General features: G+C 45.5%; 3 protein-coding genes across 4 annotated transcripts; 1 reads left to right on the top strand and 2 right to left on the bottom strand.

Moving 5' to 3' along the window:
• Positions 1–12840: 12840 nt before the first annotated feature.
• MIXL1 (Mix paired-like homeobox) lies at positions 12841–16982 on the top strand. The gene is made up of 2 exons (XM_038760842.1): positions 12841–13218; positions 16674–16982. Exons 1-2 carry the CDS (start codon positions 12841–12843, stop codon positions 16980–16982), a joined length of 687 nt encoding a protein of 228 aa, XP_038616770.1.
• Positions 16983–21869: 4887 nt separating this feature from the next.
• LIN9 (lin-9 DREAM MuvB core complex component) lies at positions 21870–47194 on the bottom strand. 2 transcript variants are annotated; one of them, XM_038761163.1, is made up of 14 exons: positions 47170–47194; positions 44313–44407; positions 41973–42077; positions 40797–40930; positions 37686–37811; positions 34815–34972; positions 33778–33911; positions 31803–31922; positions 31538–31639; positions 27559–27639; positions 25589–25714; positions 24027–24206; positions 23802–23899; positions 21870–23218 (listed from the first exon to the last, which is right to left on the bottom strand). In XM_038761163.1, exons 2-14 carry the CDS (start codon positions 44313–44315, stop codon positions 23113–23115), a joined length of 1473 nt encoding a protein of 490 aa, XP_038617091.1. In that variant the 5' UTR covers positions 44316–44407; positions 47170–47194; the 3' UTR covers positions 21870–23112. The 2 variants fall into 2 exon arrangements, with proteins under 2 accessions (XP_038617091.1, XP_038617090.1); XM_038761162.1 differs by lacking the exon at positions 47170–47194 and having other exon boundaries at positions 40797–40927; positions 44313–44379.
• A 32860-nt stretch (positions 47195–80054) lies between these two features.
• Positions 80055–115271, bottom strand: PARP1 (poly(ADP-ribose) polymerase 1). Its single transcript, XM_038761368.1, has 23 exons — positions 115128–115271; positions 104997–105159; positions 103247–103368; positions 102682–102896; positions 99979–100078; positions 98143–98259; positions 96611–96787; positions 95866–96010; positions 95410–95550; positions 94303–94545; positions 93914–93982; positions 92890–93022; positions 91661–91856; positions 90938–91066; positions 90142–90225; positions 89236–89358; positions 88501–88629; positions 87331–87429; positions 86733–86885; positions 86260–86387; positions 85811–85872; positions 85010–85124; positions 80055–83972 (listed from the first exon to the last, which is right to left on the bottom strand). The coding sequence occupies exons 1-23, from the start codon at positions 115245–115247 to the stop codon at positions 83891–83893; spliced, it is 3045 nt and encodes a 1014-aa protein (XP_038617296.1). The 5' UTR covers positions 115248–115271; the 3' UTR covers positions 80055–83890.
• Between the last annotated feature and the right edge of the window lie 497 nt (positions 115272–115768).

Raw genomic sequence — 115768 nt, 5'->3', positions numbered from 1 at the left:
TTACTCTATTTTTTACATATTTACTATTCTATTTATTTTGTTAATCATCATCATCATCATCATCAATCGTATTTATTGAGCGCTTACTGTGTGCAGAGCACTGTACTAAGCGCTTGGGAAGTACAAGTTGGCAACATATAGAGACAGTCCCTACCCAACACTGGGCTCACAGTCTAAAAGGGGGAGACAGAGAACAAAACCAAACATACTAACAAAATAAAATAAATAGAATAGATATGCACAAAATAAATAAATAAATAAATAAATAAATAAATAAATAAATAGAGTAATAAATATGCACAAACATATATACATATATACAGGTGCTGTGGGGAAGGGAAGGAGGTAAGACGGGGGGATAGAGAGGGGGACGAGGGGGAGAGGAAGGAAGGGGCTCAGTCTGGGAAGGCCTCCTGGAGGAGGTGAGCTCTCAGCAGGGCCTTGATGGGAGGAAGAGAGCTAGCTTGGCGGATGGGCCGAGGGAGGGCATTCCAGGCCCGGGGGGTGACGTGGGCCGGGGGTCGATGGCGGGACAGGCGAGAGCGAGGTACAGTGAGGAGATTAGTGGTGGAGGAGCGGAGGGTGCGGGCTGGGCAGTAGAAGGAGAGAAGGGAGGTGAGGTAGGAGGGGGCGAGGGGATGGACAGCCTGGAAGCCCAGGGTGAGGAGTTTCTGCCTGATGCGCAGATTGATTGGTAGCCACTGGAGATTTTTGAGGAGGGGAGTGATATGCCCAGAGCGTTTCTGGACAAAGATAATCCAGGCAGCAGCATGAAGTATGGATTGAAGTGGAGAGCGACACGAGGATGGGAGATCAGAGAGAAGGCTGATGCAGTAGTCCAGACGGGATAGGATGAGAGCTTGAACGAGCAGGGTAGCGGTGGGGATGGAGAGGAAAGGGCGGATCTTGGCAATGTTGTGGAGCTGAGACCGGCAGGTTTTGGTGACGGCTTGGATGTGAGGGGTGAATGAGAGAGCGGAGTCGAGGATGACACCAAGGCTGCGGGCTTGTGAGACGGGAAGGATGATGATGATGTGCATACAGCTTTCATTCTATTTGTTATGACGATTTTGACACCTGTCTACATGTTTAGTCGTCTGTCTCCCGCTTCTAGACTGTGAGCCCGTTGTTGGGTAGGGACCGTCTCCATATGTTGCCAACTTGGACTTCCCAAGCGCTTAGTACAGTGCTCTGCACACAGGAAGGGCTCAATAAATACGACTGAATGAATGAAAGATGAGGGAACTTAGGCTCAGAGAAGTGAAGTGACTTACCTGAGGTCACACAGCAGACACGTGGCGGAGTCGGGATTGGAACCCAAACCAGTGCCGTATCCACCACGCCATGCCGGGTACATCCAGTTCCTCTGCTTTTCCCCCATTTCTGCCCGCTTCATCTGTTCCTTTCTCCTGAGGCCTCCCCTGCAGTCTTCATGCTGTACTCCCGGCTCTGCCAGTTGTCAGCTGTGTGACTTTGGGCAAGTCACTTCACTTCTCTGTGCCTCAGTTACCTCATCTGTAAAATGGGGATTAAGACTGTGAGCCCCCCGTGGGACAACCTGATTACCTTGTATCTACCCCAGCGCTTAGGCCTTGCACATAGTAATTGCTTAATAAATGCCATCATTATTATTATTATTATCATTACTCATTCATTCAGCCCTTTCCTCCCCTAGATCCCTCTGAACCACCCATTAGTTGAACGGTAGTTAAACTATGGGCCAGGCCCTGTGCTAAGCGCTGTGGTATATACCAGCTAATCAGGTTGGACACAGTTCCACGGCAGGCTCAAAGTCTTCATCCCCATTTTACAGATGAGGTAACTGAGGCACAGAGAAGTTAAGTGACTTGCCCACGGTCACACAGCCAAGTGGCAGAGACAGAATTAGAACCTAGGTCCTTCGGATTCCAATTAATAATTTATCACTGATAATGAACAATTGGTATTGGACTCTCCCGAGCGCTTAGTACAGTGTTCTGCACCTAGTAAGCGCTGAATAAATACCACTGATTGATTGAATTGATAGTTGATTGGTGGGTCGGGGCTGGTTGCCTCGGCTCACTTCCCCTGCCCCACCAGAGGTTCCCTTGTAAAAGTCAAGCCCCCTCCTCCCGCTTCTCCCCCAGCCCCACTCCCCGCCAGGACGTTCATCATCATCATCATCATCATCATCATCAATCGTATTTATTGAGCGCTTACTGTGTGCAGAGCACTGTACTAAGCGCTTGGGAAGTACAAGTTGGCAACACATAGAGACAGTCCCTACCCAATAGTGGGCTTACAGTCTCAAAGGAAGGATGTACAGAAGAAGTAATCCACTCCTCCCTCCTCTGCCCTTGTGTAATTATAATAATAATAATAATGATGGTATTTGTTAAGCGCTTACTATGTGCCAGGCACTGTTCTAAGCGCCGACATATGTACCATGAACTGGACAGTCACTGATTTACTCTGCTTTCTCTACTGGGGAATAGTTTTAGGTCCCTCTCCTTTCAGACTGTGAGCCCACTGTTGGGTAGGGACCGTCTCCATATGTTGCCAACTTATACTTCCCAAGCGCCCAGTACAGTGCTCTGCACACAGCAAGCATTCGTTCGTTCGTTCATTTTCATTCATTCATTCATCATCATCATCAATCGTATTTATTGAGCGCTTACTGTGTGCAGAGCACTGTACTAAGCGCTTGGGAAGTACAAATTGGCAACATGTAGAGACAGTCCCTGCCCAACAGTGGGCTCACAGTCTAAAAGGGGGAGACAGAGAACAAAACCAAACATACTAACAAAATAAAATAGAATAGATATGCACAAGTAAAATAGATAGAGTAATAAATATGTACAAACATATATACATATATACAGGTGCTGTGGGGAAGGGAAGGAGGTAAGATGGGGGGATGGAGAAGGGGACGAGGGGGAGAGGAGGGAAGGGGCTCAGTCTGGGAAGGCCTCCTGGAGGTGATCGGGTTCATATTTATTGAGCGCTTACTGTGTGCAGAGCACTCTACTAAGCGCTTGGAACTGTGCACCACAACGATAAAGAGACCCGGTCCCTCCCCACGACGATCTTACAGCCTAGAGGGAGGCAGTCGGACACCAATACACATAAATAAATGGCAGATAGGGACATAAGACACCTCCAGGGGCTCGGAGCGGCTGAGCCGGGAGCTCCGGATGACCTGCGGGAGCTCGGCCTTTCGGTCAGGGCTCTCATCATCATCATCATCATCATCATCAATCGTATTTATTGAGCGCTTACTGTGCGCAGAGCACTGTACTAAGCGCTTGGGAAGTACAAATTGGCAACATATAGAGACAGTCCCTGCCCAACAGTGGGCTCACAGTCTAAAAGGGGGGAGACAGAGAACAAAACCAAACATACTAACAAAATAAAATAAATAGAATAGATATGTACAAGTAAAATAGAGTAATATTTGTCTCCCCTCCTTCCGGGGGTGGGGGTGATGGGCCGGGGGACATTAGTAAGTCCCTTTAGCTGAAGCTCCCCTCTCCCCGGCTTTTCTCTCCCTGCCCCCTGCCCCCTCCTCCCTCACACACCCCTCTCCTTTCTCCAGTCAAGTGGCCTTTTCCTCGGGGAAATGGGAGCTTTTCATCCGCGATAAGAACTTGTGCCCGCCCCCTCCAGCTTCTCCGGCCGGGCCGCAGCCCCGGTGAAACGGATTTGCATGCTCTCTTCCCCCCTGTTTCCCCGTCCCCTCGCCTCTGGCCAGCTTCACAAGTACCTGGCAGCTGACCACTTCCTCCGGCCGACCGTCCGCTGCACTCTGCCGCATTGAGGAGCTCCGCAAACTCCCCCCGAGGCCTTTCATCCCCTCCCTAGGCCTTTCATCTGGGCCTTTAGAGGTGCCATGAAAGGCATTAACTCTCAAAGGACCCCTGGGAAGCGGGCAGGAGGCAGAGATGATGGTTCCATTACACTGGTGGCAAAACTGAGGCCCTGCGAGTTGAAAGGACTTGCTGTAGGCGATGGAGGGAGAGCAGGCGAGCTTGGAGAGCAGGCGAGCTTGGAGTGCAAGCTCTGGGCTGCCTGTTGTGACCGTTTCTCACCCTCTGGACCGGAACAGGTAAGACAAACGTGTCGTTGAAGTTAAACTGAGAATCCCCTTTTCCAGAATAATGAAGTCAAATCTCAGCTGTCACTTTTAGACGTATGCAATTTATAGATAACGATGGTATCTATTAAGCACTTACAATGCACCAAACACTGGGTAATGCACTGGGGTAGATGCAATGCAATCAAATCTGAATCAATTTCTGCCCTTGTGGGGTTCACTTTTTTTAATGGTACTAAAGTCCTTACTATGTGCCAGACACTGTACTTTTGGTACAAGCTGATCAGGTTGGACACAGTCCCTGTCCCACACGGGGCTCACAGTCTTAAGTACCATTCTACAGGTGAGATAGCCGAGGGCCAGAGAAATGAAACGACTTGCCTAAGATCACACAGATAAGTGGCAGAGCCGGGATTAGCACCCAGGTCCTTCCAACTCCCAAGCCCTTGCTCTATCTCCTAGGCCATGTTGCTTCGCAGTCTAAGAGGGAGGGAGAACTGGTATTTAATCTCCATTTTACAGATGAAGAAAGTGAAGCACAGAGAGGTTGAGTGCCTTGCAGAGAAGAGGTGGAGCCAGGACTGGACTCCCAGCCTTGCGCTTTTTCCACAAGATCACACTGCTTCTCATATATACACCCTGTACAGATCCTACCGATCTTTGAAAGCTTGGTCCATGTTCACTCTGCTCTTCTCTGAGACCTGGGTGCCTGGGCACAGGCATTGGTCCACGTATGTCCCAAAAGAGTAAACTGAGGCCAAGAGCTCTCTGACCTGACTCAGGTGGCCCAGCAAGCAAAGGCAGAGCTCAAAGTTGCAAAACTCCAAATTCCTTCTCCTGTGCTGATGCCACCGGGCCAAGCCATTATCACCCTCACCAAAGTTGGACCAACCAGTGTGCAGGGCATTAGACTGGGCACTTGGGAGCACACAACTAAAGTAGAAGACACAATATCTGCCCTGGAGGATCTTATAATCTAATATGGGGAGAAGAGGCAGGTATAGATAGGTCCTGTGCAGTAAGAGCAAAAGGGTAAATAATAAATGGTAACAACCAAAGTAAATCAAGTTGAACAAGAATCCCGATATAGTCCCACATGTACATACAAACATGCAATTATTTACCCAGGGTCTGGTTTCAAGGGACACAGGAATTTCCTTGGAGTTTGGGTGAGGCCGCCGAAAGGGGGTTGGGGGAGCGTGGGGTCAGGGAGTGGGTGTAGAGTCCATGTTACATAAGGGGTAAATGGCTTAGATTGGGCATCCTTTGTTGCCTATGGAACCTGTCTATACCTCATCCATGAATTTCTTTTCCAGCGCTTAGTAAAGTCCTTGGTATATTGTATAATGCTTAAAAAATATTATTACATGATTTCTACTAAGGTTCAGGGTTTCACTAGGGAACTTCCCTCTGAAATACCCTTAGCTCTTTGCTTTGTTCCAAGTTCAAAGACCTGCCCACCCTCCTCCCCCCAAATAAAACCTGTTATGGGTCTCTCGGCTGCAACCCTTCTGTCCTTTCTTTTTGAACAATTAGTAGTTGTGGGATTTAGAAAGTGCTGACTTTGTGCCAAACACTGTACTTGTACCTGGGAAAGGTATATGATAATCAGATCAGACATGTCTGAGGGACATTGATGTCCTCTGTGATTTTTTAGTCCAAGTTCTGTAGTTGGTCCTAACAATAATAATAATAATGGCATTTATAAGTGCTTACTATGTGCCAAGCACTGTTCTAAGCACTGGGAAGGTTACAAGGTGATCAGGCTGTCCCACGGTGGGGGGAGGGGGCTCACAGTCTTCATCCCCATTTTACAGATGAGGTAACTGAGGGCCAGAGAAGTGAAGTGACTTGCCCAAAGTCACACAGCTGACAGCTGGCGGAGATGGGATTTGAACCCATGACCTCTGACTCCAAAGCCCGTGCTCTTTCCACTGAGCCATGCTGCTCCCAGGAGCTTCTTGCCTGTCAGTAGGTTTGGACTCTCTGGCTATTCTCTGAGCTCTCAAGGAAAACAAAGCTCCTGCCAGCCTAATTAGAAAAATCTTACTTCTGAACCGCCCCCCTCTGTTTATCTGCCTCCTCAGAGAATGTGGAATGGGGAATAGGGAAGCCTGGACATACCCCGGTTTGCCTCAGGTCACCCAGCAGGGACGAGGTGGAGCTGAGATTAAAACCCAGGCAGCCTTGTCCCAGGCCCCCCATGCGTCTGTCCATCCGTCGGTCCATTGTCCACTTTTTGTTCACTGAGAGGAATGGGTGGTTACAGTTGGAGCACTGGCTAGAGAGGGAAGCATGGGGAGGAAGGGCAGGATGGCAATGGAGAGACATGGCCTTTTCTGGGCTTCCCCCCCAGCTTTCCAAGACCAGTTCTTTTCCAGGCCCCCTCTGCCCTTCCTTCCTGAAATTCCTGGTCCCGCCCTCTCAGATCCTTCAGCCACCCTGGGTAGGGAAATCCAGGGCAGCTGTTGCTATGTTGCTAAGCCCTTACCCCCAGGGAATGCCCTTAGTAACCAACTTTCTTCCCAAATGTTTCTGGTAGATTTATGGAGGAGCCACTGCCTGCAGAGCACATTATTGGACCCATCAGATCTGATTTTATAGAAAGGCAGGGGCTACTTTTTAGGTTCTCAGTGAGAATATATGAAAAGGATTAAATTTTCCTTTTCATTCTTTCCCTTCCTTTCATTTTCAGTACCTGCTAGCCTCTTATCCTGGTACCGATTCCAAGGGTGTCATTTTCTATTTCTCCTCCTCTTCCTTTCTCCGACTTCCCCTCCCTCCAGGCTCCTGCTAAATCCCATTGTTGCTTTCTTCACAACCTCTCCACGACCTGTGACCTGCCCCCTCTCCAGATTATCTGCCTCCCACCTTCTCACCTCCACTCCTTTCACCAGCTGGGCTTCCAAAAAAGTCTCCCCCCCCCCACCCCCATCCTTTCGTCCCAAGCAACACCAGTCCAAAGACCCCCAAGAAGAAAGGGATAGAAAAGGAGAGGAGCAAAACATAACCAAAAACATTACAAAGAGCAGTTCAGGGCACAGCACTTATGTACATATCTTTAAATTATACATTATAAATTATTTGTATTAATGTCTGTCTCCCCCTCTAAGACTGTAAACTCATCGTGGGCAGGGATCCGTGTCCGCTAACTCTGTCGTAGTGTACTCTCTCAAGAGCTTAGTACCGTGCTCTGCACATAGTAAGGGTTCAAGAAATACCAATGATAGATTGATTGATGTTTCACCAGTTTATAAACATTGAATCTATTACAGATGCCTTGGGTTTCACAGATATCATTATCACTAATATGAATAACTTATACCTCACAATGAATAGCACTTATTTTTTCAAAGCACTGTAATAGTGTCTCATTGCACCTCACAATATATCTGTGATGAAGGGAGAGGTGGGCATTATTATTATTATTATTCCCATTTCACAGATGGAGAAACTGAGTCCCAGAAAGGTGAAGTGACTCATATAGCAAGCCAATAGCAGAAGCCTCTGGATATGACTCCCAATCTTACGCTTTTTACACTAGGCTGTGCTACCTCCCAATCATTACTACTGTTACTGTTGTTAACTTGCACAATTATACAAATGATGACCACTACAAACTCACCGGCTTCTGCTACTTATGGCTCAGTTGTTTCAGGAAACAAGATTTTTTTTTTCTCTTGCTGGTAGTGAAAGTATGTCTGCTTCCCATGGCGAATGCATTTGTTCCAGCTCAGTCCTCTTTAGGCCTGTAAATATCTCAGCAGAAAAAAAAGCAGGAAAGGCTATTTTATCAGTGGGGGAATGGAGGCACAGAGAAGCTGGGAGACCTTTTTCAGTTCACTTACCAAGTGAGTGGCAGAGTAGGGGGGGCGTGCCTGTGCTCTACTCTTATTAGTGCAGTACTTAGTTACCATTATCATTATTATGGTATTCATTAAGAGTTTACTATATGTCAAACACTGTTCTAAGTGCTGGAGAAGTTTCAAGTTCATCAAGTCGGACACAGTCCCTGTCCTACACTGGGCTCACGGTCTGAATAGGAACTAGAACAGGCTTTGAATCCCTATTTTCCAGATGAGGAAATTGAGGCACAGAGAAGTGAAGGGACTTGTCCATGGCCACACAGCGGAGAAGTGGCAGAGTCAGGATTAGAACCCAGGTCCTCTGCCTGGGCCCATGCTCTTTCCACTAGGCTATGCAGCTGCTCAAGTGTAACCTGTTAGAAAGAGGAATTATAAGATCCACATTCTGGTTTTCAGGGCTCTTTGGATCTCCATGGCCCCTTGCCCACATTCCCATTTACCTAGGTTCTCCAGCTCAACCATTGGGTGGGAAGGACCACAAAGGACTCCCCAGAGAATAATAATAATAATAATGATGGTATTTAAGAGCTTACTATGTGCAAAGCACTGTTCTAAGCACTGAGAAGTCACCACGGTACCATCAGCAGCACCTACTGTGAGCCAAGCACTGTGCTAGGGAATGGGCAGGGCACCTACACAGAGCTGGGGATGGATGGGGAGAGGGGAGAAGTGGTGAGTGAGAACAATTCCTTCTACAGGTCTTTTTTTGGTCCTTTCAAGTTGGATTGAACCAGTTTGATATGATCTAAATACACTTAACTCCCCCTGCTTCCTACTCTCTGTGGATGTCCCTCCAGGCTTTATTCTGGGGCTCAGAACAAAGAGGGTTCAAAGGGGGCTCAGTTCTCAGTCTATGCCAAATGCCCAATAAATATCATTGATTGATTGATTGGGAAGCTCATGCACTCTGTTTCAAACACCACCTCTTTGTGGATACCTCCCAAATCTACCGACCTTGTGGTACTCTCCCACAATGCTCTCTGCATACAGTAAGCACTCAACAAATACCACTGATTACCCCAATCTCTCTCCTTCTCTGCAATCTTATATCTCCTTCTTCCTCCAGGACCTCACTACATGGATATCCCACCTACAATACGTTCAAAACAACTCATTTTACCTCCCAAATCCTCTCTTTTGACATCATTGATTCAATTGTATTTTTTGAGGCTATGTGCAGAGCACTGTAGTAAAGCTTGGAAAGTACAATACAGCAATAGAGACAATCTCTGCCCACAGGGCCTTACAATCTAGTGGGGGGTGGGGGGAGACAGACATCAAAACAAGCAGGCATCAATATAAATACAATTATAGATATATCCCTTCAAAGCCCTACTGAGAGCTCACCTCCTTCAGGAGGCCTTCCCAGACTGAGCCCCCTCCTTCCTCTCCCCCTCCCATCTCCCCCGCCCTACCTCTTTCCCCTCCCCACAGCACCTGTATATATGTTTGTACAGATTTATTACTCTATTTTACTTGTACATATTTACTATTCTATTTATTTTGTTAATGATGTGCATCTAGCTTTACTTCTATTTATTCTGATGACTTGACACCTGTCCACGTTTTGTTTTGTTGTCTGTTTCCCCCTTCTAGACTGTGAGCCCGTTGTTGGGTAGGGACCGTCTCTATATGTTGCCAACTTGTACTTCCCAAGTGCTTAGTACAGTGCTCTGCACACAGTAAGCGCTCAATAAATACGATTGAATGAATATACATATACATAAGTGCTGTGGGGCTTGGGGCGGAAGGGGAAGGGGAGAGCGAAGGGAGCTAGAGGAGGTACCAGGAAGGGAGGAGCTGAGGAAAAGGGGGCTTAGTCTGGGAAGGCCTCTTGGAGGAGTTAGGTGCATCATCATCCTCCCCACTCTCAAGCCTGGCATTATCCTTTGACTCCGCTCTCTCTTTCAACTCCTACATTCAGTCTGGTACCAGAACCTGTTGATTCTTCCTTTACAACATCTCCAGAATCCACCCCTTCCTCTCCATCCACGCTGTTCCAAGCACTTGTCATATACTGGCTTAACTGTCCAAGTTTAACTACTGTATCAGCCTTCTTGCTGAATTTCCTACCTCCAACTTCTCCCTCTCCAGGCCATATTTCTCTCCGCTGCCAGATCATTTTTCTAAACCATAATTTTTCCTCAGTCTCCCCACTCCTCAGAAACCTAATGAGTGTTGATAAGTGGGAATGACGAGATTTAAATTTTCAGCTCTTTCTAAACAGGTCTGTGGCCAAGAGATACAGGATATGGTCCATTTTGGCAAATAAAACCAAATTATCCACATGGAATTGCTTGAGTCAGAAATCTTCACGAATTAATCCAAAAGTTGTTCAAAAAAATCACCAAGATGCACCCAAATCAGCCTCTTTGAAGGCACTTATTTCATATTTGATATTTAATCCCCGTTTGCTTGAATCTACATTACCATATACAGTTCCTTGTGTTGCAAAATAGCTATTAATTTATCATACAGGTATTAAGATAAGGTCTGTAGGGTGTGAACTGGTCAGGAATTCAAATTCTATCCATGACTTTGCCAGTCTGATGTCTGTACCTAGAAATGGGGCTACAAACAGACTTCTTGGGGAAATTGCAAAAATTAGTCAAGGTTTCCAAAAGTCCCAGGGAGTCACTGAAGGGAGGAGAAAGAATAACGTTTTCATTTATTTATTTTTGCGAGGGGGGGGGGGTCAAAGTTGGAGAATGGCATGAGCTTGTGGGCAGGGAACATCTACCAACTCTGTTATATTGTACTCTCCCTAGCACTTAGTACAGTGCTCTGTACACAGTAAGCATTCAGTCATTCGATTGATTTTCATTATGATTGTTTGGCACTTATGATTTTTTTAAAAAATCACCAATAACACCTTCAACACCCACACACATCTTTGTAATATCCCAAACATTCTTTAATAATAATAATAATGGCATTTATTAAGCGCTTACTATGTGCAAAGCACATTTGTAGGCAGATAGGCAGCGGCTTTCTTTTCCACTTCCCAAACTGGGATTCGTTGGCTTAGAAAGATCCAGAAATAAGTGCATTCCCTGGTAACCAGCAAGAAGAGGTGCTTAAGGATCAAAGAGGCAAACAGATATTCAGCTGACAAAACTGGAAGCAGAGCCATTAACTCTCTTCCTTGTCCTTTCCTGGTCCTCTCCTCAATAAACACCCAGTTTAGCCAGGTCGGGCTTAAGGCAGGGTGGGGAGCAGGACTTGAAAAGCAAAGACCGACCCAGGGGAAGAAGGTACTTAGCACTTTGAGAGGGAATCCAGCTTCTTTGACGTGATTTTGTTGCCACTGTAGCAGGGGCCTTCAAGGGAAAAATTTGAGGTCGTCCAAGTTTCCAGACAATCTGTAATAGGGGAGCGACTCTTCAAGCTGGGAAAATTGGTGATGAAGACTCCTGAGTTTTAATGCCTACTTACGGAACAGAAGTCTCTTAAAGCTCAGCTGAGCCTCTTTCTGAAAAATGGGAATTACAGCATCTTATGCTAGAGCAGTCTGCTCCTGAGGAATTCAAAGCACTTTAATGAAATATTAAAGCATGAAATATGTAAGCAGCATAGGATTTTATTAAAAATGGACAGGGGTAACATACCCAAAAGACAAAGGAAAAGGGCAGGCAGCTTTCCATTTTCGGCTACAAGGGGGTTAAAATCCACTGAGGCAAATAGGGAGGGAGGACATTGGACTATTCATCTTATCACTTTGATTTGCAAATGTACCCATTACAAGTATCTTGCAACAAAAGTTAGTGATAAACTTTCCTTTTTCCACTGAGGATCAGAGAGCCCTGGGTGAAGGGCAGTTACTCAAGGTACTTACCTTACCATACCTCGAAGAGCCTTTCACCTGTGGATTCCCAATGCTTTTAAGATTAATAGTTTAAATGGCACCCAAAACTTTACGTGTGTGAAAGAAACAGAGAGAGCGGTTAGGGCTGGTTAGGACCTAGGCTGTAAACTTCTTAATAGGCAGGGAACGTGTCCACCGACTCCGTTCTATTGTATTCTCCCTAATGCTTAGGGCCGTGCTCTGCACAGTAAACGCTCAATAAATGAGATTGATTGATAGGGAACGGGAAGGTGTTCATGACCAGGGGGTTGGGAGAGAAAGACACCCAACCGAATCTCCCAAGCGCTCTACCAGTGGATAATCTTTATTGAACACCTACTGGGCGCAAAGCACTGTACTAGGCGTTGGGGAAAAGTACAGTATAGTCACACACACACACACACTCTCCGCCCTCAAAAAGCTGCCAATCTTAACAGTCTTAGTTAGGCCTTAGGAGAACCCATGGTCAGGGGAAACCCTGAAATCTGCCCTGCAGAGGCGGCACGTTTTGGGCACCACCCCTGCTTCCCCAACTGTTGGCGTTTCAGCCACCCCCTAGTCATCCTCACAACATCCCGGGGTGCGGGGGGAAGTTTCACAGGGTGTCATCACCTGCTTCGCTTTCCTGGAGGGCAGGGGCTGCGGAATGGTGCCCGGCCCGACGCTGCCCTGCAGAGCTGAGTACTTGTGATGGACTGAGTGCCCACGATGATGATCGGGGGAGAGAAATGTGTCCCGGGGACCCTCCACTTGCGCAGAGAGGTGGCAGGGCGGCGAGGGCCCCGAGCTAGCGTCCTCTCCGGATGCCCAAACGCCCCCCACCACCCCAGGGCCCCGGTTCCTGTTAGGGATGTGGATTGGGCGGAGGGGTCGGGGGAGGGGAACGGGGGTCCCAGTTCACGCCTCCCCCTCCCACCCGCGGAAGCGATCAGCCCCGGCGTCTGGCGGGGGTCGCCTCCCTTTGATGTCCCGCGGCCGGTCCCTCCCCCGCCCGGGGCGGCGGTATAAAGGGGGGGCCCCCCGGCGCCGCTCCCGCCCAGCCCGTTGCTCCCGGCCCCATGGCGGCAGCCGCCCCCGACCACCAGCTCCAGTTGGGGGAGACGCCCCCGTTCCCCGCTTACCTGTCTGGCTTCCCCGAGGGCGCCTACCTGCCGCCCGGCGGCCCGGGCCCCCGCGCCCCGCTGCCGCCGGCCCCGGCCCCGCCGCCGGGCTTCCCGGGGGCTGGCGGGGTCCCTGGGGTCCCTGTCCCGCTCGCCTCCTCCTCCTCCTCCTCTTCCTCGTCGTCGTCGTCTTCCTCGCAGAGGCGGAAGCGCACGTCGTTCAGCCCGGAGCAGCTGCAGCTGTTGGAGCTCGTGTTCCGCCGCACCATGTACCCCGACATCAACCTGCGGGACCGGCTGGCCGCCCTCACACAGCTCCCCGAGTCCAGGATCCAGGTCAGGCCCCGGACCGGGGGGCAACGGGCAACGGTTGGGGGGCAACGGGCGGGGACGGATTGGGAACCTGCCGGAGAAGCAGCGTGGCCTCCTGGACAGAGCCCGAGGTCCTGGGTTCTCATCCCACTTCATCATCTGTGAGAGTCTGGACAGGTCGCTTCACTTCTCTGGGCCTCAGTGACCTCATCTGTAATAATAATAATAATAATGTTGGTATTTTTTAAGCGGTTACTATGTGCAAAGCACTGTTCTAAGCGCTGGGGTGGATACAAGGTAATCAGGTTGTCCCATGTGGGGCTCACAGTCTTCATCCCCATTTTACAGGTAAGGGAACTGAGGCCCAGAGAAGTTAAATGACTTGCCCAAAGTCACACAGCTGACAAGTGGCGGAGTCGGGATTTGAACCCACAACCTCTGACTCCAAAGCCCGTGCTCTTTCCACTGAGCCACGCTGCTTCCCATCTGTAACATGGGCATAAAGACTGTGAGCCCCACCTGGGACAATCTGATCACCTTGTATCTACCCCAGCGCTTAGAACAGTGCTTGGCACAGAGTAAGCGCTTAACAAATATCATCGTTATTAACAAATACCATCGTTTTTAACTAGACTGTGAGCCTGTTGTTGGGTAGGGATTGTCTCTGTTGCCAAACTGCACTTTCCAAGCGCTTAGTACAGTGCCCTGCACGCACAGTAAGTGCTCAATCAGTACGATTGAATGAATGAATTCCCTTCTCTCCTGCCCTTCCCGGCCCCCATCTGGTTTGAGCACAGCAGCTCCTGCCCCTTTCCCCTCCGCGCCCCGGCTTGGCCTGCAGTGACCGAACCCGCCTCTCCCGGAGCCACGGATAATAACTGTGGTACTTGTTAAGCGCTTACTATGTGCCAGAAACTGTACCATGTGCTGGGGTGGATATAAAAATAATTGTGGTACTTGTTAAGGACTTACTATGAACCAGGCACTGTACTAAGCGCTGGGGTGGATACAAGCAAATCAGGTTGGACACCATCCCCTGTGGGGTTCACAGGACTCGATCCCCATTTTACAGTTAAGGTCACTGAGGTATGGAGAAGTGAAGGGACTTGCCCAAGGTCAGGCATCAGACAAGTGGCTGAGAAGGAATTAGAACCCATGACCTTTTGACTCCCAGGCCTGGGCTCTATCCACTATGCCACACTGCTTCTCATAATTATGGTGTTTCTTAAGCACTTACAATGTGCCAAGCACTGTTCTAAGCGCCATTCGGGTAGCTGGGGAACCTCTGTGCCTCACTTACCTCATCTGTAAAATGGGGATTAAGACTATAAATCCCATGTGGGATGACCTGATTAACTTGTTCTAGCCCAGCGCTTAGAACAGCGCTTGGCACATAGTAAGGGCTTAAATATCATCATTGCTATTATTATTATTATTACAAGGTAATCAGGTTGGATATAGTCCCTGTCCCACATGAGGCTCACACTCTTGATCCCCATTTTAAAGATGAGGTAACTGAGGCACAGAAGTTAAATGACTTGTTCAAGGTCACAGCAGACAAGTGGCAGAGCCGGAATTAGAACCCACAACCTCTGAAGCCCAAGCCCGGACTCTTGCCACGAGGCTATGCTGCTTCGGGGAACTGCTCGGTAACCAACGGTGGGGTTCAGGAGCTGGGAGGCAACCAGCAGCCAGGATTTTCATTCATTCATCCAATCGTATTTATTGAGCACTTACTGTGTGAAGAGCACTGTACTAAGCGCTTGGGAAGTACAAGTTGGCAACATATACAGACGGTCCCTACCCAACAGTGGGCTCACAGTCTAGAAGGGGGAGACAGACAACAAAACAAAATATGTGGACAGGTGTCAAGTCATCAGAGTAAACAGAAGTAAAGCTAGATGCACATCATTAACAAAATAAATAGAATAGTAAATATGTACAAGTAAAATAAATATATGTACAAGTAAAATAGAGTAGTGCTCTGCACATAGTAAGCGCTCAATAAATACGATTGATGATTGATGAGTAATAAACTTGTACAAACATTTACAGCTGCGGGGAGGGGAAGGAGGAGAGGAAAAAGGGGGCTCAGTCTGGGAAGGCCTCTCACTATGTGCGAAGCACTGTTCTAAGCGTTGGGGGGATACAAAGTGATCAGGTTGTCCCACGTGGGGCTCACAGTCTTAATCACCATTTTACAGATGAGGAAACTGAAGCACAGAGAAGTTAAGTGACTTGACAAAAGTCACACAGCTAAGTAGCAGAGGCAGGTTTAGAACCCATGACCGCTGACTCCCAAGCCCGTGCTCTTTCCACTGAGCCATGCTGCTTCTCAACATAACAGCGTTGGTAGACACGTTCCCTGCCCGCAAGGATCGTTCGAACCTACCCTGAGCCCTCGGACCAAAGCCCCCTCATCCAAGCCCCACGGCCCCAGATCCGGGGTCAACTCAGCCCTGCCGGGTGGGAGGCGGCCACCTTGATTGGGTTCAAAGTCTTGGGAAACCCCCATCCACATCCACTTATTCCCAGCACCAGCGCAGGGATGGCCTTTCCCAATGTTCCCGTTGGGGTTCCCAGGCCCTGGTTGTTCTTAACGACAGGATCAGATCTGAGAGCCCCAGCCAGAATGTGACCAGGAAAAGAGGTCCCCTGAACTACAGAGTACTACCACCCCCTTCCCATCCCAAGCACTCACCTGTGGATGGTTGTTTCTTTTGGATGTTAAGCACTCAAGAGTCAAACACCACTCTAAGGGCTGGGGTAGATATGGGTTAATTAGGCTGGAAAGTCAGTCCCTGTGTCACATGGGGTTCACAGTCTAGGTAGAGAGAGAACAAGAGAACTGAGGCTTCTCAAGTGACTTGCCCAAGACCACGCAGCAAGCATTTGGCAGATCTGGGATTAGAACCCATGTCGTCTGACTCTCAGGCCTGAGCTCCTTCCACTAGGCCACGCGGCTTCAATGCTTGCCACCAGCCCCTCCCACCCGGTCCTGTTATGGGACTGAGAGTTTGTCATTTGCTGTCACTAACCTTGTTGAGGGACTTTCTTCATATTAGCACTGTTTTTCAGCCCCTCCCACCCAGTCGTGTTATGGGACTGAGCGTTTGTCATTTGCTGTCACTAACCTTGTTGAGGGACTTTCTTCATACCAGCACTGTTTTTTCAGAAACCTTATGTTGAACTGATCCACCCGGCAAAGCAAATTTCCAGTTTTCTGATGCCCCAGTTAGGCTCAGTTCCACGTTCCACCCCTAAAATGGTCATCCTTTGGAGAGGTCAGAGTTTGCCTTGCAATAGAGGGAGCAGGCCAGTGACTCTCCAATATGTCCGTTTGCCTTTGGTGGTTTTGTTTGCTTTGCTGTGTTTGGTTGGGAGTGGTGAACTTGCTTAAATTTACATGGGACTCTGAGCGCTCCACGGAGACATAACATTTTTATCACATGCCACTTTTCGCCCCTCCCCTTGTCCAGGTCTGGTTCCAGAACAGACGTGCCAAATCCCGGCGCCAGAAAGGAAAATCCTGCAGCTACCCAGCTCTCCCGGAGCTTTTCCCTGGCCTCCCGGCTCCTGGATCAGAAATGAAATGCTCAGGGCCCCAGCTTCCTCTGGAGGTGGATGCACAATGCTCCCCAGCCCCGAGCTCGCTGGGGCTGTCAGACCCAACCCCCCAAGAGCCAAGCTTTGGAAACTATTCCCCTCTCTCTATTGACGCCAGCGGCGGCAGCCCCAAGCTGGACTCCTGGGAGGAACACATCTTATCCACCTTCAGTAACTCCTGAGACTGAAATTCTGTGACAATTTGCGGCCTAGACCGTGGAGAGTCGTAAGAGTCTACAGCCCCAGATGGAGAGTCTTGTACTCACCCTCGGGGATGAGACTTGCTGAGGGACCGGGACTGCCTAGCTGGAAGCACAATTGCCACCTGGCTTCCTCAGGGCCTGTGGGGAGAAGTGAGATGAATAAAGCAAATTAGCACTCACTCAGGCTCTCAGGCATGGCTGATCTGGAAACAGATCAGCAGAAGCAAGCTTCTTCCCAGTGTTCCCAATAAACAGCCAGCCGATTAACTTGGGCTGTTGGAATGCCACTGCTGGTTGAACTGCTTTCCTCGGCCCTCATGATTCCATACGGCAAAATAAGGCACAGTCAAAATGGTCAAATGTTTACTCTTCCAGGGCCTGGCCTTTTCTGTATGCAATCCTATTAATGGGGAACCTTTAAAAAAAAAACTCACAACAATTGGTTTGCTCGTAGTTGCGGTGATGTGGTTGGGCTCAGCTTGCAGACTTAACCACAATGAAAGAATGGATTTGGACAGGTTTCACATTTTTGTTTCTTATCACATTAAAGACTCGACAAGCCACCTGCCTGGGGTTGTTTAGGCATTCACTTGCTTGAAGACAGAATGCTGACCCAAAGTACATTTTGAGGAACTCTTTTCCTGAGGGTTCAATTCCAACTAATACTACCAAATACTGTCAAGGATTATCAATGAACTCAACCCGGTGTGGGGGGGCTGTATAATTATCAGTGTTGATTTACCATGTAACTTATAAACAGGTTAATAAATGAAATAAAAAAATAAGTGCATAGGAGTGCTGAGCTAGTTGAGAGTGATAGTGTAATCAAAATGTGCAGTGGGGTTCATGAAGAACATTGCTGGAGGAGGTGGGCTTTTAGGGAGAGACATAGGATTTGGCAAAGCTACAGGGGAAGAGGACATTTCAAGAAGGAGGAAAAGCATGAGCAATGTGTCAAACAGGAGGGGCATGGGGGTGAACTGTGAGAAGGACAGTTGGGAGGTTTGCCTTGCTTGGGGTACAGTGGGAGACAAGAGTCATGAGGTAACTGGGGAGGTGTCTTTGTGAAATAAAAAAATGGTGGCAGACACCTGACACCCAACAAACTATTTGTAGCCTAAACGCTTCACCCAGTTCATCTCGGATTATAGAGCAAAACTACCAGTTAAAAACACAAGACTGTTGCTTTCTAGCTAGTGAATAGTATTAAAAAAATTCATTTTATCTTTATTCTCAATGGTGTTTATTGACTGCTTACTGTGTGCAGAGCACTATATTAAGCCTTAGGGAATGTAGAAAACAAGTTAGAAGGTACCCTCTTTGGGCACCCCCCCAAAAAATCAGGCAGGAACCCAGGGGAAGTTGGAATGAGTTATGCCTACTTCTATTGACCTAGCCTTTTCACAGTATTTGTGTCACTGCTTGAAATGTGACTATAAACGTTGAATTTGATTGATTTTTCTAGTTGATTGACAGTGAAGTAGTCACTTTTTGCTTGTAAAAACACCTGGAATGGTGGTTAGTATTAAGTTAGGGTTGATGAAAATATGCAGCCATCATCTTCAACTTTCCTCTTCAAAAACAGTATTAAATACAGCTAAGTCATGATGCGGTGGGGAGAGGGTAGAGAAATATTTACAGTTGAAGATTTCAACTTTAATATTAACCAAGTCAACGCTAAAAAGGCTTAATTTGAAATTATTTTAAAGTGCTGGTGCTAAGGAAGGATCATGGTCATCTCTTCATCACACCTGCAGTAAGGGAACTTATTTACAATGAATGCTAAAGTGCAATTAAAATAATTTCAGCTATTTTTCTGAAGTTTACTTTTTTTAAATGATAAAATCTGTTCAGTTCCTATGGCAGCTTCCTGGGAGGCTACTCTGGGCGTGTCTTCTCAAGGAACGAATGGTAATTAAATAAAATGAATTTCAAAGGGCATCTGGGCTGAGGAAAAATCTCAGCCTTGCACTCAAAAGTAGCAATTGGATCAACAATCAGTGAGAGCAAGATGGGGGTTTTACAGATTTTAAGAGGCACACAAAAGAAACCTACTGTGAAACAATGGAATTGGTTTATAAGGAGAAATGATGAGAATGCCCATGCCCTATTTCTGACTCACCTAAAACCTGCTTTTCCAACTCACAATTAAAGTTACTTTCCAAATAAAGAGGAAAAAGAGGCAGGGGTGCCTTCTGTATATGTTTTTGAAATCTGTTCTCTCCAAATTCAAAATGCTGGATATGATATACCCAACTTTTCTGAACCAAGAAACCAAAAACCGACATAGCTCAAAATGGATTGTTCGATTTCCAAACGGTCTTTTTTTTTTTAAATGTTTTGAATGTGTCAGGTGGAGTAAGTGGATTTAATTCTTTCATTCGAAGTGACTAAATTTCAAGTTTAAGTTCAGTTAGGCTAAGGCGGGGGAAGGAACTGAGTACATTTGGCATGAGGGTGTAAAGAGAGGGTTTTAAAAGGTGTTGGGGCTAGTGTTCTCCAGGTAGGGCTAGTTCCTTACTCTAATAACACAGCCCCAACTATCCCTTCCTACTTTATTTCCCATTACCTCCTAGGCCTTCTGGAGGTAGCGGAAGTATGCTGTCATACAGAGAAAAAACAAGTATACACAGTTCTCCCAAAAGGTGAGAGGCTCCGTGTTAAGGAAAACAAACTCTTGTCAGACTCACTCTGGGTCCAGGCTCATGCACACAACTGCTTCTCTTGACCCTACATCACTCTGTGCCCAGGCGCACATTGTGGAAAGATCATTCTTTAATTCTGCAATCACTGTCTATCCACAATGCCAAATGAAAACCCACATTCTCTAGCACTTGACACATCATATCCATCTCTGACTATAGTAAATTTACAATACCATCATTGGACAAATTCTGAAGGGCCCTATTACGGTCCCTCAAATTTTGAGAGTTTAGACATTCATTCCAAGATTTGATCCACTTACCACAGAGACTGCATTCGGAAAGGAGATGGGAGAAAAGGGGCAGCCTTATTCTGTGTTTTTTTTGAAGCCAGTCTTGTTGAAGGTTGAAATTAGGTCATGAGGCCCTGGAGGAAATTATTGCCAAACCCACCTTCTGTTTTGGGAGGCAAAACTGACACTGCTGTTTCACACTGAGGAGCCTAAGAGGCAAAAAAAAAAATTGAGAGAAAAGTCTGAAAGGTGTTATGCAATATTTTCCTAGAAATACTGATTTTTTTTAAACACTATAAGCCAAGTATTATACTAAGGGCTGAGGGTAGAAGCATGATAATTAGGTGAGACACAGTCCTACTCCATTCATTCAGGGCTCACAGTCTAAATAATGTTAAAGTATGCTCACAGTGCTCTTAGAATAACTTAAATGGTTGGGCTGGGTTTTTACAGTACCACAGTCAGTTCTATAACACAGGTTTGTGTTCTCAAGAACCTCATGTGAGGGAACAAACTAAATTATACAGTACTTACATCTTGATGGAAGCCAGACACGTGGAAAATTGTTTTTTCCAATACTGAATCAGGTTATTCCCAGGCAGGTTTTTTTTTGCTGGAAGAACGCTCCCTAATTCTTCAGTGTTCTATCCAAAACACATAATGAAAATACATGTTAAGGCAAAATTTGACCACACTTAACGATTGCCAAGAGATGTGTTCTTGAGAGCTTATCATCAAAATTGGCATTAGCGAGCTATAGACTGTAAGCGCCTTGTGGCTAGGGATGGCGCCTACCAACTCTATCGTAATTCTACTTTAAGTGCTTAGTACAGTGCTCTGCCAACAGTAAGCACTCAGTAAATACCACTGTTTGGTTACTATGGCAGGCGGCATTTGAGGGGATGTATTTTAATCTCTTATACCAAAAATAGTTAATGGAGCTAATGTGCACATTGGATGCCACAATTCCGCTTCTCCAGTGCTGAATGCTGAAATATTGTCCCAGGAACCTGGTCAGCACAGACACTTCACACACCAACATGTATCGGTAAGTTCATATTTCACCCACAATTCCTCACTTTGCAGCTGAAGTTCATGAAACACACATGGCCATACGATGAAAAATAATTGTGATTTATGAAAAAAAGAGCTTTTATTCATTTAATTTACATTTTCTCCTACACTGTTCCCAGGTGAACATTCCATGGCATTTGCAAAGTTTTCCTGTTAAAAGAGAACTCATGTAAGAGCCCCAGTGTCCAAACAGAAGAAAGTTTCTGCATGGACCTTTATTCTGGGCCTGCAACTGACATTTTTAAAAAAAATGGTATTTGTTAAACATTTACCATTTAAATACTTCCTAAGTGCTGGGGTAGATGCAAGTTAATCAGGTTGGACACAGTCTCTGTCCCACATGGGGCTCACAGTCTAAGGAGGAGGGAGAACAGGTATTGAATCCTCATTTTACAGTTGAGGACACTGGGGCACAGAGAGGTTATGTGACTTGCCCAAGGTCACACAGCAGGCAAGTGGAGGAGTTAGGATTAGAACCCAGGTCCTCTGACTTCCTCCCAGGCCCAGGTTCTTTCCACTAGGCCATGCTGCTTCCCATGCTGCTCGTTTAGTTCTAGTGGCTTCGAGCAGTGAATAACATCTCAGAAACACAAATCACTTTTAATCTTATCAGACAGTGCAGATTAATTCAGAGAGTGGAAGTTGCTTTTTTTTTTTTTTAAGTGACTTGGATTCATTTAGATTGCTTACCCTAGAATAGTGCTAGCCTTAAGGCACCTCTTTTCAAACCCTATAAGGGGCATTATTCAGTTACATTTGGTTTATTTCTATTTTCATTAAATAAGACATAATGTAAATTCATAGGTCAATTTATTTAGAATTATAAATTTCATTGAGAATTAAAGATTTATGCATTTCTTAAACAGAACAAGTTTAGCTAAATATAAACTCTGCACTAAAGTTTTGCAGTGGCACAGTACCAACAAAGAATACAGAAGCATTTTTAAACTATATAAAATTTTCAAATTGAAAATAATCTGGTTTAAATTTTCTTTATACATTAACATATAAAAAGCCTCATTTTATGAGGCATGAAAATAATCAAAACCACCTCTGCGAGCTATCTCCTAAAATCCAAATCTGAAAACAATTTATTACACTGAAACTTTACAATACTCTCTGTTAAACAATCCAAATACACACTTTTTACAAGATTAACATTCCAGAATATTCTTGGCAGGTTTTAACTTTCTTTAAACCTTTTTTTTTCCTGGTTATCTTTGTTTTCATTATAAAAATCTTTCACTTTACATAAATTGTGTACAGTTGCATTATAACCAGTAATCTACTTTATAAGTTGTGCAAACAAACAAAATATGAAAATAGTGTGTTACCAGTCATTCGTATAAATGCCTCAACAAACATCTTTTGCCCTGAATTGAGGGAAAAAGACATGCCTAATCCACTAGCTGGAGTTTAGCATGTTGCAGTTTTGTGGGTTTTTTTCCTGCTCCTTCATTTTCCTTCAATAGGCAAAAGACAAAAGCTTCTTTTTATAAATTATGATAAATTAAAACATTTCAAAGCTATCCACTGTTCTAACCAAACGGCCCCACACCCTCAAGTGTACACTATATCTACTTGTAGTAAAGTCCACATTTGCTATCCATATTCCAGTGGCTTCTTCATAACCAACAACTCAATTCTTTCTATCTTTTGAGGACTAGAGTTTGAGATGGTAAGTCATCCTAAAAATAAGACTCAATGTTTTCTAGGTGAAGCAACTTCAATACAGCCACTCATCTGCACAAGAGAACCATTCCTCTTCACTCCACAGCATCAGTCAAGTTGTCTGCAGGAGCCCTAGTTATCTTTGTTTTTTAAGACGGTTCATATATTCTAATTATATGAAAATATGCTCAGACATTCTCAGTTTAAAACAATACTTGCTAATAAACATATGCGTCTTAAGCAAAGCTACTGTTTTTATATAATAAACAGTAAAGTATAACGTAATGCTGGTTTCTCAAGAAGCAAAACATTGGGACATTTTCTTTTCTGTTGTCACTAGCAGTCAGGTTATTTGGTGTTGGAAGCCTATATAAGGAAAAAGGATTTTCCAAAATTGTTCTGTACACTTGGAATAATTACACTTTCTTTTCAGTCTCTGTTGGTATTATTAGCTGCAAAGGCATGTAAATTTCCCATCTGGCTCAGGCCACTCTGAATATGTGCAACATGGATCTCAACATTATTCTGAAAACAACTAAAAGAAAAATAAAAAAAAAGAAACATGGTTAACAAGTTGGTTATGGGAATCCTTATAAACTATTTAAGAAATGATTTGAGAAGATATAAAATTGATTAAGAATACCAATCATTCTTGTGAGAAATGAATAGCACCACGCACCACAATTCTACTAACACACAAAGTAATAATTTACCAGTACTGTAAAACCAAATCATCCAAACATCAACTAGTTCTTAAGTGCAATTTACTAGTGTTATTTACTGGGGCAGCAGGCCACAGGCTCTGCCTTCCTCAACCACACATCTGGAAATAACAGGCATATTCTAAATTCTTAAATATTTGTTTATATAGTATTATAATTACAGGTGCACAATCAATATGCACATGCCATCCATTGTCAACAAATATCAAAAATTTTATATTGTGTCCTATAGACTGTAAGATAGTTTGTGGGCAGGGAACAATGTCTACCAATTTGTTATACTGTATTGTCCCTAGTGCTTACTACAGTGCTCTGCACATAGTAAATGCTCAATAAATACCACTGATTGATTCTATAAAAATCAGAATACAGCAAAATTACCATGAAAGTAATTACCTGATATTGGAGGTATCTAATGAACTCTTGATGTCATTTAATGAATCTGTTAGCGATTTGAATTCAAATGAATTCAGGTCACCTCCTTCTGCAAGGCACTATTTTAGAAAAAAATTCAGATAAGTTCAAAATAAAACAATTCACTCACTAGCTCAGCAACAAAGTAAAAAGGATAAAACTTATGCTTAGTTTAAAAAAATCATCTTTTCCCAGGATATAACTCACCTTAATCTGCAATAATATTGCTGTGAGCCTAGCGATTAATTCCGTTAGCGTTTCATTTTCAACACAAGGCTGCCCTGTCGTTGCATTTGCTTGCCGGACAATTTCCTGGGCTTCTTCTTCACACCTGCGCCTCATATCTGTTGGCTGGTCTGCAGGTTGGAGGCCTTGATCTGGAGCAAGCTGAATAAAGCCAGACAGTAATAAAAACCAGGACTTGAAAACACATTTGTAAGACCACCATTTTTATACTTGTTACCACTTTTCTCAGTTTATCTTCTCAACTCAACTTTCTCCTTATCTTCTTTGAACTGTGGTGCCCTCCTCCTGCTCTTCAGTGCCTATATTTGCAAATCTCCTCAATACTCCTACCAAAACAGGGATTTTTTGTTTGTTTGTTTTTTGGTACTCGTTAAGCACTTACAAGGTACCAGGCACTGTACTAAGCACTAGGGTAGATACAAGCTAATCAGGTAGGACACAGTCCATGTCCCACATGGGGCTCACAGTCAATCCCCATTTTACCAATGAAGTAACTGAGGCACAGAGAAGTTAAGTGACTTGCCCAAGATCACATAGCAGACAAGTGGCAGGGCTAGGATTAGAACCCAGGTCCTTCTGACTCTCAGGCACGTGCTCTATCCATTAGGCCATGCTACTTCTCAATATGTTCTTCAACAGTCCTTCAACATCTGATTTCAATAGAGGAAAAAAATGCCTCTAACTGCACCCAAACAACCAACAGTGTAAATCTTGGGCTAAGCAACATCTCCAGATATAGACAAACTAATTTTCAATGTTTCGGGATGGACAGTCCTTGGAGAGATAGGCAGGCTTCCTCTGATGCTCCAGCAGTCTTGCAGAAACACTTTCTGCCAGATAGGATGTCCTAAACGCTGGCACCTGAAGTGTCTGGAGTTAATACAGAGCAGGAAAATCCAGGGGAAGGCACTTTGGCACCCCAGAAGGTAGAAGGAGTCCACCTACATTGCTGTGTTGGGGCCATTCCAGTAAGGGAGTTGCTAAAAATAACTCAGAAGCCTTTGGAATTAACCTAGCCAGACTATCAGCCTATTTATTCATATTAATGGCTGTCTTCCCCCCTTTAGATTGTAAGCTCATTATGGGCAGGGAACGTGTCTGCTAATTCTGTTGTACTCTCACAAGTACTTAGCACAGTGTTCTTCAAAGAGTAAATGCTCAATAAATATGACTGATTGACGGATTACCCTGAAAGGCCAACCAACCTAACTTCTGCCCTGTAGGGGTAGAAATGCACTTCCCAGAAAGAGTGTGTGTTCAGGAATTACAATTTGGGTTCATCCCAAGATGATCCTAATGGCTTGGTGAAACCAAAATACTCAACCACAAAGCTGATCTGGGAATCGTCCTCATATGCAATTATATGTTGGAGGCAACATTCAAGGGAAGCCTCCCTCACTGGAGGGAAATAGAGAATCATATAATTCAACCTACCAATTCCAGTGGCTTGGCCCACAGCAGCAAAGAGAATCAAACACCATGCAGGGAAAACCCAGGAGAAAAAAACCCAACAAATAACCTACCTCATAACAATACTGTTGAACTTTATGCAAAACTTTGTTTAGGTCCTTATTGAGTTGTTCCAGATCTAGAACAATAGTTGCATATCTCCTCTGAAAGTCAATGCCAATAGGCATGGAATAGGATTTCTGTGAAGGAAAAAAACAATAAGAAAAGGTTAAGTTTGGTTGTCTGCGGGTACTATTCAATTTTACTTAGCAAACAGGAAAAGAAAGAGTTGAGTTGGCCCTCAAATACCTGGCCATCCTGTCAGTCAGCATTTCCTGAGCACCCACACAATCTATAACATTGTTCTATACAGTACCAGACATTTGGGGTACATATTAAAGGACAGACCCAGATCATGACCCATGGAGTTTACAATCTAGTATGGGAGAGAGAAAGTTACATAAAATGTTACCAGACTACAGGAATTAGCTAAAAAAGAAGAAAGAGTGGATCATATTTTACATCGAAGGGCAAGAGAATGGAGTTACTCAGGCAAAGTTTGTTCAAGGAAGTGGACCTAAGTTTGATTTCATAAAAGGGGAAGGAGATTGTTTCATAATAATGATATTAATAACAATAATGGTATTTATTACATCAGGTATTTGTTTCATGATTAGGAATTGGTTACAGACAGTTTGAGCATAAGCCTGGAGGGGGGAGAAAAAGGAGGGCTGAATTTGAGGGGCATTACAGAAAGCAGGCTCACCTAGATAGTGATTTCTAACAAACATTCTGAAATTTTACAGCAACAAAGTAGGTCGGTACATTGGTCTATATACATAAATGCCACTATTCCTTTGTGCCCAAGGAGTTTTCCCAAGGGGCTGCTGGAACAACTGCACCGTTCAGGTACAGATGGGTCCGGGCCATAGCCCATCCCAACACCCTCCAGTTATAAAAGGAAAGGGAGAGTTTTAGCGGGGGTAATAATAATAATTATGGTATTTGTTAAGTGCTTACTATGTGCTAGGCACTGTTCTAAGCGCTGGGGTACATACAAGATAATTGAGTTGGACACAGTCTCTGTCCCAGATGGGGCTCACAGTCTTAATCCCCATTTTACAGGTGAGGGAATTGAGGCATAGGGAAGTGAAGTGATTTGTCCACGGTCAGACAGATGGGGCGGAGCCAGGATTAGAACCCATGAACTTCAGACTCCCAGGCTTAGGCTCTATCCATTAGATCATGATGCCTCTAGGAAGAGGCGAGGAAGGCTTGATCCAGTCTTTGGCTTTAGGAACTACAGACTGATCTAAAGAGTGCAGGACTCTGCCCATATCCTAGCTAGATTTCTCTTGCACCAGCCCTTGCTGTCTGATTTGACTGACTGAATCCTCATAGCAGAGGAGCCAAGGCTCAAGCAGCTGCACTGCCTAAATGATAAGGGGTCAAGTAAAAATTAACAGAACAGAAAGAAGGACTACTGGAGACTTTGCACTGCCAAAAGAAGGGAGGGAAAAGGGATTGGGGCACTGGAATTAAAAATGAGATTTAGAGGCAAAATAGAAAATGTGAGGAAATTGTTTAAGAAAAGGGATTGTTGAAGAAATGGGAGCAGAAATGGAGGAAATTATTTGGAGAAGAGTCGAGCAGTTGGCAACACTTCCCTAAATGACAAATTCTCTCCCTTATTTCCCCCACTTCTGCTCCCATCCCCTCCTCATCTTGGAGTACAGGGCTTTCACAGATTTTTATCTTACAGGCTGCCTAATAATATTTATGTTTTAATAGATGTAAAATCAGACAGCAGTCTTGGTGCTGATCATGTCTCAGCGGAACTCAGCTGCACAATTCCCACAGTTCATATCTCTGCAGCAGAGAATATGTCTTTTTTTAAAGGACTGAACAAAGGTCCATGATTCTCAGTGTTTTCTCAATCAAATAATTTTAAAGAGACCCGAGAAACATAAAGAAGTTTCAGGATAAAATCTAGATAAGCTACGGAGGAAATAAAATGTGAAGTTGGTTTGCTTTTTTTTTTTACCAATTTTTCTGCTTCTGTGTTCATCTCCCTTAATTTCTTGATGTGTTCCTTTTTGATCATAAGAATTTTTGATAATCTGGTCTACAAAGAAAAGGAAATGTTTTGAGGACATATGCAACTTTACAATAACTAAATATCAAACACATTTTCTGGTCTTATTCCAATTGGCTTGATAGGCTAGAGATGATGAGATAGCAACTCTAAAATTTATGCAACTGAAACAGCAACATGGGATTCCTTTATGGCAGCCACCGGGAACTGCAGCTGCACAAATGGGATAGTTTCCCGGCAGACAGGTTACTGGTTCTAATCTCCCTTTGGGACCATGTTGCTGGGTTTGTGCTAGGGTGGCACTATAATACTGTTGTTCCAGGTCCAACATTCTCCCCTCTCCTGGAGTACACCTCACCTTCTCTCTCTGCCTCAGGGGTAAGAGAGGAAAAGATTTGGGCTCCCGAGCCTTAAATTAGAGTAATAATGAAAAGCTACTTGAATACTATTATATTGTTAAATTCTGTGAATCTTAATAACCCAATCTTGCAAATCTGTGCATTTTTTAAATTAGCTCATTGTGCTATAATAGAACGCAGATTAGAAAGGTCCCAAATGTAACAAACTTTTCAAAGAATGCACTCATTCAGCTGCCTCTCAGCTGCCTTCGACACTGTGGGCCACCCCCTTCTCCTCAACACGCTATCCAACCTTGGCTTCACAGACTCCGTCCTCTCCTGGTTCTCCTCTTATCTCTCCGGCCATTCATTTTCAGTCTCTTTTGCGGGTTCCTCCTCCCCCTCCCATCCCCTTACTGTAGGGGTTCCTCAAGGTTCAGTTCTTGGTCCCCTTCTGTTCTCGATCTAAACTCACTCCCTTGGTGACCTCATTCGCTCCCACGGCTTCAACTATCATCTCTACGCTGATGACACCCAAATCTACATCTCTGCCCCTGCTCTCTCTCCCTCCCTCCAGGCTCGCATCTCCTCCTGCCTTCAGGACATCTCCATCTGGATGTCTGCCCGCCACCTAAAACTCAACATGTCCAAGATTGAACTCCTTGTCTTCCCTCCCAAACCCTGCCCTCTCCCTGACTTTCCCCCATCACTGTTGACGGCACTATCATCCTTCCCGTCTCACAAGCCCGTAACCTTGGTGTCATCCTCGACCCCGCTCTCTCGTTCACCCCTCACATCCAAGCCGTCACCAAAACCTGCTGGTCTCAGCTCCGCAACATTGCCAAGATCCGCCCTTTCCTCTCCATCCAAACCGCTACCCTGCTCATTCAAACTCTCATCCTATCCCGTCTGGATTACTGCATCAGCCTCCTCTCCGATCTCCCATCCTCCTGTCTCTTCCCACTTCAATTCACACTTGACGCCGCTGCCCGGATCGTCTTTGTGCAGAAACGCTCTGCGCATGTTACTCCCCTCCTCAAAAATCTCCAGTGGCTACCAATAAACCTACGCATCAGGCAAAACCTCCTCACCCTGGGCTTCAAGGCTGTCCATCACCTCGCCCCCTCCTACCTCACCTCCCTTCTCTCCTTCTCCAGCCCAGCCCGCACCCTCCGCTCCTCTGCCGCTAATCTCCTCACCATGCCTCGTTCTCGCCTGCCCCGCCGTCGCCCCCCGGCCCATGTCATCCCCCCTGGCCTGGAATGCCCTCCCTCCGCACATCCGCCAAGCTGGCTCTCTTCCTCCCTTCAAGGCTCTACTGAGAGCTCACTTCCTCCAGGAGGCCTTCCCAGACTGAGCCCCCTCCTTCCTCTCCCCCTCCTCCCCCTCCCCACTCCCCCGCCTTACCTCCTTCCCCCTGTATATGTACATATGCTTGTACTTATTTATTACTCTATTTTATTTGTACATGTTTATTCTATTTATTTTATTTTGTTAATATGTTTTGTTTTGTTCTCTGTCTCCCCCTTCTAGACTGTGAGCCCACTGTTGGGTAGGGACCGTCTCTATATGTTGCTAACTGGTACTTCCCAAGTGCTTAGTACAGTGCTCTGCACACAGTAAGCTCTCAATAAATACGATTGAATGAATGAATGAATGAATGAACTCATTAGGGAATGCTGAAATGCCACTTATTATTAAATAGCTTCTCATAATGGCTACTTTCTAAAAACTGCCATTTGTATTTGCCAAACTTAGCACAGCAAAGTGTTCTGGCCTCAAATTCATCAACAGCTTCAGTGTATTTGTAATCAGTTCTTAGATACTTTGGAACACTTAATTTTCTTCTGAATTTCATTTAGATTTTGAAGTGAACATTTCAGGATTAATTTTCACGTTTTACCTTCAATGATGGTAACTAGCTCACCATCACTAGTTTGACAGTTAAATTAACTTCTGATCCCTCTCCTGGCTGAGTGGAAGATACCAAAGAAATGATCTACTAGCTGTTACGCACTGGGAACTTCATTTTTATCCTTCTTCACTCTTCAGAAGTAGTGAGACACTTCCCTAGATAGTTTCTTCTAGTCTCCCAAACACTTTTATAGTTATCTTTCACAGAAGACAATCCAAAACTCTTTTCATATACTCAACTCTCATTCAAGACATCTAATCTCCTTACAGAATTTGGGTTAGAGGACAGAGCTCTTAATAACAAGGCTACCAAAGTGAGTAAAAACATTTCAGTTTTAAAATACACTATACTTTCTATGTGAGGTATACTTTCAAAGCTGGGGTTCAAGTTTGAGTTCTTTTGCTAAGAAAAGTGATTAAGGTACATCAATAATTTTCATTGAATTTGGTACAGAGTCATTCAGTTAAAACAGAAAATTTCAGCTACAACTAATGTATGCTACATTGGTCTGGAGAGAGTTAAAACTGCAATAATATGGATTGATTATAATATGCTTTGGTGGGAATACGAGGGAGATCAAGAGGTAGTGTGAGGTGTGAAGAGGCAAGTTTTGTGATCACCCCCATTTTAAAAATGGAGAAACTGAGGCACCTTCCCTTGGTCACATAATTAGTCAATGGCACAGTCGGGAGTAGAACTCGGCTCTCTAGCAATAACAGTAATAATAATAATTGTAGTATTTGTTAAGCACTAACAACATGCCAAGCACTAAGTGCTACGAAAGGCACACCGTAATCAGGGTGGCTACAGTCACTAATCCCACATGGGGCTCACAGTCTATGTAGGAAGGAGAACATGCACTGAATCCCCATTTTCCAGATAGGCAAACTGAGGCACAGAGCAGTTAAGTGACTTGCCCAAGGTCTCACAGTGGAAAAGTGGCAAAACTGGGGTTAGAACCCAGGTCCTCTGACTCCTATCCTTCCCTTTGCTTTTTTCACTAGCTTACATCCAAACCCAGGCTCTTTCCACTATACTACTCTGACTGCCTAATTTGATGAGCCAGTAGTAAAATTTACAAAGTTACCTGCTGAATGACATCTCCTTATGTAAGTTACCGTACTTTTCTTATTGGGTAGTCTAGATTTTGGTCACAGAGTAAAGAGTACAGGTGTTTACTAGTTTTGGATACTTATGGATCGTCTTATTCTCACCAATTCTATTGCATTCTCCCAAGGTTGTAGAAAAAGGCTCTGCACACAGTAAATGCTCACTAGGTAGTATTGACCGCTTCTATTTTCAGGAAAGGGGGCTTCACAAGGGCATTGAAGGTATAAATTGATAATAAATTGTTTATAATCACTGAATGAAAGTTTCTATACAAAATAACACTGCCTTATTATTTGGATGTAATTGAAAGCATCCTAGAAGTAACTTAGAGCAATAACAGACCAAAAGGATAGGAATAAATTAATTCATCAGAAAAGCTGAAATACTTTAATTATAATAATTCTCATCCACCAGCATAATAATTTGAAATTAATTTTATAGTTCCTAGAATAGAGGTAGAAAACTAACATGGAAATGATACAAGTGAATAATGTCTTCTGCAAAAATAAAGTGCTATAATCATTAATACGATAGTGATACATCAAAAGTTCTAGTAAACACTCACCACTTGGATAAGGAATACTACTGGAAAACCTCCTAACGTTTCAGTATCTGTGCCTGAAATTTTATTTCTCCATGGTGACTGTCCTAACAAAGGATCACTGTCCTATTAAAAGAGAAAAAAATCACATTTAAGAATTTTTGAGCTCCCAAAATATCAGCCACCTTCCTAAATTTTTCAGCTATTCTATACCAACAGCACCCTGAGTTTCAACATTACCGTGTCTCTCATCCTGAATTCCTGATAGCCTTTCTGGCACATTACTTACTGTAATTGGCGACTGGAGAGGCGGTGTGTACTGTAACCGTGGTGGGGTCATGAAGAAACGAGAGGGTCGTTGCTTCTGTCCAAAGGCGGCAATTGGCATTGTTTCATGAGGCTCATTGCTCTTTTGTGTGTGGGGGCCAAGAAAAAAAAAAAAAAAAGAGGGTCCATTTTAATGTCCCTGTTGACTTAAGAGTAGTAAATTTTATATTTCGCATTTAAGTAGACAGTACGCTATACCTTGTGATTTAAATGCGTCTGACCAAATAAAAGTCAAAGGTTCAGATTTTGGGCCACAGTTTTCACACTTTATATTCTGTCCAATAACACTACAAAGAAAGTGAATACTTGCTACACTGAGTTGTAACAATCCTCAGAAAACTGAAGACTACTACAGTAACAGGCTTATTGGTCACCTTGGATGATAGCCTTGGACACATTTAAAATTTTCATATTAGAAGTCAAGGCAGTACTATATATGATTAGGAAGGGATAGTCTATGCAAGGTTTACTTCCAGGAAAGAAAGAAAAGAAATGCTAGGGAGGAAGCCCTCAAAGTGTATAGGGACTGGACACCTGAGAGAGTATTAAATCAGTAATGATAACTTCTTTTCTTTCGTAGGAAAAATCATATTCTCATCGTCATTCAGTCCTTGATCCATACAGTAGTAAGGAATTTTACTATGTAGGTAACCAAAAACAGAAGTTGAATAGGATCTTAACTTTCATACATTATAATAAAAACAGATTGCTGCCCCATGGTACAATGAATGACCCATGAAAAATGGTTCATGGTGGGAGAAGAAAGCCATAGGTGGTGGGGGTGTGTGTGACCTGATTCCTTGTCTTTTGAATGGATTATGGTGGAGGTGGGGAGTAGGTCTTACTGCTGCTCCTCTTCCCACTTTCGACCCTCTCATTCCAATCCACTGCCCCCAGAATACACTGTAAAGGGAGGCAAGTCCACTGGTGAAGTTGTCATCCCCCTTCTAACATGATATATCTAGTGGCATCATTTCCTTAAATGTGGAGTCCACTTTTCATTTTCTTAATTTGAAGTTCACAGATTTTAGTCGCTTAGTTCCCTAGGAGGCAGAGATCATGCCTGCTGAGTGGCTAGTCAGCTGAGATCAAGAAGAAAGAAGGCTGCACACTTCAGAAGACTGGCAGATGCTCTGAGAAGGGCCAAACCCTTGGCAGGGACTCACGAAGCCTGAAAAGTTTCTTTTGATTCCTTGGTTGTTTCTGCCTGCAAAGACTGGGGTGTCCACATCCTGCAAGGAATGGGATGTCCACATCTGCCATCCAGGAGACTGGACCTTTTCATGCCAGCAGTTGACCAGAACGATCACTAACTGCCTTCTCAGATTTATCATGGTCTTCCTATAATTCTATTTATTTATATTGATGCCTGTTTACTTGTTTTGATGTCTGTCTCCCTCCTTCTAGACTGTAAGCCCGGTGTAGGCAGGGATTGTCTCTCCTTATAGCTGAATTGTAATAATAATGATAGCATTTGTTAAATGCTTACTATGTACCAAGCACTGTTCTAAGCGCTGACTTTCCAAGTGCTTAGTGCAGTGCTCTGCATGCAGTAAGTGCTCAATAAATACAACTGAAGGAATGAAAAGACAAAAGATGGGGCTGCTGCTCTGGTTTGGCATTTATTATCAAAATGGTGACTCATCATGAGTCTCTAAGAGTATTTACTGAGCACCTACAGAAGCCACAGGGGCTGAGTTAGGGCCAGAACTAAAGACTTCAGCTCATGCCAGGCTCTAAACTGAGCTCCTGTTGCCCCTGCTTCCCCACTGCCTGACCTGGAAATTATAGGAACAATAACTCGTGGCTCCAGTGAAGAAAAAAGGAACTACATCCTATAAACTTATAGGATATCATTTTAATACAAAGCCACAAAACACATTGCTATGTTGCACAGAAATAAACCATTCCATTATTAAACACAAAACAGGACTTACAAGAACTTCATAGTCCGGGACCGTATGAGTTCCCAATCCGGCCCTGTCAAAAGTAACTCTGTAAGTAGCATTAAGTGTGTCTACAGCATCGATCTGTCCAGTGAACAGTCCGTCGTGAACACCCCGCAATCTTGCTGAGAAAGGAAATGAAAATATTCTGAATGGTCTGAAGGGGCAAAACACTTTCAAATAGAAAAGAAATATTTATCTTGGCAGAGGAGGGAGAGAGGAGGAGGAAATCAGGGAGTAGGAAGAGGAGGAAAGTGGGAACCTGGAGCAAGTCCTCTGAGTGAACCCTGAGCCCCTGGCAGGCCCAGGTTTCCTCAAATTCCTGGAGTCACCTTGAGGTTAGAGAATTTGGCCCTGGGTAAAGCACCCTACCCCTAAATGGTGCTGAATGAAGGGGGCCCACTCTGCTCAGGGAGGAGGGCTAATTCCCCTTGGAAACCCACAAAGGGCAATCCTGCTCTCCCATACACCAGTGGTCGATTTTATGGATTGGAAAGGACCTTCATTTTAAGAAATGCCTTACAATTTGAATTTGTCAGAATTTAAATGGGATTTTTCATTCCTTTAATCAAAATGGAAGGCTTTATTGTATATGGATGGGCTTCCATTTATGAATTAGCTACATAATACGGCCCTCACCTGCCATACATACACACACAGACACACACACACGCACATGCAAACGTGCAACTGGAGAAGAGAGAAAAAGAGAGTCTCGTTGCCCCTCGTCTGCGGTCCACATGAGCAGGCTCATTCACCAGACAAAATTACCAAACTTCACATGGTCTCGGCCTCTTTGCATCTACTTGTGTAGTAATTTGATGTGTTCTCTCAATACCTCTCTGCCATCTGCAGGATTTGCTAAGTACATGTAGGATTAACTGCAATGTGCTAGTCAGTCCTTGTTTTCATTTGTTACTGATGAGTGGAATGTTTTATTTGGGTTCTGCATGGTTATTCCACTCTAAATTTCTCGTGACAATTTTAAATTAAAGGTCCAAGAACACTGTATGTTCCTTTGCAATTACCTGTAACTTTTGTTCCTATAACCAATGGCAGAGGAATTTCATCTGGTAGATCTTTAAATTGTGAAACATCTGCAACTTTCCTCTGCTGCAGGAGCCGAATTTTTTGCCTTTTCTGTTTCAAAGCTGACCTCTCTTCTTCAAAAAATGCAGAAGAACACCTAGAAGCCAAAAAAATGTAATTAGCAAAATATAAAGCAGTTTAAAAATGAAACAGACTACAACTTAAATTTCGACCCCAACGCGATATTTACTTGACACTTATTCTGTGCAGAACACTGTACTAAGCACTGGGAAAGCGTATATAAGTGGGCTTAAGAGACACAGATCCTATCCAAGGGGCTCACAATCTAATTAATTTTATCCCTTCTGCTCTGACACAAAGTAGTAATCATATTCCTTTAAAGATTGTCAATTTATTTCAAAGACTTTAGTTTTTTCCTCTGGCTTTAGATAGGAAATTGTCGTTCTTATTTTAAATATCTTAATATTGCTCTAAATCTTTCAATTTATAATAGAATACTTAATATTCTGGAACTGTTTAATGGTCTTGAACCATATGGGCAATTTTGGTCCACTGCAATGGTTTAAAAGTTCCCTTAAAATGCCTTTTTTAGCCACTAAAAGTGAAATGTTAAAAATCCACAAGGAGCATGTAATCTAGAGGCGGGGAAAAAAAAATCAATCAATACTATTTACTGATCGCTTTCTGAGTGCAGACCACCATACTTAGTGCTGGGCACTGTATATTTGCAAGATCTGATCCTGTAATCAACATCCCCATTAGGCTTTTGGCTGACTTTCTTAGAACAAGCCAAAGAGCAACACAAAACAGTTTCCTGAAGCACATTCAAAGATCAAGCTTTCTAATCACTAGCTCTCCTAGAATGCTTTACTGAACTGAGCTAGGAATTAATCAATCAATGGTATTTATTGAGCACTTACTATGTGCACAGCATTATTCTAAGCACTTGGGAGAATACAACAGAGAATTAGTGGTCACTTCCCTGCCCTTACCAAGTTTACACAAATGGGATATGAAGGAAATAGGGAAAGGGTAGAGGAACAGGAAAGAAAAGGACAGGGGAGGGACAAGGGAAAGAAAATATGAATGGGAATGGGAAGGAAAAGCAGGAAGCCAGTTATTAAGTCTTGTGCATGTTAGGATTTTAGTGCTAATACTATACTAGCATTTAGTGTGAATACTGTACTGAACCAGAATAGTAAGGTGAAGAAATAGCATTAAAAAAGGCCAATCTGATCTTATCTCAGTGGGATTTTGTACAGCACCAAATATTTATAATTTAAAAGGCACCAGTTAACATGCTGAAACATATTTCACATATAATTCCATTATAATGGAATCCAAATAGCATGGATTCACTCATTACTCTGTCCCACTAAGTTCCTCATTGGACCCAACCTATTTTTTAATCTCACCTATAGAGGATGGTGCTACAGCAAAACCTCAATTAAATCAATCCTCCAATTTGAGACTGCACCTTACCCGATCCAGCCCAGAGGTAAACTGCAGGGAAGTGGCGGGTTGGGTTGGCTATTAGTGTCAGAATGCGAGGACTGGTCAGGTGTGGGCAAGGTTGGACGGTGCTGCCCTAAATGACAGAAAGAAATGCCACTGTCGGGATGTCCGGGGCAATCGTTAGGCTGGACTGTGCCATGACACATCCCCATTCCCAGCTACTTTCCTCCCCTGACACAATAGGACACCGTCCTATGCCCACACCACTCATTCATATATATTGAGCGTTGTGTGCAGAGCACTGTACTAAGCGCATGGGAAGTACAAGTTGGCACCAGTATCTACAGTTTACTCAATTCTACTGCAGCTATTCGCAGGAAAGTTGCTGGCCGAATTTCTGTACTCTTTTGGGGGACAAAGTGGCATACGTCCCTCCTCTCCCCCTTGTCCCCCTCTCATCCCCCCCATCTTACCTCCTTCCCTTCCCCACAGCACCTGTTTATATGTATATATGTTTGTACATATTTATTACTCTATTTATTTATTTATTTATTTTACTTGTACATATCTATTCTATTTATTTTATTTTGTTAGTATGTTTGGTTTTGTTCTCTGTCTCCCCCTTTTAGACTATGAGCCCACTGTTGGGCAGGGACTGTCTCTATATGTTGCCAATTTGTACTTCCCAAGCGCTTAGTACAGTGCTCTGCACACAGTAAGCGCTCAATAAATACGATTGATGATGATGATGATGATACGTGTTAGTTCGTTCTGAGTACAACTTGAGGAAATATCAAATAGATGATCTAGTTATATCTTAATTTTATTTCTCATGGAGTTAGCACCCCCAAGTGGCTCTCTTGGTAAAGCACCTCCTTTAGAATGGGCCAAGGCGATCAAGATATACTGAGTCCTCCTAACATTTTGAATACTTCCACTCCACAGAGTAAGCTTAAACTCTGGGGTAAAAGGAAACCTAAAGGGAATCTCCTTGCAGATGTGGGGGAAATGAGGCTGCTGTTTGCTGGGCCAACACCCGTTCTAAGTTCCCCTACAATCAATTATATTCTTTGGGAGCTTACTGTGTGCAGAGCACTGCTCTAAATGCCTAGCAAAACACAATATAACAGAGTTGGCAGACACCATCCTTGCCCAAAAGGAGCCTATCCTAAGCCCACTACTCCTCTATTAGGCAGGAGTACTTCAAATACAGCTTTACAGAAAGAAGGTTGGGCAAGCAGATCTGGGCGTCCCGGTGAGCCTCGCCACATCGTGGGGGATGCAAGGGTGGAATTTGCCCTCTTACGACCAAGCCGTGGATAAGACGGAGGAGTAATGAAGAAATTAAACCCATTTCATCAACGAAAACCAACAAAACAGCAAAATGTTTTTACCTCCGTGGTTTCCCCATAAGCCGTCTGATTTTCCCCCATTCCACTCTTGTTAATTTCCGGGTCTTCAAATTAGGAAAAGACTCTTTCAGACACACACAGAAATCATTATCTCCTTCAAAAAGCGGTCTGTTTAAACAAAATTGGTGACTTAGCTCATTTTAAAATAGGTAACTTCACACAAGAATTTCTGTCATCGAATTACAAACTCTCACCCTCACAAAAAGATGAACAAATTATTCAATGAATCAAAAACTAAATTAGTCATTAAGACTTATATGATCAAAATAACATTTAAAAGCTTTAGAGGAAATTCTAGAACTACAGTACTTGGAATACAACTTTTTAAAACTGCAAGTGTTATGTCATGCAAAGTCACATTAACTCACTGTGTTACAGAAATGTCAAGGATGACAATAAGAATAATTTGGACTATCCATTTTAGACTGCTTCTTTTTCTTTGAGGCTTTAAAATAAACTGCAGTTATAATAGCTGGCAACTTTACAGACAAGTCTTACTACTGTTTGTTCCAAAAATAGTAGTCAAATGTTGATTATTACAATTAATATTGCAAGGAGACTTGCTGAATTATCTATCACAAACCGAAACTTTCAAAAGTTACTGAACTAAAAGTACCGGAAAATCCGATACCAAGTCCAAAACCAACTAGAAATATTTATCTTTTAAAATATACATAATTTCTACGAAGTCCATTTTCAATTGTGTTGCTAGATATTTATCTGTATATTATGTAGCCCCTACAACTGTGATTCCTAAAGTGCTTTCTAACTCCTTTTACACATTGTAAGGTGACTATTGCTAGACTAGTACATAAAAATCAAACCTTAAAAAATGATTGTTTCTAATGTATTCTATGGTTCAATTTGGTTTTAGAGCAGGTTAAAACAGCCTCTAAGGGGTTTGGAATAGCTCTAATTCTGCATCACAATTCCAAACACAGTAGTTAGTGCTCCCATAACAGAGTTTTCACCACAAGTGTTGGAGAGAATGCTGTTGGGGAATTTGTCAATGTTCTTCTGTCAATATGCACCTCTTTGGGAAAAATATGTCACAAGAAACTGAATTGTGTGCATATGTGCACCTCTGAGTATGCATACTAGAATGCAAGTCTTCCTTAAAGTGAAGCTCTTCAAGAACGTATCAGGGTCCCACATCAGAGGACTGACTGTCTTCCCTCTTCAATTACTGAGATCATGCCACATCCCCTTCCCAAAAAAGAAAGTCTAGAAAAGTAGGGTGCAGATGGGAGATATGATTTGAGGGGGAGGAAAAAGTGACCCCCAAACGAGGTTTCCAGTTTATAGTTCTTGAAAGACCTTATATGTGTAATCCAGAATTTTAGCAAGGATCACAATTACATGCATAAACATCTCAACTGAGCACAGGTACAGCTGTGGAGATGAAGGAGGTATTCAGGCTGCTGACCCGCTGGCTCTTGTTGAGGAAGCCCTGGCTCCTACAAGAGTAGGAGGTGGTGGGGAATGAAGTCTTGTAAGAGGGGAGATTCAGTGAATTCCCTCACTACTGAGTTTCTGGATTTGGACATTACCATGCCCAGCTCCCACCTCCCTGTTTACATCCATTAAGGGGCCATGGAGATTCTGAAAAGAAGTTAAAATAGAGCGAGACAGAGAAGATATGAGAGAGGGGGAAAAAACTAAGAGGGAGAAAGGGGAAAGAGAAATTAAATTAGAGGTGATGAAAAAGGAAAATGTCAGGAAGAGAGATAGAGAAGGCACTAGAGACAGTGATGGAGAAACAAGAAAGATGGAGAGAGGGTCAATGAAAAGTACAGAGATAAAAAACGGTGATTATAAGAACAAGGGGAGAGAGATAGAGACTGTGATGGAGGGAAAGAGGGAGAAGAGGAAATAAGAAAATACACAACCAGAGGCATAATGGCAGAGGAACAAAAACAAGAGAAAGAAATAGTGAGACAAGTAATGAAAATGGGAAAAAATACACTAATATAAAAACTGAAGGATAAAGAAAAGGAAGAGGAGCGAGGAAGAGCATTACAGAAAGGTTGTTGATTCTGTAATTTATCATTTTGTTTTCCACTATTATCCCCATTTAAATTGTGAGCCCCATGTCCTAGTATAAACAGCACAGGATTGGGAGTCAGGGGACTTGGGGGATTGTCTTGGCACTTTCCACCTGTCTGCTGTGTGACCTTAGGCAAGTCACTTAACTTCTCTGTTCCTCGGATTACTCATCTGTAAAATGGGGAGCAGTTGTCCATTTTTCCCTCCCTCTTAGACTATGAGCCCCTTGTGGGATACTGCTGTGTCTGACCTGACCTGCTCAGTGCTTAGAACAGTGCTTGACATATGATAAACACTTAACACCATAACAATAATCTGATTACTTTGTATCTACCTCAGCACTTATCCCAGTGCTTGGCACAAAATAAGTGCTAAATACTATTATCATTGTCTTTATTATCATTGTTATTATTATTATTTGAGATATGTCTAATCTGTTTACCCTGCATTTTACTCCAGTGCTTGGCACATTATTTATCAAATGCCGTCGAGTCTTCTGATTTACAGCAACTCTATGGATATATTTTCTCCAGAACGTCTTACCTTCTGCCGTAATCCGTAAACTTGCTAATGATTCTTCCATTGTCATTGTTATGGTTTCTGTCCATCTAGCTGCTGGTCTGACTCTTCCATGTTTTCCCTGGATTTTTCCTAGCATTAGTGTCTTCTCCAGAGAGTTAGTTCTACTGATGATGTGTCCAAAATATGCTAAACTAAATCGAGTCATTTGGCCTTCCAAAAACCATGCATAGTAAGCACTTAATACTATTAATACTACTCTTATTGGATAAGTGGGAGAGAGAGAAGGAACAGAAGTCAGAAGGACTTGGGTTCTACTCCCGGCTCCATCGCTTGCCTACTGTGTGACCTTGGGCAAGTCATTTAACTTCTCTGTACCACAGTTACCTCAGCTGTAAAATGTGAGCCCCACTTGGGACATGGACTGTGTACAACTTAATTACCTGGAATTTACCAATACAGTGCCTGGAACATAGTAAGTGCTTAACAAATACCATTAAAAAAAGAGTTCCAACCAAAAACACATACTTATCTATATTTGAGTAGAACCACTCATATATGCACCATTTGTGTGCTTTGGGCAGTTTGAGTAGGTTACGTAGACGGAGGCCAATCTTCTGTGAAGCTTTCTTGTCTGGCGTTGACATTGTTGCAGTAAACTTCTAGGCAACAAAATACAGTAGTTTATTTCATCTGGAATGCAAAGCATCTGCTACATTGAATGCACTCAGGAAAGGGCAATAAAATTCCATTTATGAATTTCTTAAACACCTAAGTTTCCCATGACAGAAATAGTAAACATTAAGGTTCAGTTAATTTTGGTCTATACTTCTGCTCAAATGTGAAACCTATCATTTCAAGTTATGTACTTAAAAGGTGGCTGAGATGGTTTTGCTCATAATTTTCTTCCACAAAACTTCAAGATGCTAGCTCTCAGTACAGAAAAATGCAGAGAAACAGAATGGAAAACTAATTCAATCAAAGGTTATTTTACAGAACTTAATTTTAGAATTTCAGTAAACCTTAATCTGATATTTGCACCTCAACTAAAAGCAGCAGAATGACCTAGTGGAAAAAGCACTGGCCTGGCAGTCAGAGGATCTGGGTTCAAATCTCGGCTTGACCAATTGCTTGTTTTGTGGCCTTGGGCAAGTCACAACTTCTCTCTGCTTCAGTTTCCTCAACTGTAAATGGAGAAAAATTCTACTCCCTCCTACTTAGGCTGTGAGCCCCATGTGGGACAGGGATTCTGATACTTAGAACAGTGCTCGGCACATAGTAAGTGCTTAACAAATTCCATAAAACAAACAAAAAATTGGGAAAAATAACTGGGGTCAAAATGACTTTTATTATCTGGAGTCCTCTGGGTGTGGTGTGTTATAGGAGGAGGGTGGTGACACTCTCCAAGCCATCACTTTCTCCATTAATGTCTTTTCCAGATAAATCCTTTGGTGAGGAAGGTAAAATTGGTGACGGGAATAAAAATGCTTAAGGTGCTTAGGAACCCTAGATAGCATGGGGTCTGGGAATAATATTTCCCAGAAATTGATAAACCGCTCATAAACACACATAAAAAACGCCCACCTATGACTTAATTGCTACAAAATATATATTGGGCAGCAAAGAGCATTTGAAGTTTTATTAGTTGTAAGACTGGCTATTGCAAACTTCCTTTTATTTCTGTCAGAGTATCAGTGCACATACCTGTGGAACCATTGCCACTCTCTGGTTTCTTTTAGGTGACCTTGTACTTAACTGTCTGTCATCTTCTTCACAAAAGAGACGGCTTCGTTTTGAATTTCTGAAGGGCTATAACCCAAATTAAAATAATGAAATTAAAAGGTAGGTTGTTTTTTCTTAAAAGCAGGATATGCATTTCTAATTAATGGCTATACATATGATTTGAGAAAAGGCAGCAAAGCAGGGCTACTTTGGAAACAAAATTAATCTTTCAGCAGATAAAGCAATCTCTAAGTGAAAATGATTGATCAATAGTATTTATTGGGTATCTACTGTGTGCAGAGCACTGAACTAAATGCTTGAGAACAAAAGAGATAAAAGACATGATCTCTGTCTTTAAGGAGCTTACAATCTACTGGGTGTGACATGATTTATAATAGGAGAAGCAGCATGGCCTAGTGGATAGAGCACGGGCCTGGGAATCAGAAGGACCTGGGTTCTAATCCCAGCTCTACTACATGTCCGCTATGTGTCCTTGGGCAAATTGCTTTGCTACTCTGTTCCTCAGTTGCCTCATCTGTAAAATGGGGATTGAAATTGTAAACCTGGTGGGACTGTGACTGTGTCCAACCTGATTAACTTGTGTCTACTTCAGCGCTTAGTGCAATGCTTGGCACATAGTAAGTGCTTAACAATACCATAAAAAAGGAGGAAAAAGAAAATGGACATAAGAATAGATGAACAAGTACATGCTTAAATACTAGACAGTAAATTGTTATGTACAAAGTGCTACAGATGGCTCTGAATGTATAAGTGCTGAGGTGATAATGGAAGGATGTGATCTTGGGAGAAGAAAAATTAAGCTTCTGGAAGAGATGGGATTTCAGAGGGGTTTTGAAGATAGGAAGAGCAGTGTGTGGTCTGGGGGCGATTAGAAGGGAGTACCTTGGTGGAGAAAGGGCATGAACCAAATGCCACAGAAGGAGAGTTGAAAACATGGTCCAGTGATATGGTTAACGTTGGGAAGCACATAGAATGAAAGCTGGGGTGTAGTTGGAGAAGAGAGCTGATATGTAAGCAGGAAAGCTGATCAAGTGCCTTAAAGTCAGTAGTACACAGTTTCTGCTTGATGTGGAGAGGAATGCTTAGCCACTAAGGGATGAAAATATGTATAGTGAGATTTTAAAAAAATGATGCAGAGAGCAGGCTGAATGACAGACTGAAGAGGGGAGCAGCTGGAGATATGGAGACCAATGAGGAGGCTGAGATAGGATGAACATCTGGACCAGGGTAGTGGCCATTTGAATGGAGAGGAAGGATAGATTCAGGAAATGTTGCAGAGAGAAAACCAGCAGGATTTAGCATTAGACTGAATTTGACAGCTGAAAGACTACAAAGAGTCAATGGAAGTACCAAGATTACAAGCTCAGGAGATGGAAAGGATTGTGATGTTATCCACTGTGATGGGACAGGTAGGTGGAGTGGATCTGGGAAGGAAAATGAGGATTTTGCCTTTAGACATATTGAGCTGAAGATGCTGGCAGGACATCCTGGAGTTAAGAGGAAATACAATATTACAGAGGAGATGAGACCACGGGTCTTGTGAGATATATTTGGAAGTCATCCACCATAAGGTTAAGGCCGTAGCAACGGGAGAGGCAGTACCATATAAGATGGCATTACCATGCCTAGAATACCACGTACATTTGCTGCATCTTAGGAAGGACGAAATAGAGTAGGAAAAGGCCCAGAAAAGTACAGATAAAATAATCAAGGGCAGGAATAAATTCCAATACCCTGATGGTTTGAGAAGATTAGAACTCAACCATCTGGAAAGAGAATGATGACGACCGGCACAGCTGAAGTTTAAAAGCCAATAAAGGGCATGGCAAAAATAACACGACTATTGCTCACCAAATTTCAACAGCACTCAAAGGACACTATAGCCAGAAGGTTATAAGTTCTAGACAAACAAAAGGACAAATACTACAAAAAGTTGTTCAGGCAAAAGATAGTGATAGGTTTGAGAAGCGTTTGGATACATTCATGGATGAGAGGCCTATAATGGGCTATAGTGGGAAAGGTAGAAATACTGGAAGGCTTAAAGAATCAATATATGGATAACAGGTCCATGATGGTTATTGGAGGAGAAGCTTCGGGATGTTAGGAGGCAATGAGGATGGATGCCATGGAGGGAAGCCACCCCAATGGTCTTCCAAGCACCTTTTTTAGGGCCTCTTTTGGGAACAGAATCCTGGAGTAGATGGGCAATTGGTCTGATTCATCATGGCATTTCTCAGTTCTTCAGATAGGCAGTTACATCAAAATAGCATTGATATACTTCAAGTGTTGTTCATTGCTTACCATCTCCACAGTGGCACCTATGTTCTTGCCTTTCCAAATAGGTGTTTTTTGTAAGGAACTATATTTCTCATTCCATGTGTTAGATAAACTTCCCTCTGTTGTGAAGAGGATAAACATTATTAATACAACTAATTCAAAGGAGATGAAAAGACTGCCAATATTTTCACTTTACAAAGTCTGTAATATGCTATTAAAAAGTAATACTCAAGCAATTATAATTCTCTTAAATTTAATCAATCAAGAAGAGGAACTCTTACTAACCAGGCTAAAGATTTTAGTTCTCTATAATTGGAATTTTCTATACTTCCCCAACTCACCTAATTGCTTAATATTATTTCAACAACTTTAAAATTTAAATTACATCTATTAATTTGGCTATTATAAAAGATGAGGCTCTCTTGGTTTTATAAATGGGTCTTCACTTTTCTGAAGTTCAACCTTGTTTCTGAGCAGCTAAAAGAATCTTTTATAGGGCATGGTTTCTCATCAACACTGTAACCTTTAACCCCGTTAGTTACAATCTCCAAGAACTTCCTTTTCATTCATCATTAGATCACTGCACCTCCTTTTCAAGAAACGAAAAACAAAAGGTAAAGAACTATGTGCTGGAAAGGGATTACCTTTGGGGAAGGAAAGAAAGAGGGTGCCCCAGAAAGAAGGAGATCTTATAAGTCGAGACTGGAATTCCTGAAATCTGTCTATGGAAATTTAGATATGGTCTCGGTTGGATGCTGGAAGAGGGACAAAATGACTCTTCAAGATCTATTCCGGCCCCAGTTATATCATACTTATTTCACTTTTGCTTCAATATTTTAAAACTGAAAAGTGCAGTTATTATGAAGGCTCTTTATATTTTTACTATGAAAGAATGCAAAACAAACTGCCTTTAGAAGTACTGAGACTAGAAAATCTCCCATGTAATAGATTTAATTCAGTGTCAAGAAATAAAAACAAGACAACGTGAATGCTACTTCTATTGTACTGTACTCTTCCAAGCACTTAGTACACTGCTCTGCACAGAGAAAGCACTCAATAAATACCAGTGATTAACTGAGACTAAGGGTACTTGATGTACTTCCAAATGTTTGCTTTTACTGTGGCTTTCACAAGAGATACAGTTAATGAGACGGTGAATATTTCAATCTGCACCGGTCCCTTATCAAAATCCCATGCTGTAGAGGCTTGGCTCCCCTTCAACTGGTCAGCCTTGCTGGGCTGGCCAAGCCTTACAAATACTTGGAATATGGATGGGCTGGGTTCCGAATTTTGCTTTGTCTATCAAGCTGAGGTTCGGGGCGTTTGTACCAGGTCAGGTTGCAACCTAAAAATCCCACCTTGTCAGGGCCTTATTCATCCATCTATCTTTATACATTTAGGACATGTGCTCACCCCCCCACCTCATACCTCCCCAGAGTGGTATGGTGGTGGTGTCTTTAAATATGAAAAACAGTGAAAAACAGTGCATGCACGTTGTGAGAAAGTAGTGTCATCTGCACTTTATAGAAAATCTTGGCCCGGCACAATTCCTAGTCTGTCACCTCAGAGTGAGCAGCAGGGGCATCACGGGTAGAGTTGCTCAGACATCAAGGATGCTGCTGTTGCTGCATGACACTGGTGGCTCTTCAGCAGTGCCTGCTTACAGACAACTTTAGTTTAGGGTTTGGAGAGAGGGCTAGGGAGGGGAAAGGCATGTCCTACCACCAGCAGGACATACACTTTTGGCTTTTCCTGCATTGGTAAGGGGCTGTATTAAGCCACTTGCACTTCCTCTCCCAGATCCCATAGAGCCATCAGCACACACTGCAACAGGGCCGGCAAGAGAAACGGGTGCTACCTGTGGTCGCAGAACAACAGATCCTTCTAAAACCCTTTAGCGGTAGACTCGCTGTGCCCTTATTCAGTTCATGAGCCAGTACTGAATGGGGAATTCATTTTGTTGATACTAAGGGTTGGGGGAGGTTTTCACCTGTTAAAATGGTGGAACTGGGCGCTTGAAACTAAAATGAAAAGAAACAAAACCTAGTGTTCCCTCCCCCACCTGCCCAAATAATACTAATAGTAACAATAATAATTTTGGTATTTGTTAAGCGTTTACAATGTGCCAGGCACTGCACAAAGTGCTGGGATGGATACAAGCAAATTAAGTTGGAAACAGTCCCTGTTCCAAATAGGGCTCACAGTCTCAACCTCCATTTTATAGATGAGGTAACTGAGGCACAGAGAAGTGAAGTGACTTGCCCAAGGCCACACAGCAGTCAGTTGGGGGAGCAGGATTAGAACCCATGACCTTCAGACTCCCAAGCCCGTGTTCTACCCACTATGCCAAAATAAAAGTAGCTTGGTTTCCAGTTCTTTTCTTTAAAAGAGAGACCTGCCTAAAATTCCAAAAGAATCAACACAGCTCCCAAAATGCCTCTGTCCTAGAAAGTAGCTTGCTTATCTCTCCATTAGTATGCATTAAACTGGACAAATTATGTAGGAGGATGCCTCAAATAGATTTCATTCGTAAGTGTTTGCCTTACTACTAAGATAGGCCTCTCAAGAACTGTAAGTTAATCTATTATACACTATCCGTCTATCAAGATTTAATGAATGACAATAATGAGTACTGTAAAATACAAGAATGTGCTTTAAAAAAAATCAGATTTTTGGATGGAGAAACCTTCAGGAGCTTTTTAGCAGAAAAGATGACTTTAATCGAGTTCCTAAAAATCTAAAGAACAACTCTACTAGATAGTACAAATCACAAATGTTGAACAGAGAAGAGCATCGTATCACCAACTGCCATTAGGGAATAGGTGTAATATTTATTAAATCCTCAAATTATGCCATAGCTAAACCAAACTGTATTTCTTACCTTTTAAACTGACAAGTGCTTTTGCTGAAGAGCCTGCAATAAAAAAAACCAAACAATTAATATTCTTTTTCCAGTAGGACAAGATGAGTCACAAGCCCCTATTCTAAAACAATAACACAGCCTTATTCCTAGTATCAACTCAGGTACAAGAAGGAGTCTCTAGGGAATGAGACTGTTGGAGGCGGAGGGCGTGTGACTCAGGGAGGGGAGAGGGATTTAAGAGAAAAGGGATACAAGGGAACTCCTGGGCAACAGGGCTCCAGGATAAGGAAGGACAAGGGAGCTCAAGTATAATAATGATAATGACAATAATGGTATTTGTTAAGTGCTTACTATATGCCAGGCTTTGTTCTAAGTGCTGGGGTAGAAACAAGATATTCGGGTTGGACACAGTCCCTGTCCTACATAAGGCTCACAGTCTTAAATCCTTATTTTACAGATGAGGGAAATGAGGCAAAGAGAAGTTATGTTGCCCAAGGTCACACAGCAGACAACTGCAGAACTGGGATTAGAACTCTGGTCTTTCTGACTCCTAGGGCCATGCTCTAACCATTACACCACACTGCTTCTCATAATCCTGGAAAAAAAGAGCTACAAGCTTCTGGGCTATGGACCCAGCGTCTCTTTGGCCTAGTTGCAACTGCATTTTAAGGAAAGAAGCATTCCTTCCCCAAACCTCTAGCAGTTTCACTTGAGATGGCTCTCTCCATTGATGCATGGATGCCATTACTGCCGGTTAGCAGCCAGAACCATGTCATACATGTGTGTAAGGCTAAAGACACATATGTCATGTGGGTGGGACTCAGAAACCCACTCAGGAAGACACACTTCTCCTGTTCGGCCCTACTCCTTGGTGCCCCTTCCTCCAAAAATGGAGGCCCTTTTAGGGATTTCTTCAAGTCCTTTTAGGGATTCTGCCGACCCAATTTTACTCCTGAGGGAGGTGGAGAAGAGATTAAGGGAACTGGGACCTAAAGAAAGGCTAGGAAGGGGACAGTAACTGGACTCTCCCAGGGACATTTTTAATACAACCCAGGTCTCTGCAGGAGTAAGGAACAGGGTCATGAGCTGTCTGGGGGCCCTAATGTTCTAGTGCCCCTCAACCAATAGCTATCTGGGGAGCGATTTTTCACAAAGTCAGAGTGCAAAGACAGGGTCACTCAGATGGCAATAAGGACTCTTTTTACCCAGAGATACAAAGTATACACTTTTCTGCACCCACGCTACATCAGTAGCATCTTCTCTTCTTATATTCTCCACCATGAACAACATACCAAGAAACATTTATATTAAATCAGTCCAGGGCTTAATTCTTTAGCAGACATGGGCTCCGGCAGCTCCTAAACCAAATCTGATTTCACAGAGGATTTTTTTTTAATTTAATGAAATTTAAGTGCTCACTTTATGCCAGGCACTGAACTGAATGCTGGGGTAGAATACAAGATAATCAGGCTGGACACAGTCCATGTCCCACATGGGGCTCACAGTCTTAATCCCCAGTTTATAAATGAGGTAACTGAGGCACAGAGAAGTCAAGTGACTTGCCCACGGTCAAACAGCAGACAAGTGGCGGAGCCGGGACTAGAACCCAGGTCCTCTGATTCCCAGGCCCGTGTTCTTACCACTAGGCTGCCCTGCTTCACCAGAGTTCATTAAGATCCGAGGGCTTCGCCAAGGATGGTCATGTCAGAGTTGTGGGCTTCTTGCCTGACTCAAGGCTGTGAAATAGCCATGCCTGAAAATTAATCAGGAGCCCTGGAAGCTGGGGTTAGAACAGGATTTCTCCTCTTTTTTTTGACATTTTTCCACCACCAATCTAAGAGAATTATCAAAATGCCTTGAGACAAGACATCCAAGACAAGGCAACATACAAAAAGCTTTGAACCACTTCAGAGAGTTAGCAAAGCAACTTGCTCTAGAGAAAGGCCACATCCATACCAATGGGAAAATTATGGTTTTTGGAAAGAAACCTTTCAACAGGACACAACATAATGGGGATATGGCAAGACAAAATAGAAATGCTGCATTATGGAAGGATGCTTAAAGTATTGGCAAGGTATTCTAAAAACAACATTACTTGGAGCTTGCTCTTCACACAAACATCAAAGACGTATCACCATATGGAATAGTAGTAATAGTGTTTATTCAGTGCATACTACGTGCAGAACACTGTATTAAACACAGGGAGAAAATACACAGTTGGGAATCAGACAAGGTCCCTGTCCCTTGGGGGATTCATAATCTAACCGTGTAAGAGTTGACAGTTCAATCCAAGACCTGGAGCCAGGAAGTTTAGGGGAGGACTGAAAACAGTAGACAGCTGACTGCCACATTTACTTTGACAGAATGGGTAGCCCATTGAAATTTCTCAGATAACTTGAATTTTAAGCAAGAATTAAATGACAATTTATGACACCATGATGGAACATTCAGTCTATCCATGATGAGACTTTACAATAAATTAATTTTTAATAACAAAATCACAATGCTTTTTTTTTTAAGACATGCTGAACAGCTTGCTACTAAATCATAATTGTCGAGGCAGCGAAGAGCCCAGGCTTGGGAGTCAGAGGTTGTGGGTTCTAATCCCTACTCTCCACTTGTCTGCTGTGTGACCCTGGGCAAGTCACTTAACTTCTCTGAGCCTCAGTTACCTCATCTGTAAAACAGGGATGAAGACTGTGAGCCCCACATGGGACAACCTGATTACCCTGTATCTACCCCAGCGCTTAGAACAGTGCTTGGCACACAGTAAGTGCTTAACAAATACCAACATTATTATTATTATTATAATTCTGGCATTTGTTATTATGTGGCAAGAACTGTACTAAGCATTGGGATAGACAAAAGAGAAACAGTCCCTTTTTCACAGGGGCTCACAGTCCAAGTAAGTACTGTAGTAACCAATGGGACTATTTTACTACTACTTCCCATCACTGGTAAGACCTTGGCTGCCAAAAATATTCCAAGCAATGTGTTTCCCAAATCACTGCATAGTTTCTGACCACAATGTGATAACCAACATAATAATCTCTACAAATTTGCCGGCTACAAAAATGTGCAGGAAACATCAAGGCTTCTAAACTTTCTTAAAAAAACTCTGCCCAACACTTTTGATATTGTCATCAGTGGACCAAGACCCAGGCAATTACACAGCAGGTTTGGCTACCAAGACGAGTCTGCTGAGATCCCAAGAATACTTTACGACGGTTATTAGTGTTGGGGGCAGCTTCCCTCTATCACCGATGGAGTAATTAGGACTATGTAATGATGCCAATTTATTCTATTTTTATGCAGCCAGGCTTGTAATCAGAACCGTGGAAAACTATTCCATTTGATTGGACTTACATGCCTCTACAACTGCACAAAAATTTTCAATTCTGTTATCACCGAGGAATGTGTCAACCAACTCTATTGTATTGTGCTTTCCCAAGTACTTAGTACAGTGCTCTGCACACAGTTAGCACTCGATAAATGTCTTTGATAATGTTGATATTTGACTGCCGGTTTTGGAAGGGTCCGCACACTCAACAATTCGCAGCCTATGTCTGAGAATAGATAACAAGACTTCCTGAGTATCTGCAGCCCCAACTGGTCTGGAATCGGAAGTCATGGCTCCGTTGGTTGGTGTTTCTGAAAGGAGTGTCATGATGTTCACAAGAAGGCTGCCAAGACCGAAGCTGCAAATCTCTGAATAGCTGCATGGTGGGGGCGGGTTGGGGCGGGTGGGGGGGTGACCACAAGCCTCGGGAGGTTGACTTAGCTGTCGAGAGTTGTGCTGATGCCAAGACAGACCCAAATTTTGCCCAGCCCCAAATCTGGGGTCTGGTCCACCCTCAGGCCTTGAAGGGGAGCATAGACCCAGCACAGAAAGGAGTTTAAGCCAAGCCAGAAGTTGGACTCACTTTGTGGGAGGAGAGGTGGGAAGGACACTATTGCCCAGAAGCACTCCCTCAGGGCTGCTCTAAGGTGTGGGGCCTACAGCCCAGCGAACGGTCACATATGGAATTATCCCCCCTTGCCTTATTACCTGAAACTCTAAAATGGGGTTGGGGGGAGTATCTCAGAGGGTCTGTTGTGAGCCTGTGCCAGTTATCCATGCTAAAAATTTGCTTTGTGCCAGCCCGATCCAGCGTGACATGGCCCCATAAGCTTGGAGCCTGGAGAGCGAAGATGCCTCCAAGGGACTCCCTGGTAACCAGAACAATATTATGGCACAGGAGACGTTCTCTTTGCAGCAAGACAAATGTTGGGATATGCACTAAGATCTCCATCCTGTCTTCAAAGACTTAACAATGCCTTTGCCACCACTAGTACAACCTGGGCCCTGGCAACTACTAAGAAAATTAGGCTCTCCTGAGAAACCAATCAAGATTCTGAGGTTATGTCTCAATTTTTTAGCTCCTTATGTCAGAGTTTAGGGGGTTCTCCCTGACCTATTCCTTCACCATTACATGGGTAAAGCAGGGCTGGGTAGCAGGGCGGTCCTGTTAAACTTCCCCGAAGCAGCTACACTGAAGGGTAGGGCAAGAATTCTGGGCACTGGGGTTAAAATGAAATATTGATCCTCCAGGAAACCCAAGTTTCAACACTCAACAAGTTATGAGCATTCATTCATTCAATCGTATTTATTGAGCGCTTACTGTGTGCAAAGCACTGTACTAAGTGCTTGGGAAGTATAAGTTGGCAACATATAGAGATGGTCCCTACCCAACAACGGGCTCACAGTCTAGAAGGGGGAGACAGACAACACAGCATGTGGACAGGTGTCAAGTCATCAGAATAAATAGAAGTAAAGCTAGGTGCACACCACTAACAAAATAAATAGAATAGTAAATATGTACAAGTAAAATAAATAGAGTAAAAGATTTGTACAAACATATATACAGGTGCTGTGGGGAGGGGAAGAAGGAGGTAAGGCGGGGGGATGGGGAGGAGGAGAGGAAAAAGGGGGCTCAGTCTGGGAAGGCCTCCTGGAGGAGGTGAACTCTGAGTAGGGCTTTGAAGGGAGGAAGAGAGCGAGCTTGGCAGATGTGCGGAGGGAGGGCATTCCAGGCCAAGGGTCGACGGCGGGACAGGTGAGAAAAGTCTTAGAGGCAGCTATTCAGAAGTTGCTTGGCATGGAAACTGGGCACTAAAGGCCCACATGAATGGTGACAGGCAGATGATTTTGAACCGCTCCCCAGAGTCAGCCTAGCGCTAATCTTAAGCCTAAAAAAAACTAGGGGAATGTACCAGCCAGCGCTAAATGCATCCAATGATCTTCTTTTGCAAAACAGTATTGAATGCTGACATGAAATTCTGTCAACCTCTAATACTGTCTAATGATGCTCTAATAGGCAAAGTTAGAAAACTGAATCAAGAAGACTAGTGTGTTCTTTTAGACACTTTCACACTGTACGTGGTGACAAAACAGCAAATGTCAGCAAAGGCCTATTTAATCAGTCTAACAATCTATGGTATTTATTGAGTGCTTACTATGTGCACAGCACTCTACTAAATGCTTGGGAGAGTACACTACAATACAATCTGTAGTGCTCTTGAGGCTCCCCTACTATGATGTCACATTCTGCTTCCTAAGCAATTTTACTAGCCTCATGAATCATAAAAAGGTGAAACAGAACCACAAACAACTTGGTCCAGATATTACATTAACGTACTAATTAGACACTAAGCTCATTTTCAGTACTGCTTGACTGAATGGGGTCTGTGTGAAGAAATGTCTGACAATGGAATAGTCAAACAATTACTTTTCATGATTGAATAAATGGGAGTATAATTGAAATCTTGGTCAGAATGAAAGTAGTGCCAGTATCACCAATAAACATGAACTGAAACCTACAGCTGGCCTACTGGAAAGAACACAGGTCACGGGCTCAGAGGACCTGGGTTCTAATCCTGACGCCACAACATACCTGTTGTGTGACCTTGGGCAAGTCACTGAACTTATCTATTCATTCATTCAATCGTATTTATTGAGCGCTTACTGTGTGCGGAGCACTGTACTAAGCGCTTGGGAAGTACAAGTTGGCAACATATAGAGACGGTCCCTACCCAACAGTGGGCTCACAGTCTAGAAGGGGGAGACAGAGAACAAAACAAAACATATTAACAAAATAAATAGAATAAACATGTACAAATAAGATAGAGTAATAAATACGTACAAACATACATACATATATACAGGTGCTGTGGGGAGGGGAAGGAGGTAAGGTGGGGGGGATGGGGGGGAAGGGGGAGGAGGGGGAGAGGAAATAAAAAAAAATCTATGCCTCACTTCCCTCATCTGCAAAATGGGGATTCAGTACCTGTTCTCCTTCCTACCTTAGACCGAGAGCCCCATGATCAGAGGAACTGATTAACCTGTATCTACCCCAGCACTTATTAAGTGCTTGGTACCTAGTAAGCACTTAGATACTACAATTCATGAATTACCTTCAACAAGGTTTGGGTTAGAATCAATTTCTAAATGAAAGAATCTTACCAGTCTACTGACAAAATGGACAAAGGCACTACAGACTGTATTGTATGGAATGCCCCAGGTACAACCCAGTATTTAAAAATCAAAACCTCTTACATTAGTCTTTTTAGGAAACATACAAAAAGCAAAAGCTTTACATTTCTGACAGTATGGGAAATATTCACTGGAAGCTTCCAGTATTTATGAGCCAATGCAGTTCAACTGACTCCAGAACTTAATAATACTGTTCTACCAGGAGCCCAAGATTTGCTTCAGGGAAGCAGGCTTGGATTTTGCCCTGATATGGCTTCATAGAAAGCTTCATAAACTGCTTTAGAATAACCTCTCTCTCTCTCCAGAAGGCACGATGGTGTGCTCAAAATGTCGTCTAACCTTTCTTTAGAAACAGACGCTGATCCTGAGAGATTTTATTTATTGCCCAAAAGAGTTTGCACTGCATTTTTCCTCCCAATGTATTCACCTAACAATTCCACAGCATATTATCAGGGCAGAAGCAATTTTTAATAAAGGATTGATGAAGTTTGCATGCTCCAAACTTGGAGTCCAGGGAGCCCTGCATTGCGAGCCCTGATCTACACCATTGCTTTCAGAGAAAGGTCATCACAAGTGAATAGACAGTGTTTCTCCCAAAGCGGAGAGCTGCAGGATCAGGAAATGGGAGGTTTCTCTGCTTATGGGAACCATGAAGAAAGGAATTGCTTTGGGTGGTGGAAGATGGAACATCCAAAATGGTTCTCCCATTGCTGCTGAATCCAAGCAGCAATGTTGGACCAAATTCCGGGACCGAGTCACGTTACCGCCTGGCAGATTTGGACCTGAAAAAATGTTTCTTACGGCTGTCTCTTCTGTGGCAGCTCAACCCCTCAAAGTGAGCTTTGACTCTTTCCTGGAAGGTTAGAACTGCTCGGTCATAGCACTAGCAGAGACAGGCAGAGAGTCCTCTGGAGATGGTGCTCTTCGTGAATGACACCTCAATTCATTCAGTCGTATTTATTGAGCTCTGTGTGCAGAGTGCTGTACTAAGCGATTGGGAGGGTACAATACAACAATAAACAGACACATTCCCTGCTCACGAAGAATGTACAGTTTAGAGGGTTGTCCAGCCTCCTTTTTCTCAGTTAAATCTTTTGTGTAAACTATTCATTTCTCTGCTGTCACCCCACAAAAAACATGCACATTCACTCTTATTCTCTCCCCATCCCCCCCGCCCCCCTTCACAGACAATCACATTCTCCAATTTCCGGAGACATGCATGCAGTCACACAAGCGTGCCAACGTTCAGTTAAGACTTGCTCTGGAAGCAAGGGTTTGCGTCACCTGTTGCTTCCCACCTTCAGGTCTTCCCAGAGTGGGGCCACCCATTAAGTCCGCCCACTGAGGCCACGAGCTGGTATTTGTGTTCTAGAGGAGGAGGAGCTACTATGTTGCAGCTCCTCTCTGCTCAAAACACGTGTTCTGAGGGCTCAGGCTCAGACTAGTGGAGCTGGCAGAGGTTCTGGCAGTGATCTTCAAGTTCACGGCTCCTCTTTTGGGGCTCAGCAGGAGTGCCTGGGCATGCTTCCACTGTATTGTTCAATCAGCAACCAGACTGGCAGGGACTACCATTGGGATTTTCAACACCCTTATTACTCTACAAGGGCACCCAGGGTGGAGTTGTCCTTTGGTTCGAAGACAATGCGGCTGGGAGGCGAGACTGTATCCACGAGTGTTACTGAGATAATGTTTTGCATATCGTTGTGCTTGTGATATTACAGCACTGCACACATACACACACCTCCACCCGCATTTGCAAGGGCCTCAATGTGGAAAGCCTCTGATTACTGATGATTCTTCCAGTCCCACATCTCCATTAAAATTTATTTTGAAACTAGGTCATATATCTAAGGACAGAGCGAGATAATTTTGCCATTGTTTGGGCATTCTGAATTGATATATATGGTGCTACAGAGAAATTTACAACATACACTTTATCGATGTGCCTCAGTTGCATAATTACCTAGGTTTATTAATAAAACAACAATAGTAATAATAATAATTGTGGCATTTGTTTCAATATGCCAAACATTGGCATAGATACAAGACAATCAGGTTTGACACAGTCCCTTGCCAACATGGGGCTCGAAGTTTAAGTGGGAGGAAGAACTGGTATGTAATCCCCATTTTACTGTAAACTATTTGTGGTTAGGGAATAGGTATACCAACTCTGCTGTACACTCCCAAGTGCTTAGTACAGTGTACTGCGCACTGTAAGCTCTCAATACCACTGACTGACTGATTGTACGGATGAGGAAATTGAGGCACCAAAAAGTGAAGTGACTTGTCCATGGTCTCACTACAGGCAAGTGGCAGAGCCAGGTCCTCTGACTTTCAGGCCTGGGATCTTTCCACTTGGCCACACCGCTTCCCTTTCATTTTGTACTTGAATAAGTAATCTATTATGTGGGGGGACAAAGTAATATGAAGGGCACCTTAAGAGTACAAAATGTCTGAAGAATGTGGAGAATTTTAACAAAACAAAATGGTAAGTACTTCTGCATGTTTTTTCATTTGTGATTGTTTCTTTGGAAAATGTTACATTGCCTCTCCTGCTTTTCTAATCTACATTCAACTAGAAAATACAGTGGTAGCCCTTAAATACCTCACATTATTTTGTTCATATTAACGCTTTCTAAGGAAGATCAGACTTATTATCCCATCTCAAACCATGAAGAAACTGAAGCACTTAAAAATCATGGGATTTGCCCACAGTCACATAAGTCAGTGGCAGAATGGGATTTCCTTAAGTCTAACAGCCAGCCACACCAAGAAAGCTTCCTACATCAAAGGACCAGAAGAGAACCACCATCACCTAGAGAGGTGAAGTATTTTTGTTATTTTATATAAGTATGTTTAAAATGGGAACACAGACTACACAATTCTAGGTTAACAGTCATGGATAAAAGTAGGGAAGCTTTTTCCTATCTTTGCAACAAAAACTATTCCCTACCTAACACTACCATACACATACCTGATAGAGAAGATTATGCAAAAAGGCATTTTTTATACAAAAGTTGCTATTCTGCAACTTGCATACAAATCATGGCCAGTAGTTATGAAATCACTTTAGTCATCTTTCTAAAAGTCCATTCCACATTGGAAAAACCTGCACATCTCCTCCAAGAAGCCTTCCCAGATTAAGCCCTCCTCTCTTCATTCATTCAATAGCATTTATTGAGCTCTTACTGTGTGCACAGCACTGTACTAAGCGCTTGGGAAGTACAAGTTGGCAACATATAGAGACGGGCCCTACCCAACAACGGGCTCACAGTCTAGAAGGGGGAGACAGACAACAAAACAAAACGTGTGGACAGGTGTCAAGTCATCAGAATAAATAGAAGTAAAGCTAGATGCACATCATTAACAAAATAAATAGAATAGTAAATATGTACAAGTAAAATAGAGTAATAAACCTGTACAGACATATATACAGGTGCTGTGAGGAGGGGAAGGAGGTAGGGTGGGGGGATGGGGAGGAGGAGAGGAAGGAGGGGGCTCAGTCTGGGAAGGCCTCCTGGAGGAGGTGAGCTCTCAGTAGGGCTTTGAAGGGAGGAAAAGAGCTAGCTTGGCGGATGTGCGGAGGGAGGGCATGCCAGGCCCGGGGGAGGACAGGGGCCGGGGGTTGACGGCGGGACAGGCAAGAAGGAGGCAGTGAGGAGGTTAGCGGCAGAGGAGCGGAGGGTGCGGGCTGGGCTGTAGAAGGAAAGAAGGGAGGTGAGGTAGGAGGGGGTTCTTCTCCCACTCCCTTCAGCATCACCCTGATTTGTTCCCTTCATTCGTGCCCTGTCCCAGCTCCATGGCACTTATGTATATAACTGTAATTTATTTATGTATATTAATATCTGTCTTCCTCTCTAGACTGTGAGCTTGTTGTGGGCAGGGAATATGTCTATTTATTGTTATATTGTACTTTACCAAGTGCTTAGTTCAGTGCTTTACACAAAGTGCTCAATTCAACTGAATGAACTGAACCGATAACACATCAATTCTCCCAAGTGCTTAGTACAGTGCTCTGCACACTAAGTGCTCAGTAAATGCACTGTTTGATCTAAATGAAAATCACTATACTCATGTGAAAAAAGGAACCCAGCTTCTAGTTCCTACATCAGTTGTCCTCAATCTAGACACATTCTAAGAGAAATCCACTTCTGCCCCTTTTTATGGTATTTGTTAAATACTTATTATGTGCCAGGCTGGGGTAGATCCAAGTTAATCAGGTTGGACACAGTCCATAGTGCATGTGTGTGGTGGAAGGATATGACCAGAAAGGTAGGGGGAAAATAAATTAACTGGGGAAGGCTTCCTGGAGGAGATGTGATTTCAGAAGAGTGCTAAAAATGGGGAGAACTGAGATCTGGCAGTTTTGAAAGGGGAGGGGGAAGGGTTTGTGCATGAGATTGGAGGCACAAGAGGAAAATGAGGCACAGGCAGTAGTTTAGTTTGACAGAAATGAAGAGGGAGAGATGGAGTGCAGAGGGAGAAGAGAGTGGGTAGGTAGGAGGGAGACCACTGACTGCGCTAAGTCAACTGTCAGGAGCTCCTGCTTGTGTTATTTTGGGCAGGGAATGTACCTGTTTATTGTTGTACTGTACTTTCCCAAGTGCTTAGTACAGTGCTCTGCACACAGTAGGTGCTCAACAAATACAGCTTATGAATGAATGAATGGTGTGAAAGAGGAAAAGTTTTGGGGAAATGGGTAGGCATGTTACAGAAGCTTTTAGAAAGATGAGCTGGAAAGCAGAGTTAAATATGAATCCCATTCACCACCACCAAGTCACTTTCCAATCTATGTAGTCTTTGATCTACCATCTCAACAGACTCAGGACCCTGGCAGAGAAGATGCTGAACTATCATCATCATCATCATCATCAATCGTACTTATTGAGCGCTTACTATGTGCAGAGCACTGTACTAAGCGCTTGGGAAGTACAAGTTGGCAACATATAAGAATGCGACTGTCACTCCCCCACCCCCGCCCATACACACACTCACACACACACACAAAAAACCAACCCTGCTGGATTCTGGAAAGTAAAGAAGAGACCTTCCCAGAGCACAGGCATTCACAGGAGCCACGATGCAGGAGGGAGAAAAGCCAATGCCAGCTTCCTCCTCTTGCAAATCACCTGAAATGCCTGCAAAACCTCCCGGAGCTCCAGGGTCTGCGGGGGAACCGCCAGATGGCCAGACTGTTTCCGCTTCCCACAGAAGCCAAGCCAACCTTCTCAACTAGCCTTGGAGTCACAAAGCCATTTGCTTAAACAAATTCTGCTCAATCAATGCTAACTGCGCAATAAAAATAAGTCCTGGAGAATTCCTCATTTACTTATTAGCCTACCGTTACTAATTACATGGGCTTTCTAATGCCATCTACCTGTTCTTCACTTCAGACTCAAATATACCCTCTCAAAGATGATAGAATAAATTTCCTTCTGAAATGATTTCATGTGAGCCAAAGTTTGCAACATCATTTTTACACCAAAGAAATGAATTATTTGATTCGTGAATTATTTTCATTCTACGTCTTGCTTTTGGTCTTTGTTCTACATTTCCATAGACCATGTTGAAGGATATATTTCCACAGAAAGCATGGGATATAAGTTTAGACTGATTATATTTCTTTCAGGTCAAGAACGTTAAGCTTGCTTGGGGAGCTGACAGTCACTATGAATCAGGCTGTAGAAGCAGCAGAAGGCTAAAAGAGTGGACATAAAATCCAATTGACACAATGTAACCCTGAGACAAACCTGCTTGTTCTCACACCTAGTTTCATCATCATAAATACATCATACTTTACCTCAAATAGCAAATCAGAGTCACCAAAAAGGTTCTGATATGCTGTTCACAAAATAAGCATTCAACAAACACTACTGATTAATTGGAGACAGTGATGCAATCCTGGCTCTGCCACTTGCCTGCTGTGTGACCCTGGGCAAGTCACTTAACTTCTCTGGGCCCATTTCTTCATCTGTAAAATGGGGAGTAAATATTCTCCCTCTGTTCTCTCACTTAGACTGTGAGCCCAGTGAGGGACGGGGACTGTGTCCAACCTGATTATCATGTACCTACCATACTGCTAGTTACAGTTCTTGGCACACAGTAAGTGTGCAACACTTTTGCTACCCTTAAAAATCGGCCATCCTGAGGCTGGACCTCTCTGACTGTGCAGAAGGCCATCACAGTCTGGAGCCAAGGAGGCCCACCTACACGGAAGTCGTGACACAAACTCAACTGGAAGTGGTCTGGTGGTTTCTGCGAAATACTTCTCCAAACTGGACGAAACATGCAGAAGAGGGAGCGGCGCCAGACAGTGTCGTCAGGGGATAGATTTCAAAGGTCCATTGAAGAGGAGAGTCAAGCAATGCTGCATAGAGAGTAACTACTGAGAAGCACCAGCAATTAGAGGTGGGATGGTTTGTTTTGAGAAAAGGAATGGGCAACAAAAAAGCCAAAAACGTGCTAGGCTAACCCAACCCACAACCCAATACATGGGTATGCAATAGGGGAAAGGGCAGATAGACTTAAGTCACTTCTGTATGTACCTGGTACCAGCTTCTCTAGAGCCGCTAACCTCCTCACTGTGTCTCGTTCTTGCCTGTCCCGCCGTCAACCCCTGGCCCATATCCTACCTCTGGCCTGGAATGCCCTCCCTCCACACATCCGCCAAACTAGGCCTTTCCAGACTGAGCCCCCCATTATCCCTCTCCTCCTCGTCCCCTCCCCATCACCCCCCCGTCCCACCCCGTTCCCCTCCCCACAGCACTTGACCATATTTATTATTCTATTTTATCCGTACATACTTATTACTCTTTATTTTATTAGTGATGTGTATATAGCTATAATTCGATTTATTCTGATGGTATTAACACCTGTCTACTTGTTTTGTTGTCTGCCTTCCCCTCCTAGACTGTGAGCCCGTTGTTGGTCAGGGACCTTCCCTATACGTTGCCAATTTGTACTTCCCAAGTGCTTAGTACAGTGCTCTGCCCACAGTAAGTGCTCAACAGATACGATTGAATGGTAATACTCTGAATATTATGGTATTGTTAAGCGCCGTATACCAAACACTGTACTAAGCACTAGGGTAGATATAGGATAATTAGGTTGGGCACAGTCCCTGTCTCTCACTCAAGGAGCTCCCGGTACAAGTAATACGAAGGATTCCTTCTATGTCAGGAAACTTAAAACCCAAATTTCTCCAATCCCAGATTTCTTCCTACTCTTGAATAAACCACCACCATAATGACAGGCAGAACACTGCCCCATGCCCATCCCTGTGATTTAGGCGCTCTCCTCTCTCTAGAGCACATTTGGATAATTACGTAGAAATACGGCATTCCTCCTCTCCCATCCTCATTACGTTCACACTCACTTTCATTGTTTTCATAATAAAACCCAATACATTTTGGGCAAAAATAAATTAATGTAATCAAAACCAAAAGTGAGGGTCTTAGCATTCTAATAGAAAGCGTGAAGGGGTCTTGAATTATTCTGCTATTCGACACTCTAGGTCACCAAAGCCACTCAACCCTACTATATCATTAGCAACACTAGAGAAGGGAAGCTGCATCTCATAAGCAACATGAGAAATGTGTTAGCTTCTAAGTGTGCTATTTAATATATATTTATTAATTAGTAGTTGAGACCCACGAAACAGTAATGGACTTGTGGGCATTTTCTGCTACGTATGCCTCACTTTCTCAGTCTCCTCCTCTTTCCAGTTAACCCCCAATCCTTCACTTTCCCCCAACACTTTCCCTCTGTGCTCTTTCTGCTCCTTGTCCTCGTAACCTCGTAGCTCACCCGGACGTTTGTGTCAGTCTTCTAGGGCTTGTGTCTCACTCTCTGAAGTCCCTTCTGTGTGTCCCTTTTGATTGAAAGGTGTATTTTTGTCCCTCTTGGAATATTCTTGGGTCTATGTTTGCATTTCATTTCCAAGTGCATTTGTGCCGTTGTTAGAATATTGTGGTGTAGATCTGTGGTCATTTTCCTGTAGATGACTATGTTTTGATTTCCCTGTGTGGTTTTGCCAGTAGTGCGCATTTCCTCTACTTGTGCAACTCTGCACTGTAGACATCCTTACGCATCCATGCTCCTACTGTCTAGTCGCTGTTTTCTGTTGGCTTGGCCTGCCCCGCTCTGCTCTGACCCTGGGCGGTGACGAAGGCAGTTTAGGGATCTTTCAGATCATCCTCAACCACCGTTCCCTAGTGTGGCTCATCTGCTCGTGACGTCTGCCCCCCGCCTCCCCGGGTTCGGTCTGAGAGGCTGTGGTACTCCAACCATCTCTGCTGCAGTGGGCCTGCCTCTTCTTCTGCCCCATGTCTAATTCTATGGTAGGGGGGCGAGGCAGACCTGGAGACAACAGTGTTCAAAAAGGTATTCACCTGTTCGTTCAAACTAATGAGAGAAGGATCCCATACTCCTACTGTTATCGAATGGCAAAATATACAACCGTCTTTCCTGGTCCTATAAGAAAAATAATTTTTAAAACTGCATGTTTTATGCGCCCCCTGAACACGCATACCCTTCCCCGACAGACAGCCTAGTCCCATAATAATTTTACACGTAACACATGGAGGGATTTATAAGGCATTCCCAAGACCAAGTCCGCCAACGTGTTTCCAGTTTGAAACTGCTGGACGTAGAAGCAGCGTGGCTCAGAGGGCAGAACACGGGCTTGCTTGGGAGTCAGAGGTCATGGGTTCTAATCCTGGCTCTGCCAACTGTCAGCTGGGTGACTTTGGGCAAGTCACTTAACTTCTCTGTGCCTCAGTTCCCTCATCTGGAAAATGGGGATTAAGGCTGTGAGCCCCACGGAGAAGCAGCGTGGCTCGGTGGATAGAGCCTGGGCTTTGGAGTCAGAGGTCATGGGTTCAAATCCTGGCTCCGCCAACTGTCAGCTGGGTGACTTTGGGCAAGTCACTTAACTTCTCTGAGCCTCTGTTCCCTCATCTGTAAAATGGGGATTAAGACTGTGAGCCTCCCATGGGACAACCTGATCACCTTGTAACCTCCCCAGTGCTTAGAACAGTGCTTTGCACATAGTAAGCACTTAGTAAATGCCATCATTATTATTATTATGTGGGACAACCTGATGACCTTGTATCAATCAATCATATTTATTGTGCGCTTACTGTGTGCAGAGCACTGTACTAAGCGCTTGGGAAGTACAAGTTGGCAACATATAGAGACAGTCCCTACCCATCAGTGGGCTCACAGTCTAAAAGGGGGAGACAAAGAACAAAACCAAACATACTAACAAAATAAAATAAATAGAATAGATATGTAAAAGTAAAATAAATAGAGTAATAAATATGTACAAACATATATACATATATACAGGTGCTGCGGGGAAGGGAAGGAGGTAAGATGTGGGGGGATGGAGAGCAATTAGAACAGTGCTTGGCACACAGTACGTGCTCCCCCTCGTCCCCCTCTCCATCCCCCTCATCTTACCTCCTTCCCTTCCCCACAGCACTTGTATATATGTATATATGTTTGTACATATTCATTACTCTATTTATTTATTTTACTTGTACCTATCTATTCTATTTATTTTATTTTGTTAGTATGTTTGGTTTTGTTCTCCGTCTCCCCCTTTTAGACTGTGTGCCCATTGTTGGGTAGGGACTCTCTCTATATGTTGCCAACTTGTACTTCCCAAGCGCTTAGAACAGTGCTCTGCACACAGTAAGCGCTCAATAAATACGATTGATTGATTGATACAAGTAAAATAAATAAATAGAGTAATAAATATGTGCAAACATATATACATGTATACAGGTGCTGTGGGGAAGGGAAGGAGGTAAGATGGGGGGATGGAGAGCAATTAGAACAGTGCTTGGCACATAGTAAGCGCTTAACACATGCCATCATTATTATTATTATTATTAGAGGGTCGACCATCCGAGCAGTGACCCTACCAACAGCAAGTCCTGTGAACGTGAAATGTGCACTACTGTGTCAAATCACACATGCACACGCACACGCACACACACCCCGTGTATGCGGCTGTCAGCACCTGTGTGCCCCCGTGTCATTCATTCATTCCATCATATTTACTGAGCGCTTGGGTTGGAGGAGTTCATTCATTCATTCAATCGTATTTATTGAGCGCTTACTGTGTGCAGAGCACTGTACTAAGCGCTTGGGAAGTACAAGTTGGCAACATCTAGAGACGGTCCCTACCCAACAGTGGGCTCACAGTCTAGAAGGGGGAGACAGACAACAAAACAAAACATATTAACAAAACAAAATAAATAGAATAAAGATGTACAAATAAAATAAATACATAAATAGGGTAATAAATACGTACAAATAATAATAATGATGGCATCATTAGAGAAGCAGCATGGCTCAGTGGAAAGAGCAACTGGCTTTGGAGTCAGAGGTCGTGGGCTCAAATCCCGGCCCCGCCACTTGTCAGCTGGGTGACTTTGGGCAAGTCAATTCACTTCTCTGGGCCTCAGTGACTTCACCTGTCAAATGGGGATGAAGACTGGGAGCCCCCGGTGGGACAACCTGATCACCTTGTAACCTCCCCTAGCGCTTAGAACAGTGCTTTGCACATAGTAAGCGCTTAATAAATGCTATCATTATTATTATTATCATTATTTACTTATAAATGCCATCATTCATTCATTCATTCCACCGTATTTGAGTGCTTACTGTGTGCAGAGCACTGCTGTGTCCAATCACACCCCCCGTGTATGCGGCTGTCAGCACCTGCGCGCCCCGCTGGCCGGGTCTGAGTGCTCCTGCCCCCGTGTCACTCATTCATCCATCCCATCGTATTTACTGAGCGCTGGGGTTGGAGGAGTTGGCTGGACGGCTGCGATGGAGGGGTCCCCTTCGGACACCTGTACCCCTGTACAGGCGGATGGGGGGGGGGGGGCGGGAGGGGGCCAAGCCTGGGGCATGGAAACGTCTGCAGCGGAGGGCCCCGCTGTTGGGTAGGGACCATCTCTATATGCTGCCAACTTGGCCTTCCCAAGCGCTTAGTCCAGTGCTCTGCACACGGTAAGCGCTCAATAAATACGATTGAGCGTACCTCGTTCTCGCCTGTCCCGCCATCGACCCCCGGCCCACATCATCCCCCGGGCCTGGAATGCCCTCCCTCTGCCCATCCGCCAAGCTCGCTCTCTTCCTCCCTTCAAGGCCCTGCTGAGAGCTCACCTCCTCCAGGGGGCCTTCCCAGACTGAGCCCCTTCCTTCCTCTCCCCCTCGTCCCCCTCTCCATCCCCCTCATCTTATCTCCTTCCCTTCCCCACAGCACCTGTATATATATATATATATATGTTTGTACATATTTATCACTCTATTTTACCTGTACATATCTATTCTATTTATTTTATTTTGTTAGCATGTTTGGTTTTGTTCTCCGTCTCCCCCTTTTAGACTGTGAACCCAATGTTGGGTAGGGACTGTCTCTCTGTGTTGCCAACCTGGACTTCCCAAGCGCTTGGTCCAGTGCTCTGCACATAGTAAGCGCTCAATAAATACAATTGATGATGATGATGTATATATGTTTGTACATATTTATTACTCTATTTATTTATTTATTTTACTTGTACATCTCTATTCTATTTATTTTTTGTTAGTATGTTTGGTTTTGTTCTCCGTCTCCCCCTTTTAGACCGTGAGCCCACTGTTGGGTAGGGACTGTCTCTCTATGTCGCCAACTTGGACTTCCCAAGCGCTTGGTCCAGCGCTCTGCGCCTAGTAAGCGCTCAATAAATACGATTGATGATGATGACGATGATGTATATATATTTGTACATATTTATTACTCCATTTATTCGACTTGCACATCTCTGTTCTATTTATTTTCTGTCAGTCTGTTTGGTTCGGTTCTCCGTCTCCCCCTTTTAGACCGTGAGCCCACTGTTGGGTAGGGACTGTCTCTCTAGGTTGCCAACTTGGACTTCCCAAGCGCTTAGGACAGTGCTCCGCACACAGTAAGTGCTCAATAAATACGATTGATGATGATGACGATGATGTACATATATTTGTACATATTTATTACTCCATTTATTCGACTTGTACATCTCTATTCTATTTATTTTCTGTCAGTCTGTTTGGTTCTCCGTCTCCCCCTTTTAGACCGTGAGCCCACTGTTGGGTAGGGACTGTCTCTCTAGGTTGCCAACTTGGACTTCCCAAGCGCTTAGGACGGTGCTCCGCACACAGTAAGCGCTCAATAAATACGATTGATGATGATGACGATGATGTACATATATTTGTACATATTTATTACTCCATTTATTCGACTTGCACATCTCTATTCTATTTATTTTCTGTCAGTCTGTTTGGTTCTCCGTCTCCCCCTTTTAGACCGTGAGCCCACTGTTGGGTAGGGACTGTCTCTCTAGATGTCGCCAACTTGGACTTCCCAAGCGCTTAGGACAGTGCTCCGCACACAGTAAGCGCTCAATAAACACGATTGATGATGATGACTGTCTCTAGATGTTGCCAACTCGTACTTCCCAAGCGCTTGGTCCAGCGCTCTGCGCCTAGTAAGCGCTCAATAAATACGATTGATGATGATGACGATGATGTACATATATTTGTACATATTTATTACTCCATTTATTCGACTTGCACATCTCTATTCTATTTATTTTCTGTCAGTCTGTTTGGTTCGGTTCTCCGTCTCCCCCTTTTAGACCGTGAGCCCACTGTTGGGTAGGGACTGTCTCTCTAGGTTGCCAACTTGGACTTCCCAAGTGCTTAGTCCAGTGCTCCGCACACAGTAAGCGCTCAATAAATACGATTGATGATGATGACGATGATGTATATATATTTGTACATATTTATTACTCCATTTATTTGACTTGTACATCTCTATTCTATTTATTTTCTGTCAGTCTGTTTGGTTCTCCGTCTCCCCCTTTTAGACCGTGAGCCCACTGTTGGGTAGGGACTGTCTCTCTAGGTTGCCAACTTGGACTTCCCAAGCGCTTAGGACGGTGCTCCGCACACAGTAAGCGCTCAATAAATACGATTGATGATGATGACGATGATGTACATATATTTGTACATATTTATTACTCCATTTATTCGACTTGTACATCTCTATTCTATTTATTTTCTGTCAGTCTGTTTGGTTCTCCGTCTCCCCCTTTTAGACCGTGAGCCCACTGTTGGGTAGGGACTGTCTCTCTAGGTTGCCAACTTGGACTTCCCAAGCGCTTAGGACGGTGCTCCGCACACAGTAAGCGCTCAATAAATACGATTGATGATGATGACGATGATGTACATATATTTGTACATATTTATTACTCCATTTATTTGACTTGCACATCTCTATTCTATTTATTTTCTGTCAGTCTGTTTGGTTCGGTTCTCCGTCTCCCCCTTTTAGACCGTGAGCCCACTGTTGGGTAGGGACTGTCTCTCTAGGTTGCCAACTTGGACTTCCCAAGCGCTTAGTCCAGTGCTCCGCACACAGTAAGTGCTCAATAAATACGATTGATGATGATGACGATGATGTATATATATTTGTACATATTTATTACTCCATTTATTCGACTTGCACATCTCTGTTCTATTTATTTTCTGTCAGTCTGTTTGGTTCGGTTCTCCGTCTCCCCCTTTTAGACCGTGAGCCCACTGTTGGGTAGGGACTGTCTCTCTAGGTTGCCAACTTGGACTTCCCAAGTGCTTAGTCCAGTGCTCCGCACACAGTAAGCGCTCAATAAATACGATTGATGATGATGACGATGATGTATATATATTTGTACATATTTATTACTCCATTTATTCGACTTGCACATCTCTATTCTATTTATTTTCTGTCAGTCTGTTTGGTTCTCCGTCTCCCCCTTTTAGACCGTGAGCCCACTGTTGGGTAGGGACTGTCTCTCTAGGTTGCCAACTTGGACTTCCCAAGTGCTTAGTCCAGTGCTCCGCACACAGTAAGCGCTCAATAAATACGATTGATGATGATGACGATGATGTATATATATTTGTACATATTTATTACTCCATTTATTCGACTTGCACATCTCTATTCTATTTATTTTCTGTCAGTCTGTTTGGTTCTCCGTCTCCCCCTTTTAGACCGTGAGCCCACTGTTGGGTAGGGACTGTCTCTCTAGGTTGCCAACTTGGACTTCCCAAGCGCTTAGGACGGTGCTCCGCACACAGTAGGCGCTCAATAAATACGATTGATGATGATGATGCTGCTGAGGGGCGGGCTTCAAGGAGCGGCGGCCCCCACGTCTCTCCTCCTCAGCGGGCCCCGCAGAACGTCAGCCCAAGCCGGGGCCGGGGGCAGCTTTCGCTTTCGGGCCCCCGGGCACCGTAACAAAAGGCGTCGGCGACGGCCCCCCGGGGCTCCCCCGCAGGCCCGTCCGCCCGGCCGGCGGGGAGACCGGCTGGAGCCCCCTGAGGCGGCGACCCGGCGGCGGAGGGCGGCGGAGGGCGGCGGGGGGGGGGGGGGGGGGGAGGGGAAGGGCTGAGGTGCTACTCACTCTCGTCAGGCAACTGGTCGGGCTCCGCCATCTTGAATGAGCCGCGCCGCTTTTTCAAAGGCTGCCCGCCGCGGTGCATTGTGGGGCGGAGACTGTCCGGGCGAGGGAGGTTCGAATGCGGGAGCTCGCGCTCCGCGCCCCGCGCGCGCTCGCGCTCCCTCGCGCCCCCTGGCGGGGCCCACCCGCTACGGCTCGCGCCGCCCCCATTGCGAGCGAGCAGGCCGAAAAAAAAAACCCCCAAAAAGCACCTGCCCTCCGTCACTCCTATTGATCATCATCAATCGTATTGATTGAGCGCTTACTAGCATCATCATCATCGATCGTATTGATTGAGCGCTTGCTATGTGCAGAGCGCCGGACTAAGCGCTTGGGAAGTACGAGTTGGCAACGTAGAGAGACAGTTACTGTGTGCACAGCACCGTCCTAAGCGCTTGGGAAGTCCAAGTTGGCAACATCTAGAGACAGTCCCTACCCAACAGTGGGCTCACAGTCTAAAAGGGGAGGCAGAGAACAAAACCAGACTAACAAAATAAAATAAATAGAATGGCTAGGTACAAGTAAAATAAATAAATAAATAGAGTAATAAATATGTACAAGCATATATACATATAAACGGGTGCTGTGGGGAAGGGAAGGAGGTAAGATGGGGAGATGGAGAGGGGGACGAGGGGGAGAGGAAGGAAACGGCTCGGTCTGGGAAGGAAAAATGCCATCATTGATCATCATCATCAATCGTATTTATTGATCAATCAATCAATCAATCGTATTTATTGAGCGCTTACTATGTGCAGAGCACTGGACTAAGCGCTCGGGAAGTCCAAGTTGGCAACATAGAGAGACGGTCCCTACCCAACAGCGGGCTCACAGTCTGAAAGGGGGAGGCAGAGAACAAAACCAAACAGACTGACAAAATAAAATAAATAGAATAGCTAGGTACAAGTAAAATAGATAAATAGAGTAATAAATATGTACAAACATATGTACATATGTACGGGTGCTGTGGGGAAGGGAAGGAGGTAAGATGGGGGGATGGAGAGGGGGACGAGGGGGAGAGGAAGGAAGGGGCTCGGTCTGGGAAGGAAAAATGCCATCATTGATCATCATCATCAATCGTATTTATTGATCAATCAATCAATCAATCAATCGTATTGATTGAGCGCCTACTATGTGCACAGCACCGTCCTAAGCGCTTGGGAAGTCCAAGTTGGCAACCTAGAGAGACGGTCCCTACCCACCAGTGGGCTCACAGTCTAAAAGGGGGAGGCAGAGAACAAAACCAGACTAACAAAATAAAATAAATAGAATAGCTAGGTACAAGTAAAATAAATAGAGTAATAAATATGTACAAACATATAGACATCTATACGGGTGCTGTGGGGAAGGGAAGGAGGTAAGATGGGGGGATGGAGAGGGGGACGAGGGGGAGAGGAAGGAAGGGGCTCGGTCTGGGAAGGAAAAATGCCATCATTGATCATCATCGTCAATCGTATTTATTGATCAATCAATCAATCAATCAATCGTATTTATTGAGCGCTTACTATGTGCGGAGCACTGGACTAAGCGCTCGGGAAGTGCAAATTGGCAACATAGAGAGACGGTCCCTACCCAACAGTGGGCTCACAGTCTAAAAGGGGGAGGCAGAGAACAAAACCAGACTAACAAAATAAAATAAATAGAATAGCTATGTACAAGTAAAATAAATAGAGTAATAAATATGTACAAACATATATACATCTATACAGATGCTGTGGGGAAGGGAAGGAGGTAAGATTGGGGGATGGAGAGGGGGACGAGGGGGAGAGGAAGGAAGGGGCTCAGTCTGGGAAGGGAAAATGCCATCATTGATCATCATCATCAATCGTATTTATTGATCAATCAATCAATCGTATTTATTGAGCGCTTACTATGTGCGGAGCACTGGACTAAGAGCTTGGGAAGTACAAGTTGGCAACATAGAGAGACGGTCCCTACCCAACAGTGGGCTCACAGTCTAAAAGGGGGAGGCAGAGAACAAAACCAAACCAACAAAATAAAATAAATAGAATAGCTATGTAGAAGTAAAATAAATAAATAGAGTAATAAATATGTACAAACATATATACATATATACAGGTGCTGTGGGGAAGGGAAGGAGGTAAGATGGGGGGATGGAGAGGGGGACGAGGGGGAGAGGAAGGAAGGGGCTCAGTCTGAGAAGGAAAAATGCCATCATTGATCATCATCATCAATCGTATTTATTGATGGAGCACTTGCTAGGTGCAGAGCACTGGGCGAAGCGCTGGAGAAGAGCCCACTGTTGGGTAGGGACCGTCTCTCTATGTTGCCAATTTGTACTTCTCAAGCGCTTAGTACAGTGCTCTGCACACAGTAAGCGCTCAATAAATAATAATAATAATAATGATGGCATTTGTTAAGCTCTTACTATGTGCAGAGCACTGTTCTAAGCGCTGGGGGGAATACAGTGTGATCAAGTTGTCCCACGTGGGGCTCACAGTCTGAATCCCCATTTTTACAGATGAGGGAACTGAGGCTCAGAGAAGTGAAGTGACTTGCCCAAGGTCGCACAGCAGACTTGTGATGGAGGCGGGATTCGAACCCACGACCTCTGACTCCAAAGCCCGGGCTCTTTCCACTGAGCCACGCTGCTTCTCAATACGATTGAGGATGATGATGATGAAGAAGAAAGAGTACGAGCTGGGGAGTCAGAGGTCGTGTGGGCCCATCCCGGCCCCGCCACCGATCAAGCTGGGTGACCCTGGCCGAGTCACTTCCCTGGGGCCTCAGCTACCTCACCTGTAAAATGGGGATTAATCATCATCATCATCATCAATCGTATTTATTGAGCACCTACTGTGTGCAGAGCACTGTACTAAGCGCTTGGGAAGTACAAATTGGCAACATATAGAGACAGTCCCTACCCAACAGTGGGATTAATAATAATAATAAGCCCTCCGTCACTCCTATTGATGGAGCACTTGCTAGGTGCAGAGCACTGGGCGAAGCGCTGGAGAAGAAGGAAGAGCACGGGCTGGGGAGTCAATCCATCAATCTTATTTAATAATAATAATAATAATGATGGCATTCATTAAGCGCTTACTATGTGCAAAGCACCGTTCTAATAATAATAATAATAATAATAATAATAATAATGATGCCCTCCCTCTGCCCATCCGCCAAGCTAGCTCTCTCTTCCTCCCTTCAAGGCCCTACTGAGAGCTCACCTCCTCCAGGAGGCCTTCCCACACTGAGCCCCTTCCTTCCTCTCCCCCTCGTCCCCCTCTCCATCCCCCCATCTTACCTCCTTCCCTTCCCCACAGCACCTGTATATATGTATATATGTTTGTACATCTTTATTACTCTATTTTACTTGTACATATCTATTCTATTTATTTTATTTTCTTAGTATGTTTGGTTTTGTCTCCCCCTTTTAGACTGTGAGCCCACTGTTGGGTAGGGACTGTCTCTATATGTTGCCAATTTGTACTTCCCAAGCGCTTAGTACAGTGCTCTGCACACAGTAAGCGCTCAATAAATACGATTGATGATGATGATGATGATTTGTTAAGTGCTTACTATGTGCAAAGCACTGTTCTAAGCGCTGGGGGGGATACAAGGTGATCAGGTTGTCCCACGTGGGGCTCACAGTCTTAATCCCCATTTTTACAGATGAGGTAACTGGGGCTCAGAGAAGTTAAGTGACTTGCCCAAGGTCACACAGCAGACTTGTGGTGGAGTCGGAATTCGAACCCGTGACCTCTGACTCCAAAGCCCGTGCTCTTTCCACTGAGCCACGCTGCTTCTCGCTGGGGAGGTTACAAGGTGATCAGGTTGTCCCACAGGGGGCTCACAGTCTTCATCCCCATTTCACAGATGAGGTGACTGAGGCCCAGAGAAGTTAAGTGACTTGCCCAAAGTCACCCAGCTGACAAGTGGCGGTGCCGGGATTTGAACCCATGACCTCAGACTCCAAAGCCCATGCTCTTTCCACTGAGCCATGCTGCTTCTCTAATGATGTCATTTATTAAGCGCTTACTATGTGCAAAGCACTGTTCTAAGCGCTGGGGAGGATACAAGGTGATCAGGTTGTCCCACGGGGGGTTCACAGTCTTAATTCCCATTTTACAGATGAGGGAACAGAGGCACAGAGAAGTTAAGTGACTTGCCTAAAGTCACACAGCTGACAATTGGTGGAACAGGGATTTGAACCCCTGACCACTGACTCCAAAGCCTGTGCTCTTTCCATTGAGCCATGCTGCTTCTCCAATTTATTGAGCGCTTACTGTGTGCAGAGCACTGTACTAAGCGCTTGGGAAGTACAAGTTGGCAACATATAGAGACGGTCCCTACCCAACAGTGGGCTCACAGTCTAAAAGAGTCAGAGGTCATGGGTGCCAATCCTGGCCCCGCCACCGATCAGCTGGGTGACCCTGGCCGAGTCACTTCACTGGGCCTCAGCTACCTTACCTGTAAAATGGGGATTAATAATAATAATAATAATAATAATAATAATGGCATTTATTAAGCGCTTACTATGTGCAAAGCACCGTTCTAAGCGCTGGAAAGGTTACAAGGTGATCAGGTTGTCCCCCGGGGGGCTCACAGTCTTAATCCCCATTTTACAGGTGAGGTAACTGAGGCCCAGAGAATAATAATAATAATAATAATAATGATGGCATTTATTAAGCGCTTACTATGTGCAAAGCACTGTTCTAAGCGCTGGGAAGGTTACAAGGTGATCAGGTTGTCCCACGGGGGGCTCACAGTCTTAATCCCCATTTTACAGATGAGGTCACTGAGGCCCAGAGAAGTGAAGTGACTTGCCCAAACTCACACAGCTGGCAATTGGCGGAGCTGGGATTTGAACCCATGATCTCTGACTCCAAAGCCCATGTTCTTTTCCACTGAGCCACACTGCTTAAGTCCGGGAGCACCACGTGGGACAACCTGATTACCTGGCATCTACCCTGGCGCAGAGTAAGCGCTTAACAAATACCATCATTATTATTGTTATATATTATTATGTGTATTTTGCTATAATTCTATCTGTTCTAATGGTATTGACCCTTCTAGACTGTGAGCCCGCTGTTGGCTAGGGACTGTCTCTATATGTTGCCACCTTGTACTTCCCAAGCGCTTAGTACAGTGCCCTGCACACAGTAAGCACTCAATAGATACGATTGAATGAATGAATGGATGAACTGGGCTTGGCACAGAGTAAGCGCCTAACAAATACCCTCATTATTATTGTAATATATTATTACATGTATTTAGCTATAATTCTATCTGTTCTAATGGTATTGACCCTTCTAGACTGTGAGCCCGCTGTTGGGTAGGGACTGTCTATATGTTGCCAACTTGTACTTCCCAAGCGCTTAGTACAGTGCTCTGCACACAGTAAGTGCTCAATAAATACGATTGAATGAATGAATGAGTACTGACACCTGTCTACTTGTTTTGTTGTCTGTTTCCCCCTTCTAGACCGTGAGCTCGTTGTTGGGTAGGGACCGTCTCTGTATGTTGCCGATTTGTACTTTCCAAGCGCTTAGTACAGTGCCCTGCACATAGTAAGCGCTCAGTAAATATGACTGAATGAATGAACCTGTGACTGTGAGCCCCTGACATGATCATCTTGTATGTAGCCCAGAGCGTAGTACAGAGTTTCACATACGGTAAGCCTTTAACAAATACCACAATTATTAGAACAGGTCCTTAATACCCATTTTACAAATGAGAAAACTGAGGCACAGAGAAGTTAATTGACTTGCCCCAGGTCACACAGCAGGCATGTAGCAGAGCAGGGGTTAGAGACCCCCGCCCTGGGCCTTTGGATGATAAAAGCCCATTTGTGAAAACATAAATGGGAATGGTTTTAGACCACTATAGCATCCCCTTTGGAACAACTCCAATGGGTTTTAGGGAAATGCTACTGTATTCAAATAATTAGTACACTGTTTTAGTCAATAAGCGCTCGATAAATAACATTGCTACTACAGTATTTGCCCTTCAGTGATGGCCCTTATGAATGTCTGTAGAAACAAGCAGTGTCACCTCATAGATGGAGCCAATTCTGCATGCCTTGCAGATCCAAAGCTTTGGGTGGGCTTCGAACAAGTAAAATGTATTACAGTGAAGTACAGTAATGTGGCACGGAGACATGGGTAACAGGAATTAAGTCCAATATTGACCCAAAGAAAGGGCACCAAAATATAAAGCATCTTGCATCGCAACTGATTACAACATCCAAATAGGTAAAAGCAGTTACATTTTTCGGTTGATTTATGAATTGCTGTAACTGTACCTCCCAGCTGCAGGCTTTGTGCAAAATTGCTGTGAAATTTCCTTTACCCTTGCATCCTTGCTCACCATTCGTGCTCTTACCTCTGCTCCTCGCCTCTCATTGGGACACAGAGTGCAACAAGCAAATAGGCCTGCGTGGGTGCAACATAATGAAGCGCATGCAAAATTGTGCTGTGTGGTTGTTGGTTTTTTGGGTTCTTTTTTTAAAAACGTGAAGGACATATTAATGGCCAAATTGACCGCAGCAGAGTGTGGATGCTGGGCCCTAGTACCATATTGCTGCAGGTAGTTGCCTCCGTGGCCGCTGCCATCTTCGCCGTCTACGTTAGCCCACTGTTTTACAGGATTCCTTGTGGGGTTGTCCACCTTACAGAAGGCACCAGGTTGCTCAAAATTCATAACTTTCACCACTGTGATCCAGCCCTATCAGGCATTCCTCTCCCCCTTTTAGACTGTGAGCCCACTGTTGGGTAGGGACTGTCTCTATATGTTGCCAACTTGTACTTCCCAAGCGCTTAGTACAGTGCTCTACACACAGTAAGCGCTCAATAAATATGATTGATTGATCGATTACAGAGTTGGGACTAGCCTATCTCCTGTCCCTTACCCATTTGCTCCCTCTGACTTGGAACTCCTTCCCACCTTCAAAGCCCTACTAAAATCCTACCTCCTCCAAAAAGTCTTCTCTGACTCAATCAATCGATCATATTTACTGAGATTTACTCAGTGCATACCACTGTAGTAAGTACTTGGGAGAGTGCAATACTACAGTATAACAGAGTTAGTAGACATTCAATGAGCTTACAGTCTAGAGGGGGAGACAGACATTAACATAAATAAATTATGGCTAGGTTAATCAGTGCTTTGAGGCTGAGGGAGGGGTGAATAAAGGGAGCAAATCGGGGGGACACAAAGGAGTGGGAGAAGAGGAAGTAAGGGTTTAGTCAGGGAAGGCCTCTTGGAGGAGATGTGCCTTCAGTGAGGCTTTGAATTGGGAGAGTAATTGTCTGTTGGACGTGAAGAGGGAGGCTGTTCCAGGCCAGAGGCCGAGACTTGCCCCTCATTTCCCCACCTTATTCTTCCGCCCTTCTCAATCACTTCTGCATTTGCGTCTGTTCCTTTAACTATTTTGATATTCACTGCACTCCCAGCCCCACAGCACTTGTGTGCATATCCTTATACTTAATAATTTAATCAATTGGTCAATCAGTGGTATTTATTGAACACTTATTGTGTGTTGTGCACCATGCTAGATGCTTGGGCGAGAACAATGCAGTCTCCCCCACTAGCCTGCTCTCCTTGAGGGCAGCGATCGTATCATCCAATTCTAATAAAATAATAATGATGGTATTTGTTAAGCTCTATGTGCCAGGCACTGTACTAAGCGCTGGGGTGGGTACAAGCAAATTGGGTTGTGTCCCATGTGGGGCTCACAGTCTCAATCCCCGTTTTACAAATGAGGGAACTGAGGCCCAAAGAAGTGAAGTGACTTGCCCAAGGTCACACAGCAGACAAGTGGTGGAGCTGGTATTGGAACCCAGATCCTTCTCACTCCAGGCCCCAGACTCCATCTACTATACCACAATTGATTGTTAATTGCAAAAAATGGATCACTTAGTCACTATGACATTTATCACACCACTAGTCCAAGGGGAAAAGCATTGCTTTGTAATTGAAGGAGCTGGGTTCTATCCCATCAGTCAATGGTATTTGTTGAGCGCTGACTGTTCAGAACACTGCAAAAAGCACTTGGGAGAGTAGAAGCTGCATGGTTTAGTGGATAGAGCCTAGGCCTGAGAGTCAGAAGGTCATGAGTTCAAATCCTGACTCCACCACTTGTCTGCTTTGTGACCTTGAGCAAGTCACTTAACCTCTCTGTGCCTCGGTTCCCTCATCTGTAAAATGAGAATTAAGACTGTGAGCCCCATGTGGGACATGGACTATGTCCCATCTGATTTGTATCAAACCTGGCACTTAGTACAGTACCTAGCACATAGTAAGCACTTAAATACCATTAAAAAATAAATAAAAATGAAGTCTTTGCTCAGGGTTGCATAAGCAGTTTATCTGATTACCTGTGTCTCTTTAAATGGGTTTTTGCTAATGAATTGGAGGAAGATACAGAAACAGAATGTTAATCTAACTATGTAGAGGTGGTTTCATTCGATGACAATGCTGGGATCCCATTTAGCTCAGTTCTGTTTCCTTAAATTCTCATTTAAATGATTTGAGAAGGCTGGTGCCACTTACCTTTCAGTGGAAGAAACCTACAGTTTTTCATCAAAACTAGCATTTTTTCCAAATTGGGCATGAAGTAGGTGGTTCCTGATTCAATTTTTGTCACTCTGATCTAAATATTACTATATTTAGCTGTCATGAGTTTTCAAAGATGACGCTACAGCTCCTAGCATGGGAGAGCAACTGCAAGCTCCCTCTAGAATGTAAGCTCATTGAGGGCATGGAACATGTCTACAATTGATTGATAGATACCAATTCTGTGGTATTGGCACTCTCCCAAGTGCTTAATATAGTGGTCTGCACACAGTAAGCGCTTGATAACTACAACTGATTGATTAATAGTGCCCTCATCCCACATCAAGCCTGTCCCGGTTTTCAACTCGACCGCCTTCCTTCCCAATCTTTACGGAAACTCTGCTCCACCTAGAATTAATATAGCACTTTTATTTTTTCAAGAGTGCTTTCAAATGATATCATTGACTTCTAAATATTTAATAGTTCCTACGGTGTGCCATGCATTTCAAGATGTTTTCCACCTACTTTAGCTTGTAAGTGAAAATGGACTTCAGAGAATGTGAAGAAAAAGGCAAGCTAGGAATATTAGGTAGTACTCAATACCAGTGTCAATGTTCTTACCCCACCCTTAGGTGAGAAAAATAGAAAGGACAGACCTGTGATTTTTCCTCTCCTGGGGACCAAAACGAAACTCTGAAAATCCAGTTCTTTTTGGCACTGAACACTTCTTTCCATGTCTTAGTGGGATTGATTCCTTTGTTTAGTGTTTTTTTCTTTCAAAGCTCTATAGGATTTCTAAATCTTGTCTTCTGGTTTAATGCTGCTTCCACTAAACTTTCTATCAATCAGTCAGTGGTATTTATCGAGTGCTTACTGTGTGCAGGACACTTTCTTAAACACTTGAGAGGCAGTAGGTAGACACGATTTATCCTGACCTGTGTTGTAATTGTGATTTACCTATACTCATGTCAAATGATTTCTTCTCCTCCATCTCCTCCCTATTCCCCCACCTTGTTTTCCTCTTTGCAAGACCATTTGATAGAGTATGGGGGCAACAGGGCATCAAGCTCCATGCCAAACAATAGGCTTCCTGATTAATTTCATCAGCACTCCCAGCAAGCCTTACTTCTCATCGTGGGCAGGGAACATGACTACCAACTCCATAGTGTCCTCCCATGTGCTTAGTACAGGGCTCTGCACACAGTAAGCACTCCAGAAATATGACTGATTACTTGTCAAATCAAAAGTCAAGGTCATTACTGATGAGGTTCTGGAACAGTCAGACTGGGGCAATGTTTGTCACAATACCACTTTCCTGAGTGGGCCTGTGAAGAAAGTGGAGTCAGTCAGTCAATCAAGAGTTTTTATTGCATGTTTATTGTGTGCAGAGCACCGAACTAAGTGCTTGGGAGTGTATAATCTAGCAATATGACAGACGCATTCCCTACCCACAGTGAGCCTAACAGGGATATACGTAAGCAGCTGCTGAATGAGGACAGATGCAAGCCTTGAGGGGAGAACAGATGATTTAAGGATGTAATGAGGTCCCTCTAGGTTGTGAGCTCTCTGTACGCAGGGAATGTATCTACCAAATCTGTTAAATCGTATTGAACTCTCCCACTTAATACAGTGCTCTGAACACAGTAAGTACTCAATAGATTTGATTGATTGAAACCTTATGGTAGAGCAGTGGCCTTTTGGAAGATAGCTGCTGGCTGAACAACTTGGGATGCATCAGCAGGGGGAGAAGGGTTAGACGGGTGTTCTCCATGTGCAGTGCCATTGGAATCATGAGAATACCAAACAGAAAATTAAACGACACCACCCTTCACAAAATCCTTCACCCTTCCCTTCCTTTTGAATTTGAGTACTCAGCTGCCCTCTCAGCTTGGTCTAAGGAGGCTCCATTCTGGCTGCCTCTCAGCCTTCTCCACTCTGAAGCTGGCCAGGTGGAATAACCACTTCTTGCTGTTGCTAACCTTGTTTTTTTTTTTAAGGCCCAGTGTTTACTCAGTGCTAGGTATTGGGGTTGAATGGAAAGAGTCAGATCAGACACACATGGGGCTCATGATCTAAAGAAGCATTTAAACCCAGTCCTGGGAAGTGGCCAGGCAGTCAAGAGTCATGGGGTGAATAAGTTGACCCCTTTATGCTCACCCTGGGGTACTGCCCCCTGCCACCACCCCACAGAGAAGGCTTCCTGCTTATGTCTGAATGAGTCCTGAATGTCATCTTCCTTTATGACAAGCTCCAACGGTATTTGGTGTCCTACTGCTCCCCCCACCCCCCTGGAAAAGTGAAAGCAAAAGTCATGCCAATTCTCTGTTCCTCTTTCCTGGGCTTCTTGCCCACCTACCTCTTAGTCACTCACCACCACCAGGTCCTGCCAACTTTAGTCTTAAGTGAACCAGTGTCCTGAAACCAGGCCCGTTGTGGCTTTTCTTTAACCGGTCTTGCTGTGGCTCCGCTCTGAATCCTTCTAAATTGGCCTCATCCTAGGGTACTTGAGTTGTGTGGGCAGAACCTGTAAGAGGAAGAGCTGGGAAAGTGTTCATTAACACAGGATCCTGAAACCAGTGATTACTCACCCTTGGCCAGCCTCTGGGGTGACTGGGACTATTAGCCGAACAGCAGGAGAGAACAGAGACCATTCTTACTGCTCTAACCCCCAGGCATCTTATAACTCCTAATTCTGGATATCCAGTAAGTCTGGAGTGGGTGGAGTGCTCACAAATGCACTCATCTCTGGGGAGGTATAGCCCTTTTGGGAATAAGAATATGACAAAGGTGGGGTACGAATGAGGGAGAAAAGCCTGCTGCCCTGTATCTCTGGTTCCCCCCACTTCCTTGAAGCCCAACCTGATCCTGACCTGGAACAGCAAGAAATGACTTCAATGCTGCGGGTCGCAAACTGGAATCCTGCAGTTCGTTCCACTCCAATAAGCAGCCAGGCTGCTTCCAATAGAGAAGCCGCGTGGCTCAGTGGACAGAGCACGGGCTTTGGAGTCAGGTCATGGGTTCAAATCCCAGCTCTGCCAACTGTCAGCTGTGTGACTTTGGGCAAGTCACTTAACTTGTCTGTGCCTCAGTTACCTCATCTGTAAAATGGAGATTGACTGTGTACACTTTGTAACCTCCCCAGCGCTTAGAACAGTGCTTTGCACATAGCGCTTAATAAATGCCATTATTATTATCATAAAAGAAAATTCACTCCTTTGGTGCTGGCCCAAGCCAGCAGTTGACGACATCAACAGATCGTGCCTTGTGCTGGTGTAGCACGTGTGACATCATGTCAGGAGACAGGGAAACAACACTGACAAAATAGGACACTGACAAGGGGGAGGCTTTCAATGCATTTTTAATCATCTTTACAAAAGTCAACTTAATTAGGTAATCAGGGAGGTCACTAATTGCAGTGGAAGAGTGAAGTCAAGTGGTGGGAAAGGAATAGCTCTAAACCATTTGAGCAAACATGGGCATATTCAAATAAGCATGGCCCAGTGACATACATTCTGGGGTACTATTGGCATTACAAAGCTATGAGGAATGAATTGGGGAAATTCATGGAAGACAAAAGTGAATACTTTAGGAAGACTGAAGAAAAAGGGCTGTCCTGGGAACCATCTTAAAAAGGGGGAAAAAAATCAGTAACTCAGGAATTTATAAACTGGTTGACTTATTTTCAATAACTGGGAAATGAGAATATGCATATTTGGATGTTTAGAATAATTGAGACAACCAATCTGCAAACACCACGAAGAACACTGTTTTAAGTAGTAGCGGACATTTTCACTTCTCAGGAAGCAATAAGTAATCTCAGTTCTGCCAGAACACGTAGTCTCACTGCACATTTTGAATACAGCAGAAGAGCAGAACAAGGGAGCGTTCTTTTGACAGAGTGTATCTGTCTGGCTCCAGTGTGACACACTGCCGGGAGACATTGATGTGCATATTGTGCAACCCTTGGGTTCTGGGAGAACTGGGTATAAAATGGCTGGATTTCAATACGCTTTTTGACTGTTTCATACAACTGTTAATGAGCAAGCAAAGTGGTTTGATTATATTATCATCAGGTAGGCCCTCAGTTAAACTTTCAGGTGATTTTAAGAAAGGAGCTGTTAACATCTTGTGGGGTGAAAATGAGAGTTCAAAGTGACACTGGCAAACGAGTGTAGCCCAACAAAAACTGGGAGTTTACAATGATCTAAAATAGGAGGGCAAGAAACCAAGGTACAAGCTTTGGAACAGACATTTTGGTGGCCCCAGAAAATCGTCACTGTGGCCCATGAGTTAACAACCAGTCAGCAAAGCAACAATATACACATGACACTGATACGGCTCAGTGGCAAGAACATGAGTCTAGGTGTCTGGAAACCTGGATTCTAATCCTGGCTTTGCAGCTGGCCTGCTGTTTGTCCGTGGGCAAATCATTTAACCTGTCTGAGCCTGTGTCCTGTGTCCTCATCTATAAAATGTGGATGCCTGCCTGCCTCACCCAACCTCACTGGCATGTTGTCAGGACAAAAACGACAGAGTTGATGTGAAAGCACTCTGGAAAATAAAAGCACCATGCACGGTATTACTGGATGTACTAACAGTATTATGGCTTGCAAGACCCAAAAAGTAACATTTCCTGACCTACAGTGGGGTCTATCCCAGTTTTGGCCTCCAGATTTTCACTTAGACTGTGAACCCCCTGTGGCAGAAGGACTGTGTCCCTCCTGATTAACTTGTACCCATCCCAGTGCTTAGAACAGTGTTTGACACCTAGTAAGCACTTAAATACCGTTATTACTATTATTCAGAAAAATGTACGGAATTGATGGGACAGAATTGGGATCATTTTAGAATGAAGAAGGCCAAGTAGCAGTTTATCTTCAGTTATCTGAAGGATTACACCCAAGGGGAGCTAATCAGCTTTTTCACCAGTGGACGAAAAAAGGGGGGTGGGTGGCATAAACTGTAACCACCACAGCACTTAACATACAGTAAATGCTTAACACCTTCCACAGTGATTATTATTATTATTGCAGCAAGCTAAACACACAAGACATGAGGAAAACCGTCCTGAGGGAGAGGGGGGATCTGCAGCAGGACAGGTTACCTTGGGAGGGTAATGTAGATTCAGCACCCATCCAGTCTTAAGTGGAAGCAGGGGAGAGGACTCAATGGCCGAGGCCCTTTCCAACTCTGGGGTCCTGGGATACGTATATATAATTTACAGCAGACCCAGGGCACACAGCACCAAAACAGGTTTGGTTTCAAATAATACTCCTCTTGCATCGGTGAATTGTGCAGCACAGATGGAGAGTGATTCTCTACCAGGAAAACGTGAGCACTAAAGCCAAACCCGTCAGGGCATCTTCAGCAGGTCACTTGGAGCAGCTGTATCTGCATAAATTGCTGGGAGCGGTGAGGGGTGGGGAGTGCTGGGATCACATCCAGGAGCCCCAAGCTTCCCTGGATCCCAGGGAACGAGCCGCCGGGGGTCCAAAACCTCGGCTCTTTAATGAAGCCAATGAGATATTTAATTTGCATCCTTCCGCCGAAGGTTTACAGGGAACATTCTCCAAATGCCAGACAATATTTAGCTGCCCTTTTCCTGGTCTTTCGCAGGTCAAAACGGGTCTTTCACCATCTAATGCCATGTGAGGATGCTAAGATTGTGATTAGCTACTCCAGACAGCAGCAATATAGTAAATACCCAAATGCCCCCAGATTTTTCTTGTGTGACACACACTAGATTCTGGATGTGATGTCAGGGTTTAATCCATTTTCCTGCTAAAGAATTTAAGCCTTTCCCTTGCTGGGATTTACACACATTTACTGATCGCCCTAAGCGGTGCAGATGCCCTGTTCAAAGCCCTTGGGAAGCATAAAAAACAAAGCGAAAGGTTCCCTGTCCACAAGGGGCTTAGGAGTGGGAGGAGAGACCTCTTTTGAGGAAGGGCAGCTTTTCTTGCATTTAACCCTGCTTACCCGGAATTGGTATACTTTAAATATAGAAGAGAAATTGATTGACAATTTATAAGAGCACAACTGGTAAACTCTCCAAGTCCCAGACCTGTGAAATCCGTCGGAGGAAACGAAAGCCCATGAGTCTTCCTGTGTTTGGCCTAGATGAACCAAATTAGTGTCTGGTCTAATCTCAATCAGAGGAGTGGCTCTTGCCAAGGAGGGCTCCCTTTGACGCTGGAAAGGTCGTCGGTGCTTCAGCAAGCACCGACTATCACCGCTCTCGCACTCCCCCATCCACTGGGGAACTCGTGCCCTGAAAACCATCCAGGTCAGAGTCAACTAAATCACCGGGCAAACCAAAATAGGAAGCCATCCAGAGTCTGAACACACCCTCGTCTGAAAGAGCAAGACACCCACTTGCACTTGGATGGATGGTGGTAGTTCCCCAGGGACCCCAGGAATACTGCCGAAACCTGAAGGCATAAATGATCCCATCAAAGTCAATCCTGGAGAATGTAGCTTTTACCTTCCTTGCCAAGGGGCTTTATTGTTTTCCGTATTTTTTTTGGGGGGGGAGAAAGGGAGAAGGGTAGGAAACATCTCCTGTTTCTAAGTACACTTAGATGGCAATCTAGAAAGCTCAAATCAAAATGAAGAGGGACAATTCAACTGCCCAAAATAAAAGCAAACCTAATTAGTAGGAAATTAGCTTTTTTATTTTTACCTCAAAAAAAATGTGTTTGACATTCGTTCAAAAAAATTCAAAAAACAAAAAAACAACCCAAAAAACTCAAAACTGTGGAAGATCACACTAAATGACCCGGAAGTACTTTCTTTGTCTTTTGAAGCCAATGTAAACACCCTTTCTTCACCCTTCCTTCCCCATCTATTCTGGGTAAAAACGCCTTCCAAGACATTCCCTCTCCTGTCAGCTGAAAAAAATCTGATGTCTCCCACTACTGTAACTGGCAGGAGAAACAGACAAACCCAAAAGACAAACACAAATGAAGGCATTTATAAACCTAAGAGAACTCAGTTCACTGTAGGGCTATCAGTTTAGGTAAAATCCTTGCTAAGAGGGTTTAGGTTAGCGTTTGCCGGCGACTTAGCTCTGAAATTTCTGGAAAAGGAGGTCGGTGGGAAGCAGACTGCGCCAGGGGACCCCTGCCGAACAACTAAAGGGTGACCCGGCCATTTCTAAGGCCCTGCCAAGCCTCGTTCACCACAGCGACGTCTTAAAGTTGAACTTCAGTTTCAGCAGATACTTCAGATTTACCTGAGCAATATCATAGACGATGTATCTGGAGAGGAGGACAGGTCAAGGAATAGCTGTTTTCACTCTGTCTTGGACAACATTCACCTCCGGCAGAGCACCTAGCTGTTGGAGTCTTTGATCTGCCACTGCAGAGCGTGTTTCCAAATACACTTTAGACTCCAAAATTCCTGTAGTCAATCCATCGACAGTATTTATCAAATGCCTACTGGGTGCAGATCACACCATTAGGTGATTGGGGGAGTACAACAGAGTTCTTAGACATGATCCCTGCCCTCCAAGAGTTTATAATCTGCTGGGAGAGACAAGCTAAAATGAATTACAGGAAGGGGGAAGCAAGAAACTTTAAAGATAGATACCCAAACACAGCAGAGGGGGAAAGGGGGGAGAGGAATGCTGAAATGCTTGGTGGTGACAGATTCAAGAGCACTGGTGACACAGAAGTGTTAAAGTGGCAGTAGGTGGGGGAAAGTAGGTTGGGAAGACGAGAGACTAGTCAGGGAAGCCTCAAGGACATGTGACTTCAGAAGGGCCGTGTAGATGGGGAAAGCCAGATATGAATTGGGAGGATGGGCATGAGCAAGATGATGGCAGAGAGAGATGAGAACGTGAATAGTGGGATACTGTTTAACTTCCACAAGACTGGGATCTAATGGAGTGCAGGTCAGCTGGGCCAGTTCAGGAATTAGTCCCTCCCCCCCACTCAGCTTCACCTCTGGTCCCTCCAACCTTCGGTCGCTTGGGTGGGGGTAGCAGATCCTGGCTAAAAAGTAGGCCAATGGCTGGGGGGATCCTGAGGGGGCCCTTGCCGCTGGTGGCTCTGGATTGCTCCCCTGCCCCCTTGGTTGACTGGGCGGAGGCAAGATGGATGGGTCTTTCATCAGGACGGGTCTCTCATCACTCGTACCCAGCCCTGCGGCCCAGTGAGGCGGAGCATGAGGTGATCGCTCCAACAACAAACTGATCAGAAGTTGAGCGGATCAAAACAAAGAGTACCAAATGTCGGGCACATCCCTGGAGAACCATCAGGAAGAGCCTCGGGCGGTACAAACTGTGAAAGGATACTCGTTATAGAGTAGGCAGGTGTCGCTGACCCCCGACGAAATCCCGGTCCCCAGGGGAACCTCCACCCCATCGAGAGTGATGCTGGCGCTGGGATCTGGGGCAGTTTTGCCCAAACCTGCAAGGAGGGGAGGAGGTAGTGCGGTGAACGTGGTTGGTGGGTGGGAGTGGGGAAGTGGGTAACAGGTTATCGCTATAACCTTTTCACCTGGAGGTTGCTCTGCCTGTTTGCACCTGAACTCAACCGGACATGGGGACCTACCCCACTGCAGAAGTCTTACCTTGGGCCTGACAAACCACAAGTCAACAAACCAACCCCTGTTCACTTTCCCCCTAAGCATGTGAAGGGCAGACCACATATCTGGGCCTCCCTTTCCACGGACAGGAATACAGGCCGGATTGGCACCAAGGAATGCCACTGGGCAAGCTTGATCATCCAGAACATCTCCCTCACCTCACCCCAAGCAAGAGCTGCCTTCATTTTCACATCCCGTTCAGAAGGGGCAAAGGCAGCAGTGAGCTCCTCATGCCTGCTGACATGTACACACCCCTGGGCTCCATGGACTCAAACCTTGTCCTCCTGGAGGAGGAAGTCAAATCTGCCAAGCCCTGCCAGGCGGCTGGCCTGGGGAAAGCTGATTCTCCCATGAGGCCCCTAGTCCCAAGTCAGGCTCTGGAAAATGAAACCTGACTGCTCCAGTTTCGTTCAATGTTACTATTCCCCTGTCAAAGACAGCCTCCAGCCCCCACTGGCAAAATTTGGCTGTTGGCCCAAGGTCCCCGAGTGGCCCGGCTATAAGTTACCTTTGACGCTGTGCTTCCCCTTGGGCAGCTTGCTGATATGGGATGCATTCTTCAGCTCATACCTATTCAGGAGAAGACAAGGACAGGTTTCGCCACTCAGACCCTGGGTGGGCTAGGCAAACAACGATAGGACCGAACCCCAAACTCTGCCCTGCTTAGTCCTCCCATTCTGGCCACTGTAACATCCCTTAGACATGAATTAAGGAAGAAAAAGTAGGAATGACCCTGAGGAGGGTGACTTTCTGGGTCCCAGCAATTCCACCCCTAGATTACCCCACTGACACCTTAAGTTATGGCCACATTATGTTTTGGGAGAAGGGACTCTGGAAAGGACGTTATTTCTGGGCTTGCCCTCTCTTAGGCAGAGCCTGGCCCTGGGGCACAGTTATTAAGGGGCAAGTCACACCCTCCAACCCAGTCCTCTCAGGGCCGATGCCCATGTCACTTACATGTTTCCAAGGGCCACTTCTCCCAGCAGGATCAAGCCGATCGGATCTCCCTGAGACGTGTGGCAGTAGTTGGCACTCTTGGAGACCATGTCCGCGAAGTAGATGCCTTTTCCAAACATGTAGCCGGTCTGACAGTGGGAAGGGAAGGAGGATGACCAAGGAAGAGCAAAATCTCCCCAAACTGAAAATGGAAACCTCCCTCTGGCGAGCTGAAACAGCCTCCCAAAGAAGCTACGTGGCTTCAGATGAACAGAAGGGTGGAATGATTAACCCCAGCCCAAAGGTTAACATAGGTGCCTGGGAGAAGGAACCCAAAGGTCATTTCTAGTCCTCTTCCCACTGGGTTCATAGAAGGCTATTGCTGCCATTTTGCATCCCTTGTGCAGGCAATGCCACACCCTGATGCTGCTCCTCCTCTCCTCCCCACTGGATCTCCCCAATCCCGTTCCCCGCAGGGTCTCCGGGCCACATACCACGGGAGCCTCAGGGGGTGCAATTCGCAGGCCTTGGGACAGGATACCAGCAAAGTTCGTAGCCCGGGAACCGTGCCAGAGCAGCTGCCGATTGTGAAGCTGCCTGAATGGCTTATAGCGCTGACTCTCTCCTTCCCGCTCAATTTTGAAGATCTGTAAGTTTGTGTTACAAAAATCCCAAAAAACAGAGAAGATGGTGAAAGGGAGGGAAGGAGAAGGCTCAATCAAAGGGGTGTCTGGAATTTTTTACTGCCACCCATTTAGCCTTTGGGAAAACTCTCTGAACTTGGAGCTTCCATAGTGTTTTGTGTGTCCCGCGGGGCTTCGTTTGGAAGAGGCAAGAGAGGCCCACAGAAACAAACCATATCAAGTGCTCCTCTGAGCAACTGAGAGGTCTGTTATTCCCTAAGAACATCATGACGACAGACTAGACTACAAGCTCCTTGAGGGTAAGGACTGTTGTCTCCTAATTCAGTTGTACTCTTCTAAGCCTCAATACACAACATGCACTCAATACATCCTATCAATTGATCTTGGCCCAGGGTTAAGGAAGGGGTGATCAGGGGAAGATGATGAAGAGTGAGGGAAAGTGTCTTACATCAACAACTTGCAGGTCATAAGCATTGTGTGTTGTGGCATGAGTGTTCTTGACGTACTCCCTAATGATTCTGGCTTCTTCTGAGTCTTTGTCAACCACCTGGAGAAAAAAAGGGTTTCATAGAATTCAAGGGATCCAAACCAGGAAGAGGCAACGTCTCACTTAACACACAGGAGTGAAAGTCTTCCCTCAAATCCTGGCACAGTCAACCAGCACATCACCATGACCACAAACATAAGACTCATCCTCAAAGAGAAGCAGTGTGGCGTAATGGACAGAGCATGGCCCTGAAGGACCTGGGTTCCAATCCTGACTTCATCACCTGTCTGCAGGGTGTCCTTGGGCAAGTTACTTAACTTCTCTGTGCCTCAGTTATCTCATGTGTAAAATGAGGATTAAGACTATGAGCCCCTTGTGGGACATGGACTGTGTCCAACCTGATTACCATGTATTTACCCCAGCACTTAGTACAGTGCCTGGCACATAGAAAGTGCTTAATACCATAATTAAAAAAAGAAGGCAGACTCCCTTTTTTGAGAGTGTCTAACCCAGAAGGCGAAGTACTCAATGGAAACTAGACTGTAAGCTCCTTGTGGACAAGGAACAGGTCTACCAACTCCATTGTATTGTACTCTCAAAGAGCTTAATACAGTGCTCTGCTCACAGTAAGTGCTCAATAAATACCACCGATTCACTGACTGATTGGAAAGGGCATGGGTTTGAGAGCTAGGTGATATGAGTTCTAATCCCCATTTAGCAACTGGCCTGCTGTGTGACCTTCAGCAAGGCTCTAAACCTGTTTTCTCTCATCTGAAAAAGGAGGATAATATCACTTTCTGCTCTCGTGGGGTGTTGGGAGGATAAAATAAGATAACTGATGTAAAAGAGTTTTTACATTTAGAGTATTATTACTAATATGATGCTAGGCGATGCAAGGTGATTAGACTTCTGGGGTAAGATGATATATCCACTTAAAAGCAAAAGTTTTGCTGAGCCCAACTGTCCCACTGCCCAACACTCAACAGATCTAAGATACGCAGCCCTCTGCAAGAGATGATTTCTGTGTTCACAGCCCTCCAAAACTTCCAAGAAAACTTTGCCTCTCAGCCTTTGTTTTCCCAACTGTAAAATGGGGGATGTGCTAGTAGCACAAGGGAAAGTCCTAGTTACCTTGATGTCCGTTTTGAGCTTCTCATAGTTGACATCAATGGGGTCCTTGTCACCGTCTTCAGAGCCACCCCGGAGCAGGCTATAGGCCACCTCGATGTCCAGCAGGTTGTCCAACATCTCTACCTTGGCCTGGTGGAACAAAGCTGGGCTTAGAAAGACACTTAAGCCCAATCTTTGACAGACCAGGGAAGCTTGCCCAGAGCTCAGTTCGCCATGTCCATACTACATAACTTTTCTACTCCTAATGGTATGCTCACAGTGGGCAGGGGATGTGGCTGTTTATTGTTATATTGTACTCTCCCAAGCCCTTAGTTCAGTGCTTTGCACACAGTAAACGCTCAATAAATATGACTGACTCACTGAATGAATAACGATTGTTGATTTTGAAAACCTGTATGCCAGGATAAAGGCAGGAAACGGTACCTCCCAGGGTATTCACCAAGCTTGAATGTGTGTACCCCACTCGACTATAAGCCCCTTGAAGGCAGGGATCATGACAACTACTGTTCTCTCCCAGACACTTACTACTAGGCTCTGCACCCGGGAGGTGCTCAATAAATACCACTGATTGATATCACTGTAGAGATGCAGTTCTGTGTGTTCACTACTCTTTGCTCATATGTTTAGCCCATTAGGTTGTAAGTTCCAAAGGAGGAACTTCCTTTAACACAAATTACATGGTGACCTTGCTGCTCTGATCCTGGCTGTTCTCCCCAGCCCTACCCCAGCAGCTACCTGCACACAGTCCATGTTGTTCAGCAGCGGTGGCTTTTTCATCCCAAAGTCATGGGGGATCAATGTGTAGAAGCGGTTGGAAAGGTCCAGGATCTGAGAGTCACTGCTTCCCTCAGACACGGCCTGCAGAAGAGGAGATAAATACGCAAGTGAGGTGGACGGCGTTAAGAACTCTCGGTCTTACTTCCTCATGGTTGGCTTCAGGCCGGACCCCAGCCCAGAACCATCTTTTTTTTTTTTGTGTGTGTGTGTGTGTGTGTGTGTGTGCGCGCGCGCGCACGTGTGTTTTAAGTTCTATGTGCCAGGCACTGTGTTAAGCACTGGCGTAGATACAAGCTACTGAGGTTGGACACAGTCCATGTCAGTCTTGAACTGTCAAATCTGTTAGAAAGGCCAAATGTAAGGGAAAGCAACTGTCCACCCATCTTTTCCATGGCACTCTGTTCCTTGGTACTCTCCCAAGCACTTAATGCAGCGCTGTGCACACTGTATCCGCCCCATCGTCTCTGTCCAAACTGCTACCACATTAATGCAAGCATTTATCCTATCCCGTCTTGATTATTTTAACAGTCTCTTTGCTGACCTCCCAGCCTCCTGTCTCTCCCCACTCCAGTCCATACTCCATTCTGCTGCCCAGATCATTTTCCTTCAAAAACATTCAGACCATGTTTCCCCATTCCTCAAGAAGCTCCAGCGGCTAATCATCAACCTCTGCATCAAACAAATACTCACCACTATTGGCTTTAAAGCACATAATCACCTTGACCCCTCCAGCGTCACCTCACTACTCTCCTACTACAACAACTCAGCCCGCACACTTCACTCTTCTAATGCCAAGTGCTCCGTACGGGTGCTCTGCACTCAAATACTGGTGACTGACTGTAGAAACCTCGCCTTCACACTCACCTGCTGGACCTCGTTCAGGATAGAGTAAGCATTCTGGATCTGCCTCTTGCTTAGCTTTCCCAGGGGCATCTTCTGGAGGTCAATCTGGCAAAGACACAGATTCATCCGCTAGGACTGGGACCGACCGAAGAGAGGTATGGCATTAGCCAGCCCACTTGCTCACTGAGGAAGCTGGGCGGGCGAGGCGGCTGATGTCCAGCCCAACTCTGTGCCATATGGCTCTGGTGGGGTGGGATAACCAGCAGGTGCCACCTCCACCGGAAGAGATGGCCCTCTTACCCTCCCTCTGCAGGGGAATCTGACAATGTTGTTTGCAAGACCACGTTGCATGGGGTCCAGACAAAAAGACCACCGTGATCCCCCTGTATCCCAGGGGGCCTGGATGGTGATCCCCAGCTGAAAGGACCACTGTGCAGTTCTTACCAACCAAAGGCTAACCCTAGAGCTGGTCCAGACAAAGCCTGGGGAGAATCTACCCGACCTTCCCAGGGAACTATGAGATGCAGAATGAGAGCAAGGGTGAAAAAGACTTTGTGTTCCTTTCAGGAAAGGGCCATATAGCTTAGCATAGTAAGCACTTGGGAAATCCACAGGGCATTGGCATGAAGCTTAGGATAGGGCAGGTACGAGGGAATTCGTTGAATGTTTATTTTCTCCCCAACAGAGCTTGGTTGCAACTATTTCCTGACCTAGAAATGGGAAGTGCGACTTCACCCCACCACCGGATTATAAAACCGCTACGGGACAAACAAAAAGCCCAGGAGTAAGTTTCCCATTGGGAGTGTTCCGCAATGACCTCGAATTCCACCATGGCTTTCTTCATGCTCTCCACGTCAAAGATCATCTTGATAAGGTTCTGAACGGGCTTAGGGAGCTTGGACCTGGTGCCAGCACTGACAGTCAGTTTCTTCACCGCCTCCTCATCCTTCCAAAACCAAACAAAAAAACAGCTGAGAGAAACGCCTAGCAGAGTGGGAGGTGGGAAATGGGCATGAGTATTTATGGCTAAAGCCTAACAGGACAAAACCCTGGGAGGCAGGTGTTTGTGTGCTGCTCAACACCTCAGGATTTGGGCACTTTCTTCCCTCTTAGCACCTCTGCACCAATTATCATCAATCGTATTTATTGAGCGCTTACTGTGTGCAGAGCACTGTACTAAGCGCTTGGGAAGTACAAGTTGGCAACATATAGAGACAGTCCCTACCCAACAGTGGGCTCACAGTCTAAAATTACACTCCGATGTTCCCTCAATCATTAGGATCCCTACTAGGGACATAAACTGACACGTCCTTCAATTTAAGCATTAACTCATATACTCCTCTACTTCTTCCTATCTATAAATTACTTCAGGGCCTTTCTCCCCCCTCTAGACTGTAAGCTCTTTGAGGGCAGGGACTGAGTTAAATACAAGTGTTTAATACAGGGTGTGACTCATCTGTTCTTCTCATCCTCTATTTAAGATTTCCCATTTAAACTGTCCCCTTGGTTAGGTTCAGGAAAGAGCATGGTAGGTAATTACCTGCCCATAATCGATTTCTAGAGGATAGAATTTTTTGGGATATTTAGTAAAGTTCTTGGAATGCCAGGAGTTGCCGGTTTTCTCTTCATACAAGTTCAGAAAGTGTTCAATGGCATCTTCTTTGGATGGCATCTGCTCCAGCTTGTTACTGCCAATCTCAGTGCCCACGCGGCCCCAGGATCTAAACACCCAGTACCTGGCAACAGCAGCAGCAACAACAACGACAACAAAGTAAGTCACAGAAAAAGACAAGGAGTGGACAGGCCCCGTCTCTGGAAACGAGTCCTGGCTTTATCTTCTTGGCTTGGGAGGAAAAAATCTACACTCACAAACGGCAGTACGAGAGTGCCCTGATCCCAAACGAAAAGAACGATTATCAATAAGAAACCCTGCTGGGCAGCTGGCTAAAGAAGGCCTGCCTCAGGCTGGGAAGAACGATACAGTATCCGGCCTCAGGCTCGTGTCTCGTTCTGAAATGGCCAGGGCCCTACCCAAAGACAGGCGGGTGGCAGCATGAGTCACATAGAGGGTACTGGGGTAATGGGAGAGGAGCAACTCCAGAAACAGACACCACCCTGGAATGCAGTCTGACAGATGCCCGAATCCTCACTCTGCTGGAACAAACCCAATCCCCAGCTCCCGCCCCCAAATTAGGACAAGATCAAGAGATCAAAAATGAAAAATCCTGGTCCCCTGGGACTGAGGGAAACACTGTCCTTCAGATGAGAGTGATGTGACAGGCTGTCAGTTCACAGCCAGCAATGAATGAAAGACTGTTTGGTCACAGAAGTCATTTTATGTCCTTGTCCCTTTCACAAAGACCACCCCACCCAATGCCTGGAAAAAACCCCCACCAGAAAACAACCACAATCCTTGGAAGCAGGGTACAGAGCAATGGCATATAGACCGAACCACCTTGTGGAGAAACCAAATGGGGCAATGACAACCTCCACATCCCTTCAGAAGTCTTCCAAAGATTCTTCGGATTTGCATATGTCACCCAGCTGCAAAACTCCTTTGGAAAAAGACTTTTCTGTCTCCCAGGAATGAGTTTTGCTTCTTTAGAAGGATGACAGCGAGAGTCTGGATAACAAAAAGTGACCACCTAGTTTAATACCCGTGCTACTGCTCCTTGATGTTTCTAAGCCCTAGATGGACAGCACTGCCCTAACTGGACCCAGCCCCCAGACTCCCCGTCACCTCCTGAAGTCACTGGGGCTCAAACTGACCTGATTTCTCGGTCGTCCTCCAGGAGCTGCAGCTTATAATATGAATTGGTTCCTCGGACGATGTCCACCAGGCCGAGGGTGGCACTGAAGATTTTCCCACCCTTTTCAAAGACGTGAGCTGAGTCCTCCAGGCCTGACCAGAAAGAACCAGAGCTGAACGCAGGGTGGAGTTGGGGCAGATTTTAACTGAGACGGATGCCCAGGCCTCCAGGTCCAAGACAATCAGGGACACACTTACTACTATAACATCCTCTGCTTTCACAGCTTTCAGCTTCCAAAACCAAAAATCACTCGTGTCGAAACAAGATGAAAAGAATCAAAGCCCCTTCCTTTGGATCGGCTACCTTCCCTGATTATGTCAAAACAGAGGGGCATTTCCTAAAGGGGGAAAGTGCCTGCGAAAGGCAGACAGAGCCAGGGGGAGCAGAGGCATCCTGGGGTGAGGAGAGAGGCCAGACCCTGACCAGTGCTACAGGGAAAAGAGGAAGCCACACTGAGTCACAGAAGTCAGCTCATTCCCGTTGCCCCTTCCCAGGGAAGAAATTCAAGATCCCACCCTGGGTGGATAGCACAAATGGCCCGCTGGCTTGGTGGAGGAAGAGAGAGGTCAGAGAGGGTGTCAGGTGATTCCGACCCAAAATATGTGGGTCCTCAGGGATGCCCTCAGGCATGCAGAGCCCCCAATTTCATCCCCGCAGGGGCTAGGATGCCCTGGGTCATCCAGTGGAGAGGCTATGTTTGACCTATCTTGCCCACCCCCAACTTTTAGCTTTGGCTGGGATGGCAACATGAGAACTCCACTGGGGCCAAACTTGAGAATTTCAGCACAGGCATGGCATCACCCCTGGACCTGAGCTATGCCAGTGTGAACCCCTCTCCCCATCGTCCCCTCTGGCCGGCCCTCAGCTCTGACTGTCGCTTACTGCCCCTGAACTGTTCTAGTTCCGCCCTTCCTAAAAGGAGCTCGGAGTTGCCCCTCCGTCCCTGGGGAGCTGGGACGGCCCAGTTTTCCTGCTCCACCCACCAGAATCCGGATCGACGGCCGCGCCTCCTTTTACGGTTAACTTCATCTTCTTTTCGGACTTGCTGGCTCCTGGAAAAACAGACAAAGGCATAGAGCAGAAGTAAGCAAGTCCACTTCGGGTTTCTGAGGACAGCTTCACTCTCCCTGGGAGACCCAAGCCCAGTGGTCAGCCACCCCAACCTGGACCTGCTTCAGACAGATTCCCTCCACGGGACCGAAGGCAGGGCTTGTGCAACCAGACCAACCAAGCAGCAACAGGTTTCTGAAAAGCCCCAGCCTGGCCTGCATAGAAAGAAGGATCTGGGACCAGGGTGAGATGCTGGCCCTCCAGGCTTGCTGCAAACTCAGGCCAGGGGAGACTCCCAAGCGACTCCAGATCCTGCTCCTACCTTCCTCCTCCTTGATCTTGCCCGCACTCTTGGTGGAGACAGGACCTCCTGACTTCCCGCTCGGTGGCACCACGGGACGCTCTTGCTTCACCTCAGCCCCCCAGGGGGACAAGGCGTGCAGGGTCAGCAGCTCCTGGAGCCTCTTGCCCGAGGCAGCAACATCCTTGAGGAATTCCTCAGAAACCACCCGCACTCCAGCCTCCTTCACCTCCTCCATTTTCTTGTTCATCTTCTCCACTTCCTCTGTCCAGAGAGAAAACAGGCTGTTTTAAAACTGAGTGCAAGTTTGCTTTAATGGCCACCTAAGGAAACGTATAACCACAAAATAGTAAGGTTGAATCAATGACATTTACTGAGGATTTCCTATGTACACAGCACTGTACTAAGCTCTTGGGAAAGTGTGCCAGAAAGGCACAGTGCCCTGGAAACAGGAAAGCAGAAAGCTCCCCTTCTTCCCCACCTACACCCTGGAACACATCTGTTACAGTGTCAGCTCCCTGTGGGCAGGGAACCTGATTTGGGCTTCTGCTGTACTTTCCAAACTGCTCAGTGGGCATTTCAATACCATTACCACTATGACAACGGGAATCACGATTCATGACTCATAAGGCTTACGAGCTGCTCTGAAACTTACTCTTTAAAAAAACAATTCCATAAAGCAGATTTTGAAACTAGAAAAATTCCACTTTCCATAGAGTACACCTGGGATGAAAAATATCAACAGGCCAGACCCAGCCCGCATAAGATCTAGATACTCTATGGGAAAGTCACTTAACCTTTCTGTGCCTCCGTTTCCTCTCCTGCACAACAGGAATACCACTCTCCCTACCTTTGAGAGTGGGACAGGGACTGAGTTTTATATGGTTACCCTATACCGTCTCCAGTGCTTAATACCTTGACCATCCTTCAGTTACGGGTGACAGACAGGACACAGGGAACACCCCCCCACACCATGTGGAGTTTCAAGTTTTCTCTAGTAAGGTCGACCACGACTGCCACTTAGATTGGGCTCGGTTTGCCTTCTGAATGCTTCCAATGCTCGACTTCCTAGAAGCCACCCCCAATCCACGGGGGGAGAAATACGGTAGGTTGTAGATGCACACTCACTTTGAGTACTGATGCATACGGAGGCCTTGTTGGCGGAACCCGTCAACTTTCCCCCGAGCCCCTCAATTGCGGCCTTCATCTCTTCTTTGTTTCTGGAAAGCTTCCCAAGAGTCAGTATCTTCATGTTGGACAATGGCTTATCTGAGTTGAAAAAGCACATTCATCAGGCAGAGCCAAAATGAAGCAGTGAAAGGTCAGCACATGGGAGAGGAGTCTGGGGAGGAGGAGGAAGGAGCTAAGAGAAGAACCCAGGGGACGGGTTCCTCACCCAGGACAGGCGTCTGCCCTGCTCGGGCCACCAACCACACACACCCCAGGCAATGGCCAGAGTAAGCCAGCTCTTAGTTGGCTGCAAAAGATCAAGACTCTCATAGACAATGAACCACAGTGCTCGTGACTGCCTGTCTTCCCACCAACACCTTCGAAGAGCACCTCCCCCACCCTCTGGGGGCTCACCTGCCGGCACAGCCGAGTTCAGCGTGGGGGGAGCAGGGGTGGTTGAGGGCAAAGGCACGGTCACAGGGGCGCTGGCCTCCGGGGTGAAGGCTCGGTCCTGCTTTTTGCACTTAAATTTCTTTAGGTACGGAATTTCCTTGAATTCCTGTAGGGCACAAGTTGGAACATTTAAGAAATCTACCCCTCCCTACCTTTGATTGGAACTTGCAAAGAGGGAAAAAAAAAAAAAAAAGACTGATCTGGGCTCTGTCTGATGTTCAAAATGGAAAAAGGCCCTCTCCCAATTGCAGGTTTTGGCCGTCAGGAGAGGCAGTGCTTCTTGGGAGAGCCACGTTTCGCTCATTGCTGCTCTCAGGGCTCAGCGTAGGGTGGTGTCTGCAGAAAAGTGCCACCGACGATGAGAAAAGCCCTTCCCACATTCCCCATCACCCTGGGGCAGGGGTTCTTTGAGTTCTGGGATTCCACAGAGGCCGACACCTGCCCATGAAAGAATAATAATAATAATAAAGCCCCCAAAAGCCATGATTTTATACTTTTGTGACGCTTTCTTTCGTGCACCACTTTACCCAAAAGGACTTAATGAAATCCTGTTAAAGGTAAGAAATGAGTGCTGGGGCCCCAAAGGGCAGACTGGACTTCTGAAGGTCTTAATGGTTCTGAATGGTTCTGCAGTTCTGGAGAGACTGAGGGGAAAAAAAGCCAAGGAGATTTTGGCAGAGCAACTTCAAATCCTCAATCTTCTCACCTTTGGGATGACCCATTCCTTCCTGTTGGGCATCTGGGTCTTGGCCACACACTTGGTCCAGGCCGTGATGTCCCCGGAGCAGTAGTAGGCATCACTCTTGAAGACAAGCTGCCCTTTGCACTCTTCGCAGGGAAGAAGTGCTCCGAAGGCCATTCCATCGGCCACTCTATCCAAAATCTGAAGAGAAGCAACCGGTCAAAAAACCATGGCCCTGGGCAACGGGGGTGAAGGGGGAGATGGGAGGATCCGGATAATCAATCAAGTCACCAACTCCTTTCCCACATCTTCCTTGTAGTCTGGAACTCCCTACCCTCTCCAGATATGCCAGCCCACCAATTCTCTCCCCTTCCAAAGCATTATTAAGGTCACATCTCCTCCACGAGGCCTTCCTGATTAAGCTCTCTTTTCCCCAGTTCGCTCTCCCATTTTTTGTCATCTTTGCACTTGGATCCGTGACCTTTGGACATTTGAGAGTCGCCCAACCACACAGTTCTTATGTACATATCTTTAAATTAGATATTATAAATTACTTATTCATATTAATGTCTGTCTCCCCCTCTAGACGGTGAGCTCGTTATGGGCAGGGAACTTGTTTGCTAGTTCTATTGTACTGTGCTCTCCTCCCAAGTGCTTAGTACAATGCTCTGCACACAGTAAGTGCTCAATAAATACCGCTGATTGATGATCCATCAATAGACACCTTTTGCAGGACAGAATGCTAAGCAGCAGTTCAGAGCTTCACCTGATGAGATTTCAGCTGTGGCGTAGCATCATGCCCACTGATTCTTTCAATCATTCGGGGACCAAACTTTTTTTTGCCTGATTATTACAGAAGACCTGAGGGAAACTTGAGTTCTTGCCCTGAATCATTCAGGTATTTGGCTCAAAGAGACTTGGCCTGATGCTACTATTTCCTTCTGAAGCAGGAATTGGAACCTCGTGGCCTTGGTCGGGAGAGTGTGAAATGGAGAGCCGGCTCTGTGAGGAAGAGGAAGGTCATAACAGCTTTGATCTCTGGTCTCGGAGCCCGAATGGGAGAAAGCACTGGCACAGTGATAATCCCAGAAAATTAGTGTGGGATTATAACTAGGGCACACAAAGCTGTGGGCCCAAATAATGGCATGTGGCTTCTGGACCCACCGTGGCAAAGATGAGCACTGTAAATTGCATGGGACACAGCCTGTTTTTACCAACATGTGGTGCTTGTGGGATCCGGCCCTGCCTCGCAACCATACAGCTGACAGTGCCCAATGTAAGCACTCAAATACCAGCAGATTGACCAACTGGAGGGTGGTCACTTTTGTATATGTAGGGGGAAGAGGTTGCATGTCTGCACGTATGCCCGTGTGTGTCCTGGCCAAATGGAGAAGGTGCCAGCAGCAAACCCAACGTCATCTCAGCTGGAGAGGAAGCACACCCTCTCCCAACAGACCAACAGGTTCACTTCAATCGGAGCGCTCCTGGAGCCCGGGAACATGGATCAGTCTCATAGCCACGTGGCGGTCGGTGCCAAGACCGAAGGCGGGACTTACCGCCGTCTCCCCAGAAGGCACGGCTTGCTTGTTGGCTATGAGCAGCTCTTTCAAGTCATTCGTGGAGCAGGCTTTCTTCAGCTCGTCTTTGATATTCCAGATCAACTCTGTCTGCTCCTGGGGGCAAAAATTGATGGCTGACGTCCCCTCCTCCAAACTGCAACTTTTCACCAGGGACGAGAATGGGAGCGACCCTTGAAGCCAGGGTCCCAATCCTGTTTGAACTGGCTCTGTTTTCTCATAGAAACCCTTCGGGGGAGGAGGGAAAGCACCGGAGTCCCCTGATGGAGCACAACGGAGGCCAGAGCAGCACTGCCATGGGACAGGGAGAGCTGGGCACTGCCATGTCCCCTTCATTCTCCTCCCCACCCGTAGCACGACACTAGAGAGGGGAGTTTCACACATAGTAAGCACTTAATAAACACCATCACTGCAACAAAGCCAATCCAGCTTCTCTCCATTGGTGGGGTCCTTCCCTACAATGGTCATGAAAGCACAACACAGAATCAGCTCAGGCTTCTGTGGGACCTCACACAGGGGTCCGGAGAAGGGGAAAGAGGGAGGGAGGGAAGGAGAGGGAGAGGGAGGGAGAGGGAGAGGGAGGGAGAGGGAGGGAGAGGGAGGGAGAGGGAGGGAGAGGGAGGGAGAGGGAGGGAGAGAGAGAATGAAGCAGCGTGGCCTAGTGAACTGAGCATGGGCCTGGGGGTCCAATACTGGCTCTGCAATTTGTTGTGTGACCTTGGGCAAGTCACTTCATTTCTCTGTGCCTCAGTTCCCTGACCTGTAAAAAGGGATTAAGATGGTGAGGCCCATGTGGGACATGGAGTATATGCAACCTAATTAGCCTGTAACTCCTCCAAGGCTTAAAACAGTGCCTGGCACATAGTAAGTGCTTAATAACCCCTCTTCCCCTGTCCCACCCCCACCCACCCCCACACACAGAAAAATACCTTAGGGGCCAGACCCTGCTGGAGAGTTTTTGGTTTCGAGACTGATCGCCTCTCTCACTGATATGGCCTTCAAGCCCCACTGAGATGGTAGGCAGTTGCTTCCCAAGAGATCCCAAAGTTTCAGTTGCAAAAAGCTAACCGCAAGCAGAAAACCCTGGATTCCACGCTTACTGGATGGCTTGGCTAAGTAGCTCAGGCAAGGCACCACTGGCCCAAAAGCTTCAGTTAAACCTCCCTGAGAATCCTGGGCACCAGGAAAGTTCCCTGAAGATAGGAATCGTATCTTCCACCTTCATTGTACTCTCCCAAGTGCTGAGTGAAATGCTCTGCACACAACAGGCAGTCAGACACCAATGAGTGACACGTCTGAATTCCTCAGAGCCGGAATGAAAATAATCTCTGCCAACAGTTACAGCCACAAAGCCCAAGACTCAGAAACACCACCACTTGCCCAGATCTGAGCAGATGGCTTACGGAAATTAGGCCGTCAAGATGACATTTCCTCAGCGTTCGCTCTCGTCTCTGGTTCTGTGAACATCTGCTGTGACCAATCCCCTGGCACCGCCCCACTCAGCCCCAACGTGGTGGATCTAGGGGCAGCGATGGCTTTGGCAGTCGCCCTCCCTGCCTGTGCTCCCCCATCTCCACTTCCAGAAGGGACCTTTCCCAGGTGACCATCCAGCCACAAAGCTGCGGCTCAAACCCCCAGCATGACTGGCATCTCCTTGGGTGACCCTCCTCTCGAGACCAATCCCTCGTCGGGGTCCTGGGTGAATGAATGCCCACTTCCAGCCTATCCGGAAAAATCCAAGACTCTCTTCCAGGGAAGACACTGCCTGTAAGTGTCCCTAGGGGCAGGGGGTTGGAGGTTCCTTGCAGGACAAACCTTGAGCAGCTTTTCCTGCTTGGTTTCCTTGTCTTTTTCCTTTTTCGGTTTCTTCTTGGCCACTACACCACCTCCATCCACCTCATCTCCTTTCCTTTTCCTGAAAGACACCCCCAGAGGGAGAAAGACCAGAAGCCTGACATTAAAAACCCAACTCAGACATGACTGCATCTGTCCACCTCAGCCCCCGGAACATGTTGGTTTTTGGCAAGAGGGGCTGCTTCCCTCCGTTGAAAAACAAACCCCACTTCACCGTGATCTGCTATGAAGAGAAGTGTGCCTTCTCTCGTCAGCCCTCGGTGGAGAGCCTCTCAGCAGGAACGGCGTACCCAGCTAGCCAGGGCCAGGAGTGCAATCCAGAGCTCTATCAGCCTCAGGTCTAGGGAAACCCCTGCCGGGAGCATCCTCAGACATGCCACACTCACAAAGAAAGCCACTCTGCCCACTAAATTGGAGGCTTGGCCAAAGGCCCGACTCCCAGCTTCTTTAGCTCATAAATGGAGGCCGGTGGGGGTCTTGACCCCTGAGGCAAACTCATCTCATCACTGCCAACAGTCAACCTTTCCAAGGCTTCCGAAGCCAGAGCTGGAGGTAAAGGGGATGGGAAGGGTGCAGAGTTTGGGGAGGGGCAGGAATCAAAAGACAGTTGGGAGACATGCAGCCTCTGTCCTGAGTTGTGGGGACACTGAACATGCCTGATGTGGCTCAGTCCCTTTTAAGTACTTCCTGGGAGTCAACTGTGCAATGACACAAGAGGCAACTAGCCATATGGGACCTTCCTAGTCAGGCCACAGAGTTCACTTGCCCGCTCAGGCAATAGGTAGCTGGGCCTAGTGGAAAGAGAATGGGGCTGGGAGTCCGGCGTCCTATGTCTTAATCCCGGCTCTGCCGGTGGCCTGCCTTGGGACTCCTCTGGGCCTCAGCTTCCTCATTAGTAAAATGGGAATAAGACACCTGTCCCAGATTTTCCACCCAGCAGAGCCCTCTGCTGTCATTCCCCATCAAAGATAATAAATCCTCATGACCAACCCTCCTCCTTCGATCACTATTAACTATGGGCGCGGCAGAGAGGGGAATAGGCCCCAGAATGTGACAAGCTCTGTTCAAACCCAAAACTAGACAGTCCGAGGTGTATTAAAGTCCTGCCCAATTTCACCCTTCAAAAATTTGGAGCAATGTGACACTATCACCGGCTCATACAGCCTTGGTTTAAGGAAGGGGAACAGGAAAGATGTTGCACCTTTAAGGATCCAAGCCCTCAATCTTTAACTTGCACAGGCCGTGCTTCCAAGATGGGGTTACTTGAAGCAGGGAGGTCTTAAAGGCTCGTCCCAGGGGCTGTGGGACCCAACAGGAGAGTGCCCAGTGGGATAATGATGATGTAGCCCAGAGCAGAGAGGGAGCAAGCTGTGTCAACATCAGTGACATTTACTGAGCTTTTATTATGTGCAGAGCACAGGGCACTGTTCCAAACACTTGAAGGAGTATAATACACTAGAGTTAGTAGACACATTCCCTGCCCACAGTGGGTGTCCAGAGGAGCAAAGGCCAGGGACCAGTACCAAGCTGCTGAGGGAAGTGTGCAGGCCTAGTTCTCTTCCCCCTGCCTGCCTCCATTTTGTCTCTGGTGTCTCCAGAGCAGGCAAACTCGCCTGGGAAACAAAGAGCTCCGACTGTTCCTTCAGGGTCATCTTTGTTACAAAGTGTGGGGCGGGGAGTTTCCGTGCTACAAGCTCTACTAGCCAAGAGGAACAAAAATAAAGGGAAGAGATGCATAAAGCCCCGCTCTGTTTCTGAAAACGTGTCATCTGAGGCTCTAAAAACACCAGGCCAGCTTCAGCAACTGAGAACCTTGTAAATAGGGCAAGTTGGCTTTGCCCTACCCAGTCCAGGCAAGGGTTTGTGGACTCTCCCCTAGCAGAGGGGACTGAAATTAAGGCGGGCAGATCTCAGGCCCACTGAATAACAATGTCATGACTGGTTCCAAAGCACTCTGATAGCCCACTTTCTTGCTTGGTTGAATGACCCTGCAAGCACAGGGTGAAACCAAAGGTCCAATTCTTTCTCTGGTAGCAAAAACACCACGGAGCGTGGCCAGGCAGTTTGGGCTGAGGAATCGAGATAATCCCCATCCTTCATGCCTTCTCCATGACCAAACTCTGCAGGATGGGCCCAAGCCCAAGCCTCTTCCACAGGTCCAGTGTGGCCTCTCCCCTCTCCCCAGTTTCATGGGCCCTTGGGATGATAGGGAAAATGCACCTGATTCTTTGGAGTCCCTCAAGTTCCTTTCCCTGGTCCTTGCATTTCTCCCCCTTCCACTTGAACCCGACCCAGACCCACCACCAGAGTGTGTGAACCCTGTCACGTTCCACTATGGCACAAACCAGCTGGGCATGGGCACTGCAGCTCCTTAAAACTTCGCATTTCCTCAGAGGTGCTGTGATTTTTGAATCTAGAAGACCCTGGGTTGTCAGAGAGGGGAACTACAAGGCCCACAGTTATGAGAGACTAAGAAATTTTTCTGAAGTGGATGTAAAAGTGTTGCAGGTCCAGAGGCGGGGAAGTGTGCTACGTTCCCCCACCTGCCCCCGCACGCCAGGCTCTGTTCCCTGACAGCCATAGCCTCACTGAGCCCGGGAGCTCCTGTTCTCGGAATCCTATCGCTGTTCTAAAACACTCCTCTGCCAGCCCTTCCCCACGAACCCTTCATTCTTGACGGCAGGGAGCTGCTTCTTCAGAGTTTCCTTGTCCTCTGGCTTCAGGATACCAAACCCTTTGAGCTGGCTGGCGTTGTACTGCGGGAGGAAGCCAAGTTCAACTCGGCGGCTGACGAAGCAGTCTGGATGGTACCAGCGATCAATCATCCCCAACTGTGGCTTCACGGGATCCACCATCTTCTTGGACAGCCGCACCTGGCCCTGAAGCAAAGCGAGGTGGTGGTAAGGGGGGAGAAACAGAATAATAATAATAATAATGGCATTTATTAAGTGCTTACTATGTGCAAGGCATTGTTCTAAGCACTGGGGGTATACAAGGTGATCAGGTTGTCCCACAGGGGGCTCACAGTCTTCATCCCCATTTTACAGATGAGGTAACTGAGGCCCAGAGAAGTTAAGTGACTTGCCCAAAGTCACACAGCTGACAAGTGGCAGCCAGCCAGCAGCTCTTCGCTAATGAAGATCCTGGATGCAAAGGTCTTGAAAAGCATCACCTTACAATAGGTACCAGGGGGCATTCCAGGGCTCAATAGGAAATGTCGCCATTTTACCTTTTCGATTTTCTGGTCACATCCCTTGCATGTGCTCCTGTTAGACTTGGCATATTCGGCTGCAAAGTCATTCAGGGTCTTCTCCCCCTTGCCTCCTACACCATCCTGGTCTCCACCTTTACCTACGGGACCAAAAACACAGAATCGCCCATCGTAATAACTACCGATCCCATTTCTAAACAGTGGCATCTATCCCTCTAGCCTGGGGCACCCTCCAGCTGCTATAATCTGATTGGCTGTCTTGCAACCTCTAGCACTTCGGTACTTATTTAAAATAGTACACAAAAGTGCCAAGGATGGGTATGTTCATATGTACATTCAAGTATTTATTTGAATCACATCTTGTAAACTTTGTGCACAGAAAAATGTGTCACTTTTGTTTTATATTTCCCTATTTATATTGTCTGCTAGATAGGAAGCTCCTAGAGGGCAGGGATGTCTTCTAATTCTATTGTATCCTCCCAAAAGCTAAGAATACTGCTCTAAACACAGTAGTGCTCAATAATAACAATAGCATTTGTTAAACGTAGACTTCGTGTCAGGCACCTTGCTAAGTGCTGCAATAGATACAAGGTAATTGGGTTAGACAGAGTCTCTGTACCACATAGGGCTCACAGTCTTAATCCCCATTTTCCAGATGAAGGAACTGAGGCCCAGAAAAGTGAAGTGACTTGCCCAAGGTCACCCAGCAGACAAGTGGCGGAGCCGGGATTGGAATCAGATCTATCTAACTCCCAGGCCTGTGTTCTACCCATGTAGCCATGCTACTTTTTTTTACTACTGATGTGATTGACAGCCATCCTGTCTGTGCTGAAATCGATCAGCAGAAATCACTCCCCATCTCTGTCTTCCAGGGGAAGTGAGATCAGAACCTGCAATGGTTACTGACAAATTACGACCATACCCATATTGGGGTTCCAGGATCCTCAAGGCTTGGGGCCTCTTTCCAAAAGCTCCTCCCACAAACGACTCTACCTTGGCCCCTTCGTGCATCATCATCAATGGTACTTATTGAGGGCTTACTATGTGCTGAGCACTATACTAAGCACTGGGAGAGTATAATTCAACAGAGTTGGCAGACATGGTCCCTACCCACAACTAGCTTTCAACCTAGAAGGGGAGACAGACGTTAATATGACTAATTTAAAGATATGTGCCATAAGTACTGTGGGGTTGAAGGTGGCAGAGTAGAGCATATGCCCAAAGGTCACATATTCAAGTGCACAGACAACATAAATTATGCAAAATGGAGAAATCTAATGGGTGATCCCTCATCCAGATTCAGTGGGAAAAGATGCTGTTATTTTGTACTCTCCCAAAGGCTTAGTACAGTGCTCTACACACAGTATACGCTCAATAAACATGACCGATTGAAATATAATTTCTTCTAAAGCTATGAATTCAGGGCCCTTATATGCATACTCATTACATTAAGGCATGACCCCCTTCCCACTCCACAGATGGAAGGTGAGAAGGAATTCCATTACAGCTTTGGCTCTTTTGGTGACCGAGTTCCTGGATCTGGAGCAAGAATGCCACTTTTCAACATAGCATGCTCCATTTAGGTACAAGGCCCAAGCCCTCTCTGAGCACACTCCACAGCCTTGGAGGGAGCAGAGAGGGGGCCAGTCAAACACCAGGCTTTCACCTACTTCCACCCTAGGAAATGGGCCACCTCTTCTCTGCCTTGAGCCTACCCATCCATCCACCCCTCCGCCCCCCCGCCACAAACAAACACACGTAAACACACCTGTGGCGACTCCTCCAGTCTCTATGGCTTTCTTGATCTTCTCCTGGTCATCCCACCGCAATTCGGGGAAGCCGTCCACCTCGGCATGGGAGATGACCCGTGCCCGCTTCCAGAAACAAGTAAAATGGTGCCAGTGTGGGACCTTCCCATCGAACATGGGTGACTAGGAAGAAAGCAGAACCAGAAGAAGGTGGATGGACAGCCAATGAGTCACATAACCCCGGCCATCCCCTTGCCCCTGCCAACCTCTCTGGCCCCCAAGGCCAGATCAGAACAAGGGACATGATCGCTTGATCTGACACGGCTACGGCTGACGCTCAGGGGCTACAAGTTTTCATCTAGGCCTGCCCAGTCTCTGAATCAGTTTTCTCAACTTAAAAGTGGGCACAATAAAATCAGAAACTTTGTTCCTCCACCCAAATTGGCAAGGAGTGAAACTGTCTGTCCTGGACCGTGAGCTATGAAGAAGATAGATACGTGAATAGAGCCCGGAAGGTGTTCGAATTTTACTGCAAAATAAACGGGGAAGGGCAGAGCTAATTTAAGCAGGGGAAGAGTCTCTCACTAACTTGGGAAGATGGAAAGTGCCACATAAAGACTTTCAGGATAAACAATCAACAATGAAAACATGTAATAAGCAAGGAAAAATATGCACAAGCAGGCTGAAACTGGGTTAAAAAAAGCCACCAGAATTCCCAGTCTCATCCAATCCTTTCTTTATGGAAATCCAGGATGATGAGGAAAGGGAAAAAATACAGAAAACAGACATACAGGGGCATTAGCCGGAAGCTTGTTACGGACAGGCAACGTGCCTGCTAATTCTGTCATACTGTGCACTCCCAAGCGCTTAGTACAGCGTTCTGCACATAGTAAGCACTCAATAAATACCACTGACTGATTGATCCCATATCAACTTGCCAGCCCTTTATAACCAGCTAGTTCAAGTTCAAAATGGTGCCAGTTCAATTTCAATTAAGGAACACTGTCATACTGCTGTATTTTTTCCTCTCCACATTCAAAATCCAGGTCACAAAACTCAATTTACAGATGAATAGAGCTCGATAAACACTACTGATTCATCGAAAGACTGCAAGGCTGGCCCCAGAGAGCTAACTTCATTATATCAAGAGGAACTACAGATACTGTTGCAATACAGCCATTTGATCATCATTGGGGAAGGCAAGCACTTTACAGCATGTCTCACTGTAACCTTTGTTTCTTTACTTATACATGTTACTTGCTGTCACAGGAAACAGCTTATCCACCTTGTAAAAGCCAGCAAGAGTTCCAGGCTTCAGCCAAGTGTGCAAAAAGTACATAGGGGAAGAGAAAGAAATATATTCTCTAAAGCACCAACTCATTGGCACTACAGAACCCCACATACACCGGCTCTCCCACTTGAACCACAAAAACACACGTATATCTGAACGAGCACGTGTCTGCTTTAGAGAAGGTTAGCGACTGTCCTGTTTTTCCCTTATCCCCGCCCTGCAGTTTAGCTCATCTTACTTCTGTGGGAGTTGGGGAAGGTGAGGGACCCTTGGAAGGAGAGGGTTATTTATTTATTTTTAATAGTATTTGTTAAGCAGTTTTTTCTGTGCCAGACACGTAGTAAGTGCTGGGGTAGGTACAAGATAATCAGGTTGGGCACACTCCACATCCCATATGGGACTCAAAGTCTTAATTGCTATTTTACAGATGAGGAAACTGAGGCACAGAAGTTACTTGCCCAAGGTCACTTGGGAAATGGAGGATGTTAACCCCCCAGCCCTGCCAGGCAATCACTGCCTGGGCCCACCTCCAATTCCATCAGCACTCTGAGATGGCCACTCTTCCAAAATAATTGTATTATATGACAGCCCCTCTCCCCCTTCAAGTACAAAGCTCTGCATACAGTAAAACCTCATTAAATATTTTTGATAAAGAACTGACCCAAGAACTCTAATGTTGGGTTAGGGGAGGAGAAGGGGAGAGAGGAAGAGGAACTACCTAAGTGGAGAGAAAAGTTTAGAGAAGTCACCCCTGCCCAAACCAGCTTAATGGTCACCTGCCTCCCATGGAGCATCAACGTACTCGGTTCCAGAGGTGGACGAAATTAAGGGCGGGAGCCCTGTGCTCCTCTCAAGGGGGCTCAGGTCTGGAGGGACAGTGGGAAGGGTGGAAAGGGAACAGGGGAAGAAAGTCTTCACTGGGGAAAGGAAATGCTAAAATATTAGAAGCTGAGCCCAGCACCACCCCCACAGCCCAACTGGCCACCTGCCTGCAACAAATGACTGCTAACCCACTGGAGCAAGTCTAAATCTGACCATCAAGCTGTGATTAGGGGCTGACAGGCCTATTTACGGATGGGCTGCAAATAAGGTGCTGAGACTCAACAGCACCCTTTTGTCAACAGAGTAAAAGGCTGGTTTTGAGGGGAGGAAAGAGTGAAGAAAGGAAACACACAACCCTTCAAGTTTCCTGCATCTGCACATCTCCTGCAAACATTCAAATATTGTTCGGCACATGTAAAGCAGGGTTAATGGCTCAGTGGTGGGTCAACAGATTGGAAACGTGTGGGCTGCGGGTTCCAATTCTGGTGCTCCTGCTCGCCTCAGGTGAAGCCATGCCTCCCCTGGCCCTCCATTTCTTTATCTGTAAATTGCTCCAGCAAGGCACATCCAAATGTCCAGGCCCTGGTGGGTGAGAGGCATTTGGCAATAAACACGGTAAGAGCTCATATACAAATGACTGATTAAAAGTTAGAGCTGGGGGCAACCCGAACTCCACAATCTTTGTGTCTGGAGTCAGGGGCTTTTGGTCAATCATTTGTATTTACCGAGGACTTACTGTGTGCAGACTGCTGTACTAAACACTTAGGAGAGTACAATATAACAGAGTCAACAGATATGTTTCCTGCCCACAAGGAGCTTATAGTCTAGCTACAATTACAGATATGTACATAAGTTCTGTGAGGCTGAGGGTGGGGTGAATAAAAGGAGTAAGGTGGTCGAGTTCCCTTTTCTGAAATGGAAGACCACTCAATTTACTTAAGTGGCTCAGGAGCCTCAGAAATTCTCATTGGGATAAATGGATTCCATCCTTTTCCGGTTAATGAATCCTAGAAATGGCAGGGTTCGTAGAGGGCACCTAGCCTATTGGCAATGCCCAGGAGGAGATCCTTCTCTTCTGCAGCCTGTGGCCTCTAGCCCCCAGGGCAGGCAATATGGGTGGTTTCCAGGATCCAATCTTGTGCCTTTCTTGGCTCTCCCCTGAGAGACGGCTCAGGATTCAGCAGGTTCAAAACAATCCTTCCACACAAATGTAAAATGGGGCATTTGCAGCCAATGAACAACTAAATTCAGGAGACACAAAGGAAGGTTGAACAATTCACTCTGGGTCTCACTTGGCAAACCCCAGATTATGGGCCAACAAAAATGCTCTGTCTCTCAACATAATGGGATGGAGAAAGAGGTTTTCAGATTGCCTTGGGGCAAAACACATTTACCAAATTGGCTTTCAAACTGGTATTTTTAAAAGAACCCCCCCTCCCCTTTGCTTGGAAATTTCGTGTGGAGACTCAGAAGCAAAGTTGCCCACTTGAGGAGGGTGTGAGGGCCTGTTTTCTGAGCCAGACCCCTAGACTTGTTCATCCCAGCTCTCTGGCAGTTCCCGAGTTTCCAATTAGGGTTAAAAAGCCTCAAAATGGCAACTTTCTGACTTCTTGAAACCTGTCCCGTACAAATCTTCGCTCCCAACCCTTCACCCTCACCCTCAAAATGAAAAGTTGCCCTCCTGCTCAAAAGGTGCTGGGTACTACAGAGAATCACCACCAAGCGCCTCATTCTCCTCGGCACAGAAATCTTATGGTATCCCATCACTGGTGAGCACACATTCAATCAATCGTATTTATTGAGCGCTTACTGTGTGCAGAGCACTGTACTAAGCGCTTGGGAAGTACAAGTTGGCAACATATAGAGACAGTCCCTTCCCAACAGTGGGCTCACACCTAGAGCAGGGTCTCAATTAATCAAGCCCCGTGCCCCTCCTACTCCAGCTCTGAGTAAGAGGAACAATGGTATTTACTTATTGAGCACTCTGTGTCTGCAGAGCATGGTACTAAGGGCTCGGGAGAGTACAATAAAACAGGGTGGGTAGACACATTCCCTGCCCACAGTGGGCTTACTCCCCCAACCACTGCCACGCCCAGCACCAAACCCCACTTCCCCAGCAGGTTTCCCCAATTAACCCCACATGCTCTTCATCTCACCATTCAGTCATTTTTTAAATTGATTTTTAGTACAGGTTCACATGGCTTTTTGACCTTCCCTCACTCCTTTTAGACTGTGAGCCCACTGTTGGGTAGGGACTGTCTCTATATGTTGCCAACTTGTACTTCCCAAGCGCTTAGTACAGTGCTCTGCACACAGTAAGCGCTCAATAAATGCGATTGATTGATTTTAAACCACAACTTTCTCATGCCTACTCTGTAATCTGCACTCCAAACCCCTAGGGTAGGGTTAGGCACTCCAACGGAACACCACTGACCTGACCAACCCCAATTCTAAAACAAAATGATCACAGTTCTGGCACCACGTGATAATTATGATCGGAAAGTTATTTCAATAAGGTAAATTAGTAAAGTGGATTTGTTCTGCCATAGATCATTTCATGCTTACAATTGTGATTTATTTTTGTGGTTCTTCTTTGCTCCCATCAGCCTCCACTTGGCCCAAGGCCCTGCGCTGCCCAAAAGCCCAAAGGTGTATCTGGCCCAGGTGGGAAGGGGTTGTTCTCTAAATAGGATAAATGGCAGGGGGAGGAAGGGGAAGTCGGAAACTTCAAACTACTTAGTTTGATTAGACTTTTTTGGGGTCAAGGAACTTGAGGAACATCATGAAAGGGTTACCATTAAAATGAAAGCTGCCTCGGGGCATACGATGATGCCCAAAATGCCTGGCCTGGGTCATTCCCAGCATGCAGGACCCTTGAGGTGGTTGAAAAACTGGTGATAGCTTTGCTCTAGAGATGTCCTTTGCTGGAGCATTGTCTCAAAGAATACATGTAGTGCCCTTCAAAAATGCTCCAGTGCAAATGTTCAAGATTTTCTCCCAGAGGGAGAAAGTGAGACACGTGACTCCACCTATCTGCTGTATGACCTCAGGCAAGTCATTTAACTTCTCTGTGCCTCAGTTACCTCATCTGTAAAATGGACTTTTAGCCTCTTGTATGACATGGACTATTACCTGATTAGCTTGCATTTACCCCAGTGCTTAGTACAGTGGAAGTGCTTAAAAAAAACCATGGCATCTAAATTAGAATGAATTATACAAGAGCTGAGGTTCAGGCCTACCCCAAGTGCGCTAACCTAGAAGTTAAAATAAAGAATACTTTAACACAGCTGGATGGCTCCTGAGAGGATACTGGAGAAGCTTAGTAGAAACAACAGTATTTACTGAACACCTACTGGATGCAACGTACTCAGCACTTGGGAAGTACAAAACAAAGTAACTCGCCTCTTGCACCCAAGGAACTTACATTCCACAGGAGAAAATGGACAAAAAATATTTACAAATAGTCAGAATAAATAAATGTACACCTGAAAAAATGCATATTCAAAAGTGCTAAGGATTGTCTAAGGCTGACGGATGTACAACTGGATGCAGGAAATTAATCAGGGAAGGCTTACTGAAGGAGGTGGGATTTTAGGAGGGCTTTGAGTATGAGAAGTCAGGTCTGTGGGAACTGGGAGGAGGGAGTTGCAACCCACTGAGCAGAGGGATGGAGGCAGGAAAGATTAGGTATAGTCAGGTTATTTTGGGAGGAAAAAAAGAGTTGGGGAGTAAAATTCCTCACCAGATTGTTGGATCTTTGAGGGCAGGAATAGTGTCTACCCGCTCCACTGTATTGTCCCAAGTGCTAAATCCAGAGTTCTGCATATAATAAGCATTTAATAACCTTGACTTGTTGATTGATAAAGTGGGGTGGCTTGGTGCAGAGTTTTGGGGGCTAATTGTGAGATTTAGAGGAGCTCCATAAATACCATCCCTCCAACTGACTACTATGTGGCCCTGGTCTCCTGACTCCCAGCCCATCCTTGTCCCTGCAATTAGGAAGCTGGAATGCCTCCTCCTTGGCAATCAGAAAGTCTTTACACTCCTTCCCTGGAGAGGACCCTGCTCTCAAACCTAGATAGCTGCTCGGGGCCAAAGAAAATACCTCAGCTTTATGAAGGTGACCTGGAAATTCTGCGCTTGACGCTTGGAGAGCGCTAGGAACCGATATAAATTAGGTCACAGAGCCCTGGGCCTAAATCCAGCTCTTTCAGAATACCGTTGATTTCATGGCTCGGAACAAAATTGCCTTTGCAGCTTCTAGATGGAGGGGAAGTCCTACAGACTGCATGGTTAAAATGCAGAGACGGGGCGGGGGAGAAAGTGTTGAAATCACGGCTAAAAATAGGCTTTCAAAAAAAAAAAAGAGTCCTCATCTACCTGCTGCTACCCAAGTGGGCCGAAAAACGATGGTTTAATTCGTGAATTTCCCAGAATAAACGCCAGAGAGCGAGTCCTGCCAAGGTATGTTACCCCCAAAAAATCGAACGGTGAGAAAGCAAATAAAGTTAGAAAATAAATTCCTGCAACTGTAGGAGCTTAATGACGTCTAGGTTGCAGTCAATCAGTGGCATTTATTGAGCGCTTATTATGTGCACAGCGCTGGAGAGAATACAATACCAACTCATTCGACCGTATTTCATTTAGTCACATTTATTGAATGCTTAACGTGTGCAGAGCACTGTACTAAGCGCTTGGGAGAGTACGATGTAACAATAAACAGACACGTTTCCTGCCCAAAACGAGCAACGACTGTAAGCTCGTTGGGGGCGGAAAGCGCCTCCACCAACTCTATTACAGGGTCCTCTCTCAGGCGCTTACTACAGCGCTCTGCACGGCTGGCGCTCAATAAATCCCCACGTGGGATAGGGCCTGGGTCCAACCCTTTTTGCTTGTATCCACCGCAGCGCTGGGTACAGTGCCTGGCACATAGTAGTCCCTTAGCAAGTACCAGCTTGGCTCAGTGGAAAGGTTTAGGAGTCAGAGGTCGTGGGTTCTAATCCCGGCTCCGCCGCTTATCAGATGTGTGACTTTGGGCAAATCACTGTGCTTCAAAATGGGGATGATTCATTCATTCAATCGTATTTATTGAGCGCTTACTGTGTGCACAGCACTGTACTAAGCGCTTGGGAAGTACAAGTTGGCAACATATAGAGACGGTCCCTACCCAACACTGGGCTCACAGTCTAGAAGACTGTGAAGACAGTCTAGAAGACAGGGATGAAGACTGTGAGCCCCATGTGGGCCAACCTGATTACCCTGTATTCCCCCCCAGCGCTTAGAACACTGCTTTGCACATAGTAAGCGCTTAACAAATGCCATTATTATTATTACCACCATAATCAATCAATCGTATTTATTGAGCGCTTACTGTGTGCAGAGCACTGTACTAAGCACTTGGGAAGTACAAGTTGGCAACATATAGAGGCGGTCCCTACCCAACAGTGGGCTCACAGTCTAGAAGGGGGAGACAGAGAACAGAACCAAACATACTGACAAAATAAAATAAATAGAATACATATGTACAAGTAAGATAAGTAAATAGAGTAATAAATATGTACAAACATATACACATATATACAGGTGCTGTGAGGAAGGGAATCAATCAATCATATTTATTGAGCGCTTACTGTGTGCAGAGCACTGGACTAAGCGCTTGGGAAGTCCAAGTTGGCAACATAGACAGCCCCTACCCAACAGTGGGCTCACAGTATAGAAGGGGGAGACAGAGAGCAAAACCAAACATACTAACAAAATAAAATAAATAGGATATGTACAAGTAAAATAAATAAATAAATAGAGTAATAAATATGTTCAGGCATATATACATATATACAGATGCTGTGGGGAAGAGAAGGAGGTAAGATGGGGGGATGGAGACGGGGGTCGAGGGGGAGAGGAAGGAAGGGGCTCAGTCTGGGAAGGCCTCCTGGAGGAGGTGAGCTCTCAGTATATCTCACCATAATAATCAATCAAACAATCGTATTTATTGAGCGCTGACTGTGTGCAGAGCACTGTACTAAGCGCTTGGGAAGTCCAAGTTGGCAACATATAGAGACAGTCCTTACCCAACAGTGGGCTCGCAGTCTAAAAGATTATAAAAGTCTATAATGATTATTAAACACGATCGTTTGAGCGAAGCCGCCCCCGGGGGGGGCCGCACACCAATGCGGGCTGCCAACGGGGATCCGGGGCCAATCTGGGCTCCGTGGGCGTTGTCCCCGCTCCCGAAACTGGCTTGAAAAGGAGGCCTTAACGGACCAGGGTGGAGGAAGGGAGGGAGGGCTATTTATTACTCTATTCATTTATTTTACTTGTACCTATCTATTCTATTTATTTTATTTTGTTAGTGTGTTTGGTTTTGTTCTCTGTCTCCCCCTTTTAGACTGTGAGCCTACTGTTGGGTAGGGACTGTCTCTAGATGTTGCCGACTTGGACTTCCCAAGCGCTTGGTACAGTGCTCTGCACACAGTACGCGCTCAATAAATACGATTGATTGATTGATATCTATTCTATTCATTTTATTTTGTTAGTATGTTTGGTTTTGTTCTCTGTCTCCCCCTTCTAGACTGTGAGCCTGCCGTTGGGTAGGGACTCTCTATGTTGCCGACTTGGACTTCCCAAGCGCTTAGTACAGTGCTCTGCACACAGTAGGCGCTCAATCAATCTTTTATTGAGCGCTTACTGTGTGCAGAGCACTGTACCAAGCGCTTGGGAAGTACAAGTTGGCAACATATAGAGACAATCCCTACCCAACAGTGGGCTCACAGTCTAAAAGGGGGAGACAGAAAACAAAACCATACTAACAAAGTAAAATAAATAGAATAGATATGTACAATTAAAATAGAGTAATAAATATGTACAAACATATATACATATATACAGGTGTTGTGGGGAAGGGAAGGAAGTAAGTTGGGGGGGATGGAGAGGGGGACGAGGGGGAGAGGAAGGAAGGGGCTCAGTGTGGGAAGGCCTCCTGGAGGAGGTGAGCTCTCAGTAGGGCCTTGAAGGGAGGAAGAGAGCTAGCGCTCAATAAATACGATTGATTGATTGATATCTATTCATTTTATTTTGTTAGTATGTTTGGTTTTGTTCTCTGTCTCCCCCTTCTAGACTGTGAGCCCGCCGTTGGGTAGGGACCGTCTCTCTATGTTGCCGACTTGGCCTTCCCAAGAGCTTAGTCCAGTGCTCCGCACACAGTGGACGCTCAATAAATACGATTGATTGATACTGATTAGGGACTGTCTATGTTGCCGACTTGGCCTTCCCAAGCGCTCAGTCCAGTGCTCCGCACACAGTAGGCGCTCAATAAATACGATTGATTGATATTGACTAGGGACTGTCTATGTTGCCGACTTGGCCTTCCCAAGCGCCCAGTCCAGTGCTCCGCACACAGTAGGCGCTCAATAAATACGATTGATTGACTGATTAAGGAATTCTCATCTCTTCATCATCATCATCAATCGTATTTATTGAGCGCTTACTGTGTGCGGAGCACTGCACTAAGCGCTTGGGAAGTACACGTTGGCAACACATAGAGACGGCCCCTACCCAACAGTGGGCTCACGGTCTAAAAGGGGGAGACAGAGAACAAAACCAAATATACCAAAACCAAACATACCTGCATATATGTTTGTACATATTTTTTGACTCTATTTAATTTATTTGTACATATCTACTCATTTTGTTAGGATGTTTGGTCTCTGTCTCCCCCTTTTAGACTGTGAGCCCGCCGGTGGGTAGGGGACTGTCTCTAGATGGTGCCAACTTGGACTTCCCAAGCGCTTAGTACAGCGCTCTGCCCATAGTAAGCGCTCAATAAATACGAGTGATGATGATGATGCTAACAAAATAAATAGAATAGATAGGTGCAAGTAAAATAAATAAATCTCTTGTCCTCCTCCTCCTCCCCGCCTTGGGCCCGGTGCTGCTGCGCAGTCGTGGCCCAGGCCTTGGTGGCGGTGATGCCCCCGCTCCCCCGCGGCCGCGGGGCGTCTCCCCCGCAGCCGTGGGGCGTCTCCCCCGCTCCGGCGCGTACCTGCACCATGATGGCCAGCCGCAGCGAGTCCTTGGCGATGCTCTCGCCGCATTTCTTGCAGGAGGCGCGGCCGCTCTTGGCGTACTCGGCCCGGTACAGCTTGTCGGCGGGCTCCGCCATCCTCCCACCGTAGCCTCTCCGTCCGCGGGGGGGCGCGCAGCGCGTGGCGGGCCGGCGGGCGCGCGACCGCAGGGCGCGCGACCGACGGGCCCGGAGCGCGCGGCCACGCACGCGCACCGCCCCCCCCAGCACACAGACACACCCCGGCTGGACAGCAGAGCGCCGAGCGCGCCCTCCCGCTATCCCTCGCCAGGCCGGCCTCCTCGGATCGATTGGTTATGTCTGGACGGGGCCGGCCCAGTGCGCATGCGAGACGACAATTAGTGTGTGTGGCGGTGTGTGCGAGTGAGTGTGTCGCCGGGGCGGCGCCAGGTGCGCCCTCTGCTGGTGCGCTACGTCCACGCCTCCCAGAGGCCGGGAATCAATCTCAATCGTATTTATAGAGTGCTGACTCATCATCATCAGTCGTCTTTATTGAGCGCTTACTGGGGGCAGAGCACTGGACTAAGCGCTTCTCCGGGAATCAATCTCAATCATATTTATTGAGTGCTGACTCATCATCATCAATCGTATTTATTGAG

This window comes from Tachyglossus aculeatus, chromosome 19 (genome assembly GCF_015852505.1).
Source record: "Tachyglossus aculeatus isolate mTacAcu1 chromosome 19, mTacAcu1.pri, whole genome shotgun sequence".
Lineage (NCBI taxonomy): Eukaryota > Metazoa > Chordata > Mammalia > Monotremata > Tachyglossidae > Tachyglossus > Tachyglossus aculeatus.
This window is presented reverse-complemented; position numbering and strand designations above follow the sequence as displayed.

Excerpts from the sequence above, each read along its gene's own strand:
- MIXL1 (XM_038760842.1), top strand. The coding sequence starts at position 12,841 with ATGGCGGCAGCCGCCCCCGACCACCAGCTCCAGTTGGGGGAGACGCCC. Across the intron at positions 13,219-16,673 it reads TCCCCGAGTCCAGGATCCAG|GTCTGGTTCCAGAACAGACG; the intron begins GTCAGGCCCCGG and ends CCCCTTGTCCAG.
- LIN9 (XM_038761163.1), bottom strand. Across the intron at positions 34,973-37,685 it reads CTTATGGGGAAACCACGGAG|GTGTTCTTCTGCATTTTTTG; the intron begins GTAAAAACATTT and ends TTTGGCTTCTAG. Across the intron at positions 33,912-34,814 it reads TATAGGAACAAAAGTTACAG|CAAGATTGCGGGGTGTTCAC; the intron begins GTAATTGCAAAG and ends TTCCTTTCTCAG.
- PARP1 (XM_038761368.1), bottom strand. The coding sequence starts at position 115,247 with ATGGCGGAGCCCGCCGACAAGCTGTACCGGGCCGAGTACGCCAAGAGC. Across the intron at positions 93,983-94,302 it reads CAAGATCAAGGAGGAGGAAG|GAGCCAGCAAGTCCGAAAAG; the intron begins GTAGGAGCAGGA and ends CTGTTTTTCCAG. Across the intron at positions 91,067-91,660 it reads TAGAAATCGATTATGGGCAG|GATGAGGAGGCGGTGAAGAA; the intron begins GTAATTACCTAC and ends TGGTTTTGGAAG.